A 142372-nucleotide genomic window follows, 5' to 3' on the forward strand; every position below is an offset into this window, starting at 1 on the left:
CAGAATCTGAAGTGGTCTCTTATTTTTTTTCCAGAGCTGTTTAATGAACTTTAGGTAGTAATAAGTCATTAATTTAATAATCTTAATGGTGAAAATGTATTAATATATATAATTTTATATATTTTTTTTTATGACAAAAGCTTTCTCCCCTGTTGTAGAATGACCCCACAGCCCTGAACAAGGTGTTTCACACGGAGGTCAATCGAGCGGCTGTTTGAATCAGAGAGGCTGATCTGAAAGCAAGCCTCGGTGGTCCGCTATCTGCGCAGAGACAGGGCTGGTGGGAAAGTTTGGGGGGTGGCGGGTGGCGGGGGTCTCTGTTGCACAGATCTTTCTTTATGCTACTGTTTATTATGCTCGAGACTGGGCCATGCCTTGTGCACGGCACCAGATCCGCCATATGTCAACATCTTGCTGGTGGTTCCTCCACGTCCAAACAACAGATAGGGTGCAGTGAACCTGCCCTGTAAACTTTAGACAAACGCATTCAGCAGAACTGTAATTATTTACAAAGCTGGCGCTTAGGAATTCCACTTTTTCCTCTTTTTTACAATACAATTTGGCTTTTGTTGATTGTCTCATGTCTTGGTGACAGACTGGAGCAGAAATGACTGGAGACAAACCTTCAGATACGAGTTACCTAAAAACATGACAGTGTAGTGCTGTAGTACTCAAGTTCAGTATTGTTCTCAAGAGTGGTCTTAACCAATGAGAGCCCAGATCCATTTCTGAATATTGATACTAAATTTAAAATCAACTAAGATACACTGCAGAAAAATCCATTGGCAAAAACTAGACAAAAATATCTAAAAATTAAGATTTTTTTTGTCTTAGTAAGATTTATTAGAGTAAGCAATCTAAAAAATAATTTCACTCAAAATAAGTGAAATAAGACCTAAATCAAGCACAAATCACTGATTTAAAATTAAGGAACACAAGGACACAAGAATTAAGGATTAAGAACATTATTGATAAAATAAGCCAAATTATTGTACTCTTACAATGCTCAGAAAAGCAATATATTATATATATATATACATATATATATATATATATATATATATATATATATATATATATATATATATATATATATATATATATGTATATATATATATATATATATATATATATATATATATATATATATATATATATATATATATATATATTGTTTTTTAATTGTGGGTACATTTATATTAAGCAAAAATCTGCCATATCTCATATCTGGACTGGTGCTTAATATAAGCTAATATTACCTAAAATATGGTGAAAATTCAAATGACAACTGATGAAGATTTTTATCCTTAAATAAGCATTTTAAAAACATTTTAAAAATAATATTGTTCAGTAAGACAAGTTGACATAAGATTTATCGTCTTGAAATAAGATCATTTCTCTTGCTAAGATTGCTAAGATGTTTTCAGTAGTGAATATTTGATGGTAAAAATCCTGATGTAACAACAACAATTTCATAACTTTCATATATTTGTTTGTCTAGAAAAGGTGGCAGAGCAAGATATATGGTAGGTAAAAAATATTATTAAAGATTTTCAGTTGTTAAAATGGTTGGGACAGAACTGAAAGTATACTGAAGACATACATCAAGCAAAAATCACTGATTTTGACACAATTTGGACACAAAAATCAGATTAAAGATTAACAAGATTATTTCTACAATAAGCAAAATAAACTTGCACTTACAATAGTACTTAGAAAGGCAAAAAATCTTATCAAAGACAAAAAGAAGATTTATTGCCTTAAAATCAAATTATTTTACTTGTTAAGATTTAGTTTTTGCAGTGTGAATTCAGCGAGAAGCTCATTTCAGTTTTTTCCTATTGTGGGCACATGACTGTTAACACTGCAAACAAAAATTGACGTTCTACTAGACACGATATATAAAAAAAAATCAGATTTATGTTTATAGTAAGCAAAATGGTAGCAATGTGGTAAACACATTTTTACTAGTAAGATATATTAAAATAAGCTAAGTCATCTCAAATCATTGATGTAAGCTGAAATCATATCTTTTATTGGGCTGGTGACTCTCTGTGCTTATTTTGAGCTTAAATGACTTAAAATAAGGTGAAAATAACTTTCATTAATACATCATTAACTAATAATGAATAACTACTACTTTTCACATTTTAAGGACTGCAATTATAAACATTTGTCAGGTTTGATTAATTATTAATTAATCTATTAATGTTCTAATGATTTGTTAACACTTTTAAATATGAATTTCAGTGCTGAGAAGAAATTGTCATGTGTAAACATTTGTGGATATATGAAATGTAATATATTTTTATTATTAAAGCATTTAAATTGTTAAAAGGGTTGGGACAGAACTGCAAATAATACACTGTTAGAAGGAGTTAGCTGTATTTTTAGCATTATTTTTAGCACCTGTAGTGATGCTCTCAGGATGATCAATATGTCACTTAGGATCTTCATGACTTAAAATGACTGACAGAGTGCTTTAAAGAACTTTGTTCCAGAATCTGTGACTCATACACCACCATGTCATTCAAGACCAAGACCATAAACTAGTGGTCGCTATATTACTTAATGTAATTTTTTTTAGAAAATATAATATAAAATATGTCAATTAGTATCAGGTGTAATGAATGAGAATTAATTTTACAAACAAGTCTTGAATTAGGGTGCTTTCACACCTGCCTCGTTTGGTCCGGACTTTCAGACTTTTTAGTTTGGTCCGAACCAAATTAGCAGTGTGAAAGGGGCCGCGAACCACGGTCCGGACCAAAGGACCAGATTTTGGTCCGACCAAGAGAGGTGGTCTCGGTCCGGATCTTCTGAACCATGGTCCGGTTCTCCTGCAGTGTGAAAGCGCTTTTCTGGATGGTTCGAACTTTCGGACCAATCACAGGAAGCTGAGCAGGCGTTCCTCAACAACGGCAGCAGAAGAAGAAAAATAACCAATTACTTTCCACCGAATGAACTATCCGCTGAATTGTCAACACGCCAACGTCAGACGCATGTCCTTCTAAAACCAATCAGCGTCAAGTTAAGGAAAACACATCGATACATAAGTGATGATGAAAGGATGTAGGAGTTTCACACAAAGGTCTTTGGTGCGCTCCCTAAACTGCAGTGTAAAAAAACAATAATAAGCGGATCCAATATATACAATGTACCACAAACATGATTGTTGGTTCGGTCTCAACTACTAAAAGTCTCAGTCTTTACTCAGACTCAACTAGTAAAATTTTGGTCTTGACTCAGACTCGACTACTAAAAGTCTCAGTCTTGACTCAGTCTTTACTCAGACTCAACTAGTAAAATATTGGTCTTGATCTGGACTTTACTACTAAAATCTTAGTTTTGACTCAACTAGTAAAATCTTGGTTTTGACAACAAGACTAAGACAATGGCTGCACTGCTACAGTCGGGGGGATATATTTTGATGTGGTAGATGGCAGCACTGGTTACAATGGCTGTTTTGTGTGTATGTGTGTGTGTGTGTGTGTGTGTGTATATGTGTGTAGTCTTTTCACCCAGCTATCACACCGGTTTGTTTATGCCGTTCCACCGCGTACCTCCAGAGCTTTAACAGTCTGATGGAGAGTTCTTGAAAATGTGGCCCACCTTTCCAAAAGGGAATGCATGGTGTGTGTGTGTGTGTGTGTGTGTGTGTGTGTGGGGGTAGGAGGGGTTGTTGGTGGGGGGGCCATATTTGTGAGCACCCCTACAATGCCCCACCTGTGCCTAAGCCGTACCCCATTGGACCACCCACTTAGGAGAGAGAGGATGCAGTGGGGAAGGCCTATAACCTCTTTGGGTGGGCAACAAGACCTTGAACTGAAGTAGAGTGTTTCAGACAACTGAGAGTGAGGGGGGGGGGGGGGGGGGGGGTGCATGGTGGGGGTGTTGGGGTGGTGATGTAGGGGGGAGTGGTTGCACACTACCATTACTGAGTGCTGCCATGGCACCAGCAACCTAGCAATATGAAGTAGAATGAATGGGAAATGTCAATTTCATGTTTCATTTAATTATTTTTTTCATTTTACTCAGTAAAATGGACAAAAATGCAATAATATATATATATATATATATATATATATATATATATATATATATATATATATATATATATATATATATATATAATATACATGGTAATGTATTCAAAACATGTTTACAAAAAAAATCTCCCTTAGGATAACAAGAGCCATGATATACACACCTATTGAGACATTTAATAAAATAATACAGTACAAGTTAAAAGTTTAGACACACCCTCTCATTCAATGTTTTCTTTATTTCTTTATTTAATTTATTTTGTACATTGTAAATGAATATTAAATATATGAAAACAGTTATTTTGTAACTCCTGACCTACACCTGGAGCTTCACAGCGTGAAAGAAAAGCAACAACTATTGTTCAGCACCTCCAGGAACTCCTTCCTTCAAGACACTGAGAAAACTATTCCAGGTGACTCTACCTCATGAAGACACACATACATAATTACACACATATATATAGTAATGTTCAGATACATTAATACATAGATACAGTAAATATGAACAATAGTTTTGTATTCTGTAGAAAAAAAATGGTAACACTTTATAATACTGTTCCATAGTTAATAGGTAACTAAGCAGTAACTAAGCAGTAACTAATAAATAGTGCTGCATTAACACCTAAATATTTTCTATTAACTACCAGGGAGTACTGAATAATTACTCAGTAGATAGTACTGAACTAATGATTATAGTAGTTCACTATTAACTCCACAATAATTACTGAGACTTACATATCTCCCATGTCTCCTTTATAATAACTATTCATTAATTACTGCTCAAATCAACATTAACTACTGAAAACCGTTACATCCCACCTGGGGAACTATAGATCTAAATCAGTCTACTCAAACAATTATTCCATCAGTGGTGATATTAAAGGCATATTTGAAGCCAGTGACACCATTTGTAGTAGTAGTAACCTTAATTACCTTATTATCATCATTATCTTCCAAATATTAGCAACTTATAGTAAAATACTACAGTGTGTCGTAATCTGCTTAAACCCCATTTTTAAAAGAAAAAAAAAAAGAAAAAAAATAACGTAATATTATTACATAGTAGACATTATTTGTGTTCTCCAGAAGACTCTAAGACTGACTGTACTCAATTTTGTTTTAATGGTCACTGCTTTAATTTTCAGCACCAACCTTATAAACGTTCATCTTTAGCCTTGCAGTCTCACAGACTTTTCAATGCCCATTATTAGGGTAATTACGGTAATTCCACAGCGCCGGACCGCTAGCCTCTATCAGTGTGTTTATCTGCTGCTGCAGGTTATTCTATCAGTGGTGATATTATCATATATTAACCTTACTTACCTTAGTATGCTCAATATCTTCCAAATGTTAGACACACTGAAATGTGCAGTAGTCTGCTTAACCCCCATTTTTGTAATGTTCTGTCAGTGTGTTACAGGTGTTTATTCTAAACCTGTGCTCTTCTTCAGTCCTCCTGGAGATGTGCTCAGTAGAAGTGATGGCTCACATACAGCTTTACTGTAGGTTGTGTCCTAGATCCTTATTCTGGGGGAAATCATGTTTAAATGAATAAATATTTGTGTTAGATAACGGACTAGGCATCCCTGTGTTCTTCATAGATAATTAACAAGGGGTCCATGTCTTCTTTTTTCAGGAGTTAACAGCAGCATATGGTAACCCATTACTAATGACTGAGGAGTTAACGTACTGTGTTCTTCTTTAGGAGTTACTGTAGATCATGTCACAGTATTATAAAGGGAAATATACATTAATAATAATAATAATAATAATAATAATAATAATAACAACACACATTTAACCTAGCTTACTAACACACACACATTTAACCTAGTTAACTAACACACACATTTAAACTAGCTAACTTAGCTTGCCAACTAACACACATTTAACCTAGCTAACTAACCCACACATAAAAGTTAACTTAGCTAGCAAACGAACACATGTAACCTAGCTAACTAACACACATTTAAACTAGCTAACTAACACACACATAACCTAGTTAACTTAGCCAGTTAACTAACACACACATAACCTAGTTAACTTAGCCAGTTAACTAACACACACATAACCTAGCTAACTTAGCTGGCTAACGCTAACTACACACACAACTTAGCTAGCTAACACACATCCTAAAGCTGGTTAACAACCCACAAAGAAAAATCTGATCCATGGGTAAAATAAGCTGGAAAAGATCTCAATATCTTGATTACTAGTTTATTTTCAATCAAATACAGAAATATGAAAGCAGCAGAGTCTCTCTTAATCCTCCTTCAGCAGCAGCAGCAGCACACAGCAGAGAATTTACACGAAGGACCAGGAGAGCTGCGTCCGCTGTGAAATTACCGTAATTACCCTAATAGTGCGCAGTTAAAAAAATGTCTGTGAGACTGCAAAGGCTGAAGATGCACTTTTATAAGGCTGATACCTAATATTAAAGCAATGATTGTTACATTATTACTGTCTTACACTCATTCTTAGAGTCTTAGATGCCTTCTGGAGAACTTTCATCAATGTCTTCTATGCAATAATATTACGTTATAATGTTGTTTTTTTCTTCCAAAAATTGATGGTTAAGCAGAGTAATACACACTGTAGTATTTTACTATATGTTGCTAATATTTGGAAGGAACTGAGGATAATAAGGTAATTAAGGTTACCACTACTACAAACGGTGTCACTTGCTTAATTCAAATATGCCTTCAATTAATATGCATTTAACTCAAATATGCCTGATTTAGATCTATAGTTCCCCAGGTGGGATGTAAGGGTTTTCAGTAATTAATGTTGATTTGAGCAGTAATTAATAAGTAGTTATTATAAAGGAGACATAATTAGTAAGTAGTTCTCTGTGAGATATGTAAGTCTCAGTAATTATTGTGAAGTTAATAGTGAACTACTATAAATATTAGTTCAGTACTATCTACTGAGTAATTATTCAGTACTCCCTGGTAGTTAATAGAAAATATTTAGGTGTTAATGCAGCACTATTAATTAGTTACTGCTTAGTTACTGCTTAGTTACCTATTAACTATGGAACAGTATTATAAAGTGTTACCAAAAAAATTATTTCTAACTTTCTTCCATTTTTCTCCCAATGTACCTAGGCCAATTGTACCACCCATTCAGCTGCTACTCAGCTGTATATCCCCCACAACACAAGGAGGGTAAAGACTAGCACATGCCTCCTCCGACACATGTGAAGTCAGACTCCGCCTCTTTTTGCTGATGCAGCATTGCTGAGTATCATCACAGCACGTTTGGAGGAAAGCGCAGCGACTTGGTTCTGATACATCAGCTCACAGGCGCCTTGTGCTGATTGACATCACCCTAGGAGTGATGAGGGGACAGAGTGCCATCTACTGTACCCACCCAGAGAGAGCAAGGCAAATTGTGCTCTCTCAGGGCTCCAGCAGCTGATGGCAAGCTGCATGACCAGGATTTTAACCAGCATCTCCCAATCATACTGGTAACACTTAGCCAGCTGGACCACTTGAGAATGAGAAATGAGAAATGGCTGAAATAACAAAAGAGATGCAGAGTTTTTAGACCTCAAATAATGTAACGAAAACAAGTTCACATTTATACAGCTCAGAAATCAATTTTTGGTGGAGTAACCCTGGTTGGTTTTTAATCACAGTTTTCATGCATCTTGGCATCATGTTCTCCTCCACCAGTCTCACACACTGCTTTTGGATAACTTTATGCCTTTACTCCTGGTGCAAACATTCAAGCAGTTCAGCTTGGTTTGATGGCTTGTGATCACCCATCTTCCTCTTGATTATATTCCAGAGGTTTTCAATTTGGTAAAATCAAAGAAATGTATAATTTTTAAATGGTCTCTTATGTTTTTTTACAGAGCTGTATGTTGCAATTGGTCTTGGGGAAAAACTTCAGACTAAAAAAGGAACCCCTCCCTGAACTCCCATGCATTACAAACCTCATAGATGAGCTTCTCCTCGAGTTCTTTCAGTCACACGAGGTCTGCGAGGTTATTAGACGCTGCAGGAACTCGGTGGTGTTTGTGTGTGAGAGCGGAGCTGCTGGGCTGATTAGAGAACTGTTTGTTTCTGTGTTGTGGAAGGTCAGGGCTGTGGAAGCGGCCGGCCATCAGGCAGCGAAGGCTCTAATTGGAGAGATAAGAGAGGCCGTTGGAGCTGGAGAGGCTGATGGATGAGCGGGTCGGCCGGGGGAAGAACCCCGGCCCGGTGGTCCACAGGAACAGTTGAACTCCTGGAGCCGTCGTGCACTGGCTGCTACTGACCCCTATCTGTCCACTCAAACAACTGATGTTCACTATCACTCTGCCTGGCCTGCTGTATTCTCACAGGCTGTGCAGCCCCTCACACTGCAGACGGATCTTCACTTATTACTATAGTGGTGTTTCTATGGCTTATAATAAACCAGTCAAACTAAAGCAAATTACACTTATCCATTTATCTCAAAAATATGAGTGTTTTTACCTAAAAAAAAGCACCACATATGATTTGAACAGATGCAAATAAACATATATAATACAGTAAAACATAACAAGGAATTCTCATTTTTAACTAAGTATGTTATATCCTGTGAGCCAAGCTGAAGAACAAAGTGTAGAGATTCCAGATTTCTCCTGGATGCTCCTCAGCCAGCACGTGTATATTATGTTCAGTTCCGTCAGCAGCTCACCTGATTTACCACATTTACCAATTTACCAAAGCAGGCGTTGATTAATATGATGAGAACTAGAAATAACTCTATTAAACTCAGATGCGGAGAAATTAAGATATGTTTTAATGACTACTTTTTAGCTTTTTGTAAAATTGCTGTTTGTATTTATTGTAATGCTGTAATGTGTTTTACTGAGCTAATAATCACTTACTGCACAGATAAGAAGCTTTCTATTTGCTAAAAATTCCCACAGGAGCCTAAAACATTTGCGCAATACTTTTATCTAATCACTTTACAGGCATTGAACAAAAATTGCACCCCACACCATGACACCAGGCCTTATGGGTGTGTGACATGCAGTGTTGGGAGTAACGGCGTTAAAACTAACGGCGTTACTAACGCCGTTACTTTTTTTCAGTAACGAGTAATCTAACTAATTACTATGACTGTAACTATAACGCCGTTACCATTTCCGACATCCCGTTACTGCACGTTACTTTAGCAGCTCTATGAACTTTTTTTTTTTATTTCGCTTTGCCCTGGTTAACCCCTCCTCTGTCCGGTGAACTTGAGCTTCTGGCCGCTGTGCCTGTGGTTTGGCGTGGTGAAGTGAGGCACAATTGTGACGATTTGCGTGCTCTAATCAATTCAGTGATTGCCGTGGACAACCCAAGTTCCGAATTAAGGACGTTAAGCTCTTTTTAGCTGCTCCGGTTTTTGTGGTGCTGCTGCTTTCTATTTTAGAGCTTAGATTCTCTGCCCGAATCCCACCTGACCCGAGGACCGACCGAAATCAGGCTCCTATTTTTATTTTATATAAAGCTCTGGTGTGATAATCACAATGTTGCTAAGTAACCAATTATTATTGTTCACTAAAGCGAACGAAATAGCGAAAATTGAAAGTGAAAAACATTTGTGTTAACTGAATCTAATAAAAACGGTAATTAAAAGGAAAAACATAACTATCTCGAACTGTATTTTGTGTTTATAAAACTAACTAAAACGAACTGAAATTACTGATAGAATACCCTCATTTTTGTGTTTAATTTATTTATAAGCGCTGTTGTACAGCGGAGTTGTACAGCGGGAGTTGTTGTGCCGAGCGCGCGGCACTCGTGGTCCGTTAGTTCTTGTGTAAAGCGCTCGCGCTAGCAAGCCCACCCTAAAATGAACAAAAAAAATAAAAACAAAATAAAATTAAACTATAATAAAAATGAAAACTGTAAGCACGTAGCTCTGGGCGCACGTGAACGCCTCCGCGTTTGACTTGCAGCATTGTGTGTAGCTGTTCTTAAAAATCATTTAAATTAAATAATAGTTCTATGCTTCTATGTTACAGTGTTAATTAACATAATTCTGATTATATTTCGCTCATTCAATCAGCCCGAAAACAGACAGTTTATGGGGCGGATCGGGTCAGGCTCATAATGACAGTTTATGGTTCGGGCTTGGGCAGAATGTGCACGGGCTCCGGCTGGGGTCGGATTTTTTGGGCACGATCTAAGCTCTATTCTCTTTTGGTGAAGCTGTTATATTAATACCATTTTAACGGGCATTAAATTGTTGTTTTTGTCCATTATTTTGTTTTATATATACATATTTCTTTTGAGTGTGGCTTGGTTTGTTAAATTTCATCCCCAGACGCGTTTTTCCGCTTTTTTCAGTATTACAAGTTTTAGTAATTTTCTTTGGTTGTGTGGAGAATTTCGTTTTATTTTTTTGAAATTCGTTAGATTATATTTTTGTCAACATTTTGGGTTTATTTTCGTTTGTAATTTTTTGTTATTTTTCTAATAATAATAGTAAATGCATAATTGATTTCCTTTTTTTGACGGGCGAATAATAAAAAGTAACGCGATAGTTACTTTTACTGGTAACTAATTACTTTTATAGTGGAGTAACTCCGTTAGTAACTCAGTTACTTTTTTGGAGAAGTAACGAGTAACTATAACTAATTACTTTTTCAAAGTAACGTGCCCAACACTGGTGACATGTGATAACAATAAACTGGTACTTCCCCTTTAAGACAAGCTCTTGAGGCTCTTAAAGTGAATGGCAGGTGACACTCTGATTGGTTTATTGCATGTTACACCCAAAACACACTTATGATAAATAAAGAAGATTAGTAAGAACATCACAAGGCATACTTTTTCCAGGCCTGTTGGATGCACAATTTGCAGGACTTAAAGGATCCGATGTAATTTGTTGGTAATTTGAAACTGAAGCTTACCTGGAAATAACTGGACAAGAGGCAGAAATAGTCCATAAAACTAGGGGCAATTCAGCATCATCAATTCAGCTACCACATGTGTTTTTAGGGCGAAGAAGGAAAGCAGAGTGGCAGGACATGAGAATACTGTACATACTAATTACATACAATTTTTCACAGACAGTGAATGAGGTGGAAATCAAACCCACAACCCCAGTTCCTTTGAGCATCTTGGATCATCAGTATATATTTATTAAGGATTATAATTGTTCAAATGGTTCGTTATAAATGGTAAATGGATCCTAAACTAACCAATAAATAAATTCCATGTAGCACCAAAATGGGTGAAACTATTGTTTTTTTAATCTAAACTTATTTAAAATTTTTTCCCATTTTCTCCTAATTTAGCTAGGCCAATTATTCCACCCATTTAGCTGCTACATAGCTGTATATCCCCATCACTAGTGATGCCACAACACAAGGAGGGGAGTGAAGACTTCAACACATATGTAGTCAGCCACCTCTTCTTTTTGAACTGCTGCTGATGTAGCATTGCAGAGTAGCATCACAGTGCACTCTGAGGAAAGCGCAGCGACTCGGTTCTGATACATCAGCTCACAGACGCAGCCTTGTGCTGATCGACATCACCCTAGGAGTGATGAGGGGAAGAACGCCATCTGCTCTACCCACCCAGAGAGAGCAAGCCCAATGGTGCTCTCTCAGGGCTCTGGTAGCTGATGGCAAGCGACCGGGATTCGAACCTGGGAGTGCAACTACTGTTACAAGCTTAACAACACTTTCTAGTCCATAAACTAGACAATAAAAATTGTGTAAATTAGATTTACTCCAAAATAACCACTGCTGCACAGAGCACATCTCACCTCTTACTGTACCTCTTACCTTATAGTCGCTTTTCCCTTCGGCCCGATTTCACAAAAGGTCCAGAAAAGGAAATCAGTAGTAGAGCATCGCCTGAGACACCAGCGCAAACACGGATGGGGGAGATAAAGTCGGTAAGGCATACAATCCATGTTCAAATAAACAGAAGTGTGTGTGTGGGGGAGGGGCTGCAGGAAGAACAAACAATCATTCATTTGGCCTCCTCTGCTCGAACGATGCACACAGACCAAACCCCCCCCAATAAGACAATTAAACACTGGCGCTGACCCTTGGCGTGCCCAGGTTGGCTGGTTTACACCCGGCCCAGCAGTTGCCCCATCCTTGTTTACCCGTGCACCCCTTTGGCCGTGACTGATGGATTGTATTGTTTGGCCTTCCTTGGCTATAATTGGCCCTGTTGTATAGATTAACGCTAGGGATATACTCAGCAGATCCCAAACATGGCCCCTGGGTCAATAACAATCCTATCAGTCTCCGGGCCCCGAAATGCTAAACAGGGTCAACGCCAGCTCCAACAGCGCTAAGCCGTTCCGAGTCTTCACCTCTAAGGACCAGACGTACAACCTCACCCACTACACACACACACATATACACACACACAAAAACCATCCCACCCACCTCTAGAAGTCTACAAGTCCTTCTCTCTACCGATAAATATTTACTCGGGTTTCAGATGACGTGACACACTGGTAGTCCAAACAATTCGCTAAACAATTATCGAGACATGATCTGTATACCATCCTGCCTATTTGTGGCCAACGCTGAAAATAATATTTGAAACTCGGGGCCTGAGTGCCCTCGCATCGTCAAGCACCTAGCTAGCAGTCCGAGCTACTTGAAATTATAAAGGCCCACAAACTGCATCTGAATTGGCCGGTATCAGCGCTCCCGACTTGACGTGCAGCCTATACAATGTGAGCAAACACATATTTTGCCGTCGTGTGTCTGTGTGTGGTGACAGGCTTCGTTGGTGGGCAGCGGAGAGAGCGTGCCCAGTAGCCTCAGCTTCTATCTGAGAGCATCACCTGGATCTGCTGCATCTTGATGCTGGCGTAAGCAGCCGAGCTTCGGTAAACACACATACGTACTCAGCATCTGAATCTGACCGAATATAGCCACCTTAGACTTTAACACATGAATTAAACATACTGCGTCACACACACAGAGCTAGCACTATTGTCCATAAAGAGAGGCATTGCCAATACAATAAGACTCTCCATCCAATACTTTTGGGCTCCTCTGACTGAGTCTTGGTTCCTTACAAGGTTTCTTCCTCTAAAAGTGAGTTTTTCCTTGCCACTGTTTCACCATATTAATTGGCATCTCTGTGGTGCTGCTCATAAGCTCTGTAAAGCTTTAAAATTGAATTGAATTGAATTGAATTGATGATGGATAAGTTGGTGAGAGTTGTAGAAGGACTGTAGGTACACTGCAAAAAACTAAATCTTAGCAAGTGAAATGATATAATTTTAAGGCATTAAATCTTATATTTTTCTCTGATAAAATGTTCGACTTAATAAGCATTGTTTTGTGTAAGATTGCTTTACTAATTTTAGGAATAATAATCTAATTCAGTCTTATTTAGAATTTTCAAAATAAGCACAAAAGTCTCAAGCCAATTATTCAGATTTTTCTGTATAAATTTAAACCACAAAATAAGGAATTTTGGCTTGATTTAAGTCTTACTTTACTCATTTTGAGACTTTGTGATTGGTTATTTTAAGAAATCTTCCTAAGAAAAATCTGCTCACCCCATTGGCAGATTTTTTGCTTTATTTAGGCATTTGAATCTCAATTTACATATATTTTGTCTAGTTCTGCCAAAAGATTTTTTTGCAATGTAGGTACTGTAGGTTGGTGGTCTACCAGCATTCTGACTCTCTCACTAGAGTTCCTGTTGCTGAATGCAATCAAATCTTCACAGAAATCTGGTTAAAAATAAGAGCCCTTAGTGGACAGTAGAGACAATTATTTTAACAAAAAACAACAAAAAAAAACAGGATAAACACGTTTCAATACTTCTGTTCATAAAAGTGCAGTACATAATAATTCCATAACATTTAGCGGACGCTTTTGTCCAAAGTGACTGTACACAAACAATTATGTATATTTAATAATAAAAGACATAGACATTTAAGGCAAAAAAAAAAATATTTTAGACAGGGCCTAAAGGAGGCTAAAGAGAAATAGTGGGATAGAGGAGGAAAAGAAAGGAAGCAGAAATTGAGGTTGGAAGTAGTTTGTTTGTTAGAGGTGTTAGGAGAGTAAGTGCTCTTTGAAGAGCTCAGTCTTCAGGAGTTTATTAAAGATAGAGAGAGATTCTCCTGATCTGGTAGTAGAAGGTAGCTAGTTAGAGGTGTTAGGAGAGTAAGTGCTCTTTGAAGAGCTCTGTCTTCAGGAGATTATTAAAGATAGTGAGAGATTCTCCTGATCTGGTAGTGGAAGGTAGTTAGTTAGAGGTGTTAGGAGAGTAAGTGCTCTTTGAAGAGCTCAGTCTTCAGGAGATTATTAAAGATAGTGAGAGATTCTCCTGATCTGGTAGTAGAAGGTAGTTAGTTAGAGGTGTTAGGAGAGTAAGTGCTCTTTGAAGAGCTCTGTCTTCAGGAGTTTATTAAAGATAGTGAGGGATTCTCCTGATCTGTGAGTAGTGGGTTCGCATGTGCCCATTTTGGCTGGTTTGTGCCCATCATTATGTTTTGTGGGCAGTGGCACATCTGGTCATTTGAAAGATTCTGTAAAATCACAGATCATATAATCCTCAGTCATGAAAGTGGAATGGAACCATTGGAATGGTACCATTCCTTTGTCCAACTTAATTATCATCGTCAATTTTTATTCTCATAGAATACAGTCACAGTATCTCAAATGTAATTTGTCCAAAGTCTATTGTTCCAAAAGTCCTGTTCTTTTCTATAGGAGGTCTCTCTTTTTTGACAGTAAAGTTTTTCTCCCTGCATATTTCCATACAAAATGAATGTCATGAAATGCTCTTTTTTAAATCTGATAATGGTGATCCACTCACTTCACCAATCAATTGACTTGTCCCCTGTCCATAGGCTATTCCTCCCTTGCGCCCAATGATTGCCAATGAGGTTCTGGATCCACGTGACCCTAACCAGGATAAAGTAGAAAAGAAGATGGATGGATGGATGGACAGATGGATGGATCTTTGGATGGCATGACACTGCATAGGTACAACCAGATTTAGCCCTGCTCTACAATGTCCTTTGTTAAATTAAAGCCCACTGTAAACTTGTAGCAAATCCAGGCTGGTTAAATTGCACAGACGCATTGAGTCCTCCAAGCGTACAGAATGAAACTCGATAGAAATCCCAAAACAAGTGCTCTCTGGCACGTGCTGTAAGAGTTAAATCAGCCGAAAGGCCCAAGGGTGTTTAGATGTGACTCGTGGGGCCGCGACCGCAACAGTACACTGTCCAATTGACCATACAAATATTTGGAGTCGGTAAAGTGCTCATATTTGGCAGTCGACTCCCCCTCAAAGCAGCGCGGAAACCGCAGGTTAAGAGGGACAGGAAAGAAGGAGCCCTCCCAAAGGATAGACAAGTGCTGAAAGACCTCGGAGAGTCCGTCTCTACGTCTCTACGTCTCTAAGCTGAATCAGAGCGGCTTCGCCTCCGCCTGTTCCTCCAGATCTGCACCGAAAGCTCCAGCGTCTCGGTGGGCCGAGCGCATGCGGACGTAACGTCTCGTTTCATTTAGGATCTTAATACAAAACACACAGGCCTTGCAGTCTGGCCTGTGGAATAATATACAGCGCCTCGGTCTGAAAGTAAATATAGCCATCGCTCATAAATGTGATACTCGTTCTGCACACATGGCGGCTGCAAGATGCATTCTGAAAAATACACACAAATAAACAGACCAACGTACACAGCCCTACAACATGATACTCAACGCTGATTGCTGTCAATCTATCTTTGCTGTTGTTGCTGCCAACATTTGTCTAAAAGTGATGTACTGCATCTAAGCTCTCCTCCCTAAGGTACAAACAGTATTAAAGTACCATTGCAGGAGCATGATATGTCCAAATATTTGTCATTTGGAATTTGGAATTTCCAATGCATTCAAGCACTTTAGCTTTTTAATGTAACCTGCACCCATAGCTAAGACACAAATGTGCAAATACACAAACATACTAATACTATTGTCTAATCCCTGTAGAGAATAAAGTATTGCTTATAGAATAGAACTCTTTGCAACAGATAAACAAACATGAACCTATTGGCGCCATACCAAGTGTGGGTTACAGGGGTATAAAGCCCTCAGCATTGAGCTGTGGAGCAGTGGAACTGTGTTCTATGGAATGATGGAGGACTTTTGAGATGAATGTCAATGTGTAGTGAGTCTGTGCATAATGATTCATTTATCAAGCCTTTGAACGGTAATTTAGTATTAAGTAAGTCAATGTCAAGTGAGTATGTGCACAATAAGTCACTGATCAATTAGTGATTACTAAGTTGATTAAGTCAGTACACACTAAGAAAGGTAAGTACAGATTACAGATTACAGATACTTAAAAGAGTACAAAGCTTGTCGCTGGGGCTGTACCTTATATTGAGGTACAAAAAAGTACCTTTCAGTGAAAGTCCTTTTTTGTACCATGTTTTTTGTGCCAGTAAAAATGATAAAGATTATAAACATGATCATCAACTGAATATGGCTCAAAAACTTGATGATCCAAAATTGTCTGGCTTTCAAATAAAAAATGTGCAATTAAAATATATATCGTTTATTAGTACAGTGATACAGAATACTGAATGTACCCTTTGGCTGGTTAAATGGTACAAATTTGTACTTATTGCTGTTAGGAATGACTTTGTAGTTCAGAGGGAACAAATCTGACCAATATTGAAAAGACCAATATTGTACCTTTGAGAGTACAATTATGAAGAGTGTACCTTTGAGTACAAAAAATTACTTATATTGTACCTCTGTTTTTTAGAGTGTATGCAACAAGTCTGTGAGCAAGGAATTATTGATGAGTAATCAGTTGTTCAATGAGTCAGTGCAAAGTGAGTCAATAAGCAGTTTGTCAGTCACTGATTGATGAGTCAGTGTGCAGTGAGTCTTTGCACAATAAGTTACTGGTGCTCATTGAGTCACTGCACAATGAGTCAGTGCTAAGAAAGTCAAAATCAAGTGAGCCTGTGATCAGTAAGTCATTGTGTAATAGGTCAATATGCAGTAAGCCTATGCACAATACATCAGTCATTAGTGAGTCAATGATCAGTGAGTCCATGCAAGGTAATTCAATATGCAGTGAGCCTGTGCACAATGAGTCAGTTATTAGTGAATCACTGATTAATGAATCAGTGAGTAGTGTGACTCAATCTGAGTCTGCACAGCATGAATTAGTCATTAGGGAGTCACTGATCAATGAGTCAGTGTTTTCAGTCAATTTGTAGTGAATCTGTGTGCAGTCGGTCAGTTATTAGTGAATCACTGATTAATGAATCAGTGTGTAGTGTGAGTCAATACTAAGTGATTAAAAATATGCAGTGAGTCTGTGCAGCATAAGTCTGTCATTAGTGAGTCATAAGATCGCTAAGTTGAGTTTAGTAATCATTGATCAGTGAGTCAGGGCAAAGAGATTTAATATACAGTTTGTTTGTTACAGGCCATTGACTCACTTCATGGTGAGTCAGTGCTAAATAAGTCAATATCAAGTGAGCCTGTGATCAATGAGTCAGTGTGAAGTGAGTCAATATCAAGTGAGCCTATGCACAATGAGTCAGTCATTAGTAAGTCACTGCTTAATGAGTCAGTGCTAAGTAATTTAATAGGAAGTGAGCCTGTGCAGAATGAGTCAGGCATTAGTGAGTCACTGACCAATGAGTCAGTGTTAAGTAATTCAATATGCAGTGAGTTTGTGCAGCATGAATCAGTCATTAGGGAGTCACTGATCAATGAGTCAATGTGAGGCAAGTTAATGTGCACAGTGAGTCTGTGCACAATGAGTCAGTCATCAGTGAGTCACTGCTCAATGAATCAATGTTTTCAGTAAAATTGCATTGAATTTGTGTGCAATGAGTCAGTTATTAGTGAATCACTGATTAATGAATCAGTGTGTAGTGTCAGTCAATATAAAATGACTCAATATGCAGTGAGTCTGTGCAGCATGAGTCAGTTATTAAGGTGTCACTGATCGATAAGTCTGATTTGAGTCACTTCATATTGACTCACACTACTCACTGATTAATGAATCAGTGTGAAGTGTAAGTTAATGTGAAGTGACTCAATCTGAGTCTGTGCAGAATGAGTCATTAGTGAGTCACTGATCGATGAGTCAGTTATTAGTGAACCACTAATTAATGAATCAGTGTGAAGTGTAAGTTAATGTGAAGTGACACAATGTGCAGTGAATCTGTGCAGCATGAGTCTGTCATTAAGGTTTCACTGATCAATGAATCAGTGTGAGTTAATGTGCAGTGAGTCTGTGCACAATGAATCAGTCATCACTGAGTCACTGCTCAGTGAATCAGTGTTTTCAGTTACATTGCAGTGAATCTGTGTGCAATTAGTCAGTTATTACTGAGCTACTGCTCAATTGCTCAATGAGTCAGTGCTACGAAATTCAATATGAAGTAAGCCTGTGCACAATGAATCATTTATTAATGAATCACTGATTAATATGACTCAGTATGCAGTGAATCTGTGCAGCAGGAGTCAGTCATCAGTGAGTCACTGCTCAATGAATCAGTGTTTACAGTCAATTTGCAGTAAACCTGTGTGCAATGAGTCAGTTGTTAGTGAATCACTGATTAATGAATCAGTGAGTAGTGTGAGTCAATATGAAGTGACTCAATCTGAGTCTGTGCAGAATGAGTCATTAGTGAGTCACTGATTAATGAGTCAGTTTGTGCACTCAGTCTAAATGTGTCTATTTGTAATCAGTTCTATTCTGTGTCTCAGTGTATGGGGTGCTGGTTGAGGGGGGTCAGTGTGTTTTGAGCTCATATGCAGTAAGTCAGTGTGTGTCTGAGTGTGTATCTCAGTGTGTGTCTGAGTGTGTGTCTCAGTGTGTGTCTGAGTGTGTGTAAGGGAGCTGGAGGCAGTAGCAGCCGCCGTCTCGCTCCGAGCACACAGAGCCAGGCGACTGTCAGGCCTGCAAACGAATGGGCGAGAGAGGGAAGCTCTTTATCAGCCTCTTTATACATCTTAAGTCAATAAAGTGTACTTACAGTCTTTGGTGGTCCTCTCTCCACTATCAGCATCTGGAATGCAAACGCAGAGGGACCGCAGGCAGCACAGTCCGCGTGGCTGTATCGCTGCAATTAGCCGAAGATAAACTTGGGGTTTTGCACTGTCCTGATTTATACTTTGTTCTCCGAAATATTTACAAAATGAGCTTTCCCGCACAAAAGCAGCCGAATGTGGAGTCTGTTTATGGTAATTGGCGCTACTTAATTTGTTGCCTGGCTGAAGCCTGGTCCTGGGGCTTTGGAGGGGGATGATGTTTGTTGGTAGAGAGAGAAAAAGAAACTAGATTCTCTGCCTCTACTGGTTAGTGTAGTGTGGTCACTCCTGTGTTTGTGCATATGCTTATGTATGTTAATCTGTACATATATGTATATAAGGGTATCATACAGTATATGTACAGTATATATTTGATTGTGTGTGTAAATGTCTTAAAGGCTTTGCTAGAAAACAAAACCTACACAAAACTCAGGGTCTTGCGAAAAAAAGCAAGCATTTTAGAACAATAAAAAAAAGCATCCAAAACAAAAATGTAGGTCTTCATGACAAACAATTAGGCTTCCACACAAAAAAGTCAGGGTAAAATCAGGATTTGTTTAAAAAAGTCAGGCTTCAGAACAAAAAAGTAGGTTTCAGAATACAATGTAGGCTTTGGGACAAGATTTAAGCACCATAACAAAAAATTAAGCTTCAGAATTTGAACAATCAGAATTTTTACATTTAGTCTTCAGAACAAAATCCAGGCTACAGAATAAAAGCTCAGGCTTCCATACTAAATTTAAGTTTCAAAGCAAAAAAATCAGGCTTCAGAACAAAACTGAGGCTTCAGAAACCAAACATAAGGCTTCTAGGTAAATACAGATCTGGGAAATATTAAGAGACCATTTCAATTTCTGAATCAGTTTCTCTGATTCTACTATTTATAGGTAAATGTTTGAGTAAAATTAACATTGTTATTTTATTCTATAAACTACGGACAACATTTCTCCCAAATTTCAATTAAAAATAGTAATTTAGAGCATGTATTTGCAGAAAATGAGAAATTACTGAAAAAACAAACAAAAAAATATGCAGAGCTTTGAGACCTCAAATAATGCAAAGAAAACAAGTTCATATTCATAAAGTTTTAAGAGTTTAGAAAACAATATTTGGTGGAATAACCCTGGTTTCAATCACAGTTTTCATGCATTTTCTTGGCATGTTCTCCTCCACCAGTCTTACACACTGCTTTTGGATAACTTTATGTCACTCCTGGTGCAAAAATCCAAGCAGTTCAGTTTGGTTTGATGGCTTGTGATCATCCATCTTCCTCTTGATTATATTCCAGAGGTTTTCAATTTGGTAAAAACAAAAAAAACTGGACGCACAATTCAAGCTTTAGAACAAAATTCAAGCTTCGGAAAAAAGTCAAGCTTCGGAAAAAATTCAAGCTTTGGAAAAAGCAATACAGTATCATGTTTGCTACTTCTTTTAATTTACAGTATGTTATACTCATTCAGAAACCACACAAGACAATATATTAAAGCAAAAAGCCATGAGACACCAGGAATCCCAGATATTTTTGTTCCTTCAAGTCTTTATCATTTATTAATGTTTTAATGTTTGTGTTTTGTATTCAGTATAAGGGTCACTGGTATTTATGCTGGAGTAAATGAAGTAAAGAGGTAAATCCCAGCTTGTCTGTCTATTACAGATCTGTCTTTCTGTCTGTCTGTCCTTCATAATCTTTTAAAGATTGGTCAACCCCTCCCAAACCCCCACCCCATTCCACCGTTTCGGTGCGTGTGTAGAGGAATGAGGGGGATGTATATGATGCTTACAGGGCAGTGACCTTATCCTTGCCAGGGTGAAGGCCCGCTGGGAAAGGTCTGAAGTCCAGGTCTCGCCTGCTCAATCACACTGACTCCAACTGCCACTCTCTCCGGGCTGAAGCGGAGACCCACCCTGACACCCGCGTCACCCGCGGGCTAATGAGAACCTTAAGGCCCCGGAGCTGTAGCTGACTAACTCGCTGGCAGCGCTGCTTCTTTGGAGGCGCGGAGGAATTCGAAGCAGGGGCAGGTTGAGCCAGAGGGCACGAGCGCCGGGGCGCAAGTGTACAAGCACTTGTTCTGCGGCCACCGCCGCTGCAGCCGCCGCTATCTCGGCAGTATCTGTGTGGTATCGGAAAAACAAGCAAATACCTTCCACGAGCTGGATCAGCAAACGCAGCGCCGGCTGCAGTGTGTGTTTCGTTCAGGGTGGCGAGGGAAAATACACAGTTTAGCCACCGTGTCGCGGTTTCCGCTAGACTCCTGTACCTTTCCCCTAAGAGGGGAAAAAAACGGCAACACAAACTTCCTGGCATGGGAAACAGAGCGTATTAGACCTGAGTCATTCCGGTTAATCAGATCCCAGACTAGGTACGGAATTTTTTGATATAAAAGAAGATGAAACAGAGAAAAAAAAAGAAAGAAAGGAAGCGAGAGGAAGGGTAAAAATACTTATTACTCACCGAACGAGACCTCAAACACTTCCCCGGCTCAATAAACCGAAGAGGGTTTGCAAACCCGTGACCCCTCATACGGAGATGAAAGGAGGAGAACGGCAGCTAGAGCACCACACCTACGTACACAGCTTCCTGCCGGACGACCGCTCTCTTCAGCGCTATCAGATACGGGCTACAAACTCCAGCTGAAGAAGAGAAAAAAAAAAAAACCCCGCACTGAATCAACAGCGTATCCATGTCACATTTCCTATTCCCACACACGCTGTACATCAACGTTGTATAGACGTCGGTGAAGCTGCTCCACTGCAAACTGTCTACTTTGGATCGCAAATAACGGTATATTCATGAGCATAACATCTGGGACATATTCATCATAGTTCACATTACCTGATATGAATTTCAAGTTAGGTGTCACGGGCGCAGAGAACGCACACTTTGAAGTCCAACATAATTCAGTGGTCAGTTGAGTTCACGATGTGCCCGCCTGACAGCCAGCGCCACCCCGTGTGCAAAGTACCTGGAAGGACTAACGTAATCAAATGTAATGGAAAAATAAAATATAGCCCACTTCCCGTAATATAAATACATGCATGATTCATCACTTTTGGCCTACTGTACGCCCTAAACCTGCTGCTTTAGAGAACTTCTTTCTAGCCTAAAACACTGGACTGTAGGGACTGCAATGGCTGCATTTGGTCCACGGACTCACTCTGAGATTGTTGTTACCAAAACTCTTACATTTAGATGTACATAAGTGTACATTCAACTAATCAGTTAAGCTTTTTAAATTATAGGGTTATTATTCTACTATTAATCTCAATGAATAATGAATTATCCGGCAACACAGAAAAGTAGAATAGTTTGCACGTGCCGGTGGGTCCTTAGAATCAAATAATATCAATGTTCCCTTTCTTCAGGTTGTAAAGGGGGATTTTCATCCACCAAGTTTTACGAATTTAAACATGTAACAATTGTCACACTAAGACAAGGTGGAGGAAAGAATATGCTAATTAGCCAAATTATGATTAGGAGTGATGGAAAAGGGTTTTTCTAGGAAACTATGACCTTCATTTTATCCAATAATAGTCTACAATGTATTGTTTCATTAGTTTGATTCTTATTTCTTGACAAACAGCATATTTACAATAATGAACAACCATATGCTCACTTCAGATATTATCCCACTACCCTATAGTACTCTATACTACCCTGTACTCATACCCTTTACCCTATACAACCCTACACTAGCATATACTACCCTAAACTCCCCAGTACTACTTTAAATGCCCCTATATTACTCTATACTAGTATTCATTAACATGTTCTACCTTACTCTATCCTATACTTCTTATACTACCATATACTATAATACAGTCCTCTATATTACCCTATACTCCTTATGCTAACCTAAATTACCCCATACTACCCTAAACCTACCATGTACTACTGATACTTCCTATACTACACTATACACCCTGTACTGCCCTATACTATTCTACATTTTTCTATGCTCCCTATACTAATACTACCCTATACTCCCTTTACTACCACACATTACCCTATAATACTCTGTAATACCCTATATTCCCTACACTACTATCTACTCTCTACACTTCCTATAGTACTGTATATTACCATATCGTCGCTGTCCTGTGAAAAACACTTATCTCCATTTTTGTCGATTTTTAGTTTACTACATAATTTGAACAGACAAATTGTCCCTTACACTGTTGCAAAATTTCTTGATGAACGGACCAATAGAAACTCTTCAAAATGACCTGAAACAAACTCTTTTTACATCGACTTCCATTGAAAATTTACAAGGTTTTTTCTCTCTCCTGTAAAGTTGGTGTTTTGGAGATAAGTGTTTTTCATTGGACAGCGACGATATACACCCTACACTACCCTTTACTACCATATAACTACCATATACTCCTTATGCTACCTTTTACTTCCTTACACTAACACATTTTCTATACTAAACTTTTCTCCCCTATTCTACCTATACTATCCTGTACACTCTATACTACCATTTACATTATTTTACTTCCTATATTACCATATGCTACCCTATACTACGCATACTGTCCTAAAATACTCTATAATACCCTATATATACACCCTACACTACAGTGTATTACCTTATACACCCTTACAGTACCCTATATTACCCTACATATACTTTATTCTCCCTACACTTAAATATAACTACCTTGTACTGCCTATACTAATCTATACTACCATATACTCCCAATATCATCGTATAGTCAATTAAAAAAATATTGATATGCTCCCTATAGCTACCCTATAACTGCCATATGCTACCCCAAATTTCCCTATACAACCCTATTCTTCACACAAATGTACAATTTATATACAGCAAGTTTGACTCTCATCAGTTGGAAAGGTTTACAGATGACAGAAAACGACGGGCTGTATCGTCAGGGTAGCATAAAGATTTTAGTCCCTGATTATGTTATCCACTTTCGTGACTGTCCTGCCAAGTGAAAGTCTTTAAACAATTGCAAAGATCTGTAAAGATGAATCTGATGAAAGTAAAGGCAGAGTTATGGTATATCATATCAATATTTTTTTTTTGCGCCACTCTATTGGATGGGACAAGAACAAGTACATAATTGTACTTCAGCAGAATATTTGAATGAACTTGAAACACAGTTATACTGTACTGTCGCAGATGGAGGTCCACACCGAGAAATCCACCTCTCACTTGTTGTCTGTACGTTTGCTTTGAACGCTTGGCCAGCGCTGGTAGAACTTCTCGCTTTGTTTGGCCACCGGTAGGCTGTGGAAACCCTCCATGGCGGAAGCCTTGCTGATAGAGAGCCAAGTGGGCCGAGTGGGAACAGATGGGCCGAACGTGGGGCACTGCTAGGATCATGGGGAAAGGACCACCATCAACGCCGCTGCTGCCCACAGCCCTAACGCAGTCTCCCGGTCCATTCTTCTCCTCCCACTCGTTAGCATGATGCACAGGCCTAATGATGCCTCCCTGCAATTTGCACACACATATGGGCTGCACATCTACGGGCCTGCTCTGGGTCATTCTGTTGGCCCCTACTGGCACCATTTACAAATAATTACAGCAAAGAGAAGAAGGGGGGGTGTGGGAGGAGAGGAAGAATAAAAGACATCCATCTGTGCGCTAGCCCTTCGCTAGCCTTTCGGGATGCGAAGCGTCTTGTGATCAGGACGAGGTTCGGGAGGCCAAGCATAAAATAGACGTAAATGATGTGGTTTATTCGACATTAGCCAATCTGCTAGACCTCTTAGCGAGCAGCTGCAGGTTCCCTGTGGTCTATGGAGAAATCAGAGAGAGGGAGAGATCTGGAGATGATGAAAGGGGTGTAGGGGAAAACGCCTCCACGATAAAACGCCAGCGTGGCCCGAGGGTCAGGCAACAGCCCAGAGACACGGCTTGGTGGCGTCTCTGGGGACGCCTGGTTTGGGCACATTGAACAAGGCTGTGCTTCCTGTAAAGATTAGGGCTATACAGTGAGGACCCCCCCATCATACTGCTCTGGGTCCACTACCAGCGCTAGCATCAACACCTCCAAAAATCATCTGTTGAAACCTCTATAACCTTGAAGACTTAAAATGAGGTTTTTTAACTAATTGATGAACTGAAGCTGATGTCCGTAAGTTTTGGGATTTGGTGAATTGCACCGAGCATGCGGAAGAAATCATTTTAAACTGGGCGTGTGTGATGCGGTCTCCTTTCAGAGCGGATGAATCCGATTCCAGGTTATGTTCAGTCAGAGAAAGAGAGAGAGTGGGTTCAAATGTTCAAACCATTCAAACCGTTTAAATGCCAATATTAATTCTGGTTTTACGGCAGACACTATCTATCTTTTTGGCTTCGGAGCTTGCTTCACTCCTTCGTTTCTTTGGTTGTACTATGAGTGAATGAGATACTGAGCTCTGAGTTTCCTCTTTAGAAGTCTCCATTGCTCCACCAGCTGCTCGCGTTCAGTAAAACTGAGCCGGATCCTCTTTTAGAGCTTTTACATGTGGCGTAAGTACATAATTAGGGATAGGTCTGGCAAAGTTGCTGGCCATGGCATAGTATCTGTGTCTTCAAGGCAAGCTCTTGAGATGGCTACCCTATATAGCCCTATACTCTGCCATACTATTCTATACTCCCTATAAAACAATATACTACCCCACATTCTACTTTATACTTCCTATACTTTCCTAAATACTACTCTACATTAACCTATACTATGCTTTACTACTCTATACAACCTCATACTCCCAAATACCAAAAACAACCATAAACTACTCTACACACCCTACATTACCCTATTTTACCCTATACTACATATAGGGTAATACAATTTCAAGTAATTTTCTTCATTTACTCAAGCAAAATGTGTACTTAAACCAAGGATGGGAGCACTGTAACTACCCTATATTGCCCTATACTACACTATACTACCTATAGGGTGATACTGTTTCAACTGAGTTGCTTCACTTACTCAACCAAGTACTTAACCAAGTGTATGATTACTTTAACTGTCAAAAACAGCACAGATGAAAGAAAGAAGGAGGAATAGAAGGTAGAAAGAGGGAAAAGAAGAGCAAGAGACAAAAGAAACAAGAGAAAATCAGCGGGGGATCGAGACGAGTATAAAGAGAATAAAGAAGAAGAAGTCAGAGAAGACAGCAATGAGGAGGTAAAGAGAGATGGAGGAGCGGGCGAAGGGAAACTCGGTGTGGTCCGACGGCTGGAGCCACTGATTTAGAGGTTGTTGATCTTGGGCAGTCGTCCCAGCGGTGAAACTGCCGCCACTGACACACTGACTCCCCTCGACGGAGGCCGACTCTTCGCATAAGTCACCACACTTAAAACGTCCTTATGTGTTTAGAGCTATTGAAGTGGAAATTGGGGCCTGCGCTCGCTGCTGAAAAGGGCTACTGCGTCTCCTCCCTCCCTCCCTCCTTTCTCTCCAGCATTCATAAACAGATGGCAGGACCTCATTAGACATGTCACAACTACTGAGAACACGGCGAACACTTTCCATGCTCTCGGAATCCGAGAGCGTGTGTATGAAACGCCGGGTCATTACTGTTACCATTACTGTCAGATAGCAGAACACGGGGCCATTAACTGCGAGATTAAAGCGTGTGCTTCCTATATCATGTAACCAGAGGTCAACTCGACAGCGTTAGGGTCGCAGGATATTTTTATGACCGCCTCTCAGGCTAAATCTAGGAAATTTACACTGGCATTAAAGCTTAGGGCATTTTTTTACGACACTACCCTGGTTTTTAACCCATTAGGGGGAATGCCTTGAAGTTTACTCTTTAAAAAGTCTTCATAAATTAGTGTTTGAGTTGCAAACAAAGTCATTTAAAGTACAGTGGTTGGACAATGAAACTGAAACTCCTTTCAATTTAAATGTGGTAGGTTTCATCATGGCTAAATTGGAGCAGCCTGGTGGCCAATCTTCATTAATTGCACATTGCACCAGTAAGAGCATGTGTGTGTGAAGGTTCAATTAGCAGGGTAAGAGCACAGATTTGCTCAAAATATTGCAATGCACACTATAACATTATGGGTGACATACCAGAGTTCAAAAGAGGACAAATTGTTGGTGCACGTCTTGCTGGCGCATCTGTGACCAAGACAGCAAGTCTTTGTGATGTATAAAGAGCCACGGTATCCAGGGTAATGTCAGCATACCACCAAGAAGGACCAACCACATCCAACAGGATTAACTGTGGACGCTGTAAGAGGAAGCTTTCTGAAAGGGATGTTCGGGTGTTAACCCGGATTGTATCCAAAAAACATAAAACCACGGCTGATCAAATCACGCAGAATTCAATGTGCACCTCAACTCTCCTGTTCCCACCAGAACTGTCCATCACCACAATAAATTATTGTGGTCTAAAACCAGGTGTTTCAGTTTCATTGTCCAACCCCTGTAGGTATGGTGTGAATGGTTCGAAAAAGTAAATATAGCTATTTAATTTATCATTCAAAACCACCCTTTAACCTACCACCACCATCATCTGTTTTATGTAATGTTAATCAGTGCTTAAAGTAGGCCAGGACCAAAGTAGCAAGTCTTTACACTCATCTTTTTTCACTCGTTTCAATTTGCAGCATTACAGCAGTTATTTCCAATCAGGAAAGAGAAGGCTCTGATCCTTTTAAATGGAAAGACCAAAATATTTACTAAAAAATTACATATTTGAAATCACTAATAAAATATTTGACAAAAAAACTCCCAAATAGATTGAAATTATGCACTAAAACAGCATATTCTGATTATTCTGGCAACTGTGCTTGCATAGATCTCCAAATTCAGCGAAGCCAGCCAGTTAACTACCTCTTATTGATGAACTAAACTCCTAGACTCCATTCAAGCTAACATTTTTTTGTCTTAGTGGAAAAACTCTTTAAACTAAATTCTCATGCTTGTGTATTGTGATTCAAGTATATTAAAATCATTCTAGACTAAAACATCATCCAAATGCTATAAATGCTGCAAATTTTATGCAATAAATATTTGTAAATATAGTGGTTTTATAGTGGTTATAAACACCATAGTGAACAATCCCTAGCAAGCAAGTTTCTGTTATCCATATGGTTTCAAACCAAACCACTTTGATGGGCTTTGATCACATTTTAGGAATGTAATTGTGTGGAAATTTTGGAAAAATGTGTGGAATTTCCCTTTATGCCTCGAGGCTGGATAAAAAAACCTCCCACATATTTAGTTCCTCAAAGGTATGTACAGTATATAAGCTAAATATTACTCTTACAGTAGTTACATAGGGTAACTGAAGGGGTTAATTTTATACAGACGTAACGCGAGGCTCCTCTCGTCCAGATCTACAGTAGTGCGCCTCAATATAAATATGCAGTCAAATATGCATGAATGTACCAGCGCACGTCTGTTCTCCGGATCCCGGCGTTTCTTCCACTACGCCTGCCGCATGTAATTACCATGAGTTAAATTCAGAGTGATCTCTGCTCGCTTCGCCATGAACACTCTCTAACGCTCATAATTACAAGCCTGCAGAGGGACGCTGCTGTGGCATGCCTGCATGCCTGGCCACTCTTCCTTACTGTACTTTTGCTTCTGGATAGACTGAAAGCTGATTCTGAGAGATTTCTCCCCAGCAGGTCCAGCTTCCTGATGACCAGCGATGAGTGTTATAAGCTGCTTAAGACAGCTAAAACTTTCAGGTTATAGTTATAATTAAATTCAGATAAAAGTAGTTTACTGACATTTTCATCATTTTAATCGTACATACCGTACCTATCGTACACCCTGCGCAAGGTGTGTGGGGATGCTCATTGCTATCTTATACCCTGTCAACAGTCTATTTTCACAACTTGTGTCTGTGCCATTAAAATAATGTGGGAGTTTACGAATGTATGTACTGTATGCCGATGGGAGAGGTGGTCTGGAAGTAAGGTGTGTTCAGGTAAATTTCTGCCATGTTTCTATATTTTGGTGTCAGGAAACACAGGTGCGCCACTGACTGATTAAAACTCTGACAACAGTCAGACACCCAATCCTATCTTAGCCATGGAGGAGCATAACAAGCATGTACACACACACATGCACGCAAATCTAACTTTTACATCAACAATAAAGAGAATAAACAATAAAATACCATTGCTTAAAGGGAATAGAAACTGATTGGTTTATTTCATGTTACGCCCAAAACCTACCTATGATTAATAAAGAGAATTTGTACATGCCTTTTGTTTGTGATTTTTGAGGTTTCAGTCACCGGATCTGAACCCCAATCCAGATTTGAGGTTTGGGGTGAGCTGGAGCACAGAGTGAAGAAGGCGAAGAGGCAACAAGTGCTAAACACCTCTGGGAACTCCTTCCTTTAAGACTGTTGGAAAATCATTTCAGGTGACCACCTCTTGAAGCTCATTGAAAGAATGATGCCAAGAGTGTGCAAATCAGTAATCAGAGTAATCAGAGTAAAGGGGGGCTATTTTGAAGAAACTAGATTATGCATTTTATATTTATATTTTTGTTAAGTACATAAAACTACTCATGTGTTCATTCATAGTTTTGATGCCTTCAGTGAGAATCTACAATGTAAATAGTCATGAAAGTAAAGAAAACGCAGTGAAAAAGAGAAGGTGTGTCCAAACTTTAGCCTGTACTGTATATTGAAAGAATTAAATTTGATTAATCATCTGCCTTTGTGTGTAGATAATGAAAAAAATGTAAAATGTAACACATTTGCATGTGAGAAATGCTATACTTTTATATAGTACTGATAAGGAATCAGGACAAAATGATGTTTTATATACATTTCTTTAGCCAAATATGTCAATCAGTCATAAACAGATGCTACATATGCTAGAAACACTGTGACCAACCTCCCAGCTGCAGTGATTACTGACTGTACAGTAGTGTACCCACCTGTAGCAGAGTAATGAACTGTGCGAGTGTGTGGTAGTGTGTGGTAGTGTGCGGTATAGGGGGGGGTGGGTGTAGATGAAGAGAAAAGGGAGTGCTGACAGGCCCTTATTACCTCCTCTAATGCCTCTTTAAATGATCACATGAGTGAGTTTCGCCACTTCTAGTCATTGACTTGAAGAGTGTTGGTGGTCCCCGTGTGGTCAGGGGGTCTCCAGGCTTTGGAACGATATGTGGTTTTCTTTAAAGGCTAAAGGACTACAGTTACACTTCGGCGTTTCGGAGCGAGACGAGCAGTTTAACGCCCAGGGAGTTTCCCAAATGACAAAGCAAGAAATATTCTGGAACAGGCCACCTCGGCTGGTGAACACGCTGGGCTTCCTGACCGCTGATGTGTGTTTTATATGAAAACCAAGAGGAAAAACAAATCGTCGTAAATATGCGCTGTATTATATGGGAATACTTTCCCTTAGGCTGAGCTTGTGGTTTTTCATTTCATCTTAAAAACAGCTTTATTCTCGTGAGTGGTTTCGATTAAGCGTTTTTCTCGAAAAATACACTGGCATGCCAAAAGTCATGGGGCAGAAAATATTATATTATTAGCATGTCCCATGACTTTTGGCATGTCCAATGGAAGCAAAAAAAAAAAGTGTCACACTGATCTGTGAGATATGTATGTTGGGTTTTCTGAACTGATTATGGATGTGGATGTGATTTCTTACAGAATCGCTTGCTTGTCCATGCATGGACAATTCTAGCCAGATGCCCCCGGCCACAATCATTACCACCCACTGTCCACTGTGGGTGATAATGTCTTCTAGGATGTTTTCCTGTGTGATTCCTCAAATAATGTATAATACATAATATATTATAATTCCTGAAATTTAGATTCTTCAAAGTAGCACCTCTTGCTTAGATGACAGCTTTGCACATCTTGGTTGAATCTTTGCACATCTTGGATTATTTGCTCTATTTGAAAAATGTATTAGGAAGAGCAAGAGTTACTCTGTTGTACAGGAGAAGTTCGTCAGCCTCAGAATCCCTAGATAGCTCAAACACTCATAAATTAAAATAATTTTAATATGTCAGTCTTATTCCTGTTCCTTGAGTATCTGAAGGGGGAGAACCTCAGACTCAGTGCTCTGCTGTGGGTCTTTTACTGTACTAAATAAAATATCCTGACAACCACAGCAATTTGTGACTTGAGGTTTCAGGAGGAATTTCCCACAAAACACTAAAATTTAAGCTTGCAAAACAGAAAACTTTAGTACCCCTTCCTCTTCCCCATTTCCTCGAGCCTGGTAAATAATTAGTTCTCCTGAATTACAGTCTGTTGTGAGCTGTAAATGTTTGTTGTAATAAGAAGTACAGCTAGTCTGAACCGTTTCAGGCTGTTTACACCGAGCATCAACATGCGTTTCAGTGATCAGATCACATTCCGCTTTCACTTCCCACAACATCCTGATCGGCGTACAATCCCGTCACTCAAACCGCATTCAGAGGAGGTCAGAGATGCTTCTTGACCACGTTCAACACAACAACAGTGTAAATAAGAAGCGTGTTCTGTATCCGTACAGTTATACAAGAGCTAGAACTTCAACAACTCAGGTTGGATGACTGGCATTTTACAAGAATGAATAACAGGTATTTGTATCTATAAAACCAAGCTAGTGTTCGGGGATGTAGTGGTACTGATCATTACGGAAAGCACAGCAAGGGTAGAGAAGACACTGCAGGTCACATACAGTACAAGTAAAAACTTTGGACACACATCTTCTCATTCAATGTCTTTTTCTTTCTTTTTATGTTTTTTTTTTACATAGTAAATTTAATATTGAAGACTACAGGGCTTGGACAATGAAACTGAAACACCTTTCATTATAGTGTGGGAGGTTTCATGGCTATATTGGAGCAGCCTGGTGGCCAATCTTCATTAATTGCACATTGCACCAGTAAGAGCAGAGTGTGAAGGTTCAATTAGCAGGGTAAGAGCACAGTTCTGCTCAAAATATTGCAATGCACACAACATTATGGGTGACATACCAGAGTTCAAAAGAGGACAAATTGACAGCAAGTCTTTTTGATGTATCAAGAGCCACGGTATCCAGGGTAATGTCAGCATACCACCAAGAAGGACCAATCACATCCAACAGGATTAACTGTGGATGCTGTAAGAGGAAGCTGTCTGAAAGGGATGTTCGGGTGCTAACCCGGATTGTATCCAAAAAACATAAAACCACGGCTGATTAAATCACGACAGAATTCAATGTGCACCTCAACTCTCCTGTTCCCACCAGAACTGTCCGTCACCACAATAAATTATTGTGGTCTAAAACCAGGTGTTTCAGTTTCGTTGTCCAACCCCTGTATATTAAAGCAATGCAGGAACACATGCAGAATTATTTAGTAAACAAAAAGTGTTAGACAAACCAGAATATGTTTTATACTGTCTTACATTCTTCTAAGTACTGTATTTTTTGCACTATAAGGCACACCGGTTTATAAGGCACGCTATCAATGAATGTCTATTTTCTGGTCTATTTTCATTCAAAAAAAGCACCAGATTATAAGGCGCACTATATGACACTAGTAAGGAACAGTGGTGTTGCCATGTTTTTCTTCTAATTCTGTAGGTCTTGCCGCTGGGTGGGAGAAAAGCTAAAAAAGCTCAATTGTAAAGCTAAAAAAACTGCAATTCTTGAGAAGAAAAAAAATTAAAATGAGCGCAGGATGTTAATCTACACAGATTTCTCTCCTGAAAACTGTTTATTTGGGTGAGTAAAGCTATTTAGATTAGGGGCTTGTGGAGGACAAACTCTTTTTTACTGTTTACTATGTCATTCCATATGTGCCCCTTAATTTTCTTCATGTATTTAATATTCATCTACAATGTTGAACATAAATGAAATAAAGAAATAAAAACAGAGCATGGAATGATACAATGTATGGAATATTATGGTAGAAACAGCTGAAAATCAAGGCATTCAATGCTTAAAGCAAAGTTATTTATCCTTATTCTTATGCCAGTTACTTCATCTTGCCTGTTTTTGAGGTTTTGCATGAAATTATATCAATGTTGGCATTTTTGTGTTGTTGCAATACACAAATATGAAATAATAGGTGTAATATGTGTATTGCAAAACATGTGTAATTGTAATAATCTTTTGGGAGAAACACTTAATTTTCTGGAAAAAAAAATAAAATCAGGGGTTCCATGACTGTAAGTAAAACATTTTGTAATTTAAGTGTTAACTAGTATCAATTAATAATTAAAGAGAGAGAGAGCCCGGATTATAAAGCCCACTACCAATGAAGATTTATTTTCACCAGGTTATAAAGCACATTAAGCAACACTAGTAAGGATGCCTATATCGAAGTGAGCAAGCATGTCATTGAAACATTGAATGAAGCACTAAGGCTGGGTGCAGCAGCATTAGCCGCTAACCGGTTCCGGTAACCCAGGGCGCTATCAGTTTCATCCCACGTAGCTTGTTTTAACAGTCCAACATACTTGCTGCGGTTAGTGGCTAATGCTAATACTGCTGCACCCAGGCATAGAATTAATACATACAGTAAAGCGCACTGGATTATAAGGTGCACTGTTGATTTTTGGGAAAATGAAAGGATTTTAAGTGCATCTTATAGTCTGAAAAATACATTAATATATAATTAATATAGCCTTATTGTAAAGTATGACCAAATATAATAATGTAATATGTTTATTACCATGCCTGTTGCATAGTAACGACTATTCTATAGATGAGAAATCCTGCAGTAGTAGATCTTGCAATAGGTGTGTAAACCTGGACAGTGGAAAGCAGACAGTGGATCTTCTTCACTACATCCCTCTATTCTTCTCTCTACCTCTCTCTCACCTCTTTCTTTTCTTCTCCTCTCGTCCACAGCTGCCTCCCACATGTTTCCATCCCAATCAGCATGTCCAGGCTGATCTCAGACCTGGCTGAGAAGCCTCTTACAAAGACCGTTGGGTTTTATATGTGTGTCATTGAGAGACTTTAAGACATTGAGAGACCAACGCTTTTATATCAACTATTAGTATATTGCTGTAATATATACACTGACATGCTAAAAGTCATGGGACAGCAGTTTGTAAGATGATCATGATGATTTTGATAAAGTGTTACGCCTGAATAATTTGTGAGGTGCTCTCTTGTGAGTGAGGTTGAACACTGGCCAAAACTGGAGGTAGAGCGAGGTGGAGTAGTGGGTGCCAGATGGCTGGGACATTCCGAGTTTTCCACATTAGTGTAGGAATTTAATATTCTTTAATCCACAGTGTCATAAATGTATTTGCACACTAAAAAAAAACAGAGATATGCATATTGCACATTTTCTGTTAGTACAATAAACCTCATTTTAATCCTGAAATATTACTGAGTCCATCAGTTATTAGATATATCAAATTGAAATGGCTGTTGCAAACAACCAAATATTTAGAACTAAACATGATTAAGATTATTAGGGGTGCCCAAACTTTTTCATATGACTGTAAATTAGAAAATGTAGAAAAAACATGTAAAAGTATAACAATAAAAATGGAAATAAAAATAAAACGAGAATAAAGCATGAATTATTAAACCATGACTAAAAGAGAATGCAAATTTAAATTTAAAACATATATAAAAATGCCATTATAAAATGCTGCAGTGTTTTAAACTGAGCTGAAGGCCTGATCAAACCTTTAAGCACAAATCTGTACTTATTTTTCTTAGTGTGTGAGTGGTAATGATCGTGACCGGCGGCTTCTGGCTAGAATTGTCTGTGAAAACAAGCAAAAAGTCACTAGGGCAGAAATCACATTCACATTCTGTGCAGTTAATGCATTGTTTAAATTTTCCTTGGGATGTGGCAAAAGTCACGGGAACCAATACTACTGTAGTTACTGTCCTATGACTTTTGGCATGCCAGTGTATTCCTGTAATTCCCATAGTCTATTTCAGGGATTCCTCTGTAGGCTTTTTTACCATGGAAGAGCTATGAGCTCTAAGCTGTTTCCATCATTGCCCAGCAGGCCAATCAGTGTGGATTCCTGTGGCTCCTGATCTCTGGTGATAAGCAGTCAGAGTTCTGGTCAGGGTTAGACCCCCCAAGGAAGAGCAGGTGTGGTAATGGATCTGATCTGAGGTCTGCTCTCTCTCTCTCCCTCTCTCTCTCTTTCTCTCTCTCTTTCGTTTTTATTGCCGAGGACATTCCCCTATGGACCAGCAATCTGGAGATCTCTCTGAAGAGGAGAAGAAAAGAGGACTTGTCCCGCGTTTGGCTCTGTCTTATCAGGAACCTTCTGAAGAACAGAAATACCAGGCATTCTAACATCCCCACTAGCGTAATAGCGTAGCATGTTTTAATCAGCTGCGACTGTCCTGCTGTGGCCTCCTGATTAGCCCTGGAAGAGTTTGTTTGCACTTAATGACCAAAAACGTTAAAGAGCAGATAAAGAATTCCATTATCTCATTCCCCTGGGTATGCTGGACCCAGGCCTACTTCCAGCACCTAAATCAGCAGAAATGTTTCAATGAGCTTGCAATAAGAAAAACTGTCCATGACATTGTGAAAAAAACTTCTCAGTAAACGAATACTGGTGTAAAATGTAAGTTTTGGTATACGGTCCTCTCCTAAAGTATTGGAACAGTGAGGCCATTCCTATTATTTCTACTGTTGACTGAACAAAAATTGGGTTTAGAGACAAAATATATCTGTATCTGATAGACCAGGGGTGTCCAAACTACAGCCATTTGCAGCCCGTTTCCTTTTTTGGAGTGGCCCGCGAGGTATTTTAGAAATAGAAGTAGAATAAAGGTTGGCCCGCTGTTAAGCGGATATATATAATGTGAGATACAAAGTTTGAACGCTAGGTGTCAGAAACGGGCCAAAGAGTCTAAAAACGGCAAGAGTGAAGTTGTAGCGCAGAAAAACGGGCCAAACTGTCTAAAAGCAGAGAGAGTGCGCAGTTGTATAGCAGAAAAAAGGGCCAAAAAATCTAAAAGCAGAGAGAGTGCGCAGTTGTATAGCAGAAAAATGGGCCAAAGAGTCTAAAAGCGAAGAGAGTCCGCAGTTGTATAGCAGAAAAACAGGCCAAAGAGTCTAAAAGCGAAGAGAGTCCGCAGTTGTAGCGCAGAAAAACGGGCCAAAGAGTCTAAAAGCTGAGAGGGTGCACAGTTGTAGCGCTGAAAAACGGGCCAAACGGGCCAAAGAGTCTAAAAATGGCGAGAGTGTTCAGTTGTAGCGCAGAAAATGGGCAAAAGCGTCTAAAAGTTGCCGTAATTAAGGAGTTTAATATTAAGACACATCATGAAATGAAACATTAATTTGAAAAATGTTAGTTTACACAACACTGTCAAAGATAGATAAATATAGTAAGTCAGGTAAAATGGTGTGTAAATGAAAATAATTTAGGAAAATCCAACTTTAAATATAATTAAAGTGAATAAAACTTAATATTTAGATGAATATTTTACTTTGCTTGCAGAAACTGCATCAGTAAACTTTTGCATTCTTCTTTTGTGATGCTTTTCCAGGCTTTCACTGTAGCCTCTTTTAGCTGGTGTTTGTTTCTGGGGGGTTACTCCCTTCAGTCTCCTCTTTAGCAGGTAAAATGCATGCTCTATGCTCAGTCTAAAACCTTTCACTTCTTGCCCCTGATGAACATCTTTGTAGTGTATGATGAGTTTTCATTACAATCTCAATATTTAAAGACATTTTCTCGAAACACAATATTTATCACAATATACTGACACATACTGTAGATAAACATCAAATTCTTAAAAGTACTTTCCCATACTAAATATAGTGGTTTTATTCTAAATTTTATTCTAAACTCATTTTACTGAAATGGTCAGTTGGTCATTGTTTTTAACATACAGTATTGCCCAGCTCTACGTAGCTACCACGGACAATTGCAGCCAGATGCCGCGAATCAAAATCATTACCATCAGCTGTGCTATGCAAAATGCAAAATCTAGCCTTCCCTGGACAGTAGAGACAGTTACTCCAACAAAAGCAGGATAAAGTCTTTATAATACACTTGATTTTGGAAGAATCAATATATACATATAGAGTATTCACTGTTTTTTTATATTGTGTACCTTTATTTAGAATAAATCTGAACTCATGTCCACTAAGGGAAGATGGATTTTCCAGTACACAACACACACACACACACACACACCTGACTCAGCTCAAGCTTAAAAAGCTTGGGTGTATTACATCAGGGAGTTCACCAATCACCAGACTGCTCAAGCGGGGCAGGGCAGGGCAGGGCTACTCTAGGATCAGGATTGGGAAGCCCTAGGCTACCCCAGCTCATGTCCTGCCCTGACAGGTACTTTCTATGTCTTTCTCTCTCTCTCTCTCTCTCTCTCTCTCTCTCTCTGTCTGTCTCTCTTTCTTTAAATTAACAGTAAAAATATAACCCTCTACACTCTGTTCTTCAATGCTCAGGAGCCCACAGTAGAAACCACCACAGAGCAGCTATTATTATTATTTGGGTGGTGGATCATTATTCTCAGCACTGTAGTGATTAGCACTGATTAGCATGGTGGTGGTGTATGAGGTGTTAGTGGGTGTTGTGTTGGTATGAGTGGTTTAGAAACAGCAGTGCTTCTGGAGTTTTTAAACATCTCAGTGTCACTGCTGGACTGAGAATAGTTCAGGCATCCAGACAACTCATTTGTCCAACAACCACCAATTTTCATTTACTTACTTCCATTCATTTTTACAATACCTAGCAACCACTTGCAACACACCTGGAACCACTTACAAAACACCTGATACATCATCACAACCTACCAATTTCCGTAGCAACCACATATCAACCAACAGCTCTATCAAAACAACACCTACTGTAGCAATACCAACCAACACTACAGCAACTAATACATAATCAGAACAAAATCTAGCAACACCTTACTTCACACATGGCAGCACCTTTGCAACCAACGGCTATAACATAGCAACAACTTAGCAACCACTTAGCAGTGCCATAGTAATCACCTTTAATAACACAGCAAAATAAAAGCCACTACCTAACACAAGAGTGGCACATTGATTTCACAACAGTAATCATCTAGGATACCATGGCAACACCTTAGCAACTGCCTAGCAACACCTCAGCAAAACCATAGCAACCACCCTGGAGACCATAGCAACCACCTTGGCAACCACCTTAAAACATCATCAACCACCAATTAGTAACCGCCTACCAACACAACAGCATCCACCTTTGATATCATAGCAACTAGTACTTTTCTATGTTTTAAATATTCCAAAAAGAAAGAATAAAACTAGGTTTGTACCTAGAGAATGATAAGTTTCTTTGTTTGTATCCAATTGAAAACCTCTGGAATAAAATCAAGAGGAAGATGGATGATCACAATCCATCAAAACCAAGCTGAACTGCTTGAATTCATTGCACCAGGAGTAAAGGCATAAAGTTATCCAAAAGCAGTGTGTAAGACTGGTGGAGGAGAACATGCCAAGATGTATGAAAACTGTGATAAAAAAAACAGGGTTGTTCCACCAAATATTGATTTCTGAACTCTTAAAACTTTATGAATATGAACTTGTTTGTTTTCTTTGCATTATTTGAGGTCTGGAAGCTCTGCATTTCTTTTTTTTTTTTTTTTTTTTTTGTAATTTCAGCCATTTCTCATTTTCCTATTCCCGTTTTTAGAATAAAACAACAATGTTCGCTTTACTCAAACATAAACCTGTAAATAGCAAAATCAGAGAAACTTATTCAGAAACTGAAGTGGTCTCTTATTTTTTTCCAGAGAGCTGTATATCAGTCCATTGAAACATATTGAGTGAACAGTCGTAGCTTTCTCTAAACTATAACAAACACAGGTATGCGCTCTCTCTCTCTCTCTCTCTCTCTCTTTCTCTCTCTCTCTTTCTCTCGCACACACACACAAACACACAAGCACGCACACACACAGGGACACTCGCGCACACGAACGCTCGCGCGCCCCTGCGTACGTCATCCCTCTCGCTTCTCGCGCGCTGGTTAAAAAGAAGGTGGAGAAGTGGGAGCAGCATGTGAGCGCACTGAAGGCGCTGCAGGAGGCGACACGCTGCTGCTGCTGCGATCCCACCAAACGACCACCGAGACCACTGAGACCACCAGCCGGGGATCTAACCTATCTATCTGAGGCGCGAGCGCACGGGAGAGCTGCCAGTGTGCTTTGGGTCGACTCTGATTGTTTTGTGTTTTTTTTTACTTTTTGCTTGCTTGTGTTTATCATTATGCAGGGACACGTTTGCGCACGTGCTGTGCCATCCTAACACAACCAGCACTTGATTATTATTATTTTTCTTTTTTTATCTATTCAATCAGTCATTTATTGCGCATTTTAATTGCGCATTTTTGTTTTTATTTTTTTTTGTTTTGTTTTGTTTGGGGGCTCAAAACTGGAATAAAACTATAAAATATAAAAATAAAAGTTTGATCTTCTCGAAAGGACAGTGAAAAAAAAAGAAAGAAGAAAAAAAAAAGGCTATTATTATTTTTTTCTCTATACCTCCATCCACCATGAGGCATCTGAAGTTCGTGCTGGTGCTGGCGGTGGCCGCCAACCTGTGGGAGTGCGGCGAGGCCAGGCTGGGGGAGAAGGGAGAGCTCAGCCCCAGGAGGAGGAGATGCTACGACGGCAGTCTGCCCAGGCGCCTTAAGAAGAAGGAGCGCAAAGTGGCGGTGGAGGACGGCGCCGTCTGCGCCAGGCTCTACCCCAGAGTGTCCTGCTGCCCCGTCCGCAGAGCGCCCTACCAGAGCCTCCACCGGAGAGACACCGCGGTAGGTTGAGCAGCTGCGGGGTCGTGGAGGTGTGGAGGCAGGGACGGAGGCTGGAGGGGTGGCTAGCACTGGTTCACTAGCATGCACGGACCTTGTTTAGCAGTGTTTGTTGGTGCTAAGCACGAAGTTTGCTCGTGTGCATGAGTGTAAACGCATGTTCACCCATGTTCTGCACGGTTGCCAGCTAGTTTTCTGGATTGCACAAGTTATTCCTCAGTTTACACGTATGCATGGACCTTGTTTAGTAGTGTTTGTTGGTGCTCAGCTCAAGTTTACTCGTGTTCACGCAAGTTTACACACATGCAGGGACCTTGTTTTGCTCAACTCAAGTTTACTCGTGTGCATCCTGAGTGTCGCGAGCTAGTTTTCTGGATTGCCCGAGTTATAACGTTACCTAAGTTTACACGCATGCATGGACGGACCTTGTTTAGAAGTGTTTGTTTGTTTTAGGCTCAAGTCTGCTCATGTGCATGGGTGTAAACCTATGTTGACCCACGTCCTGCACGGTAATCAGCTAGTTTGCTGAATTGCACGAGTCACGCTTAAGCACGGACCTTGTTTAGTAGTGTTTGTTGGTGCTCAGCTCAAGTTTGTTCGTGTGCACGCGTGCAAACCCATGTTCACTCATGTTATGCACGGTGTTCAGCTAGTTTGTTGGTTTGCACGAGTTATACCTAAGTTTACACGCATGCACGGACCTTGTTTAGTAGTGTTTGTTTGTGCTCAGCTCAGGTTTGCTCGTGTGCATGACTGTAACGAGCTAGTTTGCTGAATTGCACGAGTTACACACGCTAGTTTACACGCATGCACAGATGTAAACAAGTGTCCCGCTGGAGCTCAGCGTTGCTTAAAAGCACGTGCTGTCATCAATTGCTGTTGGGTTGCATTGGGTATACTGAAGTGGGTTCGTGTTTCTGGCTGTAAACGGACGTAAATATACCTGCAAATGCACGTGCTGTTATGATTTGCTGGATTGCTTGAAGTATACCGAAGTTTACAGACATGCATGTGTGTAAATAATGCACGTGCTCTCATAATTTGCTAAATGTCATGAATGGCATGCATGAATCTAAATAACTTGCATGAGTTTTACTAGCGGTTGCTTATCTGCAGCAAGGTTAGCTAGTTTGATCAGTTGCAAGAGATATAACTGCTTTAATATACACGCATTAATGGTCGTTAATATACTTTGCCCTGGTGCTCAACGTTGATCAAATGCACGTGCTCCCAAAATGTGCTGCATTGCTTGAGCTCGATAACGCTATGAAAGATTACACCGATGGATTAAATGAAACAAGCATCATAGATTATTTATTGGATTGCACGGACTTTGCTGAAGTTTGCTCGTGTTAATGGCAGTACACAATAATGCTACGCTTTCTGGTTGTGCACAAATGCACGTGCTGTCATGATTTGCTGGGTTGCACGGTCTACTATAGCTAGCTAAATATACTTGCAAAAGCACGTGCTGTCATGATTTGCTGGTAAATAAGTGGATTGCATGGAATACGCTGAAGTTTACACCTATTTCTGACTGTAAACACAGGTAAACTTGCTCGCAAATGCACGTTCTGTCATTATTTGCTGGATTTCATGGACTAAAACGTAAGTGTGCATGTATGCATGGCTGAAAAAGCCATAAGATAGTGCTGAAAGTTTCTCAAAAGCACGTGCTGTCATTATTTGCTGGGTTGCTTTGGCTGTTACTGGAGCTGTGTCGTATTTCAGGATGTAAACACAAGTAAACATGCTTCGTGTTGGTGCGCAAAGTTGCTGAAATGCGCGTGCTGTCATGATTTGTTGGATTGCATGAACTATACTTAAGTTTACAGCCATGCATGTACGTAAATGCACGTGCTCTCATTATTTGCTAGGTTGCATTGGCTGTACTGAAGTTGGTTGGTATTGATGGCAGAAAATACAAGTAAGCAAGGGCTCATAGTTGCTCAAATAAATGCACGCGCTGTTAAAAGTTGTTGGGTTATGTAAGCTTGAATTTACTTAATGTTTACACTTGTTTGCATTCTGTTCATGTAGCTTGTGCTGTGTTTTTTCATGTGGGGAGCACCTTTTGCATTGTAAGTGTATAAGTTACAACTATTTAGAGCCTTTAAATGAACATTGAGATTTGTACTGTCAGAAATTCAACACTAACAGATGCCTATGGGAGAATGTAAAGTAAAGGTTGTTTACCCCTTTTATATCTGAAGTATGTTCCAGTTATGGAAAATATATAAAGGCTGTTTTCTGTCTGTGATGCACTCAACATTTCTAATATTACTATCCTAATATTAAATGTATATTAAAGTAAATTCAATTAACTATTTTTTTTATTCCTAGCATGATAAAAAGTGTTCCAAATCACAAAAAATGAGTAAAAATCAGCTTGTATTATTTTGCAGTGGGCGTGGCTAAGCTACTGTTTAATTGGCTGGTTTATTCTGGGTCTGTTCTGATGTACAACAGGTCTCAATTAGTGTTCTGTGCAACAAAACATTTATAAAAGAGAAACTACAAGATGTCTATTGTATTTGAAGCAGGAAACAGAAAGAGTTAAAGGTTGTTTTTCCATCGTTAAACCTTAAAAGATGGCATTTAATCAAAATAAATAACATTTATTCAGCATTTTGTCGGCAAGTTTGCATGCATAGTGGATAAACATGTACTGGGCTGTACAGTAGCTTGCTCAAGTTATTAGAAGTGCAGCAGTTGGAGTCTGAGCCGTGGTCAAAGCTTCTCATGTAGCTGCAAATGCATGGAAGTAGTAAACGAGTCAGCGTGAAGTTCAGTCCCAGGCTATACTGAAGTTTGCTCGAGTCTACATGGTGGTCAGCCCTGTCTCAGAGGTGTTTCTATGCTGCTGAGATTCACGGGTGCATGCATGAGCTATACTGGGATGGGTTTACCTTATGTTGCACCGCTGATGTGTTCTCCCAGCAATGATAAAATGACTCCTAACTACGCTACCTTTGAGCAAACAGTCATCCACACAATAAGTTAAAGTGAAGTAATTGTACAGTTGTACAGTTTAATAGTGTCTTCTGCACCAATTCAGTATTGAATTAGATTAGTGCAGTGGTTCTTAATCCTGTTACTGGAGTACAACTGCCCTACTTTTCTTAGGCTTCATGTTCAGACTGCCACACGCATCCAGATTGGCACATCTAGATTGTATCCAGATTGAGTTTTCTTAGTCCGGACATCTGGAAACCACATGAAATGTGATGTTTACTAATTTGGATCGAAACCATATTTGGATGAGGTTTAAAGTGTTTTCAATCTGATTTATACAGATAAATCTAAGCCTGATAGAGATTCTCTGGTTACTCTCATTAGATTGTAATGTGTTTTTTGCGCCACTTAAAATGTGTCAAACTACAACCCCATCCAAAGTGTAGGGGTACAAAAAAAAGAGAGGAAAAGGTTAATTAGTGACGCCAAACTTAACCAGTCACTACCACAGCAACCCATGCAGATACATTGTGATGTCCAGACATGCAAATCCAATCTGATGACTTGCAAATAACAGTGCAGACTATTATTATTATTAACACATTATTAACACATAACCCAGATTGTTTCAGTGCTTTAATAAGTTGGATCAGGTGTGTTAGAACTGGTGAAAAATATCCTGTGAAAAATCTGTGAAGCAATTGTACTCCAGGACCAGGATTAAGAAGCACTGGGTATCTGCTTTGGATCAAGCATCGAAGTTAGGGGTGGGTGATATGGTCCAAAAATAATATCACAATATTTCATGGTATTTTCGCGATAACGATACTCTTGGCGATATGACAAAACACTGAATTAAAAAAAAATAAAATTTGAGAATACACTACTGCAACAAAATTGTGATCCAGAATGCCATGATATTAATCATCTTAATAATACACTCCAAATATCTCCATATATCCAGGATATAAATAGATACAGATATATAATGGGAAATGATAGTGGTGTGATAATTAGGGGTAGGTAATATAGCGACATTTCAGGGTATAATATCGTTCACGAAAAAAAAAAGTTTCTGATATTATTGTGTGCGATTTGATATTATTGTGTGCGATTTGATATTTGATACACACCTACACACTCTAAAAAGTGATTTTGTGTTTTTAAAAATGCATGTTGAGCCAATGAAAAGATGTGATTTCAACCAACTTTTAGTTATACTACACGTGTCAATGCTCTTTCCACAGTATTGGTTCATACGGCTCTCCCATAGGCTCCTGGCACCATATATTTGCATACTGGGTGTGGCCACTCCCTTTCTTACCATATTTGTGCTGTCTGTTGCCCAAAGCTACCTTATCCTTGTCGTGCAGTATTATAATATATGTGTTGATTGCCAGACCTCAGTGTTGTAGGCTGTAAGAGCAAGTCACCTTTACTTTGTGTTCCCAGTTGTTACAGTATGCTGACATGGAACTACAGAGTTCACTCATATACTGCCCCAGTATTATACTATCAGTATTGGCAGATCAATAAAAATATACTAAATATGTTGAGAATACCTATATGTAGACTAAATAAATTAAATTATTTAAGCCCGCAGAACTAACAAAAACTGTTAATTAAGTATTATTGTTGTGTGAACAAAACTCAGTTAAGTTAAATAAACTTAAAATTGTACGTATTTACAACTTAATAAGAGTCAAATCTTAATTATAACTTGACTGAGTTAAGTTGAATGAATATAAAATTCTATATATTTACAACTTAACTGAGTCAAAGCACAGTGATGACTTCACTCAGTTAACCCTTGTGTGGTGTTCGGGTCTGTGGGACCCGTTTTCATTTTTTATCAAATGATACAAAAAAAAATATTTTTTCTAACTCAAACTCATTGGCATTGGCTAATTTTTTGTGAAAAACACATATCAAAACACATTTTCGATAGACACACACTGTACACCCCCCCCCCCCCCCCCCACACACACACACATTTATATTACATACAGTATGTTTGGCCAAGGGCTAATAAACATTGCTTCATTTGTAAATTTGAAACTAAACAAATTTTCTACTCATATCTTGAGTTTACATTTTATTAAAAATCCAATAAAAAAAGAGTAGCACTTTTTAAAAGAAATGTAACATAAGAAAGGTAAAGGGCAAATATTAACCAGGTAAGCTGTTTATATTGCTTGCAATTTAGGTGAAGCAAGCATGTGTAAAGCATTTTAATGTAAAATTGCTTAATTTTGCTGAATTAAATACAAGTAACAAAGTAAACGAGTAACAAAAATATGAACACCACACAAGGGTTAAATTGAGCCATTGAATATTTTTTTACAGTGCATCTGATCATCCAAAAATAGTACATTTATTTCCAGTAAAATTCAAAATGAGCTGGGATTGGGGTGCTTTCTCAGCAACATGTGAACCTCCAAGCGTCCAGCAAATAAAACCAACGCATGGGCTTCTCTAGTGAATGCAGAGGTGCCTCTTTTCTCATGTAAACCGCCTCAGTGAATCAACATATGCGGCTGGGTGGCATTGCACTTCGCTCGGTGACAAAACGGCCATATTGCATCATTTAATTTGCTCAAGTCATGCAAATAGGAGCCGGCCTGAATGGAACAAAAAGCAGTCGACATGGCCTCCTCCCCGCTACACTGCCCACACACAGAGTCTTTTTAGCTTATGGCAAAAGAATAACAACAACACCATTGTGTTTGTTAGTTTCACTAATGGGTGAAGCTGGAGAACATCACTCTCCCAAGTCCTCGGCTCTGTCCAAGTGTTAATGCTGTGGAGAGAGTGTTTGTCCTGCTCCCACCTCCCACCACCCACCACCCCCTCCAGTCCACTCCACTCCACCCCACCCCACCAGCCCCTCGCAAAACTTACACCTATTCCCAGAGGGACACAGAGTGTTTTGCTTAAGCTGTTAAACACTCACCTCCTTTCGGGGTGGTATTGGTACTGGGTGGGGGGGTTGTTTTTGGAGGGGAGGTAAAAGAAAGTCGTCTCCAGGTTAAACTGGGATTCCACTAAACTTCCACTATCTTCCACTATATTCCTGCTAATATACTAATACACTAATACACACTCACCCCTGCTTACACTCACCAATGCATATTATGATGCAATGTGACTCCCACCCTCCTGGTTGCCTCTTATGGCGTGACCTTGGGAGGCTTCGGCAGTCTCCTTTGTCCGCGGTTGAATGACAAGCAATTGTTTTCAAGTGTGTCTTTGTGCGTTTATATGTTTGTTCTGGCAATTTCACTCACAATGGGGATTGTGCAAGTCTTAATAAGTTACCTTACCAGCTGCTAACATGCATCCCAGCGGTCAGTCACCTGGATTCATGATTTTTTAAATGTATTTATTCATGTTTAAGAAAAGAGATATGAGCATCAGTTGGACCATAGAGTAGGGCTGCACGATATTGCAAAAAAAACAAAAAAAAAAAAAACAACAACCTGAAATTGCAATAAGTATACAGCTCTGAAAAAAATTAAGAGACCACTTCAGTTTCTGAATCAGTTTCTCTGATTTTGCTATGTATAGGTATTAGGGGTGTCACGATTCTCTAAATCCTCGATTCGATTTCATTTTCGATTTGAGGGTCACGATTCGATTCGATTCTCGATTTTCTTGTTTTTTTTTCTTGTTATTATTTTATGCCTCATAAAATTTAAATAATATATTTATTATTATTATTATTATCATAAATATTATAAATATTATTATTATTATTTATTAAGATATATATGGTAATGCCATCTAGTGACTTTTTTTGGTAGCAACAGTGTGCACTATTAAAACAAGCAGTTTATCAGAGCTGTGTGTGGATGGCTGGTGAAACTGCTCATTACATGAAGCTGCAGTTCTTCATCCAACCACTAGCAGCAGCAGCACAAGCCCCGCTCTCTTCACTCAGTCACTACTTCAGTACAGCCCAGCCACGGGCTACAGAGCTCAGCCAGTCCGTTTTTACTGTTTCTGTAAACAAATAAAGGTTTTAACCCCACTAACCGGAAAATACAGCTCACTACAGTTCATCTTTCAGCCCAAGCAGCTAACAGCAGCAGGTTAGAACAGCCGACACGGAGTCACTGCTCGGATTACATTATAAACAGGTCAGTTAGCGCGCTGCTAACCTCAGGATGTTTATAACTACGGAGTTTAGTGGACACACCACGGCCGCCAGGTAAGTCTTTTAAAGGCTACTGAAGACTATTAAAGGCTATTAGAGTGTAACCCCTGGCTCCCAGGGGTTACAAGAGGTTATTGAAAGCATTATTGGGGGGCAGAAATCAGTACAGGCTGGTTAGATAAGTGATGTGGGTATTGTCTTATAAATATTTACACATAACTTATATCTCTCCTGAAAAGCTTTTATTTTAGTCAGAAACACGCTTGTGTTTACTTTATCTGAGAGAAAGATGTTTTTTTTTAATTCAATGGAAAGCAACAGGTGTAGTCAATTATAAGTTTAAGATTTTTAATCCACCTCACTGTGATCTATAGTCAGTGTTCTCAAGTCACACTGACACACGCATTTCAGAGAGTTCACACGCTCTCACCTGCGCGCACCCACCCCTCCGTTAGATACAGATACAAAACCTGCGCGCCCAACCCCCGCCCCCCCTCCCCCGTTGGACAGATAAAAACAGTGATCACACTCCCGCCGACTGCGCTCATGCAGTGGCTATCTCTATTTAAATGAATAGGATGCGCTGTGTTGGTGCCGCGCCATTTGCGTAGCGCGCTGCGCTATTTGCGTAGCGCGCGCGGCAGGGATCGTCGATCCTCTTTTTGACTTCGATACTCGAGATCGTGACCTCATTTCGATTCGATTTCGATAAAATATCGAGATCGTGACACCCCTAATAGGTATATGTTTGAGTAAAATGGACATTGTGGTTTTATTCTATAAACTACAGACAACATTTCTCCCAAATTCCTATTAAAATATTCCCATTTATAGCATTAATATGCAGAAAATGAGTAAAAACAAGTTCATATTCGTAAAGTTTTAAGAGGTCAGAAATAAAAAACAATGTTTTTAATCACAGTTTTCAGGCATTTTCTTGGCATGTTCTCCTCCACCAGTCTTACACACTGCTTTTGGATAACTTTATGCTGCTTTACTCCTGGTGCAAAAATTCAAGCAGTTCAGTTTGGTTTGATGGCTTGTGATCATCCATCTTCCTCTTGATTATATTCCAGAGGTTTTCAATTTGGTAAAATTCAAGAAATGTAATGAGATAACATGTATTTGATGTATTTTTGGACATCCTGATATCAATGTGAAATGTGCTAAACTTTCCCAAGGCTAAGAACTACCTCACTCTACCTCGCTCTGCCTCCAGCCTAGTCACGTGACATGTGACTTGAGCACATGTAACGCAGTGTAAAGAGCTACCTCTGTTGCTACACTTAAGTAATGAAATTTGAGTAATTCAAGTTTTCCATTGTTCGCCGTAGAAATTCCATTACGGTATGAATATGATTTATCATACAGCCATAATTGTGCCATTTTTACCCAGATTTTACTTAACATTAGTGACTCAACATGTCGTGCTATATGAATAATGCGTATCCAAGATTGGAAATTTTGTTTAAACTTGCACAAGACATTGCACATCTTGCGAAATGACTTTTGTGCAATACTGCATTATGATAATGATGCTCAAACGATATAGATCGCAGCAATTCAATTCGTGGAATTTGACCAAAACCCTACCCTACATCTGCCATTAATCCATGTAAGATCTTTTCTATATTTTCTTCTTAAAACTGTCATTTATAGCATTCACATTAACACGAATCTACAGTACAAGTACACATAAGGTCCTCATTGACTAATGGAGCGAATAGGCCTCCTCAGCTCTGCATACTCCCATCAGCCCCTGGAGCAATTTGTCAGAAGTTACGTATGCCTTCATAACGCTCTGCATGACCTGTACTCATGGTTTTGTTGGAGCTGCTGAAATGTTCAGAGCTCATATACAGTTCAGAGGGGGTTTTCCCCTCTAATGCAACAAACAAAAGTCCTCTTGTTTGTGGTGTGGGTGATGGCATCACTGGAGCCCATCCCAGCAGCATATGGGCACAGGGCATGGTTCAGAGCACACGAATGCTCCTCTCCGTGGACTGTGTGCCAGTCCATGGCTCGCTAAATCAATGGGCAATTTAGAGCAGGAGGAGAGCAGGCACTTGGAAAAACTGGGGAACTGACCAAGAGCACCAGCCCTGAGAAGGGAGGAGAGCCTGAGATGATGAGCTTCTGCAGAGCATGTCGTATGCAGTCATTTTTGTGTTTCTTCTCTTGAATGAGAAGCTGTAGTGTCTAGGGGTGGGACAAAATATCGATATTGCGATAAATTGTATTGTATCGTATCGTATTGTATCAAATATCAATATTTTTATTGAAACTTAAAATTACCCAGAACTCTTCCTTGAATTTGATTAGCTAAATTACGGCTTCAATCATTCACATTCGCATTCTGTGAAACTGAAACAAATAATTCACCATAATTCTTGGGATTGGCTTATTTAGGAGTATTTTATCCTCTTCAGTAAAACAGGTGCTGTGTAAAGAATTGTCTTGCGATATCATGATACTTTGATTCTGCAATATATCGATATATCATCGTTATTGTGGGCAACTTCTTGTGATAAATATCATCATGAGAAGACCTGTGATTCCCACCACTTGTAGTAGTATGGTTTAGCCTATTTACTGTACGTTCACACCGAACGCGATAAAATCGCTCTGTGTCGCCTGTGCAACAGGCGATGAGTCGCTTGTGGGCGTGTCTCACTCAGAACGAGCTGTCGCTGGTGGGCGTTTTCCTAATACGGCACGTACAGAAACAAGGGTTCAGCCTATCTACACAATTCCTAAACCATAAACAGTCGTACAGACGTTTCACAAACAATAAATCTTTATATATTTTATAACTATTATTAAGTACAATTATTTAACATAATTATTTCATATTACAATAAATGGGTTTACTTAAATATAATACATTATTTTCCTTAATGTAGTAAATCATTCTCTTACAATATATTATATAATATAAATATATTTGTCCATAATTTAAAATAGTGTTGTTAGTAGTATTGTTGTATAGTATTGTTAACTTAATGTAATAAATTATTCCTTGGATGTAATTAATATGTTTACTTAAATATATTAAATAATCCTCTTGATTTAATAAACAGTCTTTCTCTTAATTTAATAAATAATTCCCTCAGTTTTAATAAATCTTTCTGTAAAATGTAATAAATAATTCTCTCAGATTTAACTAAATCGTTCCAAATTCCATACCTCAGTTTGAATAAATCGTTACGTTAAATGTATTAAATACTTTCTTCAGTTGTAATAAATCGTTATGTTAACTTTAATAAATAATTCCCTTTGTTTCAATAAAAGGTTCTGTTAATTTAAAAAAATATTCTTTAGTTGTCATAAATCTGTTAATTTAATTAATAATTTCCTCAGTTTTAATATATAGTTTTCTATTAAATAAGGTAATTCTGTAAGGATAGTACTATAGTGGGGTAGCTGCTGGTGTAGTGGAGTATTTTACCTCAGATCAGCTCAGTTCAGTTCAGTTCTGTTCTCTCCGTTTTGCTGGCGGAATAAATCTTCAGTAGGAACCGAAAATCAGAGCAGCGATTTCAGGCCGAACATATGAGAATCTGTTTCTGATTGGTAGTCGCCGCCGCGCGTCGCTGCTCATTTGCATAAAGTTAAGTTCTGGTCAACTCTCTCGCGTCGCTCAAACCGCCCGCTTCGCATCGCGTCGCGCCGCGTCGCTGCCTGTCGCCCAGTGTCGCTGGCTCTCATTGAAAATGAATGACTTCCGGCTGCTTTGTCGCTCGCGTCGCGTTCGGTGTGGACGCACGGTTAGAGGGATTGAGCGATCAGTGTATTTTGGGGCTGATAACGAATGCTATATATTCATTTTCTGGTAAATTTGATAATGCATGATGCTACATAGCTTCTGTAATGTTGTGCATCATTTCTTAGAAGTGTACTTTACTTTTGTGAATCAACCACATTTAATTATTGAAAAGAAAACGTTGTTTAACTTAAGCAAGCAATAGCTGAGAGAGTCTGTGAATTGTACTTTTAAGAGGGGTTTCTGGTTAGTGTTCTGATACTGACTGAATTGGGCTGAGGGGTGGATTTTTGAGAGGGGTATTTAATTAGAGTTCTAATACTCACTGTACTGTGCTAAATGGTTTACTCTCTTGAGGGGTATCTGGTTAGTGTGCTGCGCTAAAATGAACATTTTCATCAGAATCCGACAAAAACATTTGAAACAATTGCAAATTCCTGAAGTTTTCTTCTCTCGATTAGTACTGGAGTTACTGTAGCTAAGGCCAATGTAGCTAAGGGAATGGAAGCTTATATCCCACCAATTAGCCTTGTGGGAATAAGTAGTGTTTCTGATGCCTAAGACAGCATTACATTGTTTACTGTTTATCTCAAATAGACCTAGATATGTGGTTTCTGATGACGTTTAATGACTGTTTTTATTATTTATAAAAATGTGTAAAAGTATTTTTACATTTCAGGCTTCAAAAAGCTTTCTTAGATACTTCTAATGATCTGAGGTATACAGTGTATTTTAAAATGTTCTGTCTTTTTTAAGTAAAATAGGAATGTTTAAGTAATGTTTTTGCATTAAGGGGCTTGGGCCTGGTGTAGAGGTGGGGGGGTGTAGTCGGCGGGGTCTGCTGCAGACTCCGCTGCTCTAATTGACTTGGACAGACTGCTAATTTGTTGATACCAGCGGTGGAATGATGTGCCTGTCTATCTCTAAATTGGTGTTTACACATGGACCTCACACAGAGCTCGCGAGTGTGTGTGTACCAGGCGGCTGCTGGTGGGGCACAGGCGCATGCCTGCTGAGGGGAGGCCCATTACACCCTTGTTTTATTACAGCTAATTTGTTACGTAAATAAGCCTGCTAATTTTCTCAGCCCAGCTCTGTTTGCTTACGTTTGTTTGGTAACGTTTCGATTGCGCTCGTTTTGCTCTATTTCACTTTGCCGCGTAAATTTTTTGGCACGGAACGCTGGCGGCATGTGAGGTGTAATTGCGGATTAACTGTTTGCACGCCCGTGCTAATGAATCCTGAAGAAACTCTTAGCTTAATTGGCGCATAGAATGTTTTAAATGCTGTTTACTGTTTTTGAGTTAATGTTAATGGAAATGTGAAATGGTGCGTGGTGCAGTTTGTCCACGTCTTTGCTGTTAAACAAAAAGAACAAGTATTTCTGTAAGGGCAGCTTTCTAGAAGGGAAGGGAAAAATATGGTATGTAAAAAGATTTTAGTCATTTTGAAGCATTTCTATGGGTCGATTCATCATTAACCCTTGTGTGGTTTCAGGTCTGCGGGACCCAATTTCATTTTTCATCAAATGATACAAAAAATATATTTTTTCTAACTCAAACTCATTGCCATTGGCTCATTTTTTGTGAAAAACATATATCAAAACACATTTTCAATAAACACACACTGTACACCCCCCCCCCCCCCCCCCCCCCACACACATTCATATTACATACAGTATGTTTGGCCAAGGGCTAATAAACATTGCTTCATTTGTAAATTTGAAACTAAGCTAATTTTCTACTCATATCTTGAGTTTAATTCATTTTCTTTTACATTTTATTTAAAAAAAACTAATAAAAAAAGAGTAGCACTTTTTAAAAGAAATGTAACATAAGAAAGGTAAAGAGCAAATATTAACCATGTAAGCTGTTTATATTGCTTGCAATTTAGGTGAAGCAAGCATGTGTAAAGCATTTTAATGTAAAATTGCTTAATTTTGCTGAATTAAATACAAGTAACAAAGTAAACGAGTAACAAAAATATGAACAACACACAAGGGTTAAATTTGGATGCATTGTATAGAACATTGTCAAAAAGTGATAAATGGAGATAGAGGGTTGTTGCATGCTTGCAACTTGCTGGATGATTGGCTGACAAATATGTTGTTTAGTCATACAGAGCGCATTTCTACCAAAATAACTCTTGAATTCTAGCAGGAAGACTCTAGAGACAAATGTGCAATAAGAAAAGTTTTAATTTCAGGTATGAGGGAGGTCTTATAAGGACAGGTGGAAGCTGGTGATTGGCTGAGGTATGAGTGACGTGCTTGAGTTATTGACCAAAAAAGTAACTACAAGTTTTTGAACCAGTTTCTTTTGGGCTTATAAGAGCTGTGGAGCTTTTCAGCGAATCAGCCCTCGTTTCAATGAGTTATTGGAACTGTAAAACAAACAGACATGCCCACAGATATTGTCATGTGTTGTTCACACTGAAGATCCTAGTATCCTTTGGTTCCTGTTGCGAAAGAACGTTCCTAGTTCCGGAACTTACCTAAAATGCGGCAAACAGTTCAAAATTAGGTTTGTGAACCAGAACAGTGTAACACTATAAGTGTAAAACAGTGTATTTTCTTTGTTTTGTCCAGTCTTATGTGTTTTACTTGAACTGCTGGTTCAACTGTCCCCACAATGTCCAGTGGAACTGCACCTTTTCATTCATATCAGTACGTTTTAATAGACTGTTCACAAATAAGGACGAGAAGACTGCCAAATACTGATAAAAAAAAAGACTAGGTCTGTCTCTGTATTTATTTTTAACTCTAAGTGCATATAAGCCTCAGTGATTAGCTCCTTCATACTTGATGGCAATGGGCAAAGCCAGATCAAGACCAAGACCTCTTTGAGCTTCCAGTATGGCTTGAACCAACATTCCTCAAGTCCCACATAAAATAGACACCCTGAATCTTCTCTGTCCTGCACCAAGGTGGTGGAACGAACTTCCACTGGGTGTCAGAAGAGCAGAGTGGCTTGTTGTCTTCAAACTGTGACTGAATAAACTCATTCTAACACCAATTCGAAGATCTTCACTGTGCACTTTCTACCCATCTCCGAACATGGTTCCTTTTGGAAATAAAGGTGGTTCTTCGAGCAGTACCATAGTTAAACCATATATCACACAGTTGTAGAGATCTTCTTAAACATCTAATAAAAAATTCAGTTAATGTACATGAACCTATTTAAATGTTCTTGATGCGCCACACTCTACACGTCTCCAAACGTGGCTCTATTTTGGAACTAGAAGTTGTTAAAACATAATGACATAAATGAATGCTGTGATGTAATACGCTGTGACGATTTTAACCGTACCTTCTCTGATCTCCTCAGATCTTTGCCTCCAACAATACGGAGTGTTCCAGACTGCTGCAGGAGATAAAGTGTGCCCGCTGTTCTCCTAACGCCCAGATGCTCTTCCACTCGCCTGAGGAAGAAGCTGCCCGACACAGAGAGCCCGACCTGCCCCGCCTCTGTACCGACTACTGCCGAGAGTTCTACTACACCTGCAGGGGGCATGTACCAGGTAACAAACCCAACACACAGTACAGGACCTCATATTTAATACTTCATGAGACAAGATCCATTGCAATGTACATTGCTTATCAAGTAGTAGTACTTCAGGGGATGGCTTGGGATTAGGGGTGGGCGATATGGCCCTACAATAATATCACAATATTTCGTGGTATTTCATGATATGACAAGACTCTGAATTAAAAAAAAAATATTTAAAAAAATTCACTGTACACTGCAAAAAAAAATAAATAATATATATATATATATATATATATATATATATATATATATATATATATATATATATTTTTTTTTTTTTTTTTTTTAATTACATACAATATAATACTGCACACCCCTGTGTGTGAGATATTATTAGTGAGATATTAAAAAAATACAAGATTTTTATCACATTTGCAACAGAAGTCAATGATCCAGTATGTCATGATGCAAATACTGCACTCCAAATATCTCCATATATCCAGGATAAATAAATAAAATGGTAAAATGGTAAATGGTACTGGACAGATATAATCTGTCTCTAGTAGATATATAATGGGAAATGGGATGAGTGATATGGCACAATATTTTAGGGTATATAATCGTTCACGATATTTCAAAATGTTGACGATATTATCGTGTTTGATACGATATGGCACACCCCTACTTGGAATAGTTCACATCTGTATAAATTGTGAGGTGTTATCTTGTGTGTGAGGTTAAACATAGTTAGGCAGTGCATAACGAGTTTAATTAAGACATGACAGAGGTTACCGGATGGATGGGACATTCTGTTTAATCAGAAGCAGTGAGTGATAATGATCGTGACCGACAGCATCTGGCTAGAGTTGCAATTGCAAAAAGACACCAAACATATATCAGTGCAGTGTTCTTAAGCTTCCATGGGATGTGGCAAAAGTCATGGGACACACATGGAAAAGGGACAAGGGACTACGTTTAGCCAAGAAACATACATTACGTTTTCCAAAAGTCTAATCCCATCCCTAACCTAATCCCACGGGGAAGTAGTATAAAGCCTCCCATCATTAACTGGGGGGAATACTACTGGGATGAGTTGGGATGAAGTTGGTGGAAATGGTGAGTTGGGGTGGTGATCATCATCCAGCATTCTGACATCCAGAAACCACAAATCAAACTTTTACGTATGAAGGTTTTATGTACGTATCTTTTTGCGTAAGTTAGAATCCTCATTATTTGCTGTTTAATGAACAGTTAAGACCGTTCAAAGTTCAATACCGATCACAAGTGAGTACACATGCATTTCTAGAATGGTTACTTCGTCAAAAGCCTGCGGGAAAAGACGTCAGACCCGAGCCCTCTGCAAATGTTTGACTAGAACCGTAGTGAAGGTTATAACACAAGGATTACCATTCCAGAGATGCTACGCAAAGACACTGCGCTGTGGTATTGCCTTACGCCGCTGTACCGGCCAGCGCTGTTTATGGGTCATGACTCACTCTACACACACACACACACACAAACTCGCACACTCACAAATATGGTGCTGGAGGCTCCTGGCAAACCCTAACAAAGCTTAGTGATTAATTAGTCAACAGTTAAGCTCTGGCGTTCAGGGCCTACCGCTACAATGCCATCCCACACAATGCTGAATCTGGAAAGGCTCTGTAAGCTCCTCCAGCACCAGGCAGCCACACTGCAGTTCGGTGCCTCCGCTGGAAGGATTATGTGAATTTCTGAATATTTCTGGCTTTTGGTGCAATTTCAAATGTGGTGAAATCCTCTTACCATGAACAGTGAATTTCACCAGATAAATCTGTTGAATATGCATGAGTTTATATGGTGCAGAACACTAATCCCACGCTTTGCTCACCATAAACCTCAGAAGAAACCAGAGAAAAACAGAAAAACAGAGATTTAAATGTAAATCAGAGAATAGTCGAGTTTTCACCATTTAATTATTGGATTTAATATATGCATTAATATGAGGATATGAATATAAATCGAAATCCTGTGCAGAAATTCTTTAAAAAAAATTAGATGCTACAAAGTGGAGTTATGTATCATAACTAAGTTTTGGGAGATTGATCCACGCCCTCACTCCTCCCACTTCCTTCCCTATTTAAACCGTCACTTCCTCTCTACCTGCTCATTGAACAACCTCACACCCACCTCCTCCCCATCTTCCTCCTTTTTTTAATTGTATTCTTTTCCCATGTTTCTCTTCGTGAGAGAGGGGGCTTCGGCTTCACGCTTTACAGCGAAGCTGCCCCGAACTCCATCCCAAATACTCTGAGTTCGCTCCCCCTCTTTTCTTCTTCTCTGCCCAGTCAAGGGCGTGGGTCAATACTAGCAAAATGTACCTTAAACAGTGCAACAGAACCATCACATTTGGCGTGATTCGAAAAGATCTGAAGGACTGAAGGACATCTCTTGATGTGTCATGGTGAGGCAGATCTCCAGCCAAAACGGGCACATGTCACCCCGCTGCTCATTGAGCTCCATTGGCTACCAGTTGATGCTCGCATCAAATTAAAAACTCTTACAATCGCCTACAAGGTGATGTCAGAACAGGCTCCTTCCTACCTGCACTCGCTCCTGAAGGCTTACGCTACCTCCCGGCCGCTGCGCTCCTCCAGTGAACGTCGCCTCGCTTTGCCAAACATTCACACAAATCAATCCAGACTGTTCTCATACAGAGTTCCCCAATGGTGGAACAAACTACCTTCCACTACCAGATCAGGAGAATCTCTCGCTATCTTTAAGAAACTCCTGAAGACAGAGCTCTTCAAAGAGCACTTACTCTCTTAACACCTCTAACACAATAACTACTTTTAACCCCATTTCCTTCTTCCCCTCCTTCACTCCTCTATCCTATTATTCCCCTTTGACCTCCTTTTATCCCTATCCAAAGATGTTTTACCTTTAAACTTATTTTACATTGTACTTGACTATTGTAAGTCGCTTTGGACAAAAGCGTCTGCCAAATGTAATGTAATGTAATGTAATGTAATGTAATGTAATGTAATCTCAGATACATGCAGATGCAAAAAAGAGATTTTATTAAAAAAAAAGGATTATTACAAAGAGTAATCAAGATATGCAGGGTTAATACTGGTGAACAGGAGCCAACAGGAAATAGCATTCCAGGGTTCAAACACAGGTAATCAATAATGAAGGGCAGGCGGATAACAGTATACGGATAAATGAAACCTTTAGTCAAGGTTCTTTACACATCTCCAAACACAGTACTTTATGGAATGTACACCAAAACCATGTACAGCACCTTTATTTTCAGGGGGTGGTTTTACAACAGTACTATTTGGTTTGGTTAAAACAGACTCTGGTTCATTTGTACCCGTAATGCGGTTCGATTGAGCAGGTGTGAAAACAGCTCAAGTACGGCTCAAAACACCCGGACCAAGACCTGCTAGTGGAGATAGTCTCGGTACAGTTTCAAACGAACTCTGGAGTGGTTCACTTGTGGTAACGCTGTCATCTCAGCTGCTCCATGCTGTGTGCACGCTCAGTATGTGCAGCGTTCACTGTACCATGTGTTGATCTGTTGATATTCCTATTTAAAAGCACAACGTTTTTTTGTGTTTTGTGTTAAAGCAGCTTCACACTGCACTGATATACGCGCTGGAACACAGAATTTTTTTTTTCTCTATATGTACTTTCTTTCTTGCTCCTGTTCCAGACAACTCTGACCAATCAGAGAGGACAATGTGCTTGCATTGTCTATTGGTGCTCGTTTTGCTGCGTTTAGGTTTATGCCTGTGTGAAAACAAACCAAACACAGATAGAAAACACTCCAATTTCTTTACATAGCTCATAATGCTGCATTCACGTCTTTTTCTTCTCACACTGAGCAGCCCTCCTAAACCAAGTGGAGCTCTCGCTCTCTTTCTCTCTCTCTCTCTCTCTCTCTCTCACACACACACACACACACACACACACACACACACACACACATATGCTCTCATGTCCCAGCTGTCAGACACACACCTCAACACCCATTAGTGGACCCACCCCAAACAAAGTCCCACAATCTGGAGCTGTGAATGAATGGTTTTATGACCAGTTTCTTCCCCAAGCTTCTTTGGCAAGCCTCTGGGTTTACGTCAGTGGAGCTCACCATGATGTGTTTGGTGTGTGTTTGTGTGTGTGTGTGTGTGTGTGTGTGTGAGTGTGAGAGAGAGAGACTATGGTCTAGACATGACTGCCCCTGACACCTTGCCCCATCAGGAGAACACACACACACACACACACAATCCCCCTGCATGCTGCAGCGGAAAATACCAGCTGTTTAAGGCCGCTCACATCATCAGTTTGTTTTTCTTGGTGGTACATTCAAAAGAGCACAAACAGTGCAGGCCTGCTGGTGGGCTTCCCAAACGCGCCAAAAACAGGGGGAAAAACAAAGTCACGGAGGATGGGCTAGGGGCCCTATCGAGTGTTTATGTTTTCTCCATAGCATGAATGACATCAGGAACAAACTTCCTCTGTTTGCCTGGGCGGGTCAGCGCACAGGGCCGCAACTGTCACTGTTTGGCGCATTCCATCAGATGCGGCGGAATGCGCGAGGCCGGCCACCGGCCCGAAACCTCTTCCTATCTGTGTAGGCATAACAGATTAGATGGGAGAGATATGCAAACAGGCAGCGGTCTGTAGAACACAGGCCACACACACACTCATACACAAGCTAATCACACAGCCTAAACACACTACGGCTGTGTCCCAAACGAAGTAAGAAATGCAGCCTACTCAGAGTTTAGTAATCTAGCCTCTTGTTTTATTGGGCTAAAATGCTAAAAAAGAAAAGGCCAAATAACATATAGTGAGAAAGGAACTAGTACTCAAAGCTACCCTCTTCATAATTGTTCCCTTAAAGGTATAATATTGGTCTTTTACAGGGTCAGATATGTTCCCTCTGAAGTACAAAGTAATTCCTAACAGCAATAAGTACAGATTTGTATCATTTAACCAGCCAAAAGGTACTGTATTCAGTATTCTGTATCACTGTACTAATAAACAATATATATTTTAATTATACATTTTTTATTTGAATGAATGTTTATAATCTTTATCATCTTTGTACATGGTACAAAAAACATGGCTGAGTTTTTTACTGAAAGGTACTTTTTTTGTACCTCAGTATAAGGTACAGCCCCATCGAAAAGTTTTATACTCTTTTAAGTACAAATCTGTACTTACTATTCTTAGTGTGTCCCATGACTTTTGCCATGTGTCATGGAAGCTAAAAAAAATCCCCGCTCTGGTGCACTGTGGGATACGCTGATGTGTAGTTGTGCACTGGTCACGATCATTAAAACCATCCTACACCACTACCCACTGTGGATGGTAATATGAGCATTCTGTGATGTGTATCGTATTTTTCGGATTATTAGTATTAGTGGTAATACTTAACTCTGGTTTGGTCTGGATGCTTTTTTTTCAGCCATGTTTTCATGGTGCTGTTTATCATTTCTTTTCCATTGCATTGTAGAAAGAGCATTGAATTGTGGGTTACCGGGTTGGATCAGGAAGGATACATCAGTTGCGTCCTCCAAATTGCTTTGAACCTTTAATTATTTAAATGTTGTGACTATATTCGTTGAACGCCCTTCCATGACTTTAGGTGTCTTCCTCTTGTCCTGAGGCTCAGAGGCTCTAATTCTATATGTAAAGCTGTTTTGTGGCAACATGTGTTGTGAAAAGTGCTAAATAAATACACTTGAATTGAATTAAATTCAATAGAAATATATATAATCTACAAGACTGTGTTCTAAAATCTCCCTCTGAAACTGATTGCTGCTTAAACAAACTGAAAATTTATCAATTTGTACTGTAAGTTGTGAGCTGTTATCTTGTGAGTGAGGTTGAACACTGGCCAGTGTGGTCATGGCAAGTATTAGGAATTATCACAAGTTTGAGTGAAGCAAGGTCTGATAGTGGATGGCAGATGGAGAGAAATTTAATTTGCATCTGTCTTCAAAGTACTTAAGTACTAAAATGCAGTTTTGTATTAAAGTCACATGTCATTGGATGGGAACTAGTGTCATGTCCCACAAATTTTGCCATGACCCATGAAAGCTTTGTTTCTTTGCATTGTAAAAAGAGCAATGAATATTGGGTTACTGAGTAGGATCAGGAAGGATACATCAGCTGCGTCCTCCAAGTTGCTCTGAACCTTTTATTGTTTGAATTTTGTGGCTATATTTGTTAAACACCCTTCTATAACTTTAGGTTTCTTCATCTTGTCCTGAGGCTCAGAGGCTCTAGTTTTCTATGTAAAGCTGTTTTGTGCCAACATTTGTTGTGAAAAATGCTATATGAATAGATTTGAATTGAATTGGCCAAGAAATCTTCCTCTGGAATCGATTGCTGATTTTTACTTCTTCTAGTTCTGAGGCTTAGAGACTTTAATTCTCTATGTAAAGCTGTTTTGTGGCAACATTCGTTGTGAAAAGGGCTATATAAATATATTATAAATGTAGTATAAGTATAGTATTTTCAGACAGATAATCTACCACTAGGGCTGCAACTGATGAATATTTTGGTAGTCAACTAATCTGATGATTATTTTTTCAATTAGTTGATTAGTCAACGATTATTTCTGCCATGGCCCCCACCTCTAAAAAAAATCAGCTGAACATGAGATTTAAAAGACATTTTAAATGTCTAAATGTTGTTTAAATCTGGAAAGTACTAATAGTTTTATAGCCATTTACACATCTCTCACTGTGCTTTTGTCCCTAGCTGTTTGTGCATTGCAAGACTGTTATAAGTTAATGATTAATCAACAATGACATTTGTAGTCGGCAAATTTAATTAATTGACATTGTCGATTATATCAACTAATCACTGCAGCCCTATCTGATACACTGTGTTGTGAAATCTCCCTCTGCAACTGATTGCTGCTTAAACCAACTGAAAGATGATCAATTCAGGCTATTTGTGATCCTTGTAAGGAATAGAGTAGGAGAGGAAAAGAGAGAAACGTTGAGTGTGTGTGAGAGAGAGAGAAAGAGAAAGAGAAAGAAAGAGAGAGAGAGAGAAGCTAAATTCAGTAAAGGCAATAGAACAGGAGCGCAGGCCAAAAAGACTCACCCTCCCCACCCCTCTCCTCCCTCCTCGCCCTCCAAAATCAGCATATGTGGTGACGAATGACACATTTATTTTTCTACAAAGGTTGTGTATATGTAAAACTGCTGAAGTGCATCAAGATGTCAAGTACTTTGGGTGGCCACCCAGGTTGCTTTGGAAGATAACCAGATGGAAGTATAACCATAGTGCTGGAGCTGTGGACACAGTCAGTCAGTCTCTCTCTCTCTCTCTCTCTCTCTCTCTCTCTCTCTCAGGGCAGTACAACACATCCAGGCCACCAGGCCGTATTGTAGAGGCCGTGTGTGGCCGTACACTAATTTTGGCCTGTGTTTACTTAAGTTGTTTACCATAAATTATCCAAATTGCAGTTCTTCATGTCTATAGAAGTTATTTCTGCTCATTCTAAACTCACCCTCTCTCTGAAATAGGCCTGTATCTATATCCAGCGACCGACACTCCTAAAAAAAAATGTGGCTTTGAGAAGTTTTTATAAGAACTAGGAAATTTTACATTTTTCACAGTAACTTTTACAGTTATAAAGAATAAAAATCATAAAAAAAAAAAGTTTAAACACATTGTATGGACTGACACTTCAAAAGTCATGGGACTGCAGTATGTATTAAAGTGATCATGAAGTGTTATCTCACTGGATGGCTTGAGAACATCCAAACACCTGTGTACTGTACTAAGTTGTGAGGTGTTATCTTGTGAGTGAGGCCACAGAACACTGGCCAGTGTGCACAAAAGCACGTGATTCTGAATCATCACATCTGACAGTGGATGCCAGATGAATAGAACATTTCATTTCCAACATACTGTCTCCAAAGTACTAAATTATTAAAATGCATTTTTGTTTTAAAGATCACATGTCATAGGATAGAAACTAGTACCATGTGCCACAAATTTTGCCATGACCCATGGAAGCTAAGAAATTATGTTTTTTTCCTTTGCATTGTAAAAAAAAAACAATGAATTGTGGGTTACAGAGCAGGATTGGGAAGGATACATCAGTTGCGTCCTCCAAATTGCTCTGGACCTTTTATTATTTGAATTCTGTAGCAATATCTCTTGAATGCCCTTCTACGACTTTAGGTTTCTTCCTCTAGTCCTGAGTAACTTTAAGTTAGTTTATTTCATTAATTCAATTCAAATTGAAATGCGGATTTCATTTTTCAGCAGGACTTGACACACTGCCCACACTGTCAAAAGTACCAATTGGTCTTATATAATATTTAAATTTTCTGACACACTGATTTTGGGTTTTCATTAGCTGTAATCCATGATCATCAACAATAAAATATATTACATATATATATATATATATATATATATATATATATATATATATATATATATATATATATTTTTTTTTTTTTTTTTTTGAGATGCACTAGTATAAGATTGCACTTCGACTCCCATAATTCACGTCGCCTTGCCATGAGCACCCTGTCAAGTGTTTAGCCTTTTGTCCATATAGTGTACCTTTACTTAAAGTGAACCATTTAAACCTGATCGGCTTGTTTTAAGATTAACGTAACAGTTTGAAAATGAGCCCAGTTTATCTTTAAGTGAAGAACTGGTTTGCTTAATCCATTATAATCCATTATAATTGTCTTTTTTGCTTTTCTTATCTTGATAAGGCAGTTCATTAGTGTCTCCTAATAGGGGAAAGTATTTGCCTGTGGGGATTAGAGTGAGTCAGTGGGGTTTAAATGAATATTAGTGAATTAAGTTGAGCTGCTTGTTGACTGACGCTCCACAGAGGTGCATTAAACTCCCAACGGGGGCGTTTACAGGATACTGAGCCATCCTTCAGCACCACAGACACTTATGACTGTCTCAGCCTGGGCTGTGTTTGTATATAGCCTGTAAAGTAAAGCTGTAGAAACTAGGTAAATAATACCACAATATTTCATAATATTTTCATGATAACGATACTCTTGGTGATGTGACAAAACACTGAATTAAAAAAAAAAATAATAATACACTACTGCAACAAAAGGAAAAATATTTTTTTATTACTGCATACAATATGATTTGTAACACCCCTAACTTATAAATAAAAATATACAAGAATTGTATCAGATTTGTAACAGAAGTCAATGATCTATATAACCTGTCTCTCTAGTAAATACAAAATGTGTAAGAACAATTTTTCTTTTACCTAAAGGGAATGAAAGTAGTACCCTGATGTGATAATTAGGGGTGGTTGATATGGCACAATATATGGTATAATATTGTTTACTATATTTAAAAATATGTCAGATCATAGAGTATGATACGATGTAGCACACCCTAGTAGAAACCTTTTATTTTCTTTTTAAAGGTAACTTTTTACATAAATAAGAAAAGTGCAGATTTTTTTATTTAATAAATTTAATAAATAAAAAATAAATAAATTTAAAATAAAAGCATTTTTTGGCATAGGATAGCCATTTGCTAGTTCTTTGGGGAGGTTTTATATTAAAAAAAAGCATTTATTTCCTTACATTATGTTGTTTTTCTTTCATTGTTTTTTTTTTTGTTTGTTTTTGTTTTTTGCTATTTTTAGTCCCACTCCCCCTATCACTTTCACAATTTTTATCCATGATTTAACATGATTTGAATCTTTATCTTTTACAATTAGTAGACCAACAAAAAGTTTTTAAAATGAATTAAACTCAATAAAAATATTTTACATTGACTTTCGATGTAAAGATCAGTTTTTTTTTCTTTTTTAGTAAAGTCCTTTTTTATTATTAAAAGTTTGATGATAATTGATAAATGATAATTGCACAGTTCAAACTTTTTGTTAAAACTCTCTAAAATACTTTATGGAGTGGCTTTCTTGACAGGTATTAGGCCTAGTCTTACATTGTGTCTTTCTTTTAATGGAAAATCTTCATTAAAAATGCTTGGATTAATCCATGTCTGGAAAACTGGCCCAATGAGTGTTAATATTAATTTATCTCAATTCAAATATTTTATTTAAGTGATTAAAATACCCAAACTTTTGACCAGCAGGCCCGCTGCTTCCCTCCCGCTCGCCGCTCTGACGCAGGCAGATAACCGCTCGGGCCAGTGCGTGGGTGGCACGGCTGCGTAGGGGTGTGTGTGTGTGTTTGATCTCTCTGTTGTGTTTAGATGTTTGGGGATATCCTATCACCTCTGTTGTTGGTGTGGTCACCCCCCACCACCACCACCAACACCACCACCACCACACACACTGAGTCCTCCTGTGGAGGGGCTGGGAGGAGATGAAAGCGTGGAGAGGAGTGTGTTTGTGTTTCTGGAGTTGGTGTTTGCTGTCCCCCCGTGAGGGTTTAGCTTTTAGAGGAAGCCGTATCAGCCTGGTTGTTTTTAGGCCGCTGTGGGGCTGCTAACAATACTCCAGCAGCGCAGGATAGCCCCTGAGGTCTGACTGACGCCTCACGGGATCGCTAATGCTAATGGTAATGCTACAGCCCTGATGCTGGTAGTAGAAGAATTAAAGTTAAGAGTCACAGTTTAGATACATTAAGTTTAAATGAAGTAAAAATGAAATATTACTGTCCTGAAAAAACGTGTCCACATTTTGCCTTTTTACACTGATATAATATTAATCTGTGAGCTGTTCAGTCAAGTCAAGTCAAGAGGCTTTTATTGTCATTACATCTGAGTACAGGTACACAGTGTGATGAAATTACGTTCCTCCGGAATCATGGTGCAACATAGAACAAGCAGCAATAGACAACATAAAGTGCAGGAGTGACGACAGTGCAACATAAAATTATAAAATGATAACACTAAATAACAATAAATACAATAAATACAAAAGACGAGACAATTTAAAGACAGGACAGTGCAGTACCGATACGGTATAATAAAGTGTATAGTGGGGATAAGGTGCAGAGATGTGTGACATACTGTAACATATAGAACATATATAATCACAGCAGTTACTGAGGTAGAGTTTATAGTTTTTAAGAGTGCAGCAAATAAAGTCATGTCAGCCTCTGTGTGCTGATGGGGTGTGTGTGTGGGTGAAGTTCAGTTCTTTGTGAGTGTAAAGGGGGGGGGGGGTGTACAGTTTAGTTTCTTTACATTGTTTCCAAATTTCATGATAAGTGGACCAATGTAATTGCTCCAAGTCACTTTGAATGAAATCACATTACATTGACTTTCATTGAAAGTTGAAAGTTGATATTTTGCAAGAAGTAGGGGTGGGTATTGTCACTGATTTCTCAGTTTGATTTAAATCTGATTCACAAGGTCCCGATTCGATTCATTTAGGTAAATTTCAGTTGTAATTTTAAAATGAAATGTTGTAAACATACAAGGAACGTTTAGACTTCCGTTATTACAATTTTAGCAACAGTTCGTCTTTTAATATCATTTAATGCATCTTATATAATTGCGACACTGTGCTGTCTCTATACAGGTTTGGGATGGCCACTTTAGTCAAATGTTTACGTGTGGTTTAAAACATAACTTGCTTCCAGAACATTAATGAGGCTTCGAAAGTCATCGTTTGCAGCAACATAAATTGCTTCATAAATTTCTAATTCATTTGCAAATAAAAGTGTGAAATTTACCCAGACCCACTAGTTCAGATGTGATACTATAATAAACACAGTGATAATAAAAACACAACAAGCTAAATGAATAAGGGAAAGAGAGAAAACTTTATTAAATTCATAGGAAAAAAACAGCCGGTCTGACCCGAGTTCAGCTCCCCCGTTATAAGAGCCTCTTCCTCAGCCGGTAATCACGTTCATCTCTGGGTATAAAATCACTGAATTAGTAACATTAAGAACATGAGCATAATTCCACTATTTACACATTAAATCACTGAGTTACAGGTTCATCTACAGTTATTCTGTCTAACAGTTAAACCTGTTACACTGTACGACCGCCTGACGCTGCTACATTTAAATGAAGATGGATTTAAATCGAAGAATCAATTTTTTTAAACACACCCCTAACAAGAAGCATTTTTTTTAGCAACAACCAGTGTTAAATGTTAAGTTTCCTGTATTTTTCAGACTATATAGGCGCACTAAGCACTAAGGCTGGGTGCAGCAGCATTAGCATTAGCCGCTAACCACAGTGCAAGCTTTTTCGCCATTCAGATGGTTTAAACATTCAGACCAACTACGGCAACTTAAGGCAGTCTACTATTAGCCATTAAACAACAGAAGAAGAAAAAGATGCAGAAAACTAGCATTAAATGTAAGTTCTTCACTTGAAGTTGCTGGTAGTAATACTGTGATATTAGCATCAAGATTATACTCAGATGTCCCTCTATAAACCATAAATCTATGTCAAGGACTAAGCCCACATAGGTGATGAAAATGAGACATTCATTGGGCTCAATATGGTACAATATGTACCAAAACTTTAACCCCTTTTACATCATTATAAAAATATAATGTAATGTAGTGTAATGTAAGGAATTACCTCCTGAAGTGGTTTGAGTAATGTAATTTAGATAATAATAATAATAGATGTCTTGTTTGTCTTTACACTTTTTGCATTTGTATGTGGTTTGGTATAATCCAGCTACAATACAATCATGATACTCAAGGTAAATGAAGTGACCTGGTGCAAATGGATCAAAATACAAATATAGATGAAATGAATACAATAAACCCTGGTTTAGTTGCGTAATCATAGACGCGATTAAAAACGAAGAAAAATCTCTTTCAATTGCGATTACGAAAGTTCAATCCACAATACATCCAGACTGAGCGAGAGTCTTTCACAACGCTGAGAGATTTATGTTGGCCATTAACGGAGAAATAAATAAGGGTGTTTTCCCTAAAAGCAAATCTAATCTGTGACGCACAATCGATCAAACCTGGGCGTGAGTTCATAATCATCATTTATTTGGACTTGACCTGCATGTTCCAGCTGAAGAATGTGCTGGACGGCGAGCGTTTGGTATGCGGACTCACGTTTGAAGAAATGCACCTTGATAGAGGGTCTGATATTTCCACATTCAGACCACACATCACTGAGAGCGGCTCGTACGCCTAACTGAGGTTAAACTCGGCTCATTTCTATATTCAGTGGAGTTCACTTCTGGTGTTTTACGATTAGCTGGTGTGCTGCCTAAGAAAAAAAAGAAAACAATAAAAAAGTTGAACCCTCCTGTTATGTTCTGTTCTGGGTCAATTTGACCTGTTTTAAAGTGTGAAGATCTAGGAAAAATAGTTCAAAGTATTTTTCAGTATGAAACTTCGGTAACACTTTCTAAGAATGTCATCTCTATAAGACTCTATAAACATACTCATAACACATTATAATGCATTCATAAGACATTATAAACATGGCTATACATATTTATAAAAAATATATATAATTCATCATAGCCATGTTTATTATGCCTCATGAAGTGTGATTATAATGCATTAATAGATGTGTTTATAATATGTTATACATCAATACCAAGAAACAATCCCAAGTCCCAGCTTGCAGACTTGTATCATGACTAAAAAAACTTCCAACTTATAAACACACCCTCAATAATCATATAAATATATTTTTAACCACTCATGAATTATACTTGTCTTGAATATAATATTAGTTAAAGTCAGTCCTAATGTATTATAACAGGTCTTTGTGCGCTCTAAGTAAAGTGACAGACTTTCAGTGTAGGACTAGATTATTAATAGTAGAGATATACTATTTTAACATATATATCATAAACACAGCTTATAATGTATTATGATCACAAGTCATAATGCTTAATAAACATGGCTATAATGGGTTATGCATTTTTATAAATATTAAAAGCCATGTTTATAATGCCTTATGAATGCATTATAATATGTTATGAATGTAGTTATAGAGTTTCATAAAGATGACATTCATTCTGCTTGCCTTAATTAGTGTAATCAATATATAATATAAAAAAACGGTTCATCTCACATATTTGCAACCACCTCCTGCAAAAACTTAAACTAAAACAAAAATGGCAATGTTATGTTTCAATGTTACATAAACTATTGTGTTTTATATGTTGGTCTTTAAAAAGTTATAAAGTAATGAAACATTAAAAACGCTTGAACATGTATTTTTGTTTTATCAAAAACGAGTGAATTATCCTAACTGAAGCACTTCCTGTTAGAGGTAAGGAACACCATTGTGCTATATGCAAATATTGATAGAATAATTAGTAATGGAGTTAGTAATAAAATATTCACACTGCTTGTAAGGACTTTTTTGGGTTTCAGACGTTCTTTTGGGTAATTAAACATGCACCAGCTCAAACTGACCCTGGAACACCATTGCTTTTTCCTGACAAATAAACATAATAGGAGGGTTAAGATTGCCAGATGTATGTCACTGACATAGTGAGCATTTGATTTTTAATCATTAAGAGTGTTCAGAAATTAGAAGTGAAACACAAGTAAGTAATGTTTAACATAAATTAAACATAATTCAAATAAAAACTCATTAAATCAATTAATGAATATTGAGTTCCACAAACGCAATTGAGGTGAAATCTGTGTGTTGTAAGATTTGGACAGTCTTAAAGTGCATCATAGAGGCATGTTTAGCAGTCAACGATCCCTCACCAGGAGGTACACTACCCAAAGGCACCCTCTTGTCCAAAAAAATGGACTGTGTGTCTCTCCACTCTTCCTCCAGATTCAGGTCTTTTGATTTCCTAAATGAAATGCAATTTTTACTGATGATCAGTGATGGTTTGGAGAGACATGTCTCACCATCTGCTGGTGTTGATCCACTGTGTTTTATTATCAAGTCTAAAGTCAGTGCAGTTTTGTTTTCCCGGAAAATCTTACAGCACTTCATGCTTCCCTCTGCTACTGACAACTTTTATGGAGATGCGGATTTCATTTTCCAGCAGGATTTGGCACCCTGCTAAAAGTACCGATTGGTCTTATAATATATTATTCATATTTTTTGAGATAATGAAGGTGCTTTTGAGATGCACTAGTAGATGCCTGGCCTAGTTTACTACAGTCTACTACAGGGGTGAGCACTAACCCCCAGGTCAAGGGTCAGGGGTTCAGGCTGGGCAGCAGTTTGGTGAACATTTGTGACCAGAGCAACAATAGCTTCAGCAGAATCTGTTAAAGCTGACATTTCATAGCGTCCCTCTGCTGCTCCATGGCCACAGATGGGCTTCAGCTCGAGCCTGTGGTGAAGTGTCTGGAGTTGCGCGAGCTTGCCTGGGGAACAGCTTTAACTACGGGGGATTCAGCCGGGTTCGGAGGCGATTACATCATCCTGTAAAGACCGTGTGGCATGTGTATTAGTGTGTATTAGTGTGTACGAGTGTGTGTGTGTGTGTGTATCAGGCTGAGCGCAGTTGTCTGTCTGTGTTTGGTAGAGCTGTTCCAAGCCGACGTGGATGAGTTCTGCCAGTACTATGGGAGGAGGGACGGGGGCATGTGCTTTCCCGATTTCCACCAAAAGCTCCCGCGGGGACAGGACTCCAACTACCTGGGAGATGAGAGGATAGAAGCCATCAACAGGTATGAGTACGTGATCACAGTTTTCTCTTTATTTGATGTTTTGTTAATATATGGCCTAAACAAATAATATATTATAATTAATAATAATACAGTTTGTAGTATTGTATATGTAAAATATTTTTTACAATTCAGATCATCCAAGAAATGTAAGAAAAACACACAATTCAGCTTTTAAAAACCAAACATCAGAGGTGGACTTGCTTGAATGCTTTGGATCATTGTCCTGCAGTGTAACCCAACTTCACTTGAGCTCTAGGTCGTGTTTAACTTAGACTGCAATTATACTTTTTCACATGGGTGATATAGGGTTTAAATTAATAATTATCTTTAATAAATGTAATGATAATTTTAAAGCTACAGTGTGTGTTTATTGGTCTGCTGATTATAACCTCTACTGACAACGTTAATGGAGATGCGGATTTCATTTTCCAGCAGGACTTGGCACACTGCCCACACTGCCAAAAGTACCAATTGAACAATGTAATATTCAAATTTTCTGAGACACAATTTCAAGTTTCTGAATCAGTTTCCCTGATTTTGCTATTTATAGGTATACTGTATGTTTGAATTAAAATGAACATTGTTGTTTTATTCTATAAACTACGAAAAATACTGTCATTTAGGGCATTTACTTGCAGAAAATGAGAAATGGCTGAAATAACAAAAATGATTTTCAGAATTCACATAATGCAAAAAAAAAAAAGTTTATACTTATAAAGTTTTAAGAATTCAGAAATCAATATTTGGTGGAATAGCCCTGGTTTTTAATCACAGCTTTCATGCTTCTCGGCATCATGTTCTCCTCCACCAGTCTTACACACTGCTTTTGGATAACTTTATGCTGCTTTACTCCTGGTGCAAAAATTCAAGCAGTTCAGTTTGGTTTGATGGCTTGTGATCATCCATCTTTCTCTTGATTATATTCCAGAGGTTTTCAATTTGGCAAAATCAAAGAAACTCATCATTTTTAAGTTTTCTCTTTTATTATTATTTTTCAGAGCTGTATATGCGTTTCACATTTTGAACATTTTTGAATGATATTCTAATCTTTTTGAGATGCACTAGAAAAATGCACATCGAAATGACCTGATGACCTGAAGCATTCAAATTTAAATGAAGATAAAATGTAATAAATCTGCAAAAAAATGAAAATAAATTTGGAAGGGGATAAATACCGTTTCACATCACTTTACATCATGTAGGAAAACTGTAGTGATGATTTAGTGAAGAATCCAAGTCTGCTAGTTTTCATTTACGACTGATGACTGAACGAACCCTTTATACTATTCATAAAGCCGTTAATTCCACGCTGGCGTTTTTAACTGCGTCTCTGTTGAGAAGGACATCGATTGCTGCTTCTGGACGAAAGCAGAGGTCACTAGAGACACGACATGCATGAATGACCTTATGCGTCAAAATATTCCAGCGTGGGGTTGCGGCCTGGCCCAGTGCCCCCTCTTCCCATGGCCGAGCTCCACGTGTTTGTGCAGCGTCAGTTCAGCCAGGTTCGAGGGCACAAAGAGCGTGTTTATACTGCTGCTGCTCTGATCTGGACCAGTGGACTTTAATCTGGTGTGAAAGGACGGGATCAGAGAGCAGCAGAACCGCCACCTCAGCTGATAAAACCCGAGGAGCACCATGGACAGAGCTTGTGTTCAGAACAGCTTTAATTCGGCTCAGATCTGAAGACCGGCTCGCTCTGTTTGGACATCTGTGCGCTAATCTGGAGCACCTCGATCATTTATTTTAAAGTTTAAAAAGTTTAATACCTTCCTGCTTCCTTTCTCTCAGCTCATTGATAAAAGTAATGGACCATTTAAAAATCACTAATGATCAGGACTAATTCTTGGCATCGAAATAAACAGCATAGTAAGTGGATGGACGTGTGTAAATATCTGTTTTACGCATCATCACACTGTTCCAAGGCCTGTCATCATCATTTAACTGCAGTAATTTGACCTGGCTGCAGATATTTTTGTATTACAGAGCCTCACTGCTCATGATTTTATAATTATCAGGTTTTATTGTGTTATTTTTATCCTCATTAGCTGCTATCACAATAGTAGCTATTGTTCCTGAGGTCCAACTGACATCTCATACATAACAAATAGGGGTGGGCAATATTATATCGTATACAATATATCGTGACACAGAAATATCATGATATTAAAAATCCATATCGTGATAATAGGGCTGTTCTGTCTTAAAAGTAGTCTATTATTTACTGTGAAGCTTTAGGTGTATTTATTGTATAATTGTTTTAGTTTGCAGTTTATATGCATGCACTAAATATTCTGCAATATTTTTTGCTGCATTATAATATTTTATGCTATATTATTTATTTTGCCACATTATGATTATACTGTTATACTATTATACTATATTCCTGAAATTAATTAATTATTTTAGTTTTCCTATATCGCCAAGTGAATCGTTATCGCAAAAATACCCTGAAATATCATGATATTATTTTAGAGTCATATCGCCCAAATCACATGTCATAGATAAATGCACATGACAAAAAAAAAATCTATACAAATAAAAAAAAAAAATAATAATAAATAAGCGGTAACACTTTATAATAACTTTCATTAATATACCATTAATTAATAATTAATAACTCTTATTTTTCACATTTTAAGAAACTAAAAAGTTTCTATTACATTTGAAAAATCCTAATGAACGCATAGGCAACATGAACTGTGATTGATAAACATTTGTCTGGTTAAAAATTCATATTTACTAGCGATTTATTAATGTTCAAATTCTGATAATACAATAAAAAACACAAATAAATAAATGAACTAAAAAAATAAAAACAACAATAATAAACAAAATAATAGTAATAAAAATAAATGAAAATAAGGAAATAAATACAAAGGAAGTAAACACCTAATAGAAGAACTAAAATAAAAAATAAATAAAAAATAAGAATAAATATGATTACTTAAAACAGGTACAGGCTGTCTGAAAATATTTAGATATTAAAAGCTTAAAATAACAAAAGCTTAAAATAACTGAGCTAAGTTTTAGAGTGTCCTGTAGTGAAGTCCAGCTCGCTGGTGCACTGTTGCTAAAAGTGATTTATTTTTTCCAGTTCAGTAAAAACTCTTGGTGTCAGATAATTACTTACATTATTATTTACATTAATCAAGTAAGTGCTGCATTCTGACAAATAAAAGAAGAGTGTCTTATAAATAAAAACACACTTATAAACATACTGTAATAATGATATAAAAAACTTGATGATTAAATCAAGCATTGCAATTATTCATACAACTAAATATGTCATATAGTTGGCCCTCAAAGGATCCTGTTATGCATCTGAATCAGATCCAGAGCCGTCAGAACCTCATCAGAGCTATTATAGCCTAGCATCATAACTTATAACCCACACCCCCCTGCCTTCAAACCCTATATATCATTAGCAAGTCGGCACATCTGCTGGGTGCCACAGTTAGCAGCTGAATTGATATCATGCTGAGCCAAACTGGAAGTTCCTGACACACAGTCTATTCCAGTACCCATCTGTTCTCCATAAAAAATACCTCCCAGCATGCCAACACCTTTAAAATAAGTGTACCTGTGCTGCTGATGCCCATATGTCTTACATAACATATAGAATGTGGTTTTCGCCTTTTTCTTTACGTCGTCTAATGTGACCTGCGGTTAATGAACACTTGTTTCGCGACTGGAGAGCTCCCCAATGTTCTCCTTAAACAAACACCTACAGCCATCCATTATTCACTGTTCTCGCTATGTAAATAAATACTGTAAAAGTACTTTTAAATAGTACTTTTACTAGGATTATATGGTTGCTAATCTTTAAGCAGCCATTTGGTTTATTTGATTGCTTAATGTTTCAAAAATAATGCATATAAATTGTATAGATTAGAGTAATTTAACACATTGCTACTTGTTAGCCGCAAGCTAATTGGCTAATCTGGTCGTTCTCCTCACCAGGAAGCACAAGCACAACTGTTACTGCGCTCAGGAGATCCTGGGTGGGCTCCGGCAGCCCACGGCCGTGTTGCATTGTGGGGACGGATCTCAGCGTCTTTTCATCCTGGAAAAGGAAGGTTTCGTCCGCATCCTCACCCACGACATGGAACTCCTGAAGGAGCCTTTCCTGGACATCCATAAACAGGTCCAGACGGGGATCAAGGTAAGACTTATGAAGAACTAAAAACGTCTTAAATACACTCAAATGCTAAAATCAATGGAGCAGGAACTAGTTAGCATTAAGGGTGAGCGATATGGCCCTAAAATAGTATCACGATATTTCCTGATATTTTCCCAGTAACGATACTCTTGGCGATATCACAAAACACTGTAATGTGCAATTAAAAAAAAAAAATTAAGATATGACGTGGCACACCCCTAACTGAGATATACAAAAATACAGGAATTTTATCAGGTTTGTAACAGAAGTCAATAAATCAGAATGTCATAATACTAATAATGCATTTATATCCATATATTCAGGATTAAAGTAAAATAAATGATACCAGACAGATATAATCTGACTCTAGTAGATAATGTGGGTGATATGGCACGATATTTCAGGGTATAATATTGTTCACGATATTTAAATATGTTGGTGATATTTTGTTATTGTGTTATTTTTGTCATGGCGACATTATTCACATTCCCGTGCCATGAGCATGCTCACAAGTGTTCAACCTCATTACACAAGATAACACCTCACAACTTATACATGTGTGCATTCTCAAGCCATTCCCCTTTTGACCTACGGCTTAAAATGTCATTGCTTATCTAGACAATCTAGATATTTGAACCTGAAAAACGACATATTGGTACCATTTATTTTTTCTCACTTTCTTTTCAATTCTATGGAGACAATTTGTTGGTTGGACTTTGAGTTTTATGTTTGGCCAGATATCTTCATTTTATTTTCATTTCATTTTCATCAAGCTGGACAAAGAAAAAACTGGGCAGCCATTTATTCAGTTCTATATCTTCCAATATAACAGGCGATAAAAGGACTGTTGATTCTTCTAACTCAGCATAATCCAACAGTTCACACTGTACAACAAAACTTCAGCTGCACCAATCCAGAAGATATCACCTCCCTAGAAATACTGTTGGCTATATTATTACTCCAAAGAGTTGTGATGACTTACACATATTAGTGCAGATCAGTGTGTGCGGACATGCTTCTTAATGTTGGGTGGCATCACCAGCAGGGCCTGTGTGGTAAAAGTAAACCCAGAATTCAGTTTCAGGCATGGTCATAATGAAGGGTTGGAGGAAAGTGGAGTGGAGAGGAGTGCTCTCTCTCTCTCTCTTTCTCTCTCTCTTCTCTCTCTCTCTTTCTTTTTCTCTCTCTCTCTGAGACACACACACATAACACACACGCAAGTGTGTGCACCCACACTGCTCTGTGGTTTCGCTCCAGACAGGAAGCTGTGGATATGTCTGTACTTCTGAGGGGGAATTAGCACCTATCTGACATCCATCCAGCCTGGCCTCCCACCATCAGGGAAGTCCGACTTCCAGAAAACAGGAGGCCACCACTTGCCCTGAAAGATATCCTGCTTTTTCAGTTTGCTTTGGCACCTTCACAGACGAGACCTGAGGAGAGCGGCACAGGAGCTCTCCCACAGAAACAAGGCTTAAAGAAACTTAATCATCACATGCAGTTCCATGGATCTCCTGCGTTCACCCTGTCCCTGCTGCCTCGGGGCAAGGCTTGAACTGAGGAGGATATTGTAGCCTGGATGGGTAATGATACAATGATACAACAATGCACGGTTGTGCTCTCGACCCGTGACGTGTCGTCTCATGCCGTCACGTCCCGTACCAGTGGAGGAACTTTATATGTTTGTTTGTGAAGGATAGCAGCAGAGTCTGAAATGCAGCCACCTGATTATGGGATATCCTTCTGGACATGTCCAGCTGTCGGAGTAGCCTGTGCATGTCTGTCAGCAGCAGCGATGGCGTGTGCCATTGCGGATGTTTGTTTATCCGCCCCCCCTCAGCAAATGCAGGGTTTGTAAATGTGCCTTTGCAAGAGTTTATTTGACAAAGTGTCTAGAGATGGAAGAAGTGGCCGTTCATTTTGACAGGAAGTTTACGTACTTTGCACGATTTCAAGTTGCACGAGTTCCTTGAATCTGACATTCTAAAGCTCCGCCAGGAAGGCCTCCTGCGTCTTATCGTAATGAAACATAATTGGCTGCGGATAAAACAATCATTATGACAATTAAGGGAGTCTCGATCCCAGGAGTGCTATTCTATGAAGTTCTGCTTGTTATCAGAGGGAGCTGCGCCAAGCTTGCCTGTTTACTCGAATCGTCAACAGGACATTACTGCCTTTGTGTACGCAGTTGGGCCCCAGGCCCTCCGGGACCCAGCTTAGGCACTGGGAGGGCGATAGTGTTTTATCGCGACTTTGATTCTAATGTTCTATGTCTCCTCGGACCCCAAATTCCCTTGCTGCGTATTAAGCCGACCTGCTCGGAAACAATGCGTCGTCTGCCGGAGGGAGGTTCCCCGAGCACCGTGGGTGTTCTCTGATGAAACCCTATCTCCCGTCTCTCCACACACATGCACACTTCCCCCTGTCATCATCTCTCGGGCTGCGTGTTATGTTTTTCAGATTGCTGGCATAGTTCGCATAGTCCAGTGCTCCCAAACTTCTGTCGTGGAGCACCCATGCTCTGCATATTTGTGGTTTGTGTTTTCCTGGCTTCGATGCACCTGATCCAACTAATCAGCTCATTAACAATGGCTTCCTGAGTGGAAGTGGGTGTGAGAGCAGAGAGAATGCAAAAGTATGCAGGGCAGCTGTACTGAAGTACCTTGTAGACCAGGAGAGACAAGAAACTACTGACCTAGTCACAAAATTTCCTGTCTATTTTTCTTTTTCCAGTGAACCAAGAGTTGCCTTGTTCCCCTCTTTTCCTAGGACAGGAACCAGGGAAGCTGCCACAATGGTCCTTCTCAAATGAAACCCATTCCTCGGACAACTCAACCAATCGACCGACACTCTGCTTTTCAGGAATGTTTGCGCTTCCTTGATTTCCCATTTGAGGACAGGCTCTCTTTCTTGGCTCATGCATCTTCATGTGCCCGGTTCAGCTGTGCATTACGCTCACTGCTCTGGCATGGTTACGAGCGGGACAACAGGATAATGATCTCGCTTTCTTCAAGGATGCACGCTATCGCAGCTGTGCGGGGTGTTTACCAGGTTCGCCAGCCACAGGCTCTAGATTGAGCAGAGCAGCACAAGCGCCGTTAACCGCCAGGGCTTCACCAATTAACTCCTTTTGGACCCGTGTCAAGTCAGCCTCTTCCAGATGCCGAAATGAACTCCAGTCCTCGAAGTATCGTGGAAAAACCCAAAGCATGTGTTGATCTTTTAAAATATTTGCGCAAGGGGGGTGGTGATTAGCCGTGATTCGTTGCACGTTGAAGCGTTCGCAACAAAGGCATGGAACTGCTGCTCTGTTGTGTCTGCTAGACCTGCTAGGCGATGAAGACATCTGCAGGCAATGTGAGCGTTGCTCTATTGTAGTATATTAGCCAGCGTGAGGGCAGCCAGCTGCAATAAAGTACGTCTTGCTGAAACAAATAGTTCACGGCATGTCATGCTCTCTGTCACACTACACACACAGCTGTTGAGCTCTTTCAGTCAGATGTGCAGGAGGGCTCTCAGCCCTGTCTCAGATAAGTACCCCGGCTTTGACAAATGGCCTCCTTCCTCCCCTTCTCCCCCCTCTGTTTTTTAACAGATCACTTCAGGAAACGACCACTGCCTTTGCTGTCATCTCACTTCACCTCTCCCACATTGTATTAAGCTCCAGAGGAAGGCTTACAACAGTGTGAGGAGTGACTTGAAAAATTAGAAAGTATGCACGGCCGAAGTCATTAGGAAAATTCGTGCTTCACTCTAGGGGGGTTATCTCTGGCCCATTTTTCTCCATTTGAAAATGAGGAGTCATTTGCTACCACTTTAATATTCAATATTACGCAGTTTATGGGAATGGGCTTGTTTTAGAGAATCGGTTGAAGGGCTCAATAAGTGTGCTGTTGTCTCTTCTCTGAGGTTCATCTAGAGAGTTCATGAGGATCAAAAGGTGCTCTGCAACAATGTGCAAGCTAAGCCATGCATCATGCCCTGAAAGCCAGGCAGCTGCCAGTGGGGAGAGGTTGGGGGGGTGGGGGGCAGTAGCACATTTTGTTCTTAGTTCCTGGCTCGCTCTATTTCCACTACTGGTGGTATTTTTCTACCACCCTTAGCAAGAGAGGCTGTTACAGGCTCAACTGACTACTCTACTAAAGGTTGTAAAAGAGTTGCAACAAACTGGGACATGTTGCAATGTAATGCACTGTCAAATCACCAAAACTTCGTAAAACACAAATTCTTTCACTGTTCAGCGTTCATTAAAACCCAGTCTGAGCTGAACTGAATAGGCAGAAAACTTGCATCTTATTCTGCCTGTTTCCCGCCAAGCAAAGTCCCCCGTTTTAGTCAGAAAGAACTCTCACAGGATTGCCAAACTGGAAATTCCTGAGGGGGTTGCAAATATGCGGTTAAACCGTCTTGGCTTTAGATGAGGGCAACAGCTTCTGCCAGCGTTTCAATTAAACAGACTTGCTCTCTGGACACAAGGTTGCCAGCAACCCACCGCCTCTGATATTGCCACATTACGGCACGCTAATTATGAATGAAGTAAAGATAGTTTGGGTGTAGAGGAACGGCCCTGAAGCTTGTGTTTGTTTCTGATGGCTCGGTATCGTGTTGGTACACGCTCTGGTGTGCCTACTTGCTAATGGAATCGCAAGCGAAAGCTAATATTTCAGTTAATTTACCGCCATTCCTCGGTGGTCCGTGGCTGGAGATCATACGCCTCTGCCGAATTCCTTTCCTGACCTCCTGCCTGTTTGTTTTGGCATTCAGGTCAGTGCATCGAGAATATGGGTCAGGTGTTACAAGGCAGCTCTAGGAAACAGAGGCTTGAAGCCATTCTCATATGTGCACACCTACCGTCAACTGCACCACACTCAAGAACAAGCCAAAGTCAGGAGCAGGCATTTAATAAAAACCACAGAAGTCTGCTTGAGCAAATCCAGCCAATAAGTCATTATTTATCTGTCAACTTTCACAACTCTCTCCCGCTTTTGTGGTGGGATTGAAAGGGCTCCCGGGTGTGATTATTCAAATCTCTGAAGGTCTTTTACGCTCTCCTCCAGAGCATTCCAGGGATGGCGTGGACCTTGCGCTCGCATTTGTGCCACTGGCCCGTCCAACTTGGATTAGTCCGACACAGCCTAACAGAGCCTCTCTGACCAGTTTATGATCTGTGTGTTTTGGCTCGCTCTGGGTGCTGAACCACACTGTTAAATCAAGCAGTCCACAGAAGACCTCTCTTTACTTAATTCCTGTGAGATATTGGGAAGGAATGCCGCAGGATTGACAGAAACGGCCTAATTCTGTGCACAGCGTTTGTGTTTACTGGGCTGAGAGGGCTCGGTTCATTGTGGTGTCCCCATCGTGTTTCCAAAAAGGCAGAAGTACGGTCCTCATCCTCATGATCATTGGAGGGTTCACTCAGAACACTTTCAGAAAACATTAACAATCAGATCAACAGAAGATGTATGGCAGCATTGGCCGAGACTTGGCATTGGCTGTGTGGAATTGATGCAGCTGTGGTTTATACTCAGCATTCGGGGCGTTGGCACATGCAGCTTGGGCCGATCCCCATATTATACTCAATAACAAGGGTTTTGGCACAAGCTGCTTAGGGCGATTCTTGTACTGTATTTGCCAACAGGGGTGTGTATTATACTCGACAACTGAAATATTGTGATTCTGCCAGATTTTGTGTATTATAGCCAACTCTGCCTGCACTTTTTAAGCCAAGTATTGGACAAGGACAAGAATTGGGCCTAGATTTTAATCGAAGTTGGGTCGATACAACTCAAGCCACTAAAGATTGATTTTCTAGTTATCTGGTCCTACATTGTACTCACAATGTGCTGAAAAAGTTATAAATAATCCTAGCATTCTGCTTATTGCTTTTATTATTTTAATTTTCGTTACAAAGACAAATTCAGAGAAAGAGAGAGCGAGAAAGTGAGAATGAGAGGAAAGAGAGGAAAGATAGGAAAGCCCAAACCTGATTGCTTTGCTTTGCCCAGGGTCTGAAATGATACAGCCCCTTATTACAGCTGACTATGATGAGATGAGTGGACCACCAGAGTTGCGACAAGTGATGTAGCTGCCTCCGGGGTGAGACAAAGGTTTACCTATTACACAAGCAATTTCAGTGTTTTCTAAACATGTTGCCAAGACAGTGGGAGTTGGCAGTTCGCTCCTTGTTTAGTTTTTTTTTTTTTTTTCCCTCGTTTCTGTTCCTCCACCCCCTCTTCAACCTTCCTCTCCTTCGCAGATTTTGCACGGATTAAAAAACAGAGAAAGAGCTAGGGAGGGAGGTGGGTCCGGGCCCTGGGTGGGTGGGTTTGGTAGAGAGAAAGAGAGCGAACGAGAGAGAGAGAGGGAGGTGGAGGCTGACGGCTCGGAGTTGATTGACTCCTGGACTTTTGTGCTCTCTATGAACTGCCAGCGAGCTAATAAATTCTTTCAGCCATTCGGCGTTGCGTTCACGGATATCCCCCAAAGATTACACCCACAAATCACTTGTGCAGAGGAGGCTGCGGGAAGGGCCCGAAAGACAGGCCGCACATAACCGGGACCGGGGGGGTGGTCGCAGGGGGTGGGGGTTGCCGGGAGTCAAATGTTTTATAATCGTTTGTAATGCAGTAGTCAAGGAGAGGTGGGGGGTGGAGGGATAAAAAAGGGAAAAAAGCGAGAGGGCATGGGGTAACCGGCTCCCATATGGAGCGAGCGAGATAGAAAAGAGGAGAATAAGAAAGAAGCGACAGAAAGGGACACAGGGGGCCTGGCTTTAGGCCTGGCCCTACGCTGCCTAAAAAAAAGGGACATAATTAACTTCTGGATTCTTTGTGCTCCCCATCTGACTTGCAGGGAGGAGATGAAAGGGGCTTGCTAAGCCTGGCATTCCACCCCAATTATAAGAAAAACGGAAAGCTCTACATCTCCTATACCACTAACCAGGAGCGCTGGGCCATCGGACCTCACGACCACATTCTCCGCGTGGTGGAGTACACGGTGTCCAGGTAACGCCGAACCACACACAGCGCACCACTGTCTCACCGTCTCCTCTCTCTGTTCTTCTGAAGAGTTTTAGAAAAACGCTGTAACACTGTGTTTATGGATTTATGTAAGACACTGCAGTAGTTGACATATAAGATAACAATTACTATTTTTTTATTTTAATTTTTTTACAATTTTACTTGTCAATATTGTCACAAAAAACTTGAATATCGAGTGAATCTCCAATGAATCTTGCAAGAATTTGAAGTAATTTTAGAGCATTTATATTCGCATTTTCATGATATTATCTTTGTATTTCTATTGAAAGATTCAAATTATGTCAAAAAGTGAAAAACAGCAGACATATTTATATATATATATCCCACTCCTGTTCACAATGTAGACACATACTTCCTCAACCCACTTTAATTAAATCATTTTATTGACTCATTTTATTCATAAATAAAAACAAGAAATAAAATATTGTTAAAATTCATATAAAAATGTTTATATATTGATTGCTAAATGAAAATGATTATAGAATCTTTCATTGAGAAAGTCCCTGTTTTTAATCTATCTATCCTATATCTGTGACAGCTAAAACTCAATAAAATAACATTAAAACACTGCGACTCTTATTTAATTCTTAGTTAATATTGACATTATTAGCTTTCACCAGTATAATGTTTAATTGTAAATTTTCAAATATAATTTAGCATTTTTAATTTAATTTGCGTAATAATTGTCACACATTAAATTTGCAAAAATGGCTAACGTACCCCTAGCAGTACCAATGCAACCTCCTGGGATATTTCTACATGCAAATATTCTCCTGCTTCTGAACTCAATTAAAGTTAAAATTTCTGCTCCGTTAAAAGACGCTAAAACATTGTATTTTTTGTATTTTTTGACTTTGTAAAGGAACCCGTGAGTCCTGCGGTGTCCTATAGGATCATGCAGACCTGCTCTTAAATATCCTTGAATATCCTATTTTATAACGATGATAATTATAGCTGTACATTCATTTTAGAGACCCAATTTTTCAACTGGCGATTTAAAACTTGGCAGTTTTATGTGGGTGGGGATATTAAAGTGTAGTAATTTAAACCTGGGTGTAATTCAAAACTAAAAAACTGAACTAAAGCAGTAAGAATCATTTATAATGATGTATTTCAACTGTTCTATTCTTCCTTAAGCAAACAGAAATTTCCTCACACTGAAAGACGAGACTTTGGCAGGATTAGGATTTATGCCCCGTAAGCCACAAACACCGACATTTCAGTCCCCGAAATCAAATTTATGCAAAAGATTCCCCAGAGAAAACAAACTAAACCTCGCTAACATTTTTCTTCCTGAGTTCTCTTTTTTTTTTTTTATCTGCCTGAAATTGAGTTTACTTGAGCTGCTATCAGCAGATCTTTTGGCACTTTCATGCCACTCTGTGCAGACTTGAGTCTTAATTTGATATTTTTTGTGTCTTTCAAGGAAAAACCCCAACCAGGTGGACACTAGGACCATCCGGGTCCTAATGGAGGTGGCTGAGCTCCACAGGAAGCATCTGGGAGGGCAGCTGCTGTTTGGGCCTGATGGCCTTCTGCACATCTTCCTGGGTGATGGGATGATCACGCTGGATGATATGGAGGAGATGGACGGTTTGAGGTGATTCATTTCAACTCAAGATTAAGTGCTTTAGTCCCAATTTAATGCACTTTAGGTTTAAACTGGCTAGCAAACTAGCAAAGCCATTGTATCACTGGCCAAAAGTATTGGAACACCTGTTCACTCGTTATTTCTTGCGAAATCAAGGGAATTAAAAAAAATAATTCCCTTAAGGGAGCCTTTTACAAAGCCTTTTCCTAGATTTTGGAGCATTAGTGGACCTGTAGTAAGGTTGTAGTGGAGGCTGTAGTAAGGAAAGATCCCCATCCCCAACTCACCAAAGTTCCACCTTCTCATTCAATGGTTTTATTTTATTTTTTCTACAATGTAAATGAATAATAAAGTCATCCAGACTATGAAGAAACACATAAGGAATCATGTAACTTAAAAGTGTTAAACAAACCAAAATACTCTTATTTAGTGTGCTGTTAACTTGTGGTTTCTGAGGCTGGTAACTCTGATGAACTTATCCTTTGCTGCGGTGGTCCCGATGAGAGCCAGTTTCATCTCAATATGGCCATAATATGGATTAGAACATTACTCACATAGAGCTATTCGCTGTATACCTGTAACTCTACCTCTTCACTACTTTACAACTGATGCTCTCAAACACTTTATGAAGAGACAAGAAATTCAATTAATTAAGTCTTGAGGAGTTCAGCACAGCTGTTAACTGAAAGCCTGAATTCCAGGTGACTCTACCTCATGAAGCTGACTGAGAAAATAATTACATTTTTTTCTACACAGTTTGAGTGAAAGCTAGCAGTAGCTATAATTGAACACTGTGCATAGTTCATTTTCTCTATAACTCTCTATATGCAGTGATTTTACCGGATCGGCTCTGAGGGTGGACGTAGACACAGACTGCTGCTCCACTCCATACGCCATACCCAAGAACAACCCGTACTTCAACAGCACCAATCAGCCGCCTGAAATCTTTGCCCACGGGCTGCATGATCCAGGCAGGTGAGTGATACCCAGTGTGATATTCATCTGAGTGAATAGGAGTTTCAGGATGCAGTTTTATCATTTTCCACACTAATAACTATTAGATCTGAATAAATCACATATATCATAAACATAAGGTTTATCACAAAGGACAATCACAAGTGCATTTCATTCAAAGTTTTATAAGTTGTATTCCAGGGGTCTGCAATTTATTTTGGCCATATATTTTCTAAGCCATTTTGTGGCTGTATTTTTGAAAATGAATTGTAATGGGATGGAGTGCTACAGACTAGTAGCTCTCCAGCCCAGAGGGTTGTTGAACCCAATTGCGGAACAGCTGAATTCAAAGCAGGGAAACCCAAGAAGAAATCTTTTTTTCATAATCATTCATTAAAGTTCAAACAACCTTACCGGCCAGATGTTTCATGCTTGTGGGCCACATCTGGCCCGCGGACCGCCTTTTTCCAACCCCTGTCATATACCCTCATGTTCCAATTACAGCTTATGGTGACCGTAATCTACCTCCTGTTCTAGGTGTGCGGTGGATAAGCTTCACATGGACACCAACGGGAGCCTCCTGATCCTGTGCACTGACTCCACAGGACGAAACACAACCACAGGGAGGATCCTGCAGATTAGTAAAGGGAGAGACTATGGTAGGTTTATACAATTTGATTTGTCTAAAGAATGCATTGTTGGATATTTAAGTTAGACACTAAGAAAGCCTATAATGAAGTGAACAAGGGTGTCGCCATTTTTCCCTTCTAATGGGGAAGTTAATCGAGCGCTGAATGTTAATCTACAGAGATTTCTCTCTTTAAAACAATTTATTTGGGTGAGTGAAGCACTTTCCTTTATTTACAGTAAGCTTAGATTTCCAATATTTTGTCTAAAGGTGAGTTTTCAGTAAAGGTTCTCCATCTCTAAGGCTGGGTGCAGCAGCAAAGCATGAGCATTAGCATTAGCTGCTAACCGCAATGCTAGTGGGACGTAAATGCTGCTCAATAGCCCTCAATAGAGTCTTTCGGCGACCTAGGGCACTATCAGCTAGCGGTTCATCCTACGTAGCTTGTTTTAACACGGTGAACAGGCAGACTACAGTCCGATATACTCGCCTCGAAAGAGCGAAAAAGCTAGCGCTGCAGTTAGCGGCTAATGCTAATGCTAGTGCTGCTGCTCCCAGCCTTAGTGCTGGAGAAACTTCACTGAAAACTCACCCTTATAATGCTGTACTTAAGCACAGTGGTTTTACTGCTCCTTAATACCTGACTGGTAGAATTCCTACATAAGGCGCAACAGATTATAAGGCGCACTGTCGATTTTTGGGAAAATTAAAGAATTTTAAGTAGTGGCTAAATGTTTACGGTTGCCAAATATTTTCCTGGGTTCTGATGTAATTATTGTACTATCATAGGGAGGCTCAATTCTTGCTTGGGTTCTTACGTAATTGAGAAAGTGCTTTCGTGCTGAGAGCACACAGTATCTCCAGCAGAATGATGGAGTGCTTTCCACCGACGTACTGTAGTATTGTTTGCTTTCCCTGAGAACCAAACGTCCGCAGCGTTCAGGGATACGATGGTGAATTCTTTCAGAATGTGAGAACATGTTCTTTGGGACATCTCCAACTGTGTCTGCAGAACATAGTGAAGCAGGAGAACGGCTTTATATAAATACTTGCTGATTCCTTCTTGCACAACATTGCCAGGGGAATGCAAACTTGTGTCCATGAATGTGATTTATGGCTGTCAGATACAGTGAGCATGTAGACGCTGCTGCTGCTGCTTCAGTGCAGTTAAGGCACATCGACCGGTACGGTGGTGCTTGATCTCTCAATAGTGGAGAGTCTAATCCACAGCAGAAGGCCTCTGAAATGCTGCTTCCTGTCAAACTGGGAATTATTTGGTTTGGACTGCTGTGTTTGTACTGTCCCCACCCGTACATGACCCCACCCTCTCATCCACCCTACCAGCACATTAATACACAAAGCCTGCTGAGTGAGTCAAAATACTGGCCCATTTACACCATTAGAGCATCACCCTGCTGGATGAGTTACTTCATTAAACTGCACTGAACACATTTACAGGGGACTGACTGTACCGTTACAATACAGGGCCAGTCTCCATTCCCAGAGCTGCCATATCCAAAAAATGTCACAGTGCACACACACACACACATATAAATAAACACAGAGGAGGCTAATGCTCATTAGAAACAGGTTCCTCTTTAAGCCTGAATGGCCCCATTCCGAGATTCTCCTTAAATTAAGTTTACTATATATTTCACACTGTAAGGCACACTTTAAAATCATTTAATTTTTCCAATAATCATCAAGCCACCTTATAATCTGGTGCGTCTTATGTATTCATTTTTTCCAGTCAGGTATTAAGGAGCAGTAAAGCCACCCCGCTGAAGTACAGCGTATTAGCATTATTAGCAGTATTAGCATTAGCCCCTAACCGCGCTAACCCTGGCTAGTACTGCTGAAGTAGCATTAGCATTACCAGATGACTGCGCTAAACGCTAGCTCTTTGGCTGTTGAGCAGAGAGTCAGTATTATCGGCCTGTAGCCTGCTGTTATCCTCCGCTAGTACTGCTGGAGCAACATTAGCCTTACTGTTAGCTGTTAGCAGCTAATGCTCCAGCTTTAGTGGAAATCTGGAAATAACTTACAGGTTGCTATAAATAAACGCAAGTGCATTACTCACCCAAATACACATAAAAGGTTTTCTGGAGAGAAATCTGCGCTTGATTATTATTATTATTTTAAGAGGTACAGTTTTGTTTACTTAATTTAGTTTTACAGGACAGCGCTAACCTAGTTCACCTAGCGTTGAATTTTTTTTCAAATATCGTGCAGCCATTACTGAGATTAGTACTGTTGTGGGACAGTAGTACGTACATATTTAGTGCTGAAGATCCCACAAATGTATCCTGCAGGTCAGTGCAGCGTCCTTTAGCTTCTATGCGGCGTGACAAAAATTTCCTCGGTTACAATGTTCAGTTTTCAGAAATGTACTGATCTCATGCAATAATTGAGGTTAAAAGCATTGATAACTTTGCTTGAAGTGTTTTAAATTTTGGCATCAGTGCTTCTCTACACGACCAGGACCTGTTGCCAGCAGTACTTGCCCTGTGTCAAAACTGTGCAGCTTATTTAAACAGATTTGCTGTGCCATTTCTCATCTGTATGACCTGCTGTTTCTGCCTGTTTTGTTTCCATAGAAAATGAACCATCAATATTTGACTTGGGATCTGGTGGCGCGGTACCAGTGGGTGGTTTCATCTACAGGGGCTGTCAATCAAGGCGGCTTTACGGAAATTATGTTTTCGGTGACAAAAACGGGTACGTTCCTGGCATTAAGTGACCTTAAGCGTGTTTAGCTTACTTTTATATATAGATATATACTTATAAGATGCCCTCAGATTCATAATTAGACAGAGAATATTCTAAAATAAAGTAAAGATTAAAGCAAACAGAGTAAATCCTTACAGATCTTCCTCATCCCTTCAGTCTGATGCGATTGTAACCCAGCTTTATGGAGTTAGTGCTAAGCTTTACAATTACAGATGCCAGCTGACATCTTTCCGGTGGTTTTGTCTGTGCCAATGTACACATGTTCACCCTGCTCTACTGAGGAAAATATATATATATATATATTTTTTTTTTTTTTTTTGAGTGAAAATTGAGATTAAATTTCCTGCCACGTCAATTTTCTTTTTCATAATCTGATATGTTGTTCACACTTCACAGTGGTTTGTAACTCATCTTCCTCTATTGATATCAATTTACTGCCTCTGTATAACAGTAGAGACACATGGTGGTAAACAGTCTACTGCAAAACTATTACATGTGTCATCTAAATTAACAGATTAAACAGATTGTGTTAAAAACAAGTTTTTTTTAGATGCCAAAAGTGGAATAGTTGTTGAACATTTTCTTAATATTCATCTTCTCAAAAATATATAGAAAAGTATAATTTCAGATGCACTGTCCAAAAGTTTGTGGACACTAGGGGTGGGCAATATTATATCGTATACAATATATCGTGACACAGAAGTATCATGATATTAAAAATCCATATCGTGATAATAGGGCTGTTCTGTCTTAAAAATAGTCTATTATTTACTGTGAAGCTTTAGGTTTATTTATTGTGTAATTATTGTTTTAGTTTGCAGTTTATATGCATGCACTAAATATTCTGCAATATTATTTGCTGCATTGTATTATTTTATGCTTTATTATTTATTTTGCCACATTATATATATTATCAATATTATCTATATTCCTGAAATGAATGATTTATTTTAGTTTTCCTATATCGCCAAGTATATCGTTATCGCAAAAATACCCTGAAATATCGTGATATTATTTTAGGGCCATATCGCCCACCCCTAGTGGACACCCCTTCTGCATTAAGCTGCATCTATTGCCATTGTCTAGTCCCTGTAGAAAAGGACTAACTAATATATATCTTAAGCAGCTAAGCATAAACCTATCGGCACTAGAGGTGGGACAAAATATCGATATATCGCAAAATATTGTACAGTTTTTGTTTGCTATACATTATTAAAACACTGCGTTACAAATTATTATGAAAATTTAATTTAAGTGTCATAAAGATTAAGTGTCTCAGGGCTCTGTGGATCACTGAAATCAATCTCAGACACCTGTGATAATTAGGTTGCCAGGTGCCACTTTTATTATACTGACTGTCATTTGCATCGACCATTTAGAAAAATCAGGGAAAAACATAATTTGCATAATAATTTGGAACGCTGTGTATATGGATTAAAATATTGATATTTTTATTGAAACATAGAATTAGATTTTTAAGCGATTTCACAGTCGCAGACAAATTTCCAGTGTCTGGATAAAATCATTACTCTTGCTAGAGTCGATTTGCCTTTAGGACTTTTAAAAGTCCTATTAAAAGTCTTTTTGGAGTCTTTTTTTGAGTCTTTTCAGAGTTTTATAGAAGTTTTCTAGTGTATGCTTAGCATAAGTCTCCCCCCACCCCCAAATTTGACTAATCAAAATTACTGTTTCATTACTCGACATGGTGGCGCTATAATCTAATGATGAGGTGGTACCACTTTAAAATAAGACTACCTTTATAAAGGATTTATAAATGGTTTACAATTAGTTTATTAATGGTTACTAATTAGGTTGTAAATGCCTTAAAAATCATTAACAATCTGTTATAACACATAAAAATACATAAAAAGGCCAACAAGGACCTGTTGTTTGCCAAATAGTGAACCCACAGCAATCTATAATGTTGCCCTTTCTACGTATGTGTTATAACTGATTGTTAATGATTTTTAAGGCCTTTCCAACCTAATCAGTAACCATTAATAAACGAATTGTAAACCATTTATAAACTCTTTATAAAGGTAGTCTTATTTTAAAGTGGTACCGATAAGGCTAGACCTGTGGTGAAGAATAATGGTTGTTAAATTCTGTGAAACTGACACCAATAAATCCATAATTCCTAGCATTTTCTTATTTAGGAGTGTTTTATCCTCTTCAGTAAAATGTTGTCAGATTATGTAAAGTATTGTAGAGAATTTTATATATATATCAAGCATAGAAGTACTGTGTTAAAATCCGAGTGACCCGAGTGTGAAACCCCCTCTGTGCTGGTGTTTCAGGAACCTGCGGATCCTGCAGAGGCCTGCTGAGGGCCGGGCATGGCAGGAGAAGCCACTCTGTCTTGGAAGTAGCAGCTCCTGCGGTTCCTCGTTGGTTGGCCACATCCTGGGGTTTGGTGAGGATGAACTAGGTCAGTGGGATCTTCATTCATTCTCTGTTAACAAAGACACTTTTCTTATAGAACATAGACTGACATATACAGAACTACAGTCAATCAATATTTAATTGATTGTTAATTTATTTCTTATTTATTTAACTATAATAAATAGTTAATTAATGTAAAGATATAAATAGAGGGGTTGGACAATGAAACTGAAACACCTGTCATTTTTGTGTGGGAGATTTCATGGCTAAATTAAACCAGCCTGGTGGCCAATCTTCATTAATTGCACATTGCACCAGTAAGAGCAGAGTGTGAAGGTTCAGTTAGCAGGGTAAGAGCACAGTTCTGCTCAAAATATTGCAATGCACACAACATTATGGGACCTTACCAGAGTTCAAAAGAGGACAAATTGTTGCTGCACGTCTTGCTGGAGCATCTGTGACCAAGACAGCAAGTCTTTGTGATGCATCAAGCCACGGTATCCAGGGTAATGTCAGCATACCACCAAGAAGGACCAACCACATCCAACAGGATTAACTGTGGACGCTGTAAGAGGAAGCTGTCTGAAAGGGATGTTCGGTACTAACCCGGATTGTATCCAAAAAACATAAAACCACGGCTGATCAAATCACAGCAGAATTCAATGTGCACCTCAACTCTCCAGTTTCCTATTTAACTAGCTGGATAGCTATGGGGATGTGCTACCAGTGACTTTTTATGCTTGATCTAAAGAAAAGGACCATAATAATGTAGATAGTACAGCACTGTACAACTACATTAAACTAAGCTAATGTAAAAGTTAATATATATATTTTTTTTTAACAAAGAAAAAAAGAAAATATTTTATAGGTGCACTTTAAAAAAATCCTTTAATTTTCTCAAAAATCGTCAATGCGCCTTAAAATCAGGTGCCTTATGGTACCTTATGCATGAATTCTCAGTTCAGCAACGAGACTGCAGCAGTATTAGCATTAGTCGCTGACTGCGCTAAATGCTAGCCTTTTCTCCGTCCAGAGGTGAGTATTATCGGCCTGTAACCCCGACTATCACTGCTGGAGCAGCGTTAGCATTAGCCGCTAACCACACTAAACGCTAGCTCTTTCACCATTAATAGGTGACTATATTGCAGAGTGGCATTTACCAGTTTTAACTGTGACTAGTGCTAGAGGTTAGCCGCTAATGCTAATGCTGCTGCACCCAGCCTTAGTGGAAATCTGGAAATCTAACCTTACTGTAAATAAACAGAAGTGTTTTACTCACCCAAATAAACAGTTTTCAGGAGAGAAATCTGTGTAGATTAACATTCAGCACTTGTTTAACTTTAATAGATTTCTTATTTTTTTTAAGAATTACAGTTTGTTTGCTTAGCTTAGCTTTACTTAACTTAGTTGCCCCACCCCCCATCACCACCACCCAGCGGCGAGACCTGGCAACACCCTGTTCCTTACTAGTTTTGCATGATTATCCTTATAATCTGATGCGCCTTATGTATGAAAATAGACCAAAAAATAGACGTTTACTGATAGTGCGCCTTTATAGTGTTAAAAATATGATACATTTCTGTTTTCTACATAAAAAAAAAAACGTATTTGGTGTGAAAAAATCGAAGAGCAGTGAAAGAGGGGTGAATTTTTTGGGAGTTTTGCTTCAGGGCCTTGCAGTCGGGGGAGTTATCGCTTGACAAGAGGATACAGAAGACGACTTCCAGGAAAAGAGTCGAATTCGAGAAGACATCCGAATGATACAGACCAGAGACTGCCAAAGCGGGGGTCACCGTGGAAAACCGATCCATTATCCAACTCCCACTACTAGATACCTTTCCTCCATGGCACATTCCACCATGACACACAACGTCTTTCGCTTCCTGACAGATTACTTCCTCTCTCTCGGGCTGCTGACAGATGATATGACCAGGATTCAAAGGTCAGAATGATTTGTCAGCGGGTGGTGTTTTCCATTCGCCGGCGCTTCCCTGGGCTGAACTGCACGTCGGTAACGGCCTCCCTCGCTCTGTCTGCTCTGCGAGCGGTCATTTATCTGGACTGTACGCCAGACTCGGAGATGAAGTTGCTAGCTGTCAGAACGCGGGGGTCAGGTTGCAGGCCTTGCCGGAGATTTTGGACCTTGGAGATATTCCGTTTTTTTTCGCCTGTGTTCCGTCACGTACGGTGCGCCACACCATCCCTAGACCCAGAATCACATGGAACGCAAACTCCTCGTTCCGAGCGCCCAAACCCCAAAACAAGCGTAGCAGCGCTCTATCCCTGCGCCTGCCAGCGATGGGGGCTCTGCGAGGGCGAGATAGCATTTGGTGCTGATTTGTGAGAGGTATTCATGTAAGGGCTGGGCTGCAGGCCCAAATGGCAGTCCTTTTGACACATGTTTACAATCTCCACTCGCAAGATGCTGCTCTGCTGCGAGCTTGCTGCTCATTAGATTACTCACATAGTCCTAGTCATCAGGATCCACTCGCACTCCCCCCCCCCCCCCTTCTCTGAATCATCTACACGTATGGGGTATCGAGTGAATGGAGGACGTTGGGGGAAGAACGTGGAGGGAGGAGGGAGGATGCTTTATGCAGCAGAGTTTTACAGTTTTTTTTACAGTCGCTAACATGCTTTTCTCCAATCTGTAGTTACATTTTAAAAATTCTAAATACGCTTAACACAACATCACTCAGGTGGAAGTAGAAATACTAGGTTTTAAAATATTCAAATATTCAATATATTCAAAACTACTAAGCATAAAAGTAAAAGTAATGGAAGGCAAAAGCTTAGGCTGCACCACAGAGTCCTATAGTTAGGCCTGTTACAATTTATTGTCCCAGAAATTATTGCGATAAACAATATTGTTTTTATTTTAAGACTTTTATTAAATGCCACTGACATATTAATAACAGATTAGAATAAAAAAGCCATTATACACTTTTTAAAGACAGCAAAAATTGTATTAATCATTTATTATAATTAATTTGGGAATTATATACCTATTTCTTCACCTACTTTAGTCCACACTGTGTGTATGCAGTCACAGTTATTGAAGCATGACTGGAGCTAAATACTGTTAACTGTTATATATGTGAACAAACTAAAAATAAAAATATACACAATAGACGATAGCTTAATTATCAAAAACTAATAAGGTCATGGTCATTTATTGTACAATAAATCGATAATGCAATTATTATATACTATAGTTTATAATAACATATTTGTAGTTTGAGTTTGACGACAGTGTCATGTCCCTACTGTTGTTTTGCTAAATGACTTTAGAAAAGGTGTCTAAAGTACTGGTAAATGCTTTTTAGCAGTTGTAAAAAACTGTAATGTAGATAGGGATTCACACACTAATCTCAACTCTCCTCAATCTTTCATTTTTTTTCTTTCTTTTCACCAGGGGAGGTCTACATATTAGCATCCAGCAAAAGCCTGGCCACACAGTCACACAGTGGAAAGCTCTACAAGCTGGTGGACCCTAAAAGGTATTGTCTGAGATTTTTATGAAGCTTGTTTCTAGACAAGGCAAGACAACCAGATAAGAACCAGGGTTGTTCTTAGTATTTTGGGCCCAATCTAAGCTCTGGTGCTCGGTGAGCAGTGAGGATTACGCTGTTTGGTATCAAACACACAACCCTGTCATCAATAACCTTTTTTAATAGGTAAAAAAAGGCTACTTTAATTTCCTTTAAAGTCTAAAACAAGTCTAAACCATTCAAAGAATGTGGTTTCTTACTGCTAAAGGACTGAACCATGGTCTGGTATTTTAATTGAACCCTATTTTTGATCTTCTAGTCTGGAATGTAGTCTGAGGGCATTTTCACATCTGAAAGTCCGGACGAAAGTCTACACTAAGGTTTGTGTTTGATCCGGTTGATGACTGATTTCGGCACAAAACCTTTTATCCTCTGGTTTAAAGATTCAGCTTTCTGTAATTGGTCTGATGGTTCAAGAAAAGTGTTTTTAACTGCAGATGAACCAAACCCTGGTTCAGTAGATCCAGACCAAGATCACCTCTTTTGATTGGATCAAACTTTGGTCCTTTATTCTGGACTTTGGTTCACGCCCCCTTTCACATCTCGTACTTTGGTTTGAATCCAAGCAAGGTAGGAGTGAAAGCAAAGTCACAGCGTTAAGAGGCAAAAACACTAGGCTAGAGCACTAGCATAATGAAGTAAAAGACTACAGTGCTGATTCACAACTGACGGTGCGTTTACACTGCTCCGTTGCATCAACGCACAGCGACGGATCCCATTCATTTTCGATGGGAAGCTTCGCCTCTGCCAGTCGCAGTCGTGCGGTACATCATGGCTCCGATGCGTCAAGAGCGGGGGATGCGATGCGATGAAAATTTGAGCCGAGCTGAACTTTATGCAAATGAATCCGTCCAACGCGATGCGTCTATCCAATCAGAGAGCAGGTGTTTGCCTGATACGTGTCTGCAGCGTTGTGACTGAAAACATTTAGTTCCGCTTTCAAGCGTCCAGAGAAGCCTGGAATAGGAGTTTCATATATAATAGGAGACTCATATTTTAAAACCCTGCTGATTTGGGACTCTGATCACAGTATAATACAGCGAGGAGAAAGGCTGCAGAGATTGTTGGGGTCTCTAGTGGGTTTTTAAAATATTAATATATAATTTAATTGGATAGGTTTTCTTTTGTTAGTCTATATTCTGAGATTTATTTCACTAGACAGTGTAATAAACTCAATCGAACATTTATATTTATTAATACACGTTTATATATTTTTTTAATCTATAAAAAATAATAATAGCTTGTATAAACGCATTTAAATTTATTAGAACGATTTAATTGGACGACGCAGGGAACGCCTTTGTCACGCCGACATGCGACCAGTTGGAGGGGGCCAGTGCGACCATGTGCGTTGACGCGAGGGAGCAGTGTAAATGCACCGTAAGACCAGAAGTCTAGTCCATATGATAAAGTTCACAGCAGTGAGTCCTGAAAACCGTCCCTGAGAATATATGGAACTTAATTCTGCTGGATAGCTGCACCAGGCATGCTTATTATAAAGCACTACATGAAGATTAACCCTCTAGGACTGTCAGATATCGTCAGATGTCTATTGATATCGTTGTGATAATGTTCCTGTTAATGTCTTTGTGAAACCAACCAACCAATGAGCTTCACTCGTTCTGTCTTGTGAAACAAAACGCTCTCCCATCCCTCTGCCAGTTCGCTGTGGTCCGATGGGCTGGGTGGTGAGCTTACAGCAAAAGTGGCGCTTGGAATTAGATTAGACTTTTCTAAATTCTTTCTTTCTAAATACATCACTCTCTCTCTCTCTCTCTCTCTCTCTCTCTCTCTCTCTCTCTCACACACACACACACACACACACACACACGCACGCACAGGCAGGGACGTACCCCTTTAAACAAATCATCACACAACTGCCGGACTCAGCCAACACAAACCTCAGCCATAATTGGAGAGTAAGCATACCATTTCCAAATGTTAGTGTAACGTGTTTCTAACACCAACACTGTCAGGCCAGTTCAGGCGTCACTGGTTAACTGGGATGCCTGTGTGGTCCGCTGGGATATTTTCCGAGCTTTGACGAGCCCTGCACACCTGTCGTCAACAGCGCCAATGTTTTCCTTACAGCGGCCGAGTGCGTTAGTGTGCTCTGAACGTCCTGAGCTGAATCCGCCCCAAAATCCACCCGCCCAGACTGTCTCAGTCCTCAGTGTTCCCAATCTTTCTTCTGTGTCCCTTCGTGTTCCATTTCTCTTATATTCCTTTTCTGTTCCTTTATGTTCATTTATGTTCATTTATGTCCCTTATGTTGTATGTATCTCTTTATGTTTCTTCATGTTCTTCTTTGTTTATTTTACATTCCTTATTGTTTTCTTATGTTCCTTTATTTTCCTGTTTCTTCATGTCCTGTGATGTCTCCTAATGTCCCTTTATGTTTCTTTATGCTTCTACATGTTCTTTTATGTTCTTGTGTGTTTTTCATGTTTCTCTGTTCCTTCACCTCTATTATTTTCCTTTCCTGTTCCTTTATGTTACTTTATGTTTCTTCATGTTAATTTATGTTCATTTATGTCTCATATTTTCATGTTGCCTTTGGTGTCTTCATGTTCTTCTTTGTTTATTTTACATTCCTTAGTGTTTACTTATGTTCCTTTATGTTTCTTCATGTATGTTCGTTCATGTTCCATTACATTCCATTACATTCCTTCATGTCCCGTGATGTCTCCTCATGTCCCTTCATGTTTCTTTCTGTTTCTTCATGTTCTTGTGTGTTTCTTCATGTTTTTTCAGGTTCTTTTATTTTTCTTCATGTTCCTTTGTGTTTCTGTGTGTTCCTCCATGTTCCTTCACGTCTCTTCCTTTTCTGTTCCTTTATGTTAATTTATGTTAATTTATGTCCCTTATGTTGTATGTATCTCTTTATGTTTCTTCATGTTCTTCTTTGTTTATTTTACATTCCTTATTGTTTACTTATGTTCCTTTATGTTTCTTCATGTTTCTTTATGTTTCTTCATGTTCTCTTATGTTCCTTTATTTTCTTGTGTTTCTTCATGTCCTGTGATGTCTCCTAATGTCCCTTTATGTTTCTTTATGCTTCTACATGTTCTTTTATGTTCTTTTATGTTCTTGTGTGTTTCTTCATGTTTCTCTATGTTCCTTCACCTCTCTTATTTTCCTTAATGTTCCTTGATGTTTCTTCATGTTACTTTATGTTACTTTATGTTCCTTTATGTTCATTTATGTCTCATATTTTCATGTTGCCTTTGGTGTCTTCATGTTCTTATTTGTTTATTTTACTTTCCTTAGTGTTTACTTATGTTTCTTTATGTTTCTTCATGTTTCTTTCTGTTTCTTCATGTTCTTGTGTGTTCCTTTGTGTTTCTTCAGGTTCTTTTATTTTTCTTCATGTTCCTGTGTGTTCCTTCGTGTCTCTGTGTGTTCCTTCATGTTCCTTCACAGTTCTTCATGTTTCGTCGTGTTTCTTTATTTTCCTTCATGTTCCTTCATGTTTCTTGATGTTCCAAGATTCAAGAGTGTTATTATCCTTTATGTTCCTTTATGTTCTTTTGTGTTTCTTCATATTCCTTTTATTTTCCTTAATGTTTCTGTGTGTTTCTTCATGTTCCTTCAAAATTCTTCATGTTAATTCATGTTCCTTCATGTTCTTTGATGTTCCTTCTTGTTCCTTTACGCTCCTTCACAGTTCTTCATGTTCCTTCATGTTCAGAGTTCATGGTGGCAAGTTCAGCAGATGTGAACGGGTTTTTTTTTTTTGCATGTATGTGTTCCTAATCAATCCCACGTGTTGTACCCCATTAAAACCTTCTTTTTTGGTTAATAATGACAGATTTTAAAAATACGCCGTTCATGTCAAGCCAAGCCAGCGACATATGAAACACATTTCATCTATCAGGAACACGCCAAGCGTACAAATTCCCACAAAACCACGGCCAAGCTGTGAGATGTATGCACTTGTAACACAGCTGATGTATCGTTTCAGCTAAAAGACATTACAGCGGGCGGAGCCAGATCAGTCAGATCTCTAATTCAAACCAATCGCACTCAGAGCACACTGAGCACACTCACTTTTTTTCCTTCTGTAATTTTTTCTTTATTTTCCCCAATGGGGAATTGTGTGTGTGTGGCTTCTACTTAGCAGGTGAAATGGCTCAGAGGGTAAACTCTGTAGATGAGTCTCAATATGACCTTTTAACTTCTGCTCAACTATTTGTTTTTTTACAATTGTTAATTGATTATTTAACACATTATTAATTATTACAGATGTTTTAACTAAATGGGCACAATATCAATATAATTTTTTGTATGCCACTTTGGATGAAAGCATCTGTGTCAGGGCCAGACAAGGAGGAGACTTGTGCAGATACGATAAAAATCTTTTATTAAAAGATTCAGCAGGGGTAGTCAAAACAAGCCAGGTCAATACCAGAGAAACATTGAGCAGGAAAACCATACCATAAACGGGAGACAGTCCAGAGTTCATACACGAGCAGGGAGTATCACAGAGAAGGCAGAAATCCAAATGAGTAACAGTCCAAGTCATACACAAAATATCCAATACACGGGTAAGGCAAAAATCAAAGTCGGAAAAACACGGAAAAGGATCATACACGGAAAATAACAATAGGGCAATGGAAACGCTTTGTAATGCAGGGTAGAACCAATACAATTACTCGGCGAGGAGTGAGCGTGGTCTATTTATACTGATAGTAATCAATACTCAGGACTTCCTGGAGGTGTCATGCGATGTACCACTTGATTGGGAGTGTGTGTGATGTCAGGGTGAGGTGCGTTCTGGGTATTGTAGTTGGAAGCTTGGAAATCGCAGGTAGAGCTGAGTGAGGGGTACACAGGTGTGCTTTCAGCACCAGACATGACAATCTGCCAAATGTAATGTCATGTACTGTAATATTTTCAATCTCAATTCATTATTATTTAATGCTTTAATTAGTGTAATTTAATAATAAAATTACTTATAACCATTTAACAATGTTATTACTGTCGAAATTAATACCCTAATTGTAAAGTGTTACCTAATTTAAAATATTCTACTTCTACTTGTTATTGAGGGCATTAAAGGGTCTCAATTTGACCTTTTAACTCCTGCTCAACCATTTGGTAAAACACATTTTACATTTTTACAATTGTTAATTAATTATATAAGACATTATTAATCATTACAGATGTTTGAACTATGTTTTAACTAAATGGGCACATGTCACCCCACTGCTCGTGCTCGAGCCTCACTGGCTACAGGTTAAAGGGTCTCCGTTTGACCTTTTAACTTCTGCCCAGCCATTTGGTAGAGCACATTTTATATATTTCTACAATTGTTACTTGATTATTTTACACATTAATAATCATTACAGATATTTTCAATCTCAAACCATTATTATTTACAATAGCCAGTGAAGCTCAACCTAATTGAAAATATTCTACTTCTACTTGTGAATGAGGGCATTAAGGGGTTAAAAACACGAGCTTGTGAATTCTCGGACCGTTGTGTGTTTTCCTTTTTGTGGGAAACACAATCAGAATCTATGCCTTTCTAATTATTCCTAGGCGATGACAGTGCCACCCAAGTCTAACTCAATTAATTATGCAACAGATGTTTCCACGGGCCTCCCTGCCCAGGCCCCTCGGACTCGCTTTTTATTTATGTTTTCTGGCATCGCCGCATTTTTCCGAGGAACAATTCTTTCCACCATCGATTGGGCTTGTTTAGTCTGCAGGACCTGCGGTGTTGGGTGTGCAGTTTTACACACCCTGTCAGTTTGTGGGATCTCATTACCCACCGGAGACGGGGATAACACCCCTGACCTCACTTGCACTGGTATCGTGAGGGGTGGTCTCTGAGCGCTGGGGTACCTGAGACCCTCTCTGCGGGTGTCGTGGCACTTGTGGCGTGGTGTGGCGCAGGGTGGCGGCTGTGTGTTTTAGCCTCGTGTGCTGGCAGAACTGAAGGCCGTCAAAACACCCACATCCCACATCATGTTTTCATTTTGCTTTCATTTCATCCGCCATGTTGCTTTATTGAGCAAAAGCCCCTGGAAGCTTCAGGCCTATGGGAAGTGTGTAGGGGGGAAGTTGTGGATGTATCACATCAAGTCAAACGTCTACGATGTTTCGATAAACACTCATCCGCGTTTGTTTGTCAGTGCGCTAACGTTGAATAATAAATAGGCCGCCGCACGCTGAAACCTATACGTGTTCACGTCCCCTGTGTACAGTGCGGGATTGTGGGATTGTTTATTGGCCGGTGGCAATGATGGACACGATGGAACTGTCGAAATATAGTTACAGAATACAAAATACTCACACGGATCGCTTTCAGGGAAGCTTGCGTATGCATTCGTGTTAAAGCACCATTTCCACCAAACTCCAAATAATGTTACGAAAATTCTACTGATAATTAATCAAGGGTCAGCACTGTTGGGTCTAGGGTCTAGTATTTATCTGCATTTATCTTTCAAACTGGTTGGTTTTCTACATTACTTTTATCTGTATCAACGTTAAACATTAGTTTTTTTGTGTTTTAAGATTGATCATTTTAGAACAGCTCAGATTTTTCCAGTTTTATTGAATAGAGTCAGCAGTTTAGGTTCAGGGAATAACCTGAAATGCTACAAAGATAATCAACAAACTATGTATTCTTAATTTAAAAACATCATTATAATTCTTAAGTGTTGTTTATCGATGTAAATAAAGCAAATAAAGCCAGAATGCCATTAGTTAAGTTTCCTGAACCATCAGAAATTTTAGGAGCTAAACTCCTTGATTTTTGCTGACTCCACCTTCAGCTCGAATTTGAAAAAAGGGCTAAGAAATGGGAGGGTAGTTTGGGGTAGAGGGGCACTGGGTGATGTATGGGTTTAGAGGCAGGACAGGAGGGAGAGCTGATTGGCTGAGTTGCAGCAGCAGCAGTACGTCTTTGATATCAGTGAGACACAGAGGCAGAAATTACCACAATAGAAGTGTTTTTTAATGGTTAGCAAATGTTTAGAAAACTTTTAGGCATGACTGGCATGTTTCTTTTGTTCAAAATAACACATTTCAGCTATTAATGGAAAAAATATGATTTAGAGTTTAGTGGCTCTTTAAGAAACTGGCAGCTGTTATGAAACAACAAAGTTAGTTTTGGCAGGAGGAGCATTCCTAAAGACCCTCCTCCCAATCTAAAATCTTAATAAATATGATCTACCTTGCTTATGCCTTTGCAACCGCCCACCACCTCATCTCATCCCTTTAACTCTGTTATTTCTCTTTCCTGACTTGGAGCTGCAGGCTGGTTTACAGGTGGAATGGGAGTAAGAAAGCCATTTGAAAGATGTCAAAACAAGACAATAACACAATAAAACTTTTGACCCGTGTTGTAAATCATTTAAGCTTATTTTAGAGTGCAAAACAACACTTCAACACTTCAAACTCTCCAGTTTAGTTGTGTCTACAGACAAAGAGATGATAACAAGCTGGAACTATCGTCACTGAGCCAGTGAGCTGCCTGCTTTACGAGAAGGTCCACTTGTAGTTCGACGTCAGCCACTTGTACGCTGTTGTGAAAGAAGGTTAAGACCCAGATGGAGCACACCATGCTATCATTGCACAGCAGTGTACCAAAATGTAATCTTTACATTTACCTCATGCAGTGTAGTGAGAACACACATCCAGAACAGTGGTTCAGGGTTTGGGGTGCCTTACTCAAGAGTACCTTAACTTGAGGGGGGGATAGAACTAGTGACCTTCTGACCTTCTAGAAAGTCTGTCTCTAACAGGGCCTTTTCCGCCAAAAGAACTCTTGAAGGTTCTTGAATCAGTTCCATTCAGGCTTAAAAGAACCATGTAGCTTTTCCACCAGTTTTAATGGAACCGCCAAAAGATCACATCATAAGTCATCAATGTCGCAAAGTATTAGCGAAACAGCCACGCCCACAGATTTGGTCTGCGAACCAGAGTGGTGCCGGTTCCACAATGGTGGAAAAGCACTCTTACTGTATTCTGGCCAGTGCTGGTGGGACTGTGTATGGTGAAAATACTGATTTTGTGTGAAGGATCCCTGAAGAAATGCAGTCAGCAACCTGAGGTCTGGGTCTCCAACCTTCTAAACAGTGCTTGAAGCATGTGTTCACCCTCAGCCTCCAACTGGAAGAGTTCCATGGCCTAAGCAAGCCTTCTTTTCTTGTTTTGCCATCTTTGCAATGGCTTTCTAAATACTTTTCCATCTGTAAACCAACCTACAGCATCTAGTCTTCTCCTAATGAGGCCTAGCTAGTGGGTGTGAAAATGGCAATGACAGGGGAAAAAGATGCAATGTAGAAATTCAACAGAAGTAAGATCTTTACATTCGTCAAATCGTATCAAGCAGCTGTAGATGCTGTTCCTGGGGATCAACCCAGCAAGCTTCCCATTCCAGTTCCTAATGGTTCCTCCAGATGGTCTGACCAAAGTTTATCATCCTCGTTTAAGAGTCTCTTCCCAGGCCCGGTAATCGTGTTCATCCCTGGGGACAAAAGAATCTGAATTAGTAACAGCGCTTCATGGAGAACATGATCATAATTCCATATTAACACATTAACATATTTACACATTAAATTACTTATAGTTACAGGTTACTATACAGTTTATTCTGGCTAACAGTTAACGCTTTTACACTGTATGACAACCTGATGCTGCTAGCGCACCCGCAGGTTTAGCTTAGCATCCTAGTGATGGTTAGCTTAGCGCCTCAGTCGCGTTTAGTACTCTAAAACCTGGCTAGCATTTTTAGCTTCCCCTGTAAATCTGCTAATGCATCAAGCTAACGATAGCTTCACCCAGTCAGGTCTTACTTTTAAATTAAGTAAAACGACTGTAAAACAGAGTAAAATATATTAGTTTGATAAACACATGCACAAACACATGATAAACACATTGAATCCAGGGCATATTGTGAGGTGTTGACAAAGGTGTCTTAAAAATGTGGATTAACCCTTGTGTGGTGTTTGGGTCTGTGGGACCCGTTTTCATTTTTCCTCAAATGATACTAAAAAAATATTTTTTCTAACTCAAACTCATTGGCATTGGCTCATTTTTTGTGAAAAACATATATCAAAACACCCCCCCCCCCCCACACACACACACACACATTCATATTACATACAGTATGTTTGGCCAAGGGCTAATAAACATTGCTTCTTTTGTAAATTTGAAACTAAACAAATTTTCTACTCATATCTTGAGTTTAATTCGTTTTATTTGACATTTTATAAAAATTATAAAAAAGAGTAGCACTTTTTGAAAGAAATGTAACATAAGAATGGTAAAGGGAAAATATTAACCATGTAAGCTGTTTATATTGCTTGCAATTTAGGTGAAGCAAGCATGTGTAAAGCATTTTAACGTAAAATTGCTTAATTTTGCTGAATTAAATACAAGTAACAAAGTAAACGAGTAACAAAAATATGAACACCACACAAGGGTTAAACAAGCAAGTCCCATTTCATCTTCTCAGACTTTTTAGGCCACTGTTCAACCAAAAAAAAAGTACATTATATTTTACTCTTTGCAACTTATTTTTCAAAGTAGTTGTGTGAAAAATGGCAACGACGAAATTGAGTAAAAATAAACAATTCTAAACTTACACTCATTTAGCAGAAATAGGACTTTTCAATTCTTCAGATAGTACAGTACTCTTTATTCTACATAATGCTTAATGTGTAAGGTATGGTAGATATATAGAGTATTCAGTGCTGATTTTCAGCACCCGAACTTTCGCATTGTGAATGGGTTCTTTTAGAAGACTTTTAATGAAGTGCTTTAGTTATAGAAGCCACAAATCACTCCAAGCCTTTCTTTACAAGCTCTGAGGTTTGCACGTGTGCACAAGCGAATGAGAAAGGGAGGTTAAGGGAGTGTGCATGTGGGAAATAAGAGGAGGCTACAAATGCCTCCAAAAGTGGCCACATTCTCCCATCCTATAGCCCCCATTTCTTAGCCAAAGACCCTTCCTTTTATTTGACTTTCTGCTCTAAATCTCGCTCGCTCTTAACCCGCGTTCCTCCCCTCGACAAAGCCCCCTCGCAGCATCACTGAATAGCCGACAGCTACAATACACAGTAAATTTTTCAGACACAATGTAACCGCTGAGTGCCTGACAATGGAGAGAGATGACAAAAAAGATGGAGGAGTCGTGGTGAGCAGCGGGATAAAGCACTTTCTGGTATGGCTGATGAACAAAACTCCTGCAGCCCACCCTGCTGAATATATAACTCAACTGTTTATTACCCAATCCAAGAGCTCCAACAAGTTAAGCCTTGGGAAATAAAACTGTACCTCAAAAAAAAAAGGTTCAGACCTGTAGAATAGATGGATTACTGCATGAATTCTACACTGGATACCAGCATAATTCGGCTACACTGCAAGTAAAGTCAACGAAATCTTCTTTTTTTTTATCTTACTATCCGTTCCCTTTACTATAACTGAAACGCTCCCTTACTCTTGTTGTCCATTATCCCTCAGTCTCCTCAGGGAGTCCAATTGCACCAGATTTCAATACCCTGTAATAAAAGTGGCCCAGATCAGATCTGAAATCTGAAAAATCATATTTGATGTGTTTTTTATCTGGTGACGCTGCCACATAGATAACACGTATGTGTCACTTTTGATGACAGTAGCTGTGGTGAGATCTACCTGTAGGTCCTGTGAGGGTTTTTAGGATAGTCAGAGACGTCTTTGGGCAGAATTAGACATTTCTGATCTGTCCATTTTAGTTAGCAGTTTGTAGGGAAATGTAGCTCTGTAATGCCAAACATGGATGGAATTGCACATTCAAAGCTTAAAGTTCCACTAGGTAGGATTGAGATTTTGTGCTCGTGGGCTCCCCCTACAGTTGTAGAGTGTAATAAATGTTTCTCTTTCTCGTTTTCTAGCTTTCACAGACATATTCGGTCTCTTTCCAGCTTCTGCCAGAATGTCTGTATGTTAGTTTGTAAAGAAGGAACCAGTAGTCCTTGTAGAACTGTTAGAACTAAAGGTCGGAAAGCAGGTCGCAGTTCTCGCAAGCGTTGGTCGCGGCCACCTCGGAAAACTTACAGAGTCTGGTTTGAGCTCAGAGGAGCTCCGGCACAGACACGAGAGCACCGCTATTCCTCCTATTACACCTCAATGCAGCGCTGCAGTGAGTTTCAAGCTGTAATTTTACTTCTTTAAAAAGATTAAAAATCAAGGAATCAATTAGATCAATTTCTAATCTAAAGATAGAATCATAGAAAAGTAGAGTAAAAAATGATCTATCCATCCATCCATCCATCATACTGAGATCTGTTTAAATTGCCCGACCAACCCATGATTTGAGATTTGGGAACTTTAAGGTGCCGTCACTGTCTATGTAGCTGTAGTTAGTTTGCATAACAGAACAAACTGTACAAAAAAAATCTGTAAATAAAATGAACAAGAAAAATTTGTATGAAAAATTGAGAAAAATGAAAGAAAATAAAATTGAATACATATTTAAAGCTCTGTATTTTAGTTATGTTACCCCCATGTCCAATATCTACATGTTCTTTGTATGTATAATATATTTATTATACTTAATTATTTATATTTTTAGGTCTATACTTTTAGGTCTATATTTTTAGGTCTATACTTTATACTTTTTTGTTTACTTCCTTCTTCCTTTCTGGATTTTTTTCACTGAGGGACACTATCTTATCTTAAATAAAGATAAATAAAGTGTCACATGACTGCCCATTAGCCTCATAGCTACAGTAATATGGTAGAGTAGACACTGAAAGAGACTGAAGATCTCGGAGCAGGCTCCGGCACAGTCTTAAACTAATAAGCCCAGGCCCTCCTTTAATTTATCAGTCTGTGTTTTATGCAAGTGGCCTCCCGGAGTTGATACATTCCCACAGTGCCTGTTGACCCAGCTGCCTTTGTCGAGGGCCGCAGCAGCAGGTGTTGTTTTCACGGCCACCCTGCCAGTAATGCAAACTGTTTAGTAGCTGTGCTGACCCCCGCGTCATTAACAGTGTTGGCCCAATCCTCCAGGGAGCACCTCCCTCCTTCTCTCTCTTTCTCTCTCGGTCTCTTTCTTTCTCTCTCTCTCTCTCTTCCACCCTCCATCCCTGTTTCTTTCTCCCTCTCTCTCTTTCTCTCGTTTTTTTTGTTTTAACAACATACAGCCTGTCACAACAGCACAAAAAAGAGGCGAGTGTGTATGAGAGAATGGGGAGAGTTGATGCGGGTGGTGAAAACAGCAATGGGAAGCATGGGAACTGCCCACCCCTCCCATCACTCCCCACCACCAGAGCTCCCCGGCCCCGACGCCCCAGTACAGCCTGCCAGAAAGCCCCTTGTTACCACCCTACTCTACTCCTGCCATCAGTCACTGAGCTTGTCAGGGCAGCTCAGAGCTCCTCCAGTCTCACTCTCTCTCTCTCTCTCTCAGTCTCTTACCCTTATACCTATATACCTACTATATACCTACTATATACACACCTGAACATTTAGCTTAATTGACAGCTTTGCACATTTTGTAGATAGTATAATTTAGTATAATCAGTCAGTTTTATGAGGTAGAGTCACCTGGAATTTCAAGCTTTCAGTTAACAGCTGTGCTGAACTCCTCAAGAGTTAATTACTTGAATTTCTTGCCTCTTAATAAAGTGTTTTAGAGCATCAGTTGTAAAGTAGTGAAGTTACAGATATACAGTAAACAGCTTTATTTGAGTCCATATTATGGAAAGAACTACTCAACTAAGTAAAGAAGAAAAAATTTTGAAAGTACCTTAAGTGTATTCATAAAGACCATCAAAATCGTAATGATGAAACTGGCTCTCATCAGGACCACCCCAGAAAAGAAAGAGCACGAGTTTCCTCTGTTGTACAGGATAAGCTAATCAGAGTTACCAGCCTCAGAAACTGCAAGTTAACAAATTTATATAGTATTTTGGTTTGTTGAACACTTTTAAGTAACTACAGGATTCCTTATGTGTTCCTACATAGTCTGGAGGACTTCGGTTTTCATTTACAATGTAGGAAAAAGTTAAAGAAAAGCATTAAATGAGGTGTGTCTGATGCTGTATATTGTCACTGTCAATCTTCTATCCTTGGAATCTCAACTGTCAATGGACATTAATGGTAATTCCAAGTCATTTTGGAGTCTTCCTATTGGTCCATTTGTAGTGCATTTTTGACACAATGTAATGAACAGCTGCCATTCTTCATTATATTATGAACTACATTAGGTCATTAGATCAGAGAACTGTTGGTTTAAATCCTGGGTCAAGCTGTTTGCCCTCAGCAGCCGGAGTCTGAGAGAGAGCACAATTGGCTGCAAAAAGTGTGCAGAACATGCTAAAATTCACCAAATATTTTTCAACCAAAATCATTCAGCTAAAATTAAAAGAAAAAGTGTTGTTTTAGTGAAAGTCTTATGAAAAGCTGTTTGGGGGTCCCCAAACTTTTGATGGCCACTGTATATGGCTGTGTATGCAGCATTTCGTCATGTAGGAACTCACAGTGAATCATTAAATGATGAATAAAGGCCTATACAGTGGCACTGCAGTACGGCAGTTTTCCTCTACACACACACACCCATCTCCACACACACACACCCACTCGCTTTCCACACATACACACTCCACACACACACACGCTTTCCCACCACTCCCAGCCCAACACACAGGATGTGAACTAACCAAGTGCTCTCCAGCCCAGTCCCCATACAGTTACTACTTCAGCGGAGTCCAATTACAGTCTGTGTGTGTGTGTGTGTATCAGCAGTACACAGCCTTGAGGAGATTGGCCTGGCTCATTAAGCAGTGTGCTTATCCGTTTTGAAGAGCTGAAGCTCTCAGTTTCATCGGCAGCCACTCGATACGATGGTGAACGTTCACGTTTGAGCCCCATTACACAAAAAATGCTATTGTGTCAGCTTCCAGATGTTGCCATGCCAAAGTAGCATAAGAAATATGGCATCATCCATCATACGAAGGCTCATTAGCTACTAATTATAATAATTTGCTTTGCATGTCCGTGTTTTCTCTGCCTTGTATTAAAGAAAAAGAGAGAGATGAATCCCTGGAAAGTATCAAACTCAGCAGGCCACGGATGTCAGTTTGACGTCAGCTAGATGTTGACGTTTTTAGTAAATGTAAAAAAAAAAAAAACAATATTGATTTTTTGTACCTAACTCTGATGTCTGTACAAAGTCACCCTTCCATCCAAATCTAACAGTAGGTTGATAGTTTAGTAGATGTTGACATTAAATGTGTTGTCTAAAAGATGTTTGACTCTAGCAACGGACAGACATAGGTCTTAGGTCTTAGGTTAGTTCATTTATACCCAAAGGTAAATTTAGTTTACAGTATGTGAAGCAGCATCTCGTTACAAAAAGAAAATTTACCAAAAACAGCCACAACATATAATAAGCAAAACAAAAAACAAAACATACAATAAGCAAAACAGGCAAAACATACAATAAGCTAAACAAACACAGACTTACACATAGCACAAATATCTTTACAGTTTCTTAAAATCTCTGTGCCTTATTTGTTCTATTTGCTTGTGTTATTGCTGCAGGGATAAAACTGTCTTTGTATCGTTTTGTTCTACATCTTGGTACTCTAAACCTCTGACCAGATGGGAGTGACCTAAATTCACTATGCAGGGGATGAGCAGTATCCCCCAAAATTGCACCAGTTACCCGCTTTAACTGTCTGCCATACAAGGATTCCACGCTGAGTAACGGCTTACCAATCAGCTTACTTGCCCATTTTACGATCTGATTCAAGCCCTTCCTGTTTTTAAATGGCAAATTACCAAACCATGCAACCATGGAAAAAGCTAAAACTGGTTCGATAAAAGCCTGATAAAATAAAGTCATCATCGTCTTATCAACGTGGAAGTAGTTCAGTTTTCTCAGACAATGCAACCGCTGCTGCCCCTTTTTACACACCGCCTCTGTGTTTGCTTCAAAATTCAATTTAGAATCAATTACTGTACCAAGATATTTATAGTGTTGTACACATTCTACTATCTGACCATTAATAACTGTAGCCTCCTGTGTGTGGTCATGTCGTCTAAAATCAATTACCATATCTTTGGTCTTCGATACATTTAATTGGAGATAGGACTTTTCACACCACTCTACAAAATCATTAATAACTGGACCGTGGTTGTGCTCCTCACCCTGTAGCTGGCTAACAATTACTTGAATTTTATTTGAAAACGAAGACTCATACATTACTCAAAATTCAACACTGAGATGGTATGTGTGTTTTTTTTCACAGGCCTCAGGTCCCTAAAGAATGCAGAAGACCAGTGGAGCCTCCTGAGATGCTCAGCAGCTCCTGTTCTAGGGAGTGCAGGAACGGCCACTGCACCCCGACCGGCAAGTGCTGCTGCAGCAGCGGCTGGGAGGGTCCCTTCTGCATACGAGGTGAGAGACCCATATAAATACTGTATTATCTTTCATTATTTTATTCAGAGTATAATAGGAAGTAGGGCCTTGTATCAATTATACTGTACTTTTAAATATTAAGTGTAAAATTCCACTAACAGTCTCTAATATAACTATATTTTATTGGCTATGGAACACCATTCATGTGGGAACATTTGCCTGCGTCTACACTTACAAGATAGATATGAACATCTAATATTTGGCGTGTGTCTAGGTTGAAAGATTAGTCAGTGTAATTGAAAATGTTGACTATAAAAAATTGTTGACTCAGAATTTTTCTGTCTACACAATGTTAATGTGTGATAGGGGGGAGAGACATACGTACAGTGTAATAATAGCACTGTGTCCATTAAACACAAATAAACACATTAAATTCCACAATACTCTACAGTCTGTCTTTACTAGTTCTGTACAGTTTGAACACAGACTTCTCTATTACCTGTGATTAAAGTTAAATTACTGCTGATGTGAGTTTAAACAGGCTTCACCCCTTCATTATCATCACTAACATTAGTTTAACTAATGTAAGCTGGATAAGAGTTAGGGAGATACTGTACTCTGTCCACTCCATTAAATTGAGTTATATGTTATAGTAACTACGGGCTTTAATTCAAAAAACTTTATTTTCTTAGACAGTCATTTCAGGGAGGTATCTCCTTGGAAAAAGTAAGAACTATCAACTTGTGTGAATGTTTTCTATAAAATACTTTGTCTTTTTTTATTTAATATAGGTTTATCAAACTAAAATGTACTGCAAAAAAAAAAAACTTGGGGCCTTAATGTTTTGCTCTCCTCACCAGTAGAAATATGACAAAAAAATGATTGCAACTAATCAAATAATTAAACAAATAATCGTAAGATTAGTTGACTACTAAAATAGTAATTAGTTGCAGCCCTAGTATTCAGTCAGTAGTGCAACTGTGTTTTCCATTGCCAAGATATACTAGAAATTCTTCTGAACTTCATTACAAAACCATCAAACCCATTGGTTTAGATATATTCAAAAGCACTGTTGCTATTCAAATGACGCAAGTGCAAAGTGTAAAAATTGACTGTAGGTGGGCTGTAAGATAGCAATGAGCATCGTCCACACCTTTCAGAGTGTGTAAGAAAGAGGCCCCAAGAAGTTGTCAGAACAAGTCTACAACAAACAACAAAATTACTGAAAGAAATGCAAACAATTTTTTGTTTGTTTTCCAGCCAAGTGCGAACCTGCTTGCCGCAACGGCGGTGTCTGCATCGAACCCAACAAGTGCTTCTGTAAGGAAGGCTTTTCCGGAGCCCAGTGTGAGAAAGGAGAGCGCGGCGTACAAGAGGACCGAGACAAAGACGGCATCATCGATCACATCATCGACGTCACATCTTATCTGCTGGACCTCACCAGTTACATCGTATAAAAAACAGGCAGGGAGCAGAAGCCATCTACTCCGGCCCAAAGACTGAACTTTACGGACACAATCAAGGGTTCGCCTTCAGAACAGCCCACCCCCGAATCACCAACTGCATCCCAGCATCTGAAGCACCAGCATCTGAGATTCATTTGAGCTGAGTTGGTAATTGCTCTGTATTTGGGTAATAGGTTAGAAACTGGTTGTTCCAGTGAGTATCAACCTAGTTTAATGCATTTTTGCAGTTTTAAGACAGGTTTTTAAGAACAATCCCAACTGAAATTCATGTATAAGTCACATTTGCTTATAGATTTATGCATGGAGACTCAATACCAGCAATACCATGTTTACACCTTCACCTCCACTCAATGGGCGACCATGTATTTTCCATGATATGCCACAAAGTTTTAAGCCTACAGCTTTAAAACTACAGCTGATGGTCCTTCGTCTTGCTTCCATAATGGACCATAAGTCAGTAAGTCAAGTCTCCCAGTGGAAAGGACCCTTCAAATGACTCAATCACTGGACTCGGATCACCATTTGGGCTCAGTTTGGACGTTCTGCTCTGGTACAGGATGCTCGTTTGGACACAAAAACAGAAATCCAAGGAAATAAGAGACTTATTCCAACAAATACCACAAGGCTTACTTTACTTCAGGAAATCCAATGGACAGTCTATATACGACTGAAGTCTATGTACCACAGGAAGCTCAACTGCCCTGGATCCACTACCCCTAACCCAACCAAAGGGTTAGCCTTATATAACCAGCCTGGCCATAAATCTGATGAACTCTGAATGGACTTCACTGTATCCAGTCCTTTGGTCAGTCAGACTAATATTCACAGCTATATTCTACACTATTAATACAGCGAAAAAACAGCAAGGAAAGGTCCAAAAAAGGTCCAAATAACTGACGAACGACGCTGACGCTCACCGCCACAGTCAGCGCCACATATAACCAGAGTGATCGCACCCTTATTAACCCAAGCCTGGAGTTACTCAGATGGGACTAGAAGCCAGTTTGTGAAATGACGATATAGGGAGTTACGAAGTCACTGGGGGAACCCGAAAAAAAGAAAAAAAAAAGAAAAGGTCAAGCCTGAGAATTGGTTGTATCCAGTGTGTATTTTATATTATAAAGAAACTTACGTTGAGCTGCAAATCCAGAATGTTTTGACAGTCACTTTTATTCTATTTTTTACACTGTTCATTTGGAGATTTTTTTTAAAGGTTTTAAAAAACTGGTACAAACCATGCTATTTTTTGTATTTCCCAATATCCTTTATGACCATGCACGCTGCTTTCAGTAAGAATAATGTATTATAGTACGTTTCATTATGCGTATGTATCTTTGTTTTGTTTGTTTTTGTTCCTGTTTAAAAAGAAGACAAAAAAAAAAAAAAAACTCAGCACGGAAACAAATGCTAAAAGTTTCTTACTGTTGTTTTTTCTGTAAGGCATGTACAGTAAGTCCATTTCACAGAGAGATTTTTGTATTGAGAGGTTTGTATTGAGCTAGTTACACTGCCACTTCGACGCCTTCAGTACAAGTACAAAGGTTTTAATATGCTGGTATTATTTTTTAATACAAGAATAATAATTATTATTAATAATAATGAGAATAGGATCATCGCCAGTCGCGTATTTTCCACGATTAAAGGTCTACTGCGTCTTTTTCTAATTATTACTGAATGGTGTTCAGTTAACATTTTTAAAAGGGAACAAACTTAGTGTTGTACATTTCTCATAGTACTGTACTAAGATAAGTACTACTTAGCTTTGCGAAATAATATAGAATTATTATTGTTTTGATAGAGGAGGGTTTATTTTTGTAAGTGTTATAATATATGGAGGAGGGGAGTGTTCATTAAAAAGCAGTTTTGCAGTAAGCAATATTGTATATTGTCACTTATGCATATTCTTACACAGTCCCGATATTATGGATATTAAGGTTTAAATATTAAATAGGTTACTATATACTATAGAATATAATATATCCTATATATAATAGGATAATAATCTGGCTAGTTAACAGCAGAAGCTGAGGAATATGGAATTATACATGAATAAGATAAATAGGATTAGGCCTGTCACAATAACTATTTTTGTTTGGACAAATATATATGTAATTATGATAAATGATATTTTTGACATTTTTAAGAGCTTTGGATGCCACTGTAATATAATGACAGTATAATGTAGCAGAATAATGCAAATACACTCTTTTAGAGATCAGTGAATATTTAATTATTAGGAATATTAAGACATTGCAATTGAAATAAATATATTTTTATACAAATGTATTTTTTAAATACCCTAAATAAATAAAAAAGAATAAAACCAAAATTGTTTTGCTTTTTGAACAAGCTCAATAAACCAACTCATTTTCGTTATTGGACTAAAAAAATGTATTAAGGTCCTGATCATATATCGTTGCTGTCCTATGAAAAACACTTAACTCCATTTTTGTCGATTTTGAGTTTACTACATAATTTGAACAAACAAACTATCCCTTACACTGTGCCAAAATGTCTTGATGAACGGACCAATAGAAACTCTTCAAAATGACTTGAAATAAACTCTTTTTACATTGACTTCCATTGAAAGTTTACAAGGTTTTTTCTCTCTCCTGTAAAGTTGCTGTTTTGGAGATAAGTGTTTTTCATTGGACAGCGACGATATACAATATACGATAAATCAATAGTGTAGTTATTGTGACAGGCCTATGAATCATTACAATCTATTAAATACAGTATAGTATAATGATAATTATGATTAGATTAACTGACTATTTAGTGTCGCAGTGCTAAATCATACCCATAATACAATTATACACTACAGAAAAACTGCCGGACTGCCAAATGCAGTCAAATATACTGCTATGCCAATGTAGTTCACTGTGCCATGCTTTACTACTGCTGCACTACAACTAGAGCAGCCATATCCCGCTCATACATCAGGTTATAATGCTACACAGTACAGTAGACCAGTATCTGGGAATATATATATGGTCACTCTTTCTTTTCTCTTTCTGGTGAGAAAATACGATACGATAACAACGATATATTGTCTTCGATATGAATGGGACTGTCTTGGTTTCAGTGTAAGGAATCTATGCTGTAAGTCTATTCTGTAATATTAGCACTTAATGTGAAACTTGCATCGGAGCTGCTGGGAAGGTGTTGTGTGAATAGAGTAACCCTTTTTTTTTTTTTTTTTTTTTGGTTTTGATTTATTTTTTTTTGTTTTATTTCATTATTTAAGTAGTTACACCATAAAGTTATTTAAGTTTCTATAATGTTTGTACTGTTTCATGTGAAGAATTTGATCATGTATTGTAAATAAAGCTAGGGCTATCTCAGTTTCTTCCCAGAAATATCATTAAGTTTATTAAAGTGTATAGCATGTTTGAAAAACCTGCTTTTCCAAGTCGTATTTAAAAAAATTGTCACTAAAATTTGATAAAAGGATGTGTATTTACCTCAGATCAAAGATGTGTTCCCTCGGGGGCATGCATAGCAGTCAACAAGCTCTCACCAGGAAGTACACTATCCAATCATAGCCTGAGAGACTTTTTTTATAGAGCAGCTATTTTTGCAGCCTCTTGTAGCAAGACCCAGGTCCCTAACGTACACCCTCACCATTAAAATAGTGTCAGAGTTTAGGAATAAACCTACACTGATGGGTGAGGTGGTCTGGAAATGAGGTGTGTTCAGGTAAATTTCTGGCGTGTATCTATCTAAGTGCCAGCAAATACAGGTGCACCACTGACTGATTAAAACACTGTCAACAGTCAACTCAACGCATGTACACCCCTGTTCATTAAACACAAATAAACTCACTGCAGAGCATAAATCCAGCTTTTACATCAACAATAAACAGAATAAAGAATAAAATAACTTTGCTGTTGCCTTAAATGAGCTGCTGGTGTATCTTCACAGTGTGAACACGCAGGTCAGTATCCTCTGCTGTGACACACAACAGCGCTGCACTGTTAAGATACGAACGCGCCAAAGACAGAGCTCACCTGGCTCTGAAAGGAAATGACAACTGAGACACTGATTGGTTTATTTCACGTTGCACCCAAAATTAACCACATCCATGATTAATTAAGAGAATTAGTTCATGCCTGTTGCGTGTTTAAAACAGTGTAAGTTGAATTTGTTGTGCCCTCACGATACCAAAGACACACAAAGATGCCCTAAATCCAGCTGCTTGATCCGTAATTGACTGGTGCGCTTTAGATCACTAAAATAGAGGCCCTCAATGTCTAATCAGGCCAGAAAAATCCTGCTCTTTCTTTTATTGGAGTGGTCCTAATAAGAGCCTGATGAGGACCAGTTTCATCATAAAATGTTTGATGGTCTTTGCAGCTGCATTTGAGGACAATTTCAAAGTTCTTGAAATTTTTCAGATTGTATTTTGGTACTTTAAAATAAGACTACCTTTATAAAGGGTTTCTAAATGGTTAATTGCAGTTAGTTTTTTTAATGGTTACTAATTAGGTTGTAAATGCCTTAAAAATCATTAATAATCAGTTATAACACATATGTAGAAAGGGCAACTATGACCTGTTGTTTGCCAAAAAAGTGAACCCACAGCTGCCTATATTGTTGCCCTTTCTAATTATGTGTTATAACTGATTATTAATGATTTTTAAGGCATTTACAACCTAGTTAGTAACCATAAATAAACTAATAGTAAACCATTTATAAACCCTTTATAAAGGTAGTCTTATTTTAAAGTTGTATTTAGTTAAGTAATTCTTTCTCATAATCTGGATTAGAACATAACTCAAATATTTACTTTTCACTGTATACCTGTAACTCTACCTCTTCACAACTTTACTGTTGTGAACTGATGCTCTCAAACATATTAAGTTTTAAATTATTAACTCTTGACGAGTTCAGCACAGCTGTTGACTGAAAGCCTGAATTCCAGGTGACTCTACTTCATAAAGCTGACTGAGAAAATCTAGCCAAAATGTGCAAAGTCCAAAGATACACTTTTGGACAACCCTTTTAATGAATGCATTTAGCTACTTTAACTTGTAGAAATAAATATTTCCAATAGAATAGGACCCTCTAGAACAGATGAAACTATGAACACCATGCCTAATGACAGATATGGGATAAAGGTGTATAAAGCCCTTATATGTGAAAAGCATGCAATTTAAATACATGGTTCTGTAGATTGCAGATTCCAGTGGGGCAATACACTGACATGCCAAAAGTCATGGAATTCAATTCAATTCAATTTATTGTCATTATACTGATACAGGGTTGTACAGTTAAACGAAACACTATTAGGCTAGATCTCCAGTGCAGACAAGAAAAGTGTAGGACAGAGTAAATAGTGCTCAGACGATAGATACAGAGAAGTGCAAAACAAAACACACAGTGTAGGGGCAGAAGGTACAGGGGACATCAAACAGTTACAATAAGATTATTTTGGTATGTTTATGTTTGTGTGATGAGGTACTGTTTAAAGTTAAAGTGTTTAAAGTGCAGTAGTGACAGCGGTACATGATATAGAGTCCATATGTGTATAATAGTAGAGGTAGGCCAGGTTGATTAAGTGCAGAGTGCATATAAGTGAAATGATTAAAGTGCAAAGTGCATACAGTCTCTGTGCTGAAGCAATCAGTGGCCATGTAGGAAACTGGGAGTGGTCAGTGGTCAGTCTGTGTACTGTTCAGGTTGAAGTTAGTGTTGCTAGAGACAGCAGTTTCACAGCACGTGGGAAAAAGCTGTTCTTCAGTCTGGTGGTTCTGGTTCTAATGTTCCTGTACCTTTTCCTGGAAGGCAGGGGTTGGAACAGGAAGTGGCTGGGGTGGGTATGGGGTGGGAATGCCAGTATGTTAAACTTATCATAAAGTGTTAAGTAAGGGGATGGCGTTTGAACTGGACTGGTGTAACATACTGGAACTATACTGGGCTAATATAATATGATCTCTTTTTTGGCAGCAGCATTCTGGACTAACTGCAAACGCTGCACAAGAGACTGGTTAATCCCAATGGAAAATGCCAAAAGTCATGGGACACAGTACTAGTTCCAGTCTCACGACATTTGGCGTGTCAGCGTTGGAGCAGGTGCCAAATACTAATATCCAAGAGTTCAATTTACACTGAGAGTCAAATATACACAGATTTTTCAGCGCAGGTTAACGGCGTTTAATTAAATCCTTTCTTAAAATATCAATCAGATTAAGCGTTTGTTATAATAACGAATAAAGAAGACCACCCACATCTCCCAATCCAGCACAGTGTGTTCGGAGAACGGCAGGGTGAGACTGTCTTTTCACTGTTCAGAGCCAATCAAAATGGCATTAAGCGAGTGTAGGGAAATTTTAGTTTATATGCTATTTGTGGCATGAATCATTTCTTTTTCGCTTGGAACGCTGTTCTATTTCTCCCCAAAGGGCCCAGGCCTGGCTATCTTTCATAAACACTGTAACCCTGTACTGCGTAAACACGCCGAGCCTGTATACTAAATATTTCCGCAACTCGGATAGCTGGAGAAGTATGTTATAATATTGTGTACTCAGGCTGTAGAGCCATTCTTGCAGATAATGGATGTAGATAGCAGAACGACAACGCAGAGAACAAAATAGGACAAATTAGTTCTTCTTTGTGTCTGTTTATACACGCTCATTTTTCTCACGTAAAATAATGATCTATATTTCTGGAGAAATCAGATGGTGTAATCAGTACTTTATACAACTGCACTGACTAGGGGGGGGGGGGGGGGGGAGTTCTGGCTCATTAAGTTGTATAAGTCATATATCTTAGGATAAGGGTTTTAATAGAACACAATTTTATATTGTTACTTGTATTTTAAATGTTAGAATATATTGCATACTTTTACACAATTCCATATAATAAGGTTCAAAAACTGTATAGGAATTATGCTGCCAATGTATTAGGCCTGTTACAGTAACACAATGCATATTTTTTGGCATTATATTATCCCCCAAATAATTGTCAAAATTGCTCTTTAAAAGGCAATAAAGGTTTAATTATTAAAAATATTCACATAATAATAATAATAATAATAATAATAATAATAATATGAATTGGTCATATTATGTACTTTTACATTTACTTTTACTTTACTAACCGTTTTCTGTGTTTTTTTTTTGTTTGTTTTTTTGGTAGACATTAAGGTCATTTTTTGTACATTTATTTAAATAATGTCCATATATACATACTGTTACTGGGCTGTCCTTGATAAGAAAAGCATAATGGACAATATTAATGTAGCCAAAAAATGATTAGGGCTTATTCAGTGTATTGTACAATAGTGACAGCCCTATGATGGATACACTATAAAATACAGTACTGATAAACTTATCCTGTGCAACAGAGGGAACTCTTGATCTTGCTTTTTTGGGGTGATCCAGATGAGAGCCAGTTTCATTATAAAGTTTTTTTAACGGTCTTTGCAGTGACTGCACTTACAAATACTTTCCAAGTTTTCAAAATTCATTAATTCAAGTCATTTTTCCTTTACTTAGTTAAGTAGTTCTTGACATTATCTGGATTAGAACATTATTCAAATATTCACTATTCACTGTATACCTGTAACTCTAACTCTAACACTACTTTACAACTGATGCTCTCAAACACATTAAGAGAAAAACAAAAATAAAGTAATTAACTCTTGACGAGTTTTAGCACAGCTGTTAACTGAAAGCCTGAATTCCAGGTAACTCTACCTCATAAAGCTGACTGAGAAAAGCTGTCATCTAAGCAAGAGGGGCTACTTTTGAACAATCTAAAATATATAAGTTTTTCTAAGTAATTTAAAAGTGTTTTTCTTCATAGTTTGTATGACTTTAGTATTAAAACAATGAAAAAACAGAATGAATTTAAGGCTCCAGTATATATAAGAGCAGTGATTGATGTGAGAGCTGTGGCTGATGAAGTTTCCATGCAGGACAGTGCCCTGGTTTTATATCTGCTCTGGTCACGCCCGTGACTGCGCAGCGGATTCTGTTACCTCATGTGTTTACATGACTGAGTCAGTGAGGACTACTGCAGCAGTGTGTGTGGCCGGGACCAGGAATTCTGATATTCCCTGCAGTACACACTCGCTGATCGCGCTCTACACTTACGCAAACTTTAACGCTGACCTTTAACCTTTATCTTAAAACACTGTAAAATTAAACTAACTAGAATTTTCTACACTGTGAATTCTAATTAATGAATTTGGCTACTTTAAAATTGTCATGGTTTGTACAGAATGGCAGACACGTGCAGATACTGATAAAAGTAAAATATGTTTATTATAACAATAAACAGATGTAATCAGAGTCGATACAGAGAAATGGGTGATCACCAGTAAACAGAGCAATGAAGACAAAACCATACCATAAACGAGAGACAGTCCAGAGTTCATACACGAGAGATCCAATGTCAGAGGTAATCCAAGAGGCAGTAGTGAAAACACAGTCCAGGTAATACACAAGCAATCCAGTATCAGAGGCAAAGGCAATAATCGGCGTCGAGAAAACAAAAAGCAAGGTCATACACAAGATAAACTGAGACAAGAGATAAAGTAACGCTTTGTAATGAGGAGAACCTACAATACGCGGCGTGGGTGTTTGTCTGGCGTGCACCTTTATAGTGCCAGTAATCAATATTCGGGACTTCCTGGAGGAAGCAGGTGAGGTGTCACGTGATCAGGTGAGTGCGTGATGTCAGCGGGTGGTGCATTCTGGGTAGTGTAGTTGTTGACCTGAGAACCTCCGTTAGAGCTTGGTGTGGAAGGGACAGAGGAGCTAACAGCACCAGACGTGACAAAAATGCTCATACACAGCTTGTCTAGAAGTACTGCCAATATAACAGAACTCTATATAGCTATACAGCACTAAGCCGTGGAGCAGTGGAACTGTGTTCTCTGAAATGATGATGATTTGTATCAGGATAAGGTGGGGGGAGGATCTTACAACATCCTGAAATCACAAACAAGGCTTTTATTCCCGAATGCAGTCAGATCTGCACAGCAATGCTCCTAGTAGTCTAGTAGAAACCTTTAACCACTGGACAGTAGACTCTTTAAATAGCCTTGATTTAGGAAGCATTCTTTTGTTTACTAATATACAGTACTGTGCAAAAGTTTTAGGTACCAAAGCTAATGACACTAATCCATTTATCTCAGCAATATGAGTGTTTTTACCTGAAAAAAGCACCACATATGATTTAAACAGATGCAAATAAACATAAATACAGTGAAACGTAACAAGGAATTCTCATTTTTAACTAAGTATATTATATATTGTGAGACAAGCTGAAGAACAGAGTGTAGAGATTACAGATTTCTCCTGGATGCTCCTCAGCCAGCATGTGTATATTATGTTCAGTTCCGTCAGCAGCTCACCTGATTTACCACATTTACCAATTTACCAAACCAGGAGATTAGGTGATGTTTTAAGGAAAACAGGGCTGTAAAAACTCTGCTTTTTTATTGTAATGCTGTAATGTGTTTTACTGAGCTAATCACTTACTTCACAGATAAGAAGCTTTTTCTTTACTGAAATTCCCACAAATTGTCAGGTGCGGGTGCAGGGAGGACGCGGAGGCGGACGCATATGCAAACAAAAAGGGATTTATTTACGAAAACAAATACAAAATACACAGGGAGTTACTGAAAACAGGACTGAGGAAACTGGGGAAACCATGGAGCACTGACAGACGATAAACGTACAAGGATCGACACCGGGGAAATGGAACACGGACCTTAAATAGAGGTGCACACACACAGGAAACAGGAAACACCTGGGACGAAGGGGCGGAGCTACAAATGAACACAGGTGAGTGGAAAAACACTGGGAATGAAACGCAGAGGAGCCGGGTCACATGAGAACATACAGACAAGAGAACAGACAGGACATGACACAAATCATCATCAAATCATGCCCTGATGTGTTTTTATGCAGTCTTTTTCTGATGGTAGATGCAGTATTTTGGAATTTTGGTATTTTCTGTAGGTCCTGTGATGATATTTAATAATTGTTGGAGCCTTTTTTACATACCTGTTGGGCTGAACTTGCTATGATGGGCTTATCTGGACATTGCTCAAAAAAACAATATATATATAAATATATAAAGTGCCAGTTCATCTAATTAGGTTTATCTTCATCTTGCAATTTGTAAAGGTACAACTAGTCAACAGTAAAAAGGTCAATGGTGATACTAAATATTCAAATATTCTTCTTCTGTCACTTGTAAATGATTTAGAGAAAATTGGAACATCTGATTTCTCATATTTCTAGTTCACAAATCATTCTAAATCCCTTCCCAGACTCTTCCGCCTATACACTCTTCTTCCTGAAGGCCGCAGAAGAAGAATTATATGGATCTGGTCATGGTGATTCACTCACTTCCACAATCAAGATCAGAGCAATCAAAGCAATATCTGGGGCAGGCTCCTCCAAACTCTTGTCTAATTAAGCTCTAATCTGCAGCATTATCAATAGCAATAACTGTTTTGCAAGAATAATTGCATGTATATTAACTACATTAAACTGCATTCACATTTCTTCAGTTTTAAGCTTTGCTTATATTACTTCCATCATTCAGTATTGTTCAAATAATATCAATTTTATACTATTTATCGCAAATTAAACCAGCTTGACCCAAGAAACCACAGTTTCTCTACTAATATTTAATGTCAAAGCCATATTTAGCCCCTCACTGACCAGCCAAGAGATGACCCAACCCAAGCTCACTGTTTTTCACCTTCAGCTGAAAGAGCTGCATCCAAAGCCCTGGTCCTCCTCCACTCCTGTTTACTGCCTGTAAGCCAGTACGCTGACTCGCATCCATGAAATGATGCAATTACGGATCCCACTGGGGCCCAATCTGTCATGTAAACACACAACAAGCCCAATCCAATGGCCAGGGCAGGAGATTGGCAGGGGAAGACAGGTACATGTCAGGGTGAGGAGGACAGGGGGATGGGCTCGGAGGAATGAGATCATGGTCTATGGTCCATTGGTGTTCTGTTGCTAATTTCAATTGGTAACAAATGCACCCATCGTGTGTGTGCGTGTGTGTGTGTGTGTGTGTGTGTGTGTGTGTGAGGGGACATAGTCAGAATACTGTGAATGTTAGAACATCATCATCAGACAGTAGATTCTCTAATTCTGTGTATTTCTATGTATGTATCTGAATTCTGCATTTATCCCTCAATTCTGTAATTCTGTCCAAGTTTTCCATATTGTGTAAATCATGGGGCCCTAAACAAGTTAACAAACAAAAGAGTTTAAATACAGCAGTTCACAGCTGAATTGATCAGGTGAAGCTGATCTAGCAATCAAGTGCTGATTGGTTGGTTGAGTCACAGAACTGACAAATATGGCTAATATTAATTTTGATTCAATTTGATTTTTTATTTACCTATTTCAAAATAAAATACAGTATTTAGCTATTTTCTATGTATGTATTCTAGTAGCTATTTTAAATAGGGCTGTCAAGTCTAAAGCATTAATGCATGTGATTAATTTGAAATCAGTAACACGCTATTATTTTTTTTTACCCAATTATTTGCGCCACCAAGTTTGACCCCAACTTCCATTGTAATCTGCCCTGCCCAATGCACTGACCCGGCTATTAAATATACTTCTTTTTAATTGAGCTAAACTGCTGATAAAGCACAGTTTAATCTGATATTTGAGCCACATAATATACTGCTATGAACAAACACTCTCTGCTGCTCCATGCTGTTTACACACTAAGAGTGTGGTATGTGCAGCTTTCACTGCTCGCAGTCGCGACAGTCCGTTTAATACTAAATTTTCACAGATATATACACTAGAACACAGACTCTTCTCACTATATTTACTTTTTTGCTTCCACGCCAGACAGATCTGACCAATCAGAGGAGATGATGTGCTCGCGTGGTTTATTGGTTCGCATTTTGGTGAGTTTAGGGTTATGTCTGTGTGAAAACAAACTCATCAACTGATCCGGACCATAGAAACCAACTACGGGTGTGAAAACAGTCGTTTATACTCAGAAAATTAAGCTCTAATATAGAAATCCTTACAACCAAGCTGAAAAAAGTTTCCTTTATACAATTTGTCATGCATTCTTTATTACAGCACCCCACATTGGCTTTATCTCCCCTCAAACATACAAGTTTATACTAGTACTTTAATTAACACCACTAATATAAAAAATATAATTGCATTTTATTTTCTTTAATCATTCTTTTATTCATATAGAAAAATCCACTATAAAAACTTGCGTCTTAAGAAGAACAAGTTTTTTGTAATCGCAGTTAATCACAGAATATTGTTGTGATAAACCAGATTAATTTTTTTAATCGATTAACACCACTCTGTCATCTATATTTAAAGCACTTCCTTCCTTCATAAACATAAAGAACATTGCATAAAATATACAAAAAGTAAGTTAATTCAGAAAAAAATATTGTTTCACAATGTTTGTTTGATATCTAAAAGTCTATGCTGTGGCACAGCTATTATGTTATATTGATATTGACCTGTATATGTTTTTTTTTTATGAGGGCTGAAGACCTACAGATACTGAACATGTGAACGTGTGTTTGGTAAGCGTGAGAGGCAGGATCTACATCATTGTGCGAGGTTCTGAAATCAGACGCTTGTCTATTCTGTGTGTTTGTCTGAGTCGTGACCTCTAGAAGAGCCTGGTAAACAATCGCTATCAGTGGAAAGAGACCACCTACCTCAAAGTTTCCATGTTGAGGTGTCTTTGCAGACTGCGGGGCCGCAAACATTCCCAAACACATTAAAACAAGCTACGCTAATGTTTTATGGTGGTGCTTGTGTAGGGTAGTGTTGTATTAACCTGTACACACCGCCATCCATCTCGGCCACTCGCGGGATCCGTGTTTTCGGAAGCTGTGAGGCATTTTCCCCTTTGTGCATTACTTCACTCCAACGTCAGCGTGCTACATCAAAGAGCACAGCACGGCTCCTCCGCAGTCTGATCAAAGGAGCTGGATTTACACTTAGAGGCACAGCGAGGCCGCGGGAGATGATCTGATGAGAGTGGATGAGTGAATTCACCAGTCCACCTCAACTTCAAGAGCGCAGCTAATTACCGAGAACTTCAACACTCAAGTCAGGCGTTATCCAATCAGAATGCGGCTGGGCTGGACTGTGGAGGTCTTCTTGGAGTGACTGACCCTAAAGCCCATTGATAAACAACATTCAAGACCTACTATTTATTCATTAAAATGTACAGTCATATGAAAAAGTTTGGGCACCCCTATTAATCTTAATCATTTTCAGTTGTAAATATGTGGGTGTTTGCAATAGCCATTTCAGTTTGATATATCTAATAACTGATGGACACAGTAATATTTCAGGATTGAAATGAGGTTTATTGTACAGAAAATGTGCAATATGCATTAAACCAGAATTTGACCGGTGCAAAATATGAGTACCCTTATCATTTTATTGATTTGAATACTCCTAACTACTTCTTACTGACTTACTGAAGCACAAAATTGGTTTGTTAACCTCATTGAGCTTTGAACTTCATAGCCAGGTGTATCCAATCATGAGAAAAGGTATTTAAGGTGGCCAATTGCAAGTTGTTCTCCTATTTGAATCTCCTCTGAAGAGTGGCATCATGGGCTCATCAAAACAACTCTCAAATGATCTAAAAACAAAGATTGTTCAACATAGTTGTTCAGGGGAAGGATACAAAAAGTTGTCTCAGAGATTTAACCTGTCAGTTTCCACTGTGAGGAACATAGTAAGGAAATGGAAGACCACAGGGACAGTTCTTGTTAAGCCCAGAAGTGGCAGGCCAAGGAAAATATCAGAAAGGCAGAGAAGAAGAATGGTGAGAACAGTCAAGGACAATCCACAGACCACCTCCAAAGAGCTGCAGCATCATCTTGCTGCAGATGGTGTCACTGTGCATCGGTCAACAATACAGCGCACTTTGCACAAGGAGAAGCTGTATGGGAGAGTCATGCGAAAGAAGCCATTTCTGCAAGCACGCCACAAAGGTATGAAAAAGCATACCTCAGGCGACTCTGTTTGTAGAAAAATAAAATAATAAAAATATATAAAATGCAGTCCCTCGATTCAATAAAAAGGTAAGCTCTTCTATGAGGATGAAAGGCACTATGGAGGGGAACAGGGGACATCTTCTAATTCTCACAAACAAACACAAAACCAAGCAAAACCTGTTCTGGTATATTCTTAGAATTTTTGTAGCTCCTCACACTTCAGTGACTTTTCCATCCACTGTTCATCTGTCCTGCTATCACTCCTCTCTCTCTTCTCCAATTTCTGATCCACATTTATGTGTATATAAGTCTGAACTGCTTCTTGCTGATCAGTCCCAGATTCTTACTGATCAACACCAGCTGATCTGAGTGGACCCCTATTAGAGAGAGCAGGAGATTGGTTGACTGGTTAGTCAGTTGGTAGATAGGTAGATTTGGTGGTAGATAGCTAGGTCACTCAGTAGCTAGGTTAGTAGGTCAGTAGATCAGTCAGTAGGTAAGTCAACAAGTAGGATGATGAGTTGGTCAGTCAGTCAGTAGCTCAGTCAGTCGGTTGGTTGGTTGGTTGGTCAGTAAGTAGTTTGGTCAGTCTGTAGGTAGGTTAGAGAGTAAATGAGTCTAAAAGTTGGTAGATAGGTAAGTAGATAGGTAAGTAATTAGGTAGCTAAGTCAGTAAGTAGGTATGTAGGCAGGTAGTTAGGCTGATGGGTATGTACATAAGTCATTAAGTAGGTACATAGGTAGATAAGTAGATAAATCGGTAAGTAGGTAGGTAGGTAAGTAAGTAAGTAGGTAGGTAGTTAAGATGGTAGCTAAGTTGGTACATAGGTAGGTATGTTAGTTGGTAAGTAAGTAGGTAGGTAAGATGGTAGGTAGGTAGGTAAGTTAGTCAGTATGTAGGTATGTAGGTAACTTGGTAAATAGGTAGGTAGGTAGACAGTAAGTATGTAGGTACAGAGCTCAGTGTGTAGGTAGGTAGGTAGGTAGGTAGGTAGCCAGTAAAATGGAAGGTGGGTAGGTAGATCAGTTGGTAAGTAGGAAGTTAGGTAAGACAGTAAGTACATAGGTAGGTAGGTAGGTAGGTAGGTAGGTAGGTAGGTAGGTAATTAGGTAGGTAGGTTAGATGGTAGCTAAGTTGGTAAGTAGGTAGGTATTTAAGTTGGTAAGTAAGTAGGTAGGTAAGTGAGTAAGTAGGTAGGTAGGTAGGTAAGACAGTTAGTAGGTATGTAAGTTAGTAAGTAGGTAAGTTGGTAAGTATGTATTTAAGTTAGTAGGTAGATACCTAAGTTTGTAAGTAGGTAAGTTGGTAAGTATGTATGTAAGTTAGTAGGTAGGTAAGTTAGCCAGTAAGTAGGCCAGTAAGTAGGTAAGTTGGTTTGTCAGTAAATAGTAAGTAAGTAGATAGGTCAGTGTGTAGGTAGGTAGGTATGACAGTAAAATAGAAGGTAGGTAGGTAGGTAGGTCAGTTGGTAAGTAGGTAGCTAGGTAAGACAGTAAGTACATATGTAGGTAGGTAATTAGGTAGGTGGGTAGATAGGTCAGTTGGTAAGTAGGTAGGTAAGTTGGTAAGTAGGTAGGTAGGTAAGATGGTAGCTAAGTTGGTAAGTAGGTAAGTATGTTAGTTGGTAAGTAAGTAGGTAGGTACGTGAGCAAGTAGGTAGGTAAGATGGTAGGTAGGTAGGTAAGACAGTTAGTAGATATGTAAGTTAGTAAGTTGGTAAGTATGTATGTAAGTTAGTAGGTAGGTACATAAGTTTGTAAGTCAGTAAGTAGGTAGGTAAGTGAGTCAGTAAGAAGGTAGGTAGGTAAGTTGGTAAGTAGGTAGTTAGGTAAGACAGTAGGTAGGTAGGAAGATAAGTAAGACAGTAAGTAAGTAGATAGGTCAGTTGGTGAGTAGGTAGTTAGGTAAAACAGTAGGTAGGTATATAGTTAGGTAGGTAAGACAGTAAGTAAGTAGATAGGTCAGTTGGTGAGTAGGTAGTTAGGTAAAACAGTCGGTAGGTATATAGTTAGGTAGGTAAGACAGTAAGTAAGTAGATAGGTCAGTTGGTGAGTAGGTAGTTAGGTAAAACAGTAGGTAGGTATATAGTTAGGTAGGTAAGACAGTAAGTAAGTAGATAGGTCAGTTGGTGAGTAGGTAGTTAGGTAAAACAGTAGGTAGGTATATAGTTAGGTAGGTAAGACAGTAAGTAAGTAGATAGGTCAGTTGGTGAGTAGGTAGTTAGGTAAAACAGTAGGTAGGTATATAGTTAGGTAGGTAGACAGTAAGTAAGTAGATAGGTCAGTTGGTGAGTAGGTAGTTAGGTAAAACAGTAGGTAGGTAGGTAGATAAGTAAGACAGTAAGTAAGTAGATAGGTCAGTTGGTGAGTAGGTAGTTAGGTAAAACAGTAGGTAGGTATATAGTTAGGTAGGTAAGACAGTAAGTAAGTAGATAGGTCAGTTGGTGAGTAGGTAGTTAGGTAAAACAGTAGGTAGGTATATAGTTAGGTAGGTAAGACAGTAAGTAAGTAGATAGGTCAGTTAGTGAGTAGGTAGTTAGGTAAAACAGTAGGTAGGTATATAGTTAGGTAGGTAAGACAGTAAGTAAGTAGATAGGTCAGTTGGTGAGTAGGTAGTTAGGTAAAACAGTAGGTAGGTAGGTAGGTAGGTAGGTAAGACAGTAAGTAAGTAGATAGGTCAGTTGGTGAGTAGGTAGTTAGGTAAAACAGTAGGTAGGTAGGTAGGTAGGTAGGTAGGTAGGTAAGACAGTAAGTAAGTAGAAAGGTCAGTTGGTGAGTAGGTAGGTAAGTAGATAAATCAGCAAGTAGGTAAGTGGGTATGTTTTAGCCCTCACAGATTAAATCATTTTGTAACACGTTTAATGTGCACCACTCTCAGCCTGTTATTCAGCTTGTGATCACTGTGTGGATCATCAGCAGTGCGGCTGGTATGCGAGGCTGGTGCCCTGATGTGCTTGTGTTGGCTGTTACTGTGTCCTGCCTGTCAGTCGTCTCCTCCAGCTCGAGGCGTGAGAAAAGAATGTGCTGTTTACAAACTGCATTCACAGTGAATCAGAACGGTGAACGTCTACTCATGGTAGGCCACACACAGGGCTGCTCACACACTCACTCACACACACACACACTCACTCACACACACACAAACACTTAATGGAAAACATCCTGATCTGACCACAAGCACTATCACGAGTCTTACTCAGGCTAAGCTGGTGCTGCTGCATGTTTCAGAGTGATTAATCTCTCCAATAATAATGAATATTTAAGAGTATTTTCTTGCATTGCCGATGAAGCTTGGCAAAGGCTTTTGATGTAAGTCTTCCCTCTGGTTTCATCATAATTTGTTCTTTTTTGGCACAATACACCTTTTTTTTTCCCCGCTCAGCCCGTTTCTTTAAAAAGCCCAGCGCTCTGGTTTTCATGCACGGCACAGTGCTGCGATCCCCCACACAAAGGCTGTGTATAATATCCGTTTTCCAAAATCATCCTCAACCCCCTCAGAGCTTTAATCTAAGCCAAATGATGCCTCTGCAGCGAAGTGCCTGTTTTAATGGAGTCAGTTTGGAGGTCAGCGCTTCAGAGAAAACACAGTGACGCAAAGAAGGATGAAGGCTCCCTCTGCTGTGGTCTCTAGTTTCAACAAGTTTTACATTTGGTTACGTCTTTAAGCTGCGGATATACAACGTATATCTAAATGTTTGTTTACACCCCTTTACACAGAGCAGACAGATGCATTGTGTGTTCCTCCTGGTGAAAGATTTCTGGTGTAAACAGCCCCATACCATAACACTACCACCACCATGTTTGACAGTTGGTATGATCTTAGCGTTACAGTATGTGAGTAATAAAATGAATTGGATGATCTGAAATATACACAGTATGTCCAAATGTTTGTGGATACCCTTTCTAATGAATATACATTCATATACTGTACAAATGCACACACAGGGTAGTACTGCCAATAGAATAGGACTTACTTGGGCAGAAGAACCTCTATACAGTATGAACCTATTAGTATAATGTTTAATGTCATGTATAGGCTAGCTGTTATTAAAAATTCCAGCACTGAGCTGTAGAGTAGTATAATTGTGTTCTCTAGAATGATGGTGCTCCATACAGTATTTTTTTAGATGGGATTAGTTCGAAATTTATTTGGGGATGAACTAGGTTTGGGATTATCAACAGTTTATGAATGCAATCAAATCCTCACAGCAATCCAGCTAACAGAGAACATTCTTTGAGGACTTTGAGCAACGTTTTGAAAAAGTTCTAAAAAAGTTAGCCTGTAAAATTATAGAAATAATATTCCTAGAATATTCTGAAAATGTGTGGCATAATATTGATTTGCATCGCAACATTGCTAGAATGTTTCACACATAATGTTGCCAGTTAGACTAAAGTTACAAAAAATGTTAAAAGTCATATTTTCAACACTAAAAATTTAAACATTGACTCAAGTGACGTTGCAGCGACGTTACCAATACATTTAAAAAAATGTTAAATAACAATGTTCTAAGAAAATTCTAAAAACTTACTTCCAATCAACAGATAGAGACCATAGAAGAAAGAATGAATAAGCAGGTACTTTATGATACATACTGTATTTTTCACACTATAACTGTCCCACAGAGTCATAAGGGTGAGTTTTCAGTGAAGTTTTTCCAGCACTAAGGCTGGGTGCAGCAGCATTAGCATTAGTCGCTAACCACAGTGCTAGCTCTTTCACCGTTCAGAGGTGAGTATATTGGACTGTTGTCTGTGTGTTTGCCATGTTAATACAAGCTACGTGGGACAAACAGCGAGCTGAGAGTTCCCTGGCTTACCACAACACTCAGGGTTCCTCAGTCTAGCGCTATCAGGCAGCAGTTCCGCTAGTGCTGCAGTTAGCAGGTAATGCTAATTATTCTGCACCCAGCCTTAGAGCTGGAGAAACGTCACTGAAAACTCACCCTTAGACAAAATATTGGATATATAATTAATTGTAAATAAACAGAAGCGCTTTACTCACCTAAATAAAGGGTTTTCAGGAGATAAATCTGTGTAGATTAACATCCAGCACTTGTTTGACTTTGAAAGAAATATTTTTTGTTTACTTAGGCGCATCCTTAGGCATCCTTACTAGTGTCGCTTAATGCACCTTATAATCCGGTGCGCCTTATGTATGAAAAAAGACCAGAAAATAGATGTTCATTGATAGTGCGTCTTATAATTTGGTGTACCTAATAGTAAAAAAAACAGTACAATGCTTTTGTCCATTTTAGTTTATATAGCATGACCAGAATTGTAATAACAGCTGTTATAAAGTAAATACTGCACACCAACTCAACCCCAGTGTGTACATACTATCCTAGCCTATTCATCCCTGGTGTACCTATCAGTGTCCACGCAGGTGTCCCAACACAGCCCATTGTGACCTAGCCCCTGACCCCCAGCACCTGGGAGTCAACCCTCTGCTTCGTGACCTTTGACCCCACTGTCCAGCACTCTCAGACACCTGTTAAATATATCACAGTGTCAGGAATCCATTCCCCTCCAGCCTGAGCTCAAAGACAACTGGAGTTAAACCCCCACCTTAAAGCCAGCGGTGGACGGTAATAAATACATGCAATTGTATATGTATCTTTACTTTACTTTATTTTCTATTTAACTCCTCATTTCACACTCAAATATCCTATTTTACTCCACTACAGTATGAAAAATCTAAAAAAAGTGAAAGTTGTATTGGAACAATCTTAAAAAGTGAAAGTTGTATTGGAACAGAGAGGTCAGTCCATTTATTTCTGCTCTAGACTAAAAACATTTAAGTTTGATATTAAAATATTGCTATCACACAAAATATCCACATTTCAACTAATATTTCCAGGTATCTACACCTGCTGTCTGAATTCACCCATTTTACATGTCTACGCTCAGTTTCAAATTTGGGTTTTATCTGTGCAGACTGTGGACTTATAGTTAGAGGAGCCAAACCAGAGAGAGAAAAACAGAGAGCTGTCTATGGGTGAAAAACAAGCCACTGTGGAGCTGAGAGAAGATGGAAAATCAATCAGAGCAATTTCACAAATATTGTTCATGGACAGAACAACAGTTTGGAATGTCCTGAAGAAGAAAGTCATCACAGGTGTACTAAGTAACAGACGTCAAACAGGTAGAGTATCTGTATCGCACTGTACCACATTGAGTATCAAGTATCCTTGAGTATCAGCGATAATCATATGCTTAATGATCATACCCTTTTCTGTTGGAAGGGCAACCATATAAGGGCACAAATTCAGACACATTATACATATGTTTTTCCCCATTTAAAGGGCACTTTGTATCATTTTTGTCACTCTAAAGGGTACTAAGAGTACTGTTGGACATTCTGTAGCTTTCTGGTACTAGAGCTTAGATTGTGCCCAAAATATTCAACCCAAACCTGGCCTTCAGTAGACAACAGAAAGTGCAAACAGACAGGTATAAATACACAGCAGCTTAATGGCTAACATGTTAAAGTGATCTAATACTCAGGTGACTGGGATCATGGGAACTGTCTTTGAGATAAACTCATGACAAATGGTTCAGGAGAAGGTGGATTGTGGGAAATAGAGTCTGTAAAATTCTTGAAAGCAGGCAGGACACTGATTAATAGCATTTTAATAAACATGGTGAGCCAAGAGTGACAGTGAAGAGTGTCTTTTCACCTAAAATGAGACTTTTATACAAGATGTGTTTCATAAAAATGATAGTAACACATTTAGAGCCATAATAAATCATGATACTTTGACTTTGGATACTTTGGAAGGGTAAAAACTTTGGTACTTTTACTCATGAAAGGTGTCTAATTTTACTGAAGTAATGCTTTAGCTGTTATATACTTTGTTCACCACTACTTAAAACACTCCAAATCTTTGGTGTAACACTTTTTTCACATCAGAAGTTTGGCCAAATCAGCTATGAGTGGAATAGGACACCAGTACATTCTGCCAAAGCCCTGAGTTCCATTGTCCAACATGATCAATGCTGTAAAGAAGATACTGTGTGGTTTTGGATCCACAGTCTTCTCGAGGCAAACGGAAGGTGGCAGTCCGTTCGTACTCCCGGGCCAAGCCGCCTCTGCTGTGCTCCAGCACTGATTTCAGCGTGGAACCGTCCCACATAACTGACCCCGGCTCAAAGCACTGCTGTGAATTCTGCATTGTCCTTTATCTGGAGCTCTAAAAATCCTCGAAAAGAGAAACATCATGTGGTCCTGCTGCTCCTCTCTTCCCCCCAAAACCTCAGAAAGAGCCGCTTCAACCGCACATCCATCTGAGCAGAGCAGCGCTGTCATCTGACGAGATGGATGAACTTCAGAGGCTCTCGGTTTACAGATGAAGTGGCTGGTGGGGGGGAGGGGGCCGCAGAGTTTTACCGTCCAATTCGCCTCGACATAGAATCCCACTCAAGAAGCCTATCATTCTTAATGCCACACACTGAGACAACCGGGGAGGTTAGCCTGAGCTGTCTACTACATGATCTCTCTCTCTCTCTCTCTCTCTCTCTGTCTCTATTTCTTTCTCCATTCTCGCTTCCTTTCTCTCTCTTTCTATCCATTTCTCTCTCTCAATGTCTGTCTCTGCCTCTCTCTCTCTTTGTGTCTTGCCCTCTCACTATCTCTCTCTTTCTCTGCCTCACTCCCAGTATTTCTCATTCTTTCTCTTTCTTTCTCCTTCTATACCTCTCTCTCTATTACCTACTCTTTTTTTCAATGTATTTCTCTGCCTCTCTCTCTTTTTTCAGTTTCTCTCTTTCTGTCTGTCTGTATTTCTCTCTCTTTCTATATTCCTATTCTATAATCTTATTATCTCTCTTTGGCCCTCTCTCGCTCTCTCACTATCTCTCTCTGTCTCTACCTCTCACTCTCATTCTCTCTCTCTCTCTCTCTTTTTGTCTTTCACTCTCCTTCCTCTGTCTATCTTTTATCTGCCCTTTCTCTCTGTCTCCCTCTCTTTCTCTGTGTCTTTCTTTTTTTCTCTCTTTTTCTTTCTTTGTCTCTCTCTTGCTGTCTCTCTCTCTCTCTCTCTCTCCAGCAGTCTCTCTTTCTGTCTCTCTCGCATTCACACACTCTCTCTCTTTCATTCTCTGTCTCTATCTTCTTCTATGGTCTCTCTTTCTCCTTCTCTCTCTTTCTCTACCCCTCTCTCTCTTATCAGCCTGCCTTACTGTCTCACTCTCTCTCTCTGTCTCTCCCTCTCTCTATCAACATCATTTTCTCTCTCAATGTCGGTCTCTGCCTCTCTCTCTCACTCTCTCTGTTTCTCTCTCTTGCTGACTCTTTCCCTATCAGCCTCTCTCTCTCTTTCTCATCTTTTTCTTTCTATTTCTTTCTTTTCTCTCTCCAGTTTTCATTCTTTCTTTGCTCTTGCTGCCTCTCTGTCTCTCTCTCTCTCTCTCTCTCTCTCTCTGCTGGCAGTATAGGGCTTGTGTGTAATTGTATTATCATGATGAACAGGGTCTGAGGTTTGGCGTAGAGTCAGACTCAGACCATGCTCAGCTCAGTCTTTGCTTTCTGCTCACTCGCTGATGTGCAGCAGCGCACTTTACAAAACCGCACCAGCTTCACCCGGACAATTCTCCCAAAACTTTTCCCCAAACCTCCCCGTTACTCAGCTGTACAGGAGGTGCTGCGGTTTACAGGCCTGAAATACATCACTTTCTATTATTCTTCAGCAGAGGATGGAGATTGGCCTGTCAGCCTGCTATCTACCACACTAATCTTGTAATTAGCATGTAGCGGACTGTGGTCCACGCTGCCGAGCATATGCAGTTTACTGGAGGCTTCTACCTATTTTGAGATCACTGGGCTGAAACCTTTGCGAGTACACACTGCTGACTTACACATAAAAACAAGCAGACGTACTGCACTGAAGAATCCACTGACATTTTAATTTTACATCATATTTGGGACACCCTCAGACAGTAACTAGTGATCTTACTTTTTTTTCTGCTTAAACCTGTGAAGAAAGCCAAGATAACATTGCTGATTCTGTCCCAAATAGGATCCAGTTAAAGCCACAAAGACCAATTGGTACTTTTGCCAATGTGGGCAGTGTGCCAAGTCCTGCTGGAAAATGAAATCTGTATCTCCATAAAAGTTGTCAGCAGAGGGAAGAAGCATGAAGTGCTGTAAGATTTTGTGGGAAAACGCTGCACTGATTTTAGACTTGATAATAAAACACAGTGGATCAACACCAGCAGATGACTGACATGTCTCTCCTCTAAACCATCACTGATTGGTGGAAACTTCACACTAGACCTCAAGCAGTTTGGACTGTGTGTCTCTCCACTCTTCCTCCAGACTCTGCTCCCTTGATTTACAAATGAAATGTAAAATTTACTGATGATCAGTGATGGTTTGGAGAGACATGTCTCAACATCTGCTGGTGTTTTAACATCTCACTGTGTTTTATTATCAAGTCTAAAGTCAGTGCAGTTTTGTTTTCCCACAAAATCTTACAGCACTTCATGCTTCACTCTGCAGACAACTATTATGGAGATGTGGATTTAATTTTCCAGCAGGACTTGGCACACTGCCCACACTGCCAAAAGTACCAATTGGTCTTATATAATATTCTAATTGTCTTAGAAACACTGATTTTTGGGTTTTTATTGTCAGTAAGCCATAATAATCATCAACAATAAAAGAAATAAATGCTTAAAATAGATCACTATTACATACATTTTGAACTGAATTACTGAAATAAAGTAACTTTTTCATGACATGCTAATTTTAGGAGATGCACCTGTAGATGCTATATATATGCTCACCTAACATTCAACTGATATATTTTACTAACATTAACCTGAATGAGCATTAAATGCAACTGAACTCTTAGCTAAATGTAAATGATTCTCAGTGCTTATGTTACCTTTACCCTAACCTTAAATTAACCTAAAAACATAACCCAAACCTAAAAGTTAAAGCTAATCCTAAACATAACCCTTAAAAGTTACGGTTGGAGTGTAGGACCATTTACATCCATACATACTAAGAGTTCAATTGCATTTAGTGTACATTTAGTTTAACGGTTGTTAAACATCTACAATGCAGCAACAATGGAGCATCCTAGTAAAATTTTACTCAATACCTACAGAGCATCTATAGGGTTTTACTGGACCCACAGGGAGATCAGAGCAAGCCTAGTCAAGTCTGAGGTCAAAAGAAAGCGTAGAAAAGCTGAGACGCCCCTCACGAGACTTCTGCTAATCCTCTGCTGATAAAGTTACATTTCCAGTAGCTGCTTCTGCACACAGATGATCTGCTGGTGTTATGACAGCGGTATGTCCTACATCTGCCAGACAATCTGTCATCCTGCATTAAACCATTAAAAACACTGCAGATTCACTCGAGCACCTGAGCACAACATGAAAGAGAGGCAGCCCACCTACACCCACCCGGCTCTGAAGAGCTCTGGGCGATGCTAATCTCCGTAGATATGAGCCATGTTTCCTTTAGCCCACCTCTACATGCCGGATGAACTGCACAGCGATGAGGCATGACCTGAGATCCTGAGGATAACCAACACGGATCTGCTTTCTGATCATTCCCCTGGAAAAAAAGAAGGAGAAATTGCTCATGGCTTCATAGCTGAAAGCCATTTGAAGTCATCTGAACCGTCAGAATGGCTTCCTTGCTCGACATCACAGGATTACATAAATTAACACTTGGGCTGCTGACGATCTGCCAGACACTTTGTTGCTGTATTACGTTATAAATCGCAGCGATTCAGAAAGTGTAAAAGGTCCGTCTGAGTCATTTAAGTCCTATAAAATATGACAGATGTTTTCAGTTAACGTTCACTTTGATAGATTTGGAAACAGGGAATGACTAATCGCTGACATTCAGCATACAGTCACTTCAAACACTGTTAAAATCTGACTGCCTGCAGTTAATCAAGTCTTAATCCAAGGTCCAATTTCATTTTCTGTTTACAAGCAGAAATTGATTCAACCTACAATCTTTATCTATCTATCTTTCTCTGTCATTCTTGTGGGCCCTGATCAGTTAGACAGGTAGGCAGACAGACAAGTAGTCTGTTAATTCATTTTATCTGATCTGAATGCTCCAATCATTCCAAATGAGATCTTGTTTTTTTTTTATAACAGATAATGATTCATTCTATTTTTGTCACTACAAATCACTGATTTTACTGTATAAAACGTTTTCAATCAGATACAGCAGTGCTGCTGGAGTTCTTAAACACTGTGTTTAATCACTCACTGTCCTCCACTCCTACCTTACACACTCCTACCTACTGCTGCTCCACCTTGTAGATAAAGTAAGTTGTTGTCTGGTATTCCTAGCTGTGATAGTTTAAAAACTGCAGCAGCACTGCTGTATCTGATCCACTCATACCATCAAAACTCTGCACTGACTTTAGACTTGATAATAAAACACAGTGGATCAACACCAGCAGATGACATGACTCTCCAAACCATCACTGATCATCAGTAAATTTTACATTTCTTTTGTAAATCAAGGGAGCAGAGTCTGGAGGAAGAGTGGAGAGACACTCAGTCCAAACTGCTTGAGGTCTAGTCTAATCAGTGATGGTTTGGAGAGACATGTCATCTGCTGGTGTTGATCCACTGTGTTTTATTATCAAGTCTAAAGTCAGTGCAGTTTTGTTTTCCCCCAAAATCTTACAGCATTTCATGCTTCCCTCTGCTACTGACAACTTTTATGGAGATGTGAATTTCATTTTCCAGAAGGAATTGGCACACTGCCCACACCGACAAAAGTACCAACAGGTCTTATATAATATTCTAATTTTCTGAGACACTGATTTTTGGGTTTTTATTGGCTGTAAGGCATAATCATCAACAATAAAAGAAATAAACACTTAAAATAGATCACTCTGTGTGTAATACGTTTGTATAATATATGCGTTTCACATTTTGAACTGAATTACTGAAATAAAGTAACTTTTCAATTATATTCTTATTTGTTGAGATGCACTAGTACATCGTGTAGCTCTAACTTAGACAGTGTTGCAGTGTATAATTTGCCCCTTTTGCCAGCCCCCTTTTACTCCACCCTCTCTCTCTCTTTCTCAAATACACACACCTACACACAGGTGAGCTGACACAAACACAAGAAATGTAGCCATGGCTTTCCTTCTACCATTGACACCATCATACCATCACTACTGAACTTCTACTGATCATCATACCATCACTACTGAACTTTTACTCACCAGGACTTCATTTAAACTGGAGAGAATCACTAAAAGACTATGGAGCTCAGAAACCAAACCTCTCTGCTTCTGCAGTTTTTTAAAATAAGTTGGTTTACAGGGTTTACAGAGGTGGTTTACACGGACTGACAGTAACTGAGACAATGCAGTCTCCAAGAAACAAGAAACAGACTCTGATTGGTCAGCAGCTCCTAATAACTACAGTTTTCCTACATATGTTCTGCATATCCTTTGCTTCTAACAGGTATGTGTAGATCTCATGTGATTATCTCTTGTGATTTTATTCATTTTATAAAATAATCAAAATCAAAATGTGATGTTTGTTGTAAAATTGTTTGTTTCAGTGTTTTAAAGAAAATGTTATGGTAACTTGAAACGATGAGGATCGCCATTGGTAAATTTAAAGCACCTGCAAATGCAAAGCTTTCTTTTTTTTAACAAAAATAATAAGGTAATAAGTGATAAGCCAAAATAATAAACATTAAACCTTAGAGAAAATCACATTACAAAGAAAAAGAGGTAATTTAATGAGGTAAAAAAAGGCAATGCTTTCAAAATTCTCAGGCAGTTAATCTAAAATATGTTTCAGTACCTAATTATTAAGTTATTAAGGCAATATCAGTTGGTTTGCTTTCTTATAATCAGGTAAGCAGAAAGATATTGACTGACTACAATGCATTTTTTAAATTAGTCTCTATGTAATGTGAGTTTCTATATTAATTAGAATATTTATACACCACTTAAATGCATATTATTAAGCATATATATATACATTTAACAATGTAATGTAAGTTTGTAATATATGTGTGTTTATTAGTATTTAATATTACATCACATTAAATTAACATTACAATAAAGGAAGCACAAATTCTGAAAATAAAATCTGCATAGAATATATCCTTAATAATATGTATTCCAGTGGTGTAAAGGCCAGTGACACATTTATTACATATTTATAATTATGTTATTAGATAACCACTTCTGCCGACTAGTTAATTTGATTCATTATTGTCTGTTTAATACATTAAGATCTATTCATTATTTGAAAAAAGAAAATGATAAATGCATTTGAAATTAATTCTAATTAAATATAATCCATAAGACTGGAGAAGAGTGTGTCTGTACGGGGACAGAGGCCAGGGTTCTGCTCCTTCGGCCTGACTGAGTCCTGCTGTTACGGCTGGAGGAACGTTAATGGGGAATGCCAGCGTGAGTGATGTATTTATACACTATCTTATACATAATATTAAAAGATCAAAGATACTGCTAGTTTAAAAACTAGTTTATCAAACTGTGCACTGTGCAGCTTGACTTTAATTAAAATAGATGCGTGAGCAGGTCATTTACAGGAACAGCAACTTCGGTTCGCACATTGCTGTGTTTGAAGTGCCTGGATTGCCAAAATAGCAATAAACATCTAACAATTGATGTCTGTCGAGTTTGTTTTCAGTCAGTGGTGCATCTGTGTTTTCCATTGTCAAGATAGCAATACACCAGAAATTTACCTGAACACACCTCATTTTCAGACCACCCAACCAATCATAGAATAGAATAGAATACAGCTCTGGAAAGAAAAAAACTGAGATCCACTTCAGTTTCTGAATCAGTTTCTCTGATTTTGCAAATGATAGGTATATATTTGAGTAAAATGAACACTGTTTTATTCTATAAACTATGGACAACGTTTCTCCCAAATTCCCCCCAAAAATATTGTCATTTAGAGCATTTATTTGCAGAAAATGAAGATGATAAAAAAAGATGCAGAGATTTCAGACCTCAAATAATGCAGAGAAAACAAGTTCATATTAATACAGTTTTAAGAGTTCAGAAATCAATATTTAGTGGAATAACCCTGATTTTAATAACAGTTTTCATGCATCTTGGCATGTTCTCCTCCACCAGTCTTACAGACTGCTTTTGAATAAATTTATGCCACTCATGTTGCAAAAATTCCAGCAGTTCATCTTGGTTTGATGGCTTGTGATCATCCATCTTCCTCTTGATTATATTCCAGAGGTTTTTAATTTGGTCAAATCAAAGACATTTTTAAGTGGTCTCTTATTTTTACCCAGAACTGTATATTATAATATAAACAACGCAGGTGGAAGGTGTAAAAATAGACTGTTGGCAGGGTGTAAGATAGCAATTAGCATTGCGACACATCTTGTGCAGGGTGTAAGATAGCAATGAGCATTGCGACACGTCTTGTGCAGGGTGTAAGATAGCAATGAGCATTGCGACACGTCTTGTGCAGGGTGTAAGATAGCAATGAGCATTGCGACACGTCTTGTGCAGGGTGTAAGATAGGGCCTATAGTGTTACTGCAAAATTCATATTCTTGGTTAGCCTTAAATAGCCTTAGAGTAAAAACAATGTTTCTGATTTTTTATAGCTGTCTGTAAAAAGCCATGTGTGAATGGGATCTGCACTGGTCCAGAGAGATGCTCCTGCTACAAAGGCTACAAAGGGAAACAGTGTAATGAAGGTGAGTTAGCCACACCCTCTTAATGGAACTATTTTTTTTTACCAAATTAGCAATAAAAATTTGGAGCAGGGTATATACGCTTTCTGCACCCCAGCATCTGTACTAAGCCTCTGTTCTTAACCTCAGATATAAACGAGTGTGGACTACGCAGCAGGCCCTGCAGCCACCGCTGTATGAACACTGTGGGCAGTTTCCGCTGTTTCTGTGATCCTGGATACAAACTACACGCTGACAGCACGTCCTGCATCAGTGAGTCTTTTTATGAGAGAGTTACACCATTATAAATAGAAATTTCAGCAATTTTACACCTTTTTAAATCCTACGGATCCAAAAGGCAACCAACAGTATATGTCTTGGTCAGGCAGGACTCCATACAAACATACCAAAAATGAGAGACAGTGCAGGGGTAAAAACACAGCAAGGCAATATCAGAGGCAAGGCGAGAATCAGGGTCAAAAAATATAAAACAAAAGAGAATAACACAGGCAAGGGTAACGCTTTGTAAAGTGGATAAACCTGGCAATACTCGTCGAGGTGAGTGTGGAGTGAAGGTGTAATTATACTGAGGGGAACAGGTGAAATCAATACTCTGGTGATTAGCTTCTGGGTAGTGCCATGTGCAGTGTCATGTGGTTGCTTGAGGGGGTGATGTCAGTGTGAGCTGCATTTTGGGTACTGTAGTCCAGAGACTGGAGATCGTAAATAGAGCTGAGTGTGTGAGAGACATTATAAAATGCATTATAAAGATAATTGTGAAAATAATTAGACAAAAAAAAGACCTAATGCAGCTCATTTACCAGAAATACACATTTACTAAAATAATCGTTTTGATTGTGACCCCAATCAAAACTCAATGTTTTCTTCTTCTGTACAGAAGAGCCTGACTGCAGTGGCCTTCGCTGCCAGGTGGGTTGCCAGATTGGAAGGAATGGAGCACTGACCTGCCTGTGCCCCCCGGGTCTAAAGCTGGCAAAAGATAACAGAACATGTGAAGGTAATTCAACAAACAAACACAGTATTCAAGAACACAAATTATTTCCTAAAAATAAAGGTACAACTACATTCTCAGACATTCTCAGTCTCTTCCACTGTGTTATAATATCACTGACAGTTGGCTGTGGAATATTTAGTAGTGAGTAGTGAAATTTCACCACTGGACTTGCTGTACAGGTGCTGCATCCTATCACTGTACAAAGCTGGAGTTTACTGAGCTCCTGAGAGCAACCCATACAAAAAAAATAGGTAACAATTTACTTGGATGGTCCATTTTATGGCCTTGTTGATGCTCAACTAACATTCAACAAACATTCAACTGAATGTCTATTAAATACAACTTAAACATACCAACAAACAAATCAACCCTAACCCTAACTTAAACTTGAAATCTAACTCTAAACCCAATGCTAAAATATTAAGATTAGAGTTTGGGTTAGAGTTGGATGTTGGGTTACATTCAATAGAGAATCATTTACTTTCACCTTTTAGTTCAATTGCATTTTATAGACATGTAGTTGAATTTTAGTTGAATGTCAGTTGAGCATCATAAAATGGACCATCCAAGTAAGTAGTGTTACCAGAAAATACTTTTGGTAATATAGTGTTATTCCAATTTAACTCAAATCTAACTTAATCCTTATGTGTGTAACTATTTCAGTACTTACTATAAAAGTATCAAATCAAACTGTGGGATAGAAACATGTCAATTGAGAAGAAGATATGAGGCACATTTATGATAGTATTTTTTGGTAAATATATGATATATTCATATCAATATATCAATAAATTTAGAATAAGAATAGCTCTACTGTGGTAAAATTATTACTAAAGTTGCTCTGCTGAAGTAAAGTAATGATTAGAATAGCACTAGTGGGGTAAATGTTTTACTGCTAAGGTAGTTAGCCAGCTAAAGGTGCGACTAGAGCTAGCACTACTAAAATACATTTATGAGTAGCATGATAGTGCACTGCTGAAGTACATGTTTTGTGCTTCGTTGTGTTTGATAGAATACTAAAATTGTGTTAAATATATAGTTTAAAATGTAAAATGTACACTAAATACATGTAGGTTGTTTAAAATGTATTCAGTTGTGAAAAAATGGATGAAAATCAGAAAATAAAGTTTAATTATTAAACTAATAATAATGTGGAAGTCCTTTTAGGTGTTGCAGTTCTGGGACGTTTGCTGTTGTTGCTGTAGTTGTTGTTGTTCTGATGCTCTGAGCCACTCAGCAGGTAAATTAGTGGCTTCTCTGTTCACAGTCGGCGATGTCCCGCCACTCCAGTGTTAGAAGTCACAAATTAGTTGAGAAAAAGACAAGCTTTAGAAAGAGGAGCAATTCATGCTAACAGCTCAACAACTCAACGCGGGTCTGTAATCTGCTGTGTGAGGCCAAGGTGAGAGAGAGAGACAGACAGAGAGAGAGAGACAGATTGTTCTGTTAACAGTGGTGTGTATTTCAAAGGAGCGCCAAACTGGTAATTTACTGCCGTTCTGTGTTTGTTTGATCAGCGCAGAGCGGCACTTCAGAACCAGGCTTAACAACAACACGTCATCTTTCTGCTGAACTTCATTATATTTAGTGTGTGTTCAGTCGCACATGTTTACACTGAATCTTTCTTCTTAGAGTGAATTATCTTCTATATACCTTTAGTATTGGTGAAATTCCTGCTTGACTTTAGCATTTGTAATTGTGCGACAGAATAATCAGACATGTATAAAGTACTAGAAACCAAGACTTGGGTAAAAGTACTTTAAGTGATCTATCAAAAAAAATGATTTGAGTAGAAGTTAAAGTGTTTAAAGTTCTTTAAGCTCCAGACTTCTAAAGTATTAAAGTATTCAATATTTTTGTACTTCAGCACTGCAAGTAGTTTATAGTAAAATGTAGTACTAAAGTACTAAAAGTAAAAGTACAGTACTGTGTTATTAGTGTACTTATTAAAGAAAGCAAAGTCTGGATTTAGTGATGATGTGGGTTTGCAGCACATAAACAATATAAAAGTAAAAGTATTAAATTCATCCAAAATATGTAGTGAAGTAAAAGTGAAAGGAGGAGAAATTTCACATAAAAGTAAAAATAATACAGTACAGTAGTGAAGTAAAAGTAATACTCCAGTAGATGCAGATACAGTATTTTAGTACTTAAATACAGTAGAGAAGTAAAAATAATACTCCAGTAGATACAGATACAGAATTTTAGTACCTAAGTACAGTAGTGAAGTTAAAATAATACTCCAGTAGATACAGATACAGGATTATTTTAGTACTTAAGTACAGTAGTGAAGTAAAAATAATACTCCAGTAGGTACAGATACAGCATTTTAGTACTTAAGTACAGTAGTGAAGTGAAAATAATACTCCAGTAGATACAGATACAGTATTTTAGTACTTAAGTACAGTAGTGAAGTAAAAATAATACTCCAGTAGATACAGATACTGCATTTTAGTACTTAAATACAGTAGTGAAGTAAAATATTACTCCAGTAGATACAGATACAGAATTTTAGTACTTAAATACAGTAGTGAAGTAAAAAATAATACTCCAGTAGATACAGAATTTTAGTACTTAAGTACAGTAGTGAAGTAAAAATAATACTCCAGTAGATACAGATACAGAATTTTAGTACCTAAGTACAGTAGTGAAGTTAAAATAATACTCCAGTAGATACAGATACAGGATTATTTTAGTACTTAAGTACAGTAGTGAAGTAAAAATAATACTCCAGTAGATACAGATACAGTATTTTAGTACTTAAGTATAGTAGTGAAGTAAAAATAATTTTCCAGTAGATATAGATACAGCATTTTAGTACTTGAAGTGTTCCTTAAGTCCTACGCTTAAGTGGAAGTACAAAAAAATTCTATATTTTTTGTACTTTTGTATGTATTGCAAGTAGTTTATAGTAAAATGTAGTAGTGAAGTACTGAAAGTAAAAGTACAGTACTGTGTTATTAGTGTGGTTATTACAGAAAGCAGTGGAACGTTCTCAGAGTGAAAAGCAGAACAGGAGCAGCGAGATATAAGATCATATAAGATCAGCTTGATCTCTTGATTTACTCAATGATGAGGAGCTTCATCAAACCCGGTGACAGCGCAGATCCTCTAACACTCTGACTTTAGTGATAATGTGGGTTTGGA

General features: G+C 38.8%; 2 protein-coding genes across 3 annotated transcripts in view; both read left to right on the forward strand.

The window, feature by feature from the left end:
• Positions 1-38970: 38970 nt before the first annotated feature.
• Positions 38971-112937, forward strand: LOC103022895 (hedgehog interacting protein). 2 transcript variants are annotated; one of them, XM_022684469.2, is made up of 13 exons: positions 38971-39742; positions 53940-54132; positions 69529-69679; positions 73637-73838; positions 80688-80839; positions 82302-82475; positions 83298-83441; positions 83958-84079; positions 86646-86766; positions 89076-89206; positions 92576-92660; positions 107963-108111; positions 109333-112937. In XM_022684469.2, exons 1-13 carry the CDS (start codon positions 39482-39484, stop codon positions 109527-109529), a joined length of 2082 nt encoding a protein of 693 aa, XP_022540190.1. In that variant the 5' UTR covers positions 38971-39481; the 3' UTR covers positions 109530-112937. The 2 variants fall into 2 exon arrangements, with proteins under 2 accessions (XP_022540190.1, XP_022540191.1); XM_022684470.2 differs by having other exon boundaries at positions 69529-69673.
• A 22709-nt stretch (positions 112938-135646) lies between these two features.
• Positions 135647-142372, forward strand: part of LOC107197741 (nephronectin) — a 10527-nt gene continuing 3801 nt past the window's right edge. The window contains exons 1-5 of the mRNA XM_015606999.3: positions 135647-135993; positions 136852-136958; positions 138142-138234; positions 138361-138483; positions 139109-139228. Of these exons, the coding sequence (XP_015462485.3) occupies positions 135893-135993; positions 136852-136958; positions 138142-138234; positions 138361-138483; positions 139109-139228 (544 nt within the window). The 5' untranslated portion in view covers positions 135647-135892. The remainder of the gene's footprint in view (positions 135994-136851; positions 136959-138141; positions 138235-138360; positions 138484-139108; positions 139229-142372) is intronic.

This window comes from Astyanax mexicanus, chromosome 7 (assembly GCF_023375975.1).
Source record: "Astyanax mexicanus isolate ESR-SI-001 chromosome 7, AstMex3_surface, whole genome shotgun sequence".
Taxonomy (NCBI): domain Eukaryota; kingdom Metazoa; phylum Chordata; class Actinopteri; order Characiformes; family Acestrorhamphidae; genus Astyanax; species Astyanax mexicanus.

Bases quoted from the DNA above. Each gene is read 5' to 3' on its own strand.
- LOC103022895 (XM_022684469.2), top strand. From the start codon at position 39,482: ATGAGGCATCTGAAGTTCGTGCTGGTGCTGGCGGTGGCCGCCAACCTG. The intron at 69,680-73,636 runs GTACGTGATCAC...TCTCCTCACCAG, and splicing joins GAAGCCATCAACAGGTATGA to GAAGCACAAGCACAACTGTT. The intron at 73,839-80,687 runs GTAAGACTTATG...TCTGACTTGCAG, and splicing joins AGGTCCAGACGGGGATCAAG to GGAGGAGATGAAAGGGGCTT.